The sequence below is a fragment of the Myxocyprinus asiaticus genome, chromosome 17 (assembly GCF_019703515.2).
Source record: "Myxocyprinus asiaticus isolate MX2 ecotype Aquarium Trade chromosome 17, UBuf_Myxa_2, whole genome shotgun sequence".
In the NCBI taxonomy this organism is placed as follows: domain Eukaryota; kingdom Metazoa; phylum Chordata; class Actinopteri; order Cypriniformes; family Catostomidae; genus Myxocyprinus; species Myxocyprinus asiaticus.
This window is the reverse complement of record NC_059360.1, coordinates 31,089,166-31,233,344: the sequence shown is the minus strand read 5'-3', so window position 1 is coordinate 31,233,344 and position 144,179 is coordinate 31,089,166. Positions and strand designations below refer to the sequence as shown.

Here is a 144,179-nt window from a genome sequence, read left to right as displayed (position 1 = left end):
TGTGTGTCTGTTTGGTGTCGTGATGAGTGGGTCTTGGCTGTTAATACACAGTTATGGACATTACGTTTTTTATTGATTTAACATGAGCTCGCAGAGGACATACAATTTTCTTTTAATTTTTTTTTAATTTTTGTTTAAATATATATATATATATATATATATATATATATATATATATATATATATATATATTTTTTTTTTTTTTTTTTTTTTTAAATCGGTTGACTTCATTGGCTGCATTCCCAACATATTTTGGCAAACCCACATTAATCACAATGTACTATCTGAATGTTTGTGCTTGTTTCTTTTGAGGCAGGCCTCCCCAAATCTATGCTCCAACCTTGAAATATGATTCAGTCTTCCATGAAGTTTAGAAAAGTGCAATAAATACAACTGGGGTTTTCCCCCAAGGATATATGTTCAGCTTGGGTAAGTCTCACAAAGCTGTTCGTCACTTACATTGAGACTTTCCACAATGATTTCAAGGATGAATTTATAGGGAAGTACAGAAATGAGGCATGACAAAGTTGAAGAACAGTGAGTCACCTTGCAGAGGGTATTTCATGGAGACATGCATAAAGATTCCTGCGTAAAGACCACAGGAATCTGGTTGGGTATTTTCTGCACTGTGACTTTTCCAAGTTCATCTATGACTCTGTTCCTTCAGAATAAACTCTGGGAACAAAGGATTAAGGGAGGGAACACCCCTTCAAAGGTGGAGATGAAGGAAATCTTTCATTGTCAGCTGTTACTGGGAGGAGAGCGTAAAAAGCATAGGGATACGTGGAAGTGAATAGAGATAAATAAAATGGAAAAAGGTGGAGGAAAATGACTTGCCATGAGTTACTTTATCATCAGGTGACTGACCCCAGAAGTTAGCAATATATGACAAAACTAGGGGTGGGTAAATATACAGATTTTCCGATACATCACGATCTTCATTTGAATGATCTTGATATCTATTCTTAAAGCCTAAGATCGATTCAAGTAAAGTACATGCACAATTTGCGGCACTTGATACGCTTTAAACGTATTTGTGTGCTGCAGTTGAAGCCTGGTTATCACCAAGTGTGGCCCGAGACATTACAGAAGCTTGCGCAAGTGATGCACTCTGCTCTATTCTAGTGTAATTCTGGAGCATGTGCTTCAACCGGGATTCCCTCACTAACAGCGCTCCAGAGATGGGATAGTGCAGAGTTGATCACTTGATATCGGGATGGCTTCCCTTGATGATCACAATGCTTACACGGCACAGACTTCTAAACTTAAGACCCATTTAAATTCTGTAAATTTCTAGTTTAAAGCACTAACAAGGAAGTCAAACCTCTCAAACAGCTGGACAGCCCTGACATTTTATTCAGCACTGACGAGGAAAAAAGAAAATACTCTGCACGTGCCAAAATAAAGGTTTTTTTAAATTACACATTATCACCCTTGCTTACATTTCTCACAATTTTAAAGTAGTGACAGTAACTATAATATTTTGACAGAAATGTTATAGTTTTAAATAATTTATTACACATTTTTACTATGTCCCAACTCAGTAAAGCACTCTACAGTCAGAATATAATAACTAGTCCTATAGAAATAAGGTGCTGACTTGTATATGCGTATGTGTATGGATATGTACATATGTGTGTGTATAAAAGTGGGTGTGTATATGTAGACAATATATGTACATGTGTATATGTGTGTGTGTGTGTGTATACACACACACACACACACACACAGTTGTGCTCAAAATTTGCATACCCTGGCAGAAATTGCGAAATTTTGGCATTGATTTTGAAAATATGACTGATCATGCAAACAAACTGTCTTTTATTTAAGGATAGTGATCATATGAAGCCATTTATTATCACATAGTTGGCTCCTTTTTAAATCATAATGATAACAGAAATCACCCAAATTTTTAAACAACCACACCGTCTTTTTCCAGAACAGCCTGTATTTCTCCTAATGTTACCTGTGGGTTTTTCTTTGTATCCCAAACAATTCTTCTGGCAGTTGTGGCTGAAATCTTTCTTGGTCTACATGACCGTGGCTTGGTATCAAGAGATCCCCGAATTTTCCACTTCTTAATAAGTGATTGAACAGTACTGACTGGCATTTTCAAGGCTTTGGATATCTTTTTATATCCTATTGCATCTTTATAAAGTTCCATTACCTTGTTATGCAGGTCTTTTGACAGTTCTTTTCTGCTCCCCATGGTTCAGTATCTAGCCTGCTCAGTGCATCCACGTGAGAGCTAACAAACTCATTGACTATTTATACACAGACACTAATTGCAATTTAAAAGCCACAGGTGTGGGAAATTAACCTTTAATTGCCATTTAAACCTGTGTGTATCACCTTGTGTGTCTGTAACAAGGCCAAACATTCAAGGGTATGTAAACTTTTGATCAGGGCCATTTGGGTGATTTCTGTTATCATTATGATTTAAAAAGGAGCCAAACAACTATGTGATAATAAATGGCTTCATATGATCACTATTCTTAAATAAAAGACAGTTTTTTTGCATGATCAGTCATATTTTCAAAATCAATGCCAAAATTTCACAATTTCTGCCAGGGTATGCAAACTTTTGAGCACAACTGTGTATATGTGTATATGTGTATATATATATATATATATATATATATATATATATATATATATATATATATATATATGTGTGTGTGTGTGTGTGTGTGTGTGTGTGTGTGTGTGTGTGTGTGTGTGTGTATGTTTTATGTAACATATTAGATACACTACATTATAGTATTAGTGTTAAAATGTGATATTATGCACATTACTTCAGTGATGATGAACATGCTTTATTAATACTTCTGTCTTTTTTTTTATCCTCAGAGAATGGGTTGTGTTTTTAAATTACTCATAACTTGTTTATCCGGCTTTTATCTTGTTTCTTATACTGAAAAAGTTCAATAAACAGATTCAAATCAAAAAAAAGAAATACGGTGCTAATTACATTTTGTTTGAAATCACATAGTATCTTAAAGTAAAAATTCAGTGTTGAATTAAAATGGTTCTAAGATGCTTACATTATGCAAATAATACAAATTATGTGTATAAACAATATACATGTTACAATATACAGTTTAAGTCAGAAGTTTGCATACACTTGGGTTGAAGTCATTTTTTTTAACCACTCCACAGATTTAATATTAGCAAACTATAGTTTTGGCAATTCGTTTAGGACATCTACTTTGTGCATGACACGAGTAATTTTTCCAACAATTGTTTACAGACAGATTGTTTCACTTTTAATTGACTAAATCACAATTCCAGTGGGTCAGAAGTTTACATACACTCAGTTAACTGTGCCTTTAAGCAGCTTTGAAAATTCCAGAAAATGATGTCATGCCTTTAGACAATTAGCCAATTAGCTTCTGATAGGAGGTATACTGAATTGGAGGTGTACCTGTGGATGTATTTTAAGGCCTAGCTTCAAACTCAGTGACTCTTTGCTTGACATCATGGGAAAATCAAAAGAAATCAGCTAAGACCTCAGAAAAAAATTGTGGACCTCCACAAGTCTGGTTCATCCTTGGGAGCAATTTCCAAACGCCTGAAGGTACCACGTTCATCTGTACAAACAATAGTATGCAAGTATAAACACTATGGGACCACGCAGCCATCATATTGCTCAGGAAGAAGATGCATTCTGTCTCCCAGAGATGAACGTAGTTTGGTGTGAAAAGTGCAAATCAATCCTACAATAACAGCAAAGGACCTTGTGAAGATGCTGGAGGAAACAGGTAGACAAGTATCTATATCCACAGTAAAACATGTCCTATATCGTCATAACCTGAAAGACTGCTCAGCAAGGAAGAAGCCACTGCTCCAAAACTGCCATAAAAAAGCCAGACTACAGTTTGCACATGGGGACAAAGATCTTACTTTTTGGAGAAAATTCCTCTCATCTAATGAAACAAAAATTGAACTCTTTGGCCATAATGACCATTGTTATGTTTGGAGGAAAAAGGGTGAAGCTTGCAAGCCGAAGAACACCATCCCAACAGTGAAGCATGGGGGTGACAGCATCATATCGTGGGGGTGCTTTGCTGCAGGAGAGACTGGTGCACTTCACAAAATAGATGGCATCATGAAGAAGGAAAATTATGTGGATATATTGAAGTAAAATCTCAAGACATTAGCTAGGAAGTTAAAGCTCGGTCAAAAATAGGTCTTCCAAATGGACAATGACCCCAAGCATACCTCCAAAGTTGTGGCAAAATGGCTTAAGGACAACAAAGTCAAGGTACTGGAGTGGCCATCACAAAGCCCTGACCTTAATCCGACAGAAAATTTGTGGGCAGAATTGAAAAAAACATGTGCGAGCAAGGAGGCCAACAAACCTAACTCAGTTACACCAGTTCTGTCTGGAGGAATGGGCCAAAATTCCAGCAACTTACTGTGGAAGGCTACCCAAAACATTTGACCCAAGTTAAACAATTTAAAGGCAATGCTACCAAATACTAACAAAGTTTAAGTAAACTTCTGACCCACTGGGAATGTGATGAAAGAAATAAAAGCTGAAATAAATAATTCTCTCTACTATTATTCTGATATTTCACATTCTTAAAATAAAGTAGTGATCCTAACTGACCTAAGACAGGGAATGTTTTCTAAGATTAAATGTCAGGATTTGTGAAAAACTAGTTTAAATGTATTTGGCTAAGGTGTATGTAAACTTCTTTCTTCAACTGTGTATATATATATATATATGCAATATATGTATATCTGCAATTTATCCTATACAGTTTCTAATATTAAATCTGTGGAGTGGTTAAAAAATTAGTTTTAATGACTTCAACCTAAGTGTATGTAAACATCTGACTTCAACTGTATTATATTAAGATATCATTATTATTGATGGAATACATGGAGTTTGTGCATTTTTAAAAAGCTAAGTTGTGACCAAAATGATGAAAATCTAATGATGAAATAAAATTAATAACTTTATAATGTACCAAATTACGGCATTAGCTGAGAGAGAATTAATATGTCAGCAAAATAGACTTTATAAATTAAATATACACATATGAATCGATATCATATGGAAAGCTTGTGAATCGGAATCGAAATATCTGAATCATTACCCAGCCCCAGATGCAAATATGTTAGAAACAAAGAATGCCAACTTGTATCCGATGAACACTTTTTTTTAAATCGATGCATCGCATCGTTAACTTTTATGCCGATGCACCGATGCAAATCGGTGAATCTTACCATCCCTAGTGTGTATGTGTTGTGTAGTCAGATGTAGGTCATAAGCTCAAGAGGTTCTCTGGCATAGTTGTAAGCACAGTATTCAAAATAAAATATAAATAAACAGCACAGATATGTAACACAAATAACATTCAATAAAATTAGTCTTTGTGTCTACACCAATGAAAAACAGAGCTAAACATCTACACCACATAGCCATAAAGCTCTTGTAGCACTGCTGAGTAAGTGGAATTAGTAACACAACACTGAGATCATCTGTAACCCAACACATGATGTAATGGAGGTGAGCACTACACACTTCAGACAGAATGAAAATTTAATCCAATCCATGACCCCTGAGAACATCTAATCAAAGAAGTTAATACAAAAAAAAAGTTATTTTAGATGCCAGCCAGTCATGTGATGATAGCATGAGAGATATTGGTATAGAAAAGGCTAGGAGCCAGAAAATCACATAGCACAGGCTGTTGTGCAAACCAAAGTCAATGAAGTGCATTATGTGCTATTTGTGCGATGGGGGATAGAGAGTCAGGGGTCTGACCTGGTGCCGGCTAATTTTCCAACACCATGTTAAAACCCCATTGTGTTTTCCAACTAAGGGCTCCATTGTTCCCAATGCACATGCATCACTCAATGTACACCAGATTCCATGTGTTCTGTTTTATTTTATCTGAATTCTGAGTTTTAATGTTTGATTACATTTTATAATTAAAAAAGTAATCAAATTAATTCATAGAATTTTAATCAAATGAAAACAGAACAATTACTTTTCAACAAACCATTGTATTTTATTTATTTTTTTATTAAATGAAGAGCATCTATACTGTTCCTCACAGTGCAATCCAAAACCTAAAATTAAGAGTTTTTTGTTTATTATTATTATTAATTATATTTTGATGTTTTGTCAAATACAGTGCTGCACAGAGGAGCATCAAAGTATTAATGATAGTGATGAAACTCTTGCTTAAGATATTGCTTAAATATAATGTAATTATTATTTATATATTTTTATTATTATCATCATTACTACTACTACTTCATTGAATATTACATTTTACTATGCAGAAGTAATATATTTCTGTCGCATTGTTTCAATTTCACGTGTCTAGCTAAATGGAGCTTTTATTCTGTCGGAAAACCGTATGTTTTTGAGGGCTTCACTTCTCACCTCCAGAAAAGCAGTTCGCTATATGGGCTAGTGCGCTTATTAAACAGCAAAAAGCTATGATTTCATTGTAAAAATATATAGTCTGCATGTACTATGCGCTTCACAGTGAAGTGATCTGCTCTTTGTCATTAATACACACAAACACACGCACACACACACAGAGTGCACGTTATGTTAATGATGCAGTTAGTGTATAAGCAGAAGCTTCTCACATTTCACTTACTGTTAAATCACACAGCTCATGTAGGCTATTTGTTTAATTAATCTCAGCCTTTTATGGTTTAATCTCACTAGGACATTTCACAATTTTATTTTGATTGTGCATTTATACATCAATTTTATCCCAAATATGTCAAATTCCATGACATTCTACGTTTTATAGTTAATTCTGTTTTTATAACTGGATTCCATTATTCCCTAAGCATTATCAGCATTTTGATTAATGTCCTATAAACTTTAATGGAAAAAAAAAAAACACTCTTTTTTGCATTTTGATTACTGCTCTAGCCTTTGTACTATTCTAGTTTACTCTTCAAACTTGGCATTGCAATACTGCAAGTATTGTTGGTTCTTGTATTATTAATTTCTTGTAATGCTACTCATTCAAGGCACTTTGGACTTGACGGAGTTCTTCAATGTGTCTGCTAAATGATTAAATGAAGATGTAGAAACTATTATCACTGGCATAACAGATGTTGTTTCCAGCCGATCCAAGGTCAAAGTTCAAAAGCATTCTTACCCGAGCACAATGAGTTCTCCATATTTGACTGGCACTTTGGTTGAGGATGTGCAGATGTTTTCCTGGTCGGGGGAAAACATGGATGCTGTGTGTGTGGGGGAGGGTGTCCTTTCCACTCCCAATGTGAACGCAACACAACCACACAAGCTCAGCTCTCAGCTCTGTCTCTTCTTCATCACCATCCTCATCATCACTGCAACTATACGAAACCAAGAAAGAGAAAACGACAGAATCTATTACTAAAACCTGTTAATACTTCCTTTTCCTCATAGGTAGAAAACTGTAAACGGCTATTTTCTAGCAAGCACTTTTTAGCTAGAGTTCCGTTGATGGTGGTGGTAAAACACAACATGCATTTGAAATGTATTTGAACTAAACTGGAAGATGGTGAATGCTTCCGCATAGTTAAAAAAAAATAAATAAATAAATAAAAATAAAAAAAAACCCTTGGTATTCCATGAGGCAAATTGCAAGTTTCATCACAACACTATTCTCTTAGGTTTTATCTATCACAAATGGATCTAAAAAATGCCCAGTGTGTGTAAAATATTCAAAACATTTTCAAGACAATTAGAAAATAATAGAATAGAATATATTCTGATATATTTTGATGTTTTATTTGTCATAAATCAAAGAGATGATGCAATAAAAATACACAGATGAGCCAAAACATTATGACCACTCACAGGTGAAGCAAATAACATTGATCATCTCCTAACAAGGCCACATGTCAAGGTCTGGGTAAATTAGATAGTAAGCTAAAAATCAGTTCTCGTAGTCAACACAAGTCATGTCATTTTTATTTGTATAACGCTTTTCACAACACAATCAACAATCATTTCAAAGCAGTTTCAAAGCAGAAACAGATTATGAAAACTTTAATATCTATATTGTCATAATATCATAATTGTATTTAGAACCCCAGTGAGCAAGCCAAAGGCGACTGTGGCAAGGAACACAAAATTCCACAAGATGTTGGTTAATGGAGAAAAATAACCTTGGGAGAAACCAGGCTCAATGTGGGAGCCTGTTCCCCTCTGGCTAACATCATGAATATAATTCCAGTATTAGTTATTTATGTGGTTAAAATGAGTAAACCAAAAATTTTGTAAGAACTGTGAGATTAATGACTAATGTCTTTGAAGTTCAGCCTGGATTGACTGCAGAAGTTTACATAGATGCACTGTCCTTTGTTAGTTGGCCGATGAAGGCTTTTGTTGGCAAATAATTGAAAGTCTTTGTATTCCATTTTAAGAGTGTCCATTTTTTTTTCTCTCCCCTTTTTCTCCCCAATTTGGAATGCCCAATTCCCAATGCACTCTAAGTCCTCGTGGTGGCGTAGTGACTCGCCTCAATCCGGGTGGCGGAGGACGAATCCCAGTTGCCTCCACGTCTGAGACCGTCAACCCGCGCATTTTATCACATGGCTTGTTGAGCGCGTTACCGCGGAGACATAGAGACATGCACAACTCACCACGCGCCCCACCGAGAGCGAACCACATTATAGCGACCACAAGGAGGTTACCCCATGTGACTCTACCCTCCCTAGCAACCGGGCAAATTTGGTTGCTTAGGAGACCTGGCTGGAGTCACTCAGCACACCATGGAATTCGAACTTGCGAACTCCAGGGGTGGTACTCAGCGTCTTTACTCGCTGAGCTACCCAGGCCCCTCAAGAGTGTTCATCATTAGACCAAGGTGATGCAGGCAGAGATCAGTGAGGTGCATCACAGTTCAACCAGCAGGTCATTTCAGAGAGGTCTATCCAAAGTCCAAGATTCAGGCAGTGGCATATTAAGAATCCCATGTCTTATGGTCAGAGTTGGCATCAGTTCATCCCCTAAAGTCCATCGTAATAGACTGAAGTAATGTCTGGCTGGCACCGGCTGCGTTTAGTCGTCATCACTCAGAGACACATAGCAATGGAGTCCGACACCAAGCAGGAACGGAGGTGGATCTGGCCGGCTCTGGTAACCTCGGGATATGAATCCCAAGGCTGAGACAGGGAAACAAACAGAATAATATTAACGTAGATGCCATTTAATTTTTTGCAGAGTCATAGAGCATGATAAATGTTTCTGGTTCCAGCAGACCTAACTAAAGCAGCCTAATTTTGAGTTGATGGATAAATTAGGTGTGTGCCTGGCTAAATAGATGAGTCTTTAGTCTAGACTTAAACTGAGTGAGTGTGTCTGCATCCCAAACAGTGTTAGGGAGGCTATTCAATAGTTTAGGAGCCAAAAGGATAATTATCTAATTATCTACCTCCTTTTGTGGATTTTGATATTCTAGGAACTATTAACAGGCCAGAATTTTGCGATAATAATGCACATGATGGAATATAGCGTGGTAGAAGGTTACTTAAGTACTGCAGAGCTAGACCATTTGAAGCTTTGTACACAGTTAACAAAATTAACAGGTAGCCAATGTAACGATGATAAAATGGGGCAAATATGATCATATTTCTTGGTTCTAGTCAGCAATCGGGCTGCTGCATTTTGAACCAATTGAAGTTTATTTATTGAACTTGCATTATATCCTCCCAGTAATGCATTACAATAATCTAGTCTTGAGGTCATGAACGCATGAATTCGTTTTTCGGCATCAACAACAGAGAGCATGTGTCGTAACTTGGCAATATTTCTGAGGTGGAAGAATGCTGTTCAACAAACACTGGAAATTGGAAGTTCTTTGCTGTTGAAGATGATGTAACAGTACATCCATCAAGAATCATATTATATTTTAGCGGCTTATTTTTTATTTTTTTTTTTTTTTATTTTTTTTTTTTTTTTAGAGTTTTTGGTCCAATAATTAGTACTTCTGTTTTGTCGGAATTGAGTAGAAGGAAATTTATGGCCATACAATCATTGATTTCATTGATACACACTGCTAATTTGGAGAATTGTGAAATTCTTCAGGTTTCTAAGAAATATAAAGTTGGGTATCGTCGGATTAATATTGGAAACTTATTCCACGATTCCTGATAATATCTCCCAGGGGAAGCATATATAAGGAGAAAAGCAGAGGCCCTAAAATTGATCCCTGTGGCACTCCATACTTTAATTTTGTTTGATTTGACAATTCCTCGTTTACACAGACAAAGTGGTAACGGTCTGCTAAACTGGACCTAAACCAATGCAAGTCCACAAATGTCAAATAATTTTCAAGCCTATTCAAGATAATGTCATGATCTATGATGTCGAAGGCAGCACTAAGATCTAAAATCACTAGAAGAGAAATGCTGCCACGATCAGATGATAAGAGCAAGTCATTTGTAACTCCGATAAGTGCAGTGTCTGTACTGTGATGGGGCCTAAATCCTGACTGAAATTGTTCATATATACTATTTCTCTATAGAAATGAACATAATTGGGAGGACACTACCTTTTGTAGTAGTTTTGACATAAAAGGGAAATTTGAAATTGGCCTATGATTAGCTAATTTTCCAGGATCAAGCTGTGGCTTCTTAATAAGTGGTTTGATAACTGCCATTTTAAAGTTTCTTGGGACATGTCCTAAGGATAACGAGGAGTTAATAATATTAAAAATAGGTTCTGAGATTACAGGGAATGTCTCTTTTAAGAGCTTAGTTGTTATTGGATCTAACATATATGTTGTGGCTTTTGATGTTTCAATAAGTTTTGTTTAGCTTTTCATGACCTATGACAGCAAAGGATTGAAGTTGCTCGTGAGGAAAATTATGAGATACTGTTTTCTGTAGTACTGTGACAGACGATTGCATAATTCCAATTTTATTTCTGATTATTTAAATTTCATCAGTATAGAAATTCATGAAGTCATTACTATTGTGCTGCAACAATATCTGGTCCAGTTGAGGCTTTATTCCTAACCAGTTTAGCCACAGTACTGAATAAGCACCTAGGACTGTTGTGGTTATTTTTTTTGAGTTTGATAAAATACGCTGACCTGGCAGCTTTTAGTGCCTGTCTGTAGCTACAGACACTATGCACCGCAAAATACCTCTAATTTTGTATTCTTCCACTTGCGCTCCATTTTCCAAGCTGCTCTCTTGAAAACATGGGTGTGGTCATTTTACCATGGTGCGGGGCTTTTTTCTATAATTGTCTTTAATCGAAGGGGGGCAACACTATCATGAGTGCTAGAGAAGACTGTATTTATATTTTTTTATATTACTTCAAGTTCTTCTAGACTTTTTGGCTTACTGAGTATATGAGATAAATCTGGAAGATTATTAGTGAAGCTATCTTTAGTGGTCAAAAGAATAGTTCTACTGAATGATAGCGTGGTGTAGATTGAGTAACATTAGTTGATCGCAGCATACAAAAGACGAGGTAATGATCTGAGATGTCATCACTCTGCAGCAGAATTTCTATAGTATCAATATCAACTCCATATGACAGAATTCAATATTGCGTATAATTATGGCATTGAGTTGGTCCTGTCACATTTTGTCTGACTCCATGAGAGTTTAGAATATCGATAAATGCTAATCCCAATGTGTAATTTTCATTATCTATGTGAATGTTGAAGTCACCAACAATTAAAACTCTATCCACAGTAACTACTAGATGTGATAGAACATTTGCAAATTCACCAAGGAAATCAGAATACAGCCTGGGTGATCTATATACTGTAGCCAGTGCAAAAGACGACAGAGATTTTATACTTGTATCTGACGGTGTCATATTAAGCATTATTAGTTCAAAAGACTTCAACTTATATCTTGTCCCCTGAGTAACACCAAAAACTTCACTGTAAATTACAGCAACACCTCCTCCTCTACCCTTCAGGTGAGGCTCATGTTTATAACTATAAACTGAGGGAGTAGATTCATTTAAACTAATATATTCATCCGGTTTAAGCCAGGTTTTGGTCAAACAGAGTGCATTCAAACTATGATCTGTAATAATTCCATTTACAATTAGTGCTATGGTTGAAAGAGATCTAATGTTTAGTAGCCCTACCTTTATGTGATGTTTATCTTCTATTTTTACCCCCACCCCAAGTTTAAATTTTTTCTAAATGATTTAGGGAGGGGTTTGTGCTTGGTAGTTCGGGGAACAGAGCTTGTCTCTATGTGATATCTAAGTGATACAGTCTCTATGTGTTGTTGTTTATGTGACCTGTGTAACGTCTCAAGGCAGCAAGCAGATGTTTGGATTAGCCAGTTTGTCTGCTTCCTGACCTGGGCCCCAGTTAGTCAAATACTATCACTATTAAGACTATGAGCCAAATTACTAGAGAGGAGAGCGGCACCCTCCCTGGAGGGATGGTGTCCGTCTCTCTTTAGCACAGGGGTGTCAAACTCGGTTCCTGGAGGGCCACAGTCCAGCAGAGTTTAGCTCCAACCCTAATTAAACACACCTGAAGCAGCTAATCAAGGTCTTCAGGAGTGCTTGAAGATTACAAGGAGGCATTTTGGAGCAGGGCTGGAACTAAACTCTGCAGGGCTGCAGCCCTCCAGGAACTGAGTTTGACACCCCTGATTTAGCAGGTCAGGTCTACCCCAAATACTCTTCCAATTGTCTATAAATCATATGCTATTCTCCAGACACCACTCAGACATCCAGCCATTCAGTGACACTAATCTACTATAAACCTCATCACCTCAATGAGCAGGGAGGGGGCCAGAGCATATTACAGTGTCTGACATAGTTTTTGCAAGTTCACACACCTCTTTTACATTATCTTTAGTGATCTCTGACTGGTGAAGCTGGACATCGTTAGTGCCGACATAACATGAATTTAGAAAATCTACATTTAGCATTAGCCAGCACTTGTAAATTTGATCTGATGTCAGACGCTCTGGCATCGGAAATGCATTTAACAATAGTGGTTGGAGTCTCTATTTCAATGTTCCTTACAATAGAATCTCCTAAAACCAAGGCAACATGATTCTCAGTGGGTGCATCACTGAGTGGGAAGAATCAATTGGAAACCCTAACAGGAATGGGAGAGTGGTGTCACTTTGCTGAGCGAGTATGCCACTGAGACGTCATCCAAATGCCCTGCTGTGGGGGCTCTAGAGCTGAAACCAAAGTGTGTGTGTTGCTCGCTGTTCTATCCGCATCCAAAACAGTATCTACCGGCTTCTCTTTCTCACTGACCTCCACTAGCGTTCAGATGTGTGTTTCTAACTCATTAACCTTCTCCGTAAGCCTGACTAATTCCTTATATTTATCACATGTAAACCCCTCACTGCTGACGGAAGAAGCTATAGTAAACATGTGGCATGCAATGCTTGAAAAAATAATATGAGCTGATGCCATGACTTACTGCAATTTTTTGTTGTTGTTATGGTTATTCTTGAGCAGCGAGGGTTTGAGAACGATGTTAATCCCTCACGCAATTGTTTGCTGTTGTTGTGTTAGTTCCTGATCAGTAGATGTTTAAGATTGATGCAATAATCCATGTACAACACAGAGGAGAAACGAATGCACGCAGTCGAAATGCGAGATGTAGGTAAGTGAAAAAATAAAAAGAAAGAAAACGGGTGCGTGCTATAATATACACGCAGTTGAAACAGTAGAAAAGCGAGGAAAAAAAACAAAGAACGTGATAAAATAAAATTATGAGTGTAGAAGAATAAGCAATGTTAAGCAGGCTAGCAAGCTACAAATAAACAGACTCGTGCAGCGAGCCAACAGCAACCGGAACAGGAAACAGGAAGTCATAGCAAAAAAAAAATAAATAAATAAATATATCGCTCACCCTTTGGAACAGCCTTCTCAATGTGTTGAATTCAGGAGAAATGGGCAGGAGTAAAGACCTGAGGGAATCACACATACACACAGCTCCTCTAATGAACGAGCGCTTGCTCAGCCCTTGGAGCATGTCAGAGTGGCCTTTGGAAGGTCAGTTGTTGGCAATCCTAAGCCTTCACAAATGTAAACTTTCAGACATGGTGTTATTCAGATGAATATGCTGTTTTGTTTTTTAAAATTTGTAAGAATTACACGTGTATGAATATTAAGTTGCCCATTTTCTAGAGTCATTACAGTAGTTATTCTGACTCATTGCACAGTGAGCAGGAAGAGGATAAAGAGGCTGCTAACGGGTATAAAAACAAATTAAAAAACAAATAAACATGCGGATACAAATCTGAGTACACGTGATGTAACATGAGTCGTGACAATCAGATGTTGTGTGGAGCGATAGAGACTGTTTAAGCCATCATGAGCACTTTCAGCTTCACTCTCTTTAACATGAGCGCTCTTGGTGTCAATCAAACATGTGCACTCTGCAGGTGCTCTCACTATCACATCAGTCATTCATCTCAGCGCTATTCTGTGAGGATCCCAATTTAAATCAGATTAATGTTAGTCACAATACCACTAATAACAGATATAACTGTTTAACCTTCAATAACGGCACCGCATCGTCGAGCATTTGCTTAGTAATTAGTGATATGTGTTACAACTACGGATGTGCGAGACTAGTCGAATAAACGGTTCTGATGCTGCTAGTCGACACTGGAATTACTAGTTGGTTAATATTTCCCCCCATTAAACAGATCATCATTTTTACACATTTAATCAAATCAAATCACTTTTATTGTCACACAGCCATATACACAAGTGCAATGGTGTGTGAAATTCTTGGGTGCAGTTCCGATCAACATCGGACAGTGATGAGACATATACCAATTTACAATAACATCAGATTAACACAGCACAATTTAAAGTCTAATATACACATAATTACACACAACAATATACAAATAATAACATACACTGTACAGTATACAATACACTCAATATAGATGCACATTATTCAATAAAAAAAATATATATATATATATAATAGTATATCTAGAATGTACAGTATTGTACTGTATTGAGATTCAGCTGTCGGTTGATAGTAAGTTGTTAAGAGAGAATATAATATAATAATAATATAATTTATGACAGTCCGGTGTGAGATATAAGAGTAAGAGTAATAAAGTGCAGTGCTGATGTATTTTGATAGTGGGAGATCAAGAGTTCAAAAGTCTGATTGCTTGGGGGAAGAAGCTATCACGGAGTCGGCTGGTGCGGGTCCTGATGCTGCGATACCGCCTGCCTGATTGTAGCAGTGAGAACAGCCCATGGCTCGGGTGGCTGGAGTCTCTGCTGATCCTCCGAGCTTTTTTCACACACCGCCTTGTATATATTTCCTGGAGGGAGGGAAGCTCACCTCCGATGATGTGTCTGGCAGTTCGCACCTCCCTTTGCAGTGCTTTGCGGTTGTGGGCGGTGCTATTGCTGTACCAGGCAGAGATGCAGCCAGTCAGGATGCTCTCCACAGTGCAGGTGTAGAACCGTGCAGAAATAGAATTAATAATACAAATATTATTTAAAAAATTAGGATATCTGGAGCAGATACAGAGTTTAATTTCACCTCAGGCTGCGCATGCTTCTTCCCTCTCTTACTCGTGTCATGCGCAGGAAAATATCCTCTCGCTAGACAAGCAAACTCAAAGTAGTAATGAAATCACTTCGGTGGTGTGGGAATCAGCTTTCCGAACGTTTGAAAGTCCCTATGGATGTTTTCACATTTAAGACTTCTTTAAATCTGTGCATGCTTGTACGTTATTTTTCTCCTGTGCAGACTTTTTCAAGTGCAGGATAGCCACCTCAGGTGAGTCAAGTCCCGTCTTTCACTGCACCATGTCGATGTGTTAATTTTGCTCATCAAAAAATTTATGCTTTTGATTAAGTAGCTTAGAAAATGACTGTTTTAGGCTAGGTATGCCATTTTTTAATCTGCTGATAAAGAAGGCTATTTCCAACGAGGTGCCAACTGCTTAACAGGTTAAACTATCTTTTATTCTGTGTGCACATCATGTTTAGAATACATTAGGTTTACTGCAGGCTACATCACAGGCCTATTTTTTCTATAATATAGCTACTGTTATTGGTTAACGTTCTTTTCAGAACAGCTGTCATATTAGGTCAATGGCTAATGCATGACTGCACATCGTGAAATACGCGCAACTTTTCAGCAAATTTTTTTCTCTCTCATAGATTTGGCTTAGTCTACCTGTTAATTATTTTCAACAATGTCCTGACTGTTTTAATATGTTAAGTAACTATTACGTGGTGAATTCCATTTAGAACAGGCTGGGTTGCTGTATTGGTCCTGCACTATTCACTCATTTGTTTTCAATAAATATGCCTGTTAAATATTCGGTAGTGTTGATTCAGTGAATGCGTATCATATTCTATATTTAAAGTACAATGATCATATTTCAAGGTGAGCACATCGCAGATAAATGCCCCTTTTCAGTGGAATTTAGCTTTGGATTTAAAATAGATTAAGTATATTAAATGGGTTGCATAAATATTTTTTTTTAATTGTTTTCTGAAGGTTGGTTTCTTTTTAGACTAGTTGGCTTAAAAATTTCCATTTAAACGTCAGTGAAATTAGTTGTTCAGCACATCCCTAGTTACAACAAGACACCAAAAACAGTAAACAAATCATAGATATTAATGATTTCTCACTGGAGCAGTTTTAGAGCTTGTAATGGATATATTTGTCTTATTTTTGAAAGTATCTCTTCTGTGTGTGATACTCTCATGGTTTTTGGTTGCCAGTATGTCACAATGAACTATTAATAACTGTTTTCAATACAAATAAATGTTAGCAATTACAATTAATGTAATTTTAATGTAATTTTGGTAACTTTATAAAAAGTTTCCATTCGTAAACATTAGTTAATGCATTAGGTATCATGAACAATTAATAATATATTTTTACAGCATTTATTAATAATAATGTTAGTTAATAACAATACAATTGTTCATTGTTAGTTCATGTTTAGTTAGTGCATTAACTAATGTTAATTAATACAACTTTTGATTTATTAGTATAGGTTGTAACTAACATTAAGTTCATTAGTTCATATTAACTACAGTAATGTTGTTAAATAATGTTAACAAATGAATCCTATTAGTAAAGTGCATCCGTAATTTTACTGTGTGGGGCATAAACATATAACTGCAGCATATAACTTGCAAACGTGTGGCAAAGGGCACTTAAAAATAATTTAATCTCATCAGTGCTGTTCCTAACTTGTACAAATCTGAAATTTAAAAGGTAAATAACTGTCAAAGAAACATTTAGTGTGTGTATATACAGTTGTGCTCAAAAGTTTGCATACCCTTGGAGAATTGGTAATACATGTATAATTTTTAAAGAAAACATGAGTGAGCAGGCAGAACACATTTCTTTTATTTCTTATGGGATTCATATTCAACTGTAGGTTATAACAGAATGGCACAATCATAAAACAAAACATGGCAACAAAGAGATAAATGAAATGACCCCTGTTCAAGTCTCCCATGCACAGCTATCGTGCCGAAGAATGCAAATTGTCTGCCAGTATTTTCTGATAACATGCTGCATTCATCTTGCCATCAATTTTCACAAGATTCCCCATGCCTTTAGAGCTCACACACCCCCAAAACATCAGTGAGCCACCACCATGCTTCACAGTGGGGATTCTTTTCACTATAGGCCTTGTTGACCCCTCTCCAAACATAGCACTTATGGTTGTAACCATAAAGCTCTATTTTGGTCTCGTCTCTCCAAATTACAGTGTGCCAGAAGCTGTGAAGCATATCAAGGTGTTGTCGGGCATATTGTAACCGGGCTTTTTTGTGGCACTGGCGCAGTAAAGGCTTCTTTCTGGCAACTCGACCATGCAGCTCATTTTTGTTCAAGTAATGTCGTATTGTGCTCCTTGAAACATCCACAGCGTCTTTTTCTAGAGCAGCCTGTATTTCTCCTGAGGTTACCTGTGGGTTTTTCTTTGTATCCCAAACAATTCTTCTGGCAGTTGTGGCTGAAATCTTTCTTGGTCTACCTGACCTTGGCTTGGTATCAAGAGATCCCCGAATTTTCCACTTCTTAATAAGTTATTGAACAGTACTGACTAGCATTTTCAAGGCTTTGGATATCTTTTTATATCCTTTTCCATCTTTATAAAGTTCCATTACCTTGTTATGCAGGTCTTTTGACAGTTCTTTTCTGCTCCCCATGGCTCAGTATCTAGCCTGCTCAGTGCATTCACGTGAGAGCTAACAAACTCATTGACTATTTATACACAGACACTAACTGCAATTTAAAAAGCCACACGTGTGGGAAATTAACCTTTAATTGCCATTTAAACCTGTGTGTGTCACCTTGTGTGTCTGTAACAAGGCCAAACATTCAAGGGTATGTAAACTTTTGATCAGGGCCATTTGGGTGATTTCTGTTATCATTATGATTTATGGTCACAACCATAAGTGCTATGTTTGGAGAGGAGTAAACAAAGCCTATAGTGAAAAGAATACCATCCCCACTGTGAAGCATGGTGGTGGCTCACTGATGTTTTGGGGGTGTGAGAGCTCTAAAGGCACGGGGAATCTTGTGAAAATTGATGGCAAGATGAATGCAGCATGTTATCAGAAAATACTGGCAGACAATTTGCATTCTTCTGCACGAAAGCTGCGCATGGGACACTCTTGGACTTTCCAGCACGACAATGACCCTAAGCACAAGGCCAAGTTGACCCTCCAGTGGTTACAGCAGAAAAAGGTGAAGGTTCTGGAGTGGCCATCACAGTCTCCTGACCTTAATATCATCGAGCCACTCTGGGGAGATCTCAAACGTGTGGTTCATGCAAGACGACCAAAGACTTTGCATGACCTGGAGGCATTTTGCCAAGGCGAATGGGCAGCTATACCACCTGCAAGAATCTGGGGCCTCATAGACAACTATTACAAAAGACTGCACACTGTCATTGATGCTAAAGGGGGCAATACACAGTATTAAGAACTAAGGGTATGCAGACTTTTGAACAGGGGTCATTTCATTTTTTTCTTTGTTGCCATGTTTTGTTTTATGATTGTGCCATTCTGTTATAACCTACAGTTGAATATGAATCGCATAAGAAATAAAAGAAATGTGTTTTGCCTGCTCACTCATGTTTTGTTTAAAAATGGAACATATATTACCAATTCTCCAAGGGTATGCAAAATTTTGAGCACAACTGTATGTTAAAGGAATGTTCCTGGTTCAATACAAGTTAAGCTCAACCAACAACATTTGTGGCATAATGTTGATTACCACAAAAATTAGTTTCGACTTGTCCCTCCTTTACTTAAAAAAAAAAAAAAGCAAAAATCTGGGTTCAATAAAAGTGAATGTGGCTAATTTTTGGAGGGTTTAAACAAAGAAATGTGAAGCTTATAACTGTATAAAAGCACTTGCATTAAGTCTTCTGTTTAAACTTGTGCAGTGTTTCCCCATATACATTCAGCAGCGGCGCACCACCGCTGCTAAATTTTGAGCGCCACTGCTGAGATTTCACATGGTTCATTATTATTCTTTACACAACGTAACGCTTGCCAGTCAGCTGTGCGCTTTTTACACTGCACGCTGTTGAATGGGGCTGGTACTAGAGCCCGACCGATATGGAATTTTTGAGACCAATACCGATTTTAGAGAGGGAAAATTCACAGATTACCGATATGGTGGCCGATATATTTAATTTTTGAGCTGGAATGAAAACGGACCTTTTCTATATGGATTTTTCACCGATTTTGCACCGATATGACTATGCAAAAGGTACTTACATATTTTTATCAAAGAATATTTGACATTATTATTATTATACATTGTCAACAAATTCTAGAAATGAACACTGAGAAAATAAAGAATAAATGAAAATACAATAAACAGCTTAAAAAACATCAGTACTGTGTTTAGTATCAGTCAAATGCTGACCATTAAAATAAAGAATAAATAAAATAAAAAATAGCTAAATAAACATAAGTACTGTATGTTTAGTATCAGTCAAATGCTGACCATTAAAATAAAGAATAAATACAAATAAAACAAGTAGTTAAATAAACATCAATACTGTATGTTTAGTACCAGTCAAATGCTGACCATTTAAATAAAGAATAAATAAAAATACAATAAATAGCTAAACACAGTACTGATGTTTATTTAGCTATTTATTGTATTTTTATTTATTCTTTATTTTAATGGTCAGCATTTAACTGATAATAAACACAGTACTGATGTTTATTTAGCTATTTATTGTATTTTTATTTATCCTTTATTTTAATGGTCAGCATTTAACTGATAATAAACACAGTACTGATGTTTATTTAACTATGATTTATTTTTATTTATTCTTTATTTTAATGGTCAGCATTTAACTGATAATAAACACAGTACTGATGTTTATTTATTATCAGTTAAATGCTGACCATTAAAATAAAGAATAAATAAAAATAAATCATAGTTAAATAAACATCAGTACTGTGTTTATTATCAGTTAAATGCTGACCATTAAAATAAAGGATAAATAAAAATACAATAAATAGCTAAATAAACACAGTACTGATGTTTATTATCAGTTAAGTGCTGACCATTAAAATAAAGAATAAATAAAAATACAATAAATAGCTAAATAAACATCAGTACTGTGTTTATTATCAGTTAAATGCTGACCATTAAAATAAAGAATAAATAAAAATACAATAAATAGCTAAATAAACATCAGTACTGTGTTTATTATCAGTTAAATGCTGACCATTAAAATAAAGAATAAATAAAAATACAATAAATAGCTAAATAAACATCAGTACTGTGTTTATTATCAGTTAAATGCTGACCATTAAAATAAAGAATAAATAAAAATACAATAAATAGCTAAATAAACATCAGTACTGTGTTTATTATCAGTTAAATGCTGACCATTAAAATAAAGAATAAATAAAAATACAATAAATAGCTAAATAAACATCAGTACTGTGTTTATTATCAGTTAAATGCTGACCATTAAAATAAAGAATAAATAAAAATAAATCATAGTTAAATAAACATCAGTACTGTATGCTTAGTATAAGTCAAATGCTGACCATTAAAATAAAGAATAAATAAAAATACAATAAATAGCTAAATAAACATCAGTACTGTATGTTTAGTATCAGTCAAATGCTGACTATTTAATTCTGCCAAGACAAGAGATAAACAGCGGCAGCGGTGTTACACTGTATTCTGCTATACTAGTTCAGGGGAAACTTTCAACGGTGGAAAACCAGACTTCTAAATATTACATTTTATAAGTGACATGACTGGAATTGTTCGGTTGAAGGGGGTACCAAACTGTGAATCCTGAACAAAACAGTTTGGTGAATACATGTTTACTCATTAGCTTCCACTCAGCTGACAACAATGAAAGTAGCTATGTGATTAGCTAGTTAGCTATAAGCTCATTGTCACGGTGAGTAAAAGACGGACGTTGTTTATTTTACTTTCCAGCATTGTGTCTCACCAACTAGGTAACAACGTAGGGTGAAATCAACACTCAACAGACAAAATCCACCACCGCACTGTTGTCTGCTGAGCTGTAAAAAGATGCTCTGATGTTTACCTTTCAATCTGCTACATTACTTACTGCACTGACAAAATATAGCTGGCTAACAGCAAACAGACATGAGTGACATGGTTGTCAGGGACAGCGTTAACGTTATATTAGTTATATTGAAAAAGGAAAATGATGGAGTAATTGTTTATTAAGTATTTAACAGACTAGTTAACAACTTACCGTAAAGACACCGCTGAACTCCGCCCTGTCTGCAGAGCCACCGTCAGTTCAGATCTGTAAACAATGGAGTCGGAGTGCGCTCTGCTGGACAAACTACGCTATGACACCAATTTTTAAGCATTGTTTTCTGCATTATATGTTCTGAAAAAAAGTTTTCATGTTGGCGCATATCGGTAAAATATACGTCGATACTGATATATCGGTGAAAGGCTAATATCGGCAGCACTAGCTGGTACTATGAAACGAAAGGGAGCCCACCACACACACGCGCACACGCACGTGCACACGCACGCGCACACGCACACGCACGCGCACACGCACATAATCACAGTGACATCACCGTATAGCAGTCCAATGTGAGCGTGTCCTGTAACGGAGAAGCAGGATACCCGCAGAGTCTGAATATCAGCACGGGATTACAAATGTAATTATTCCCACATTCCAGAACGTTCTACGTTTTGCTCTGCACATTTTTATTCAATTAACATGTAGCTGCAAATTGGTAAACCAATCCATACAGATGAACAAATCAATAATCTTGTTTTGTATCAAACTGTAATTTCAGAACCTGCACGAGTAAATCAGCTCTTCCGCATCCCTCTCTCGTGCACCTCACTGAACGCTTGTTGATTTTTGTGTAAGCGCGCAGAATGTCACAAGAAAGTTTGTCACATATTTACTGAACTCAAGATTCGATGTATGAATGGCGTTGTACCGCGTCTCTGCAGGGAGAAGAGAAACTGTCATCTCCATCTATTTGGAGCTCCATCTGACCTGTACAGGTATATTCTCTGCCTTGAGAATCAGTCAATTTTAAATAGTATGTAAAAATATGCATAAATAATAATAATATAGTAAAAAAGTAATTACTATAATATTACAAATATACATAATATGAAAACACATCTTTTTCTATCTTTAATATACATATAAGCAAGATTCTCTCTGATTTTCAATGTATTTTGTCAACATTAAATGGCCATTTTAATGTAACTTGTGAGTACTGACTTAATTCTGTCATCACTTGCAAACTTTTATGATTTTCTTTCTACCAGGAAACTCAAAAGGAGATGTTAGGGAGAATGTATGGGGAAAAAAAATTGTGACAGTGAATGGTGACTGAAACTAACATTCTGCCTAACATCTCCATTTGTGTTCCACAGAAGAGAGAATTCATACAGGCATGGGGGTGAGTAGTGACAGAAATGTCATTTTTGGGTGAACTGCCCTTTAACTACCTGTTATAGCCTTTGTTAAAGGTATCTGCCAAGAACAACAACATAAATGTAAGTCAGCACATGATTGCATTACATCTTGCTGAGAAACAAGTAACTGAAGCAGAGGACCATAATTAGGCTATATACTTTAAAAATCATTCTAACTGAATAAAACAAGAGGTAAGAATTGTAACCCCTTGTGAGATTTAGGTAAGACTGTTGTAAATGTTCAGATGTTTTAGTAAATTTTACCCCCAGAGCCATTCAAAAGCCCCCAGTAAACACAAGATGAAAATTAATAACCCATCTATAATGATTCAAAGGTCGTTTTATGCTATTTCTTCAGCGACATACGTAAATATGGGCCCAGCATTACGGGCTCGTGGACGCACGCACAACAGCACCGATGCTGAAAAAAAATCCTTGGGGAAACAATGACTTTTGTATTATTTGAGCTATAAAGTTGTTTAAATTGTCATTTTTACAGTCGTTTTAGGGTTTGATGACATTACATCGTCATGGTAACGAAGTTGTAAAATTGGCTATAGCTTTACACAGAAAATGTTAGTAAATGATTTTATCACACAAAAATAATTTTTACACATATCCTTTATGTCATGTGTAGAGCTGCAACTAACCATTATTCTGATAATCGACTAATCTAACGATTATTCGATTATTCGGCTGATTATTGCAAAGATTAATGATTAGCTTTTAAATGACTATTCAGCTTGTGCCTTGACTTAAAAGGTTGTATTAAATGTGCTTACTAACAATAAAGAAGACAAAATCATCTTTAAAATATAGCTCTAAATGACATTAACTGAATTACAAGGGGAAAAAATACTTGGATTTTTAAGTTTAATTCAGTAAAGAGCACCTATTATGGTTTTTTTAAATATTACCTTTCATGTAGTGTGTCAAGTCTGCAAAGTTTCAAAAATCAAAGTGCAAGAAATATGGCGTTATTGACACCCAAAAGAAAGAACCGATTCTGAACACCTGAAACGAGTTGTTAGTAATTCCAGACTTACTTCCTGTACTAACCTATGTAATTTGGTAACAAAAAACCCGCCTCTGGTCTTTTTACATGTTCAGCCAGTGCACGCTGTTAGCCTGTTAGCCTCTGCTAACCGGCTAACTCACGTTATTGTCAAACTACATATAAACTTACCACAGAGAAACGTCCTGTTCTCATCGTGCTATCGTGTATCACTATCGGACTCGGGCTCAAAATGGTAAGGTAAAAAAGACATTTTTTCAGATGAAGCTGAAACTCGGATATGGTAGTGTCCGTTTCCTTTCCGACACGCACTGTAAGCGGTAGACAATCCCACAACAGACTGGGACATCTGACCAATCAGAGCAGAGTAGGCTCTCTAAAAGGAGGAGTTTAGAATGAATCCTTTAGAATGGATCATTGAACGAGTCGTTTTTGACACTGGGAAAAAAAACGTAATGCTGCAATTTAAATTATGAGCAAATTAAAGTGTTTTTTTTTTTTACCTTGGATGCATGTAAATCTATTGTATGAGACCTTTAAAACAAAATTTAAAAATCATAATAGGTGCATTTTAAAATATTCACTGCAAAAAAATCATATTGTTATCAAGTGTTTTTTGTCTTGTTTTCCATTTAAATTGATCTAAAAATCCTTAAAACATGATACATTTACTTGAGAAGCAACATAAGATATTTAGACTTACTTTCAGAGAATGTACCTTGAATAACTGTATTTTGTATGAAAGTGTATTTTTTTTTCACATACTTCTGCCAGTGCATTAAAAAAATTTACTTACAGAATATTCAATATATATTCTCTGAAAGCAAGTCTAAATATCTTATATGTTGCTTCTCAGGTAAATGTATCTTGTTTTAAGGATTTTTAGATATTTTAAGATATTAAAATATTAAATATTTTATTCAACACTCTCCGATAAAAAAAATGTCTTCTACAGTATAGCTCCTAAAGTAAATGTATGTATGAGTTTTAATATTTATATGGGAAAACAAACCAAAAAAGACAAATCAAAAAACTCTCTCTACTTAACAGAGCTGTGTATCACCGATTTTCTTCATGATAGCATACAATCCGTAACACACACAGTATATTATTTTTATATATACACTACTGGTCAAAAGTTTTGAAACACTTGACTGAAATGTTTCTCATGATCTTAAAAATCTTTTGATCTGAAGGCGTATGATTAAATGTTTGAAATTAGTTTTGTAGACAAAAATATAATTGTGCCACCATATTAATTTATTTCATTATAAAACTAAAATGTAATTAAAAAAAAAAAAGTTTTGTAATTGATGACTTGGACTAAATAATAAAGACAAGCAGCCAATAAGTGCCCAACATAGATGGTAACTCCTTCAATACTGTTTAAAAAGCATCCCAGGGTGATACCTCAAGAAGTTGGTTGTGAAAATGTCAAGAGTACATGTCTGGCAAATTCTAGGCAAAGGGTGACTACTTTGAAGATGCTAAAATATAACATAGTTTTGATTTATTTTGGATTTTATTTAGTCACAACATAATTCCCATAGTTCCATTTATGTTATTCCATAGTTTTGATGACTTTACTATTATTCTAAAATGTGAAAAAAAAAAAAAAAAAAATTATAATAAAGAATAAGTGTTTCAAAACTTTTGACCAGTAGTGTATATATATAATTATGAATAGTATATTATAATATAATATATTATATTAGCTGCAGCAAATGCGCATGAGGGACGAGCATCTCCGCATGAGAGGGTTTACCGTTTATCAGTCAGGAAAAGTTTGAAACTCTCTCGTGCTGTTTTTCACACGACTCATATAAGCCGCTCTGACCACACAGAGAAATGCCAGTTTTGGAGTTTGTACTTATTTACACAACCCTCTTCCTTAATATTTTAATTTTAATAAAGGATGCATTAAAAATACAAAATTTTTAGATGCTCTGACAGGCAAGTTTTGCTCAAGCGGAATGCCAAGTATGGCTCCGTATTTTTTCAAGATGACACTGCTTCAGTATTTAAATATTTAGTATTTTTGCATTATAATTTCCTCATACTTCGTGATCTATATCAACTTAAGCTGTTTGGAAAGTTTCTCTTTCTGCTCTTGCGCTTCATCATTAGCATTTCAAATTATCTCATGTTGCGTTAAATGAGATCAAACGACTATTCGACAACAAAATATTTTGTCGACAATTTTTTATTGTCGATGTTGTCGATAACATTAACTATTCGTTTCAGACCTAGTCTTGTGGCTATACTTTTGAAACAGTGAGTATTTTAATGTTCAGAAATTGGCCCCCATTCACTTCCATTATAAGTGCCTCACTACAACCAAGAGTTTTGCTTTTTTTTTTTTTTTTTAAGAAAAGGAGGGACGAGTCAAAATACATTTTTTGGTAATCAATATTATGCCACAAATACTGTCGATTGAGCTTAACTTGTACTGAACCCGGAACATTCCTTTAAAATGATTGTAGTGATGAAATTGCTTACTGTCATTTTCTGTGTAAAGTTATTCCCAATATTTAAACTTCGTTGCTGTGATGATGCAACGCTGTAAACCCTAAAACAACAGTAAAAATGTCAAGTTTTGACATTACTCATAACCCTTTATTCAATGCAGGCCAAGTCCATTTATCACACTACTGTACCATGAAGTACAATAACAGTTCTTCCTGTTCCTAGAAATTACACACAGTTAAAAGTTACTCATGACCCTTTTCTCATTCTAAGAAAAAACAGAGAGAGGGGGAGAATGTGAAAGAGAAAGACAGTGAGAAAGCAAGGGAAAGGGACAGTGTAAAAATAAAAGTCAATTATGCTATATGGCACACCTTCTTCCAAAAGAACATGAAACTTGTGAAAAGGGCAAGTACATCAGACAAGACCATTACTCAATGTTAACTGCAGACCAACACTGCTAATGAGAGTATTTATGAACCTGAATCAAAGATTCAGTTCTGTGTCACTGCCACAGTTAGTACCAGGCCTGAAAATCCAGTACTGAACTATCACAGGACAAACCAGCCTACAGTTATAAAGAACAGCTATATTCGTACACCATATCACACATTTCTACTTGACAACCCCTGTTCGTGCACTTGTATGCAATAGGTCATTATAAGCACTGCACACATTTTTACTGTTATAAAGCAAAATACCAAAACGAAAATTAATAAAAGGGGGAGTGATAAAGTGAAATAGAACTAAGTGAAAAAAATAGATAGCTTGCTCTTTCCTCCATCTCTCTATCAGTTTCTCACACAAAACCACCACACATCAAACTCAGTAAAATAGCAGTTTATTTATCTACATATCTCCCTCTCTTATCACATGTAGAAGACTTGTTGTTTCTTGAAACATCATTACATAAAGAATCACATGGTTGCAGTTTCACGTTGAAAACTCTCAAAATACTGAATTAACATTCTATGTTCAAGAATTGATATTTAATTAAGTTTTTTTTTTTTTTACATATTTGTTTGGGGGGAAAAAAAGAGATTGAGCACCAATCAGAGCTAGTATGTGAGAAGACAAAACAGACACTCAATTGCTACACTGCAAGGGTTTTTGCGTGAAGATAAACATGCTGGAAAAAAAGCATGTCGTATTTTCTTCTTTTTCTCAAACTGATGTGCCTATGCCCTACAATGAAGCAGGAAGTTGTTGTGCAATCACAAATGCAATACAGATGAATGAGAAACAAGTGAATAAAAGATCACGATACATCACAATTTTGAATTCCAATACAGTAAATATAAAGAACTACAACATTATCATTTCACAATCCATATACAGTATAGACATACACTCACTGAGCACTTTATTAGGAACACTATGGCCCGACGTGGTCTTCTGCTGTTGTAGCCCATCCGCCTCAAGGTTCGGCATGTTGTGCATTCTGAGATGCTATTCTACTCACCACAATTGTACAGAGTGGTTATCTGAGTTACTGTAGCCTTTCTGTCAGCTCGAACCAGTCTGGGCATTCTCTGTTGACCTTTCTCATCAACGAGGTGTTTCCGTCCACAGAACTGCTGCTCACAGGATGTTTTTGGTTTTGGCACCATTCTGAGTAAACTCTAGAGACTGTTGGGCATGAAAATCCCAGGAGATCAGCAGTTGCAGAAATACTCAAACCAGCCCGTCTGGCACCAACAATCATCCATGCGATTATCTAACCAACCAATCGTATGGCTGCAATGCAGTGCATGAAATCAAGCAGATACAGATCAGGAGCTTCAGTTTATGTTCACATCAACCATCAGAATGGGGAAAAATGTGATCTCAGTGATATGGAGCATGGCATGATTGCTGGTGCCAGATGGGCTGATTTGAGTATTTCTGTAACTGCTGATCTCCTGGGATTTTCTTGCACAACAGTCTCTAGAGTTTACTCCGAATGGTGCCAAAAACAAAAAACATCCAGTGAGCGGCAGTTTTGTGGATGGAAATGCCTTGTTGTTGAGAGAGGTCAACAGGGAATGGCCAGAATGGTTCGAACTAACAAAGTCTACGGTAGCTCAGATAACCGCTCTGTACAATTGTGGTGAGAAGTAAAACATCTCAGAATGCTATTCTGAGATGTGGGTTGGCGCTGTTTTGACAGCACGAGGGGGACCTACATAATATTAGGCAGGTGGTTTTAATGTTGTGGCTGATCGGTGTGTGTGTGTGTGTATATATATATATATATATATATATATATATATATATATATATATATATATAGTATACTGTATAGTTTTATGAGATGAAAAATAAACAATCCCATGAACAGCGAGACAGACCAAGACACCAGGTTAGCATTAAGCCTCAACACAACTCTTACCAAAGAGCTCCAAGCACTGAGAAAGAGCATTCCAGACACATGCATAAATTCTGTTCCACAAGCAGAAACAAGCTGGGGCTGTTTCAGAGCAGAGATGTCTATTACTTTTTACACTCTACTCACAGAGGTTAGTGCTCAGCCCATGGCTTTCACTAAACAGAAAAACACTGAATATTGTTTAGCTGATTCAGTGCTGAAGTGGAACTGCTCTCATTCCTCCCCAGCCAGAAAAAAACCTTCAGGTTACACACGACTACATTACTACGGCTCAGGATGGGCTTAAGGCTAAAATAACCACAGCTGCTTGGCTTCACCTTTACAACTTTACTCTAACATGGCCTCTTCGGATTAGTAAGCTGGGATACCACCATTATGTGCCAGCCTGGTGGTTTATGCCATTAGCTGCCTGGCACCAGCATCCATTTCATTCTCTTTCTTTACTACTCTTCTTTCTATTTAGGCTTGTCCCATGAACTCCAGAAGAGGTCTACAAATGTTTAAGCATCATCAAGTCCACACTGCTTCAGTTTGGTCATAAGTTACCAAACAGGTTTTACCACCAGCAAACTTGCAAACTTTTTATCTCTTGTAAAGTTATTACAGACATACCAACTAATAACAATGTTTGAGAGGAGGGTTTTACAGACAACATATCAGTTATGACAATGTGTAGAAATTGAAACATATACTGTTTCGGCTATTATAAAAAAGTACAAAAATAAAGAAAATTCCTTTGATTCAGAATGACCAAGTAAATAAAATGTAAATGTAAAGGAGTGTATGTACAGATAACTACAGGAAGATGCATGTCAGTTTCAGTTTTCTGAAGTGAGATCCCCGTTTCTCTCTTAAACCCTGTTTCCACCTGGTATTACGATGCATTTTGGGTGATCCGTTCACATGTGGTCATCCCAAAATACAGGTCGGATCACAAAAACCACATACGAATGTGGTCAAAAATGCATGTTACCACATTGCATTTGATGTGTAAACACTTATTCGTCCTGGCAGCATTGAAGCGCCACCCCTCACCTGTCAGTCAACCGCTGCGCTAAAACAAGAGTTTAAACTTTGCAGGTTGAGCGGCTTTACGATAGGCACGAACACCTGAAGCTCCTTTAATACAGGTAATATACTAAAATAACTGATAATTCTGCTTAACATGTTGCGTTTGCGCTTAGATTAAATTTCAACTGCATCTGGGAGAAACAGCGTGCTGTTTTTTTTTCAAACTTTCTTTGTCTTTTCTGACTTTGTTGTTTAATATGGTGCAGTAACACACTGATATAATGACTGATGTCATCATGAAACAGAGACCCTCCCCTCAAAATCCAAACACAAGTGGTCACAGGAGACGCATTTATATTACCAGGTGTAAACAGCAATGTGTCACACCTGACCACATGTGATTGGATCACCCGTAATACCAGGTGGAAACGAGGTCTTAGATATAATTTTACTAGTCACATAGAAGCATTCAATTATGGCAACTATAATTCCATGTTCATGTGAGCCTGTGCTCTGTGAAGGGCATGTGAACAGTCAAATTAACTTATCTGTCAAAATGTATTTGTCAGATGCCAATCAAAAACCTTTCCATTTCCCATGTGTACATCTTAATGACCCCATTTCCACCTGGTATTAATATGCGTCTCGGGTGATCGATCACGTGATCAGGTGAGACATCGCTGTTTACACCTGGTTGCTTAAATGAGTCTCCTCTGACCACTTGTGTTCGGATTTTGAGGGGAGGGTCTCTGTTTCATGACAACATACATCAATCTCTATGTCAGTGTATTACTGCATCATATTAAAGCGCAACAAATTCAGAAAAAACAATTAAAGTGTGAAAAAAATGGCGCGCTGTTTCTCCCAGATGTGGTTGAAATTTAATCTAAGCACAAACGCAACATGTCAAGCAGAATTATCCGTTATTTTAGTCGATTACCTGTATTATGGGAGCTTAAGGTGTTCGTGCTTCTCATCTGTGTTGATAACAGACACACTAAAGAAGATCCGTCAAGCTCTCGTGAGTGTGTATGTATCTGCTTTTTAAAATCAGATGGTTATTTCCTTTTAAAGCCGCTAGTAAATGGCAAAGTTTAAACTCGTTTTAGCATGCTGCTGTCCGGGACACATTTAGGACGGATTAGTGTTTACACTTCAAATGTGATGTGGTCACATGCGTTTTTGACCACATTTGTATGTGGCTTTTGTGATCCCATCACAAAACATTTTAGACCCCGTTTAGACCTGTATTTAGAGCTGACCACATGTGTTCAGATCACCCAAAACGAATCTTAATAACAGGTGGAAATGGGGTCAATGAGATGAAAACCTGCCCTAATTTTTTCAAAGCCCAAAAACTGTTGCCGTCATTTTTCCAGACTTTTACGCATACATTTACCATCAAAGATTATAATCTTCGGGGCCTGGGTAGCTCAGCGAGTAAAGACGCTGACTACCACCCTTGGAGTCACGAGTTTGAATCCAGGGCATGCTGAGTGACTCCATCCAGGTCTCCTAAGCAACCAAATTGGCCCAGTTGCTAGGGAGGGTAGAGTCACATGGGGTAACCTCCTCGTGGTCGCTATAATGTGGTTCTCGCTCTTGGTGGGGGGGTGTGGCGAGTTGTGCGTGGCCTCCACATGCGCTATGTCTCCACGGTAACGCACTCAACAAGCCACGTGATAAGATGCGCATATTGAAGGTCTCAGAAGCTGAGGCAACTGAGATTCATCCTCCGCCACCCAGATTGAGGCGAGTTTAAATTAGGGATGCACCGATCCGATACCTGGATCAGTATCGGCTCCAATACTGAAGCTTTTAGACGGATCAGGTATCAGTCCGATGAGCCCGATCCAAATCCGATATTGTGTGTTAGTGATGTTCGTTACTGTCATGCTCCAAAAATGACATAAAAGAACCATTAAAACACCATTAACCCTTTCCAGCCAGAGTGTTCAAATTTGGGAACAATTATTCCCATGGTTCCTGTCTCAATATCTTCGCCGTCCAATCACTGATTTTATTTCTGAAAACTGCCAGATACTCATGACAATATAAGCTAAAAGCACATATGATTGGTTAAGGGGTTACTGGGCGTGAATAATAAATGTATCGTCATCAGCGTCATCCTCCATTTGCCTGAGCAGAGCCAGAGAGGATACGCTGGGAGATTACCTCCAGTGTTGGACTTACAGCTTCAAATTGAAAACTGAGGCGATCTTTCAAGGTAAGACAAGTTATTTAACATGTGTTGTCAATGTTGTCAATTGAAAGTCAAAACGTTTTAGTTACGAAGCATTTATTTGTAGGAGTAACGCTAGTTATTTCTGGAAAAAATTACATGATCGTCTTCGTTCATCGGACAGGCAGCTAGCCTCTATTTTTAAGCAAATTTCTGTGAAACTTGCTAAATAAACATTAGCTAGCAATACTATGTACATTTTTAGCTAAATATCAATAACTTTTTTGGCCATTTTTGTCGCTTGTGAAAAATCCATCTGAAGTAATGTGAGGCAGAGAGCAGACGCTGTTCAGACTTTTTTTTTTTACGCTGTTCAGACCAGCCTGGAAACTGGCCTACTAGTTAGATAAGTTATATAACTTGTTGATTTTCCCCTTGTAATAAAAAAATTATAATAATGGAAGATACACTCAGAAATATTTAAGCCTATTTGTAAGATTTATGTAATTTAATTGCATATAAAATTTCCATTAATTTGCACTACATAGTTTTAATATAAACAAAGTTTGTTTATATTAAAATTATGTAATGCAAATGAATGGAAATTTTATATGAAATTAAATTACATAAATCTTACAAATAGGCTTAAATATTTCTGCGAGTGTATCTTTCTATAATTTAGCAGATAGCCTTACCCATGCATCACACAGACATGATATTAGATTGTGTGTAGCTTCCTGTTCACAAGGAAAGTGTGAGAGGGCTGTCTGCAGTTAGACATTCTGGTTAGTCTGCAAGCCTTTGGTGATTATTCAGTGTACGGATTTGTGAAGAACACACTGCTGGAGACGAATTGTGTACTTTTTTCTGTTGTAGAGATGGATAGAGACTATGGCTCCCTGCTCAGCACCCTCAAGAGGAGGAGGCAGCTGACTGCTGATGAGCTTAGGTTCATAGCAGAAGAGGACATGGCTCATGAGGGCATGAGCACACAGGAGGAAAATCTGCTGGACCAGGAACTACTGCAGGAAGACCCGGACCACGAGGAAATGGAGGATGAGATGGAACCTGATCCCCAGCCAAGACCATCAAATGGGTATAAATGAATGTGTATGTATTGTTTGTTTCTATTTCTCATATGACTGATACTCACAGTAACACTAACACTGTTACTCTTATTATTTTTGGTATAGCTAGCCATTCTCGGACAGGTCCCAAGTCAGCTAGAAAGCGTAAACGCTTCCCTGACTCTGTTTCTTATCCCTCGTACTCTGACATCGATTCACAGGCACCAAAACCTCTCCCATTTAAGACTAGCCATCCATTCGGTATTGACTTAGGTAGCGTGCGTCAGGGTGTGTGGTCATCCTCCAATGTGATGCTGCGAGAAATTGACTTTTTCATGCTGTTTTTTTACTCAGGCTGTAGTTGCTGAGATATGCAGCTTTACAAACCGTCAGGGGTGGGAGCTCGTCCTAAACTGTCCGTCATATTCCAGCTACCAAGGATCTTGGATGGAGGTGACCCCCGATGAATTTTACAAATTTCTTGGGTTGCTTATTTACATGGGGTTTTCAACTGTCCCTGATTCCCTTCGTCATTGTGGAACCAAGTCACTTCAGGGCTCGTGGGCGAGGGGATTTATGTCACGTGACCGCTACAAGGCTCTTTTAGCAGCTCTACATGTTGTAGACCCTACCACAGAGGATAATCAGGATCGCCTTAGGAAGTTGCGTTATCTTATGGACCACCTCAAACAAAAATGCCAGCAGCTCTTTCAGCCTAAACAAAATCTTGCAATAGATGAAAGTATGGTCAAGTCTAAAGCTCGGTCAGGATTTAAACAATACATGAAGGGCAAGCCTACTCGGTGGGGTTATAAATTATGGGTAATTCAACATCAGACTTGGGGTATACGCTCGACTTTAATGTTTACACAGGTAGTCATGATGGGCGTGTCACTGACTTGGCCACCAAAGTTGTTGAATCGTTACTGCAGCCATTCAAAGACCAGGGCCACAATGTTTGGTTTGACAACTTTTACACGTCCCCAGCTCTTATGGTTAAGTTGTTAGAAATGAGAAGTAATGCCTGTGGGACATGCAGGGTGAATCGTAAACTGTTTCCAGCAGAATTTGAAGACATCAAAAGATGGGAACGCAAGACAGCTCGTGGGGATATGAGGTGGTGTAGGATTGAGGGGAATATACTTGTAATTCAGTGGAAGGACACGCATGCAGTTACATGCCTCTCCATTTTCCACAATGTGAATGGCTCAACCGAAATTACTAGGTTTGTAAAAAATTATGGCAACTGGACAAAAGAAGTAGCCCTACAGCCCACTGTCATCAGCGATTATAACAAAAAAATGGCCGGTGCTGATAGGTCAGACCAAATGATAAAATCTTATGATGTCCTACAAAAAACTCAGAAGTGGTGGAAGACTCTTTTTTTCCACTTCATAGACATTGCCGTCGTCAATAGTTTCATATTGTTTAAGGAATGGCAACACGTTCATGCGGCACCAGGGGATGAGCGTAGACTGGTGAACTTAACCCAGATAGATTTCAGAGAATACCTGGCTCGTCAGCTGGGAGGTATCGATATTCACGCAAGTTTCCCTTTGCATACACTAAAGCCTGTAGTACCTCCATCATCACTCCACACAGCACATGTCCCTAAATTTGAAGAGTCCTCCAAGAGATGTTGGCTACACTATCGGAAAAGTAGGACTGAAAATAAAACTAAAAGTAGCTTGTTGCGCACCAGAATGTAATGGCAAAAGACTTTGTTGGTTGGCTTTAAAGGGTTAAAGCAGTTCATTTGACTCGTGCATTTTATTCAAATGCTTATTATTTCTTAATAAGCTATACATCTATATTGAAATAATGTGTAATTAGAGGTTTGTGTTTCTTACATATTAAAGAGTACTCCCAATTCGTTCCACACATTAATGTAAAGATATTCTAAACAGATTATGCAAAAAAACAACACTGGTATCAGATCAGGATCGGTATCGGCCGATACTGAGATTTCCAGTATCGGAATTGGAAGAGAAAAAGTGGTATCGGTGCATCCCTAGATTAAATACACTGATGTGCAAGCAAAACTGGGCAGACTTGATGCTGTATTAGAGACCTGTGTGTGGGTACAGCCTGAAGGCCACTTGTGAGCTTGCAAAACCAGACAACTCCCATCACAATACCATAACATAACTCATGACAACCCCCAGAACAACAACCTGCATTCAGTCCTACACACAGTTTTTCCCAGAGCAGGCTCATTTCTCCCTGAACAGGCTCATTAGAGTCCACAGCTGATTTCAACTGCATTAACAAGAGCAAATAAAATCAGCCTCAGCCTGTAATAAAAGTCTACCAGTCAATAAGTCACTTGCACACACTTAATAGTGAAAAAGAACTTCCCATGTGCAAAACCCACTAAAACACATTCAAAGGAAAGAAACCATCCATCTGTAGGAGTCTCCCTTTTGAGAGTTCTTGAAAGAAGTGCCACATCTGTGATTAAAATAAAAAATTTAAAAGCTTCACACAGGTTCTAATATCACTTTGCTGTCAAGGGAGGTCTGAATTATGGCCTAACAGTGAGGAAAACTCCTTTCATGAGTGGGTAGGATGTGGAAGCTTAAACAGTTCCCACAGAGAAATTATGGAGACGTATCGGTGGCATCTGTGGTCTAAAATAGATCCAAGAGAAGAGAGGGAAGTAAAAATGAGAAGTTTGGATGGGAGGGAGGGACACATCTGTATCCAGCATGGGCATCTGGTCTGTGGGATCCATGAGTGCCACATGTGGGTGATAGAAATTTGAGTGGGGCATGTTGGGCATGCAGCTGCTCCACAATAGTGGAATCAGAAGCGTGATACATACCCGCTGAACACATATGCATGGGTGACCACAGACGAATTAGAGCTGTCTGGATTGGTACACAACTGTGTCAAAGGAAACTTCCAGTCTGTGCTTCGTTCCGAGCTGTTTTTAGCTTAGAAAAAGATTTATTAAACAAGAGGTCAAGGCTAGTATGTAATCTCATTTACTGTTCCTTGAAAACTCCCCAAAAGTTACCTGTTGTCTTTAAGAGATACAGGAAAAAAGAGAAAAAAAAACACACATAAAACACAAGATAAATTAATCAGGTTGTTTTCCCCACACACAGGTAACCAAGAAGACTGACAAAGTAACTGAAGCACACTAATGAACACATCATTGCCTCATCAGTGTCTGGTAATTAATTATGACACTGCCCAGCCTTATCCTATGAGAAGACACTATCTCATGACAACATGTGACATTCTCACGTGACAATGTTTCAAACTCTCAAACGCGAGTTGATCCTGGGCCATGAGCGTTCAAGACAGCACGGATTCCCCTGGATGCTGATAAAGGAATAAGCTTTCAATCAATGGTGAAACCTAAATGTTCATGCAACATGCATTTATTACATGAGAACTGCTGTGAGGTGGACTCCGGCTCATTTGAGACACAGCATACATTGATTGTCTCATCGGCAAATGCTATCAATCCACTTATCCCTAATGGGAGTGAACTTATATTTGGAATTCAATTTCTTGGAATAGGTCTCAAAAATGATTAAAAATGTAAAAAGCATTCACATATTTTCAATGCAGAGTACATAGCTTGGCATTTATTTGCACATTAAATTACAGAAATAAAATGACCAGTGTGTTCCTGTGTAATGTATTGTAAGCTTACAAAACAGTGTTTAACTTATTTGTGCATTTTGTTAAGAGCAATTGTGAGAATCTCTGTTGCTGTTTACTGCATTAGTGAAATAAAGCAGAGTGACTGGATTAGACAGTTGTTTTCTTTCCTCCTCCCCTCACTCCATTGCTGACCACGGCCACTTTTCCTGCCTTTTTTTGAAACTGTGGTAAAAACTCAACTGTGCTGAAACAGGGGGTTTCATGACCCTTTAAAGCTTTCTTTGATGAACAAAGAGCACATGGAATCTGACTTAAGCCCTGTTTATAAACTCTCAGCTCAGGCCAGTAAAGACAAGCTTGCGCTCAACACAAGCTTAAGAATAAACAAACTGAGAGCATAAAGGCTAGGATATACTTTGTTTTTCCATATGCTTTTCCATATCGATCAGCCTTTCATAGTATACTCTTTTGACCATGAGCCCATACGGATGTTCGACGCATGCGCAATACGACTGCTTTGCGATACTCTTTTAGTACATTCAACAGAGTGGCAACATGCTGGTGACGCACAAAGATGTGGACTGGCCACGTGTCCAGAAAAACTGGGCTTCACACAGACAGCCCATGTATGCCATGTTGATATGAAATTTGCGTCACATGCACGAGACATAGCGCCATGCAGAAAGCCAAAGTATACTTTGGTCTTAAGATGCGCCTACAGTCACACATACTCCACACTCAGTGGTCAGATGATTAGGTCTTTCATGGAGGCCATGCCCACACTAGTCTGTTTTCTGTGGAGGAAAACACGATTCCAGTGTGGATGAGAGGCGTAAATGTAGCAAATTAAATGCATTTTCAAACAAAAACGTATTAATATGGACATGGCCTGAGAGTATGACCTAAGTTTCACCAGACAGCTCTCTTAGCTCTTAAATAATTATTTGCATGTTTCAATTTAATTGATGAATTTAGGAAAAGGAGGGCTGTGCATTAATGCACATACACACACACCCTTCCATCTGGTACTGATTACACCACAAAGGAAGAGACCACTGCAATGCCCCACCCTCCTGTGCGCACACACACGAGCATATACGAGCACACGTATGCACAATGCACCCTCTGAAACAGACACAAAACTGGGTGTCCTTTGCTTATAAATTGTCCCACTAGAGCCATTCAGTAATTTGTTCGCAAGCATAATTTATATATAACATTTAAGCAAAGTGAAAAACAATAGGCTAATTATAGTTATACATAGCAACACAACCTCATCAAAATTGTTTAATAAGACAAAATATTGATTAGAGAGGCAAGTACAGTCTGAAACTGAAGATTAGGAGGGACTACTAATGGGGCTCTCCTGGGCAAAGGCAAGTTAGTTACAGTATGTTCAAAATTGGGTCTCTTGGACTATGACAAAGACCATTTATCCTGAAATGGACTACTTGTATCCCGCCTTACAGGTAAAAAAGCCAATCACCTTTTATATGCAGACATCACCTGTCAGTCAACTCGGGAACATGCATGTGCATTAGCATGACCAGCCTGAAAAATAGTGTTTTTCTTAACGTGATCTGAGCTAAGGATCACAATTTTATGACACCTTTGGTGTCAGATTCTACTGCTGATTTGAAATATGTTCTTTGATCGTAATCTTGACCAACCGTTTAAGAGATTTCGGTATTTCCCACTTCAAGTAGATAGGAGCTGTACTTATATGCCACTTGTATCCACAAAGTTGCTCGGAAGCCTTCCAAAGATGGCCGCCAAGTGGACTGACTTGTCCTGTGACAGGTTTGACTCAACTACACTGAGATTCATGTACATATCATGTAACTAGGCAATGTCGCTAGCTAGATGCCACAGTTTCAATATCAGTGATGCAAACTCAGAGGTGAAAAAGGTGAGAAAGTCATAGCAGGTGTTTCAAATATACACTCACTGAACACTTTATAAGGAACACTATGGTCCTAATAAAGTATCCAACGTGGTCTTCTGCTGTTGTAGCCCATCCGCCACAAGGTTCGATGTGTTGTGCATTCTGAGATGTTATTCTGTTATCTACAATCGTACAGAGTGGCTATCTGAGTTACCGTAGCCTTTTTGTCAGCTCGAACCAGTCTGGTCATTCTCTGTTGACCTCTCTCATCAAGACATTTCCGTACGCAGAACTGCTGCTCACTGGATGTTTTTTGTTTTTGGCACCATTCTGAGTAAACTCTAGAGACTGTTGTGCATGAAAATCCCAGGAGATCAGCAGTTACAGAAATACTCAGACCAGCCCGTCTGGCACAAACAAACATGCCACGGTCAAAATCACTGAGATCACATTTTTTCACCATTCTGATGGTTGATGAACATCAAATGAAGCTCCTGACCTGTATCTGCAGGATTTTATGCATTGCTGCCACGTGATTGGCCGATTAGATAATCGCATGAATAAGTAGGTGTACAGGAGTTCCTACTAAAGTGCTCAGTGAGTGTATATTTTCATTTGATTCGTTTGTTGTATTTAAAGCTTTTTGTTGTATATTAAGTGATTAGGTTTAAATGAACTCTTTCAAATAATTTTAATAAGGAAAATGTAGAAAATATTACCAAACAATTTGGGCAAAGGAGCTTCAGAAAAGGTGACTTTAGCTGAAAGGCTAAAAGTAGATGCAATATGATTAATAATGTTTGCTACATTAAATGTCTTATTCCAATCACAATCTTCAGTTAGCCACTTATTTAGTTAAGAACATAGTCTAGCCAAGTCAGTCAGCTAGTCTTCATCCTTCCAGGTAGGAATTAATTTCCTCTCTCTTTTAGATTATAAAATCTAACCTAATAACCTGCTATGTTCCATTCAGTGGTTCTCTTTTGAGGTTTTGCCATTTTACCAGGCACTTGGTCAGACTGTGGAGGCTTGAGAAACATTGCTGTCTATTACTAGATCGCTAGCTAATTAGAAAATTAAAACTATGCAGAACTCTGAACTCAAACTCTGATTGGCCAAGCAAGGTATTGTTGTTTCTAAGCGACTGCTAATTCTAATCTGAGCGTTCGAAAGACACCTCTGGCTTCCACTCTATGTGGCAGCCTACGTGCTCTAGATTATTTCCTACAGCAATATAAAATTAGAACTTGAATAAGTTCTAGACTATATCACAAATATAGCCGGTTATGTTTTCGTTATTCACATTTTAATCAGGCTACTTGTCCGAACATGCAAGTAAAATCCACTTGTCCCATAAAAGCATTAATGTCGAGTCCTTAATATTGTTATATAACTGGAATACTGTGAGAAAATGAGAGTGATTTTGTGTGTTTGCTAATCTATACCATAAGAGTTGTAATTTTCAAACTGGAATCCAAATACATAATTTGCTGGCTAATAGTTCATAGCTCTGCACAATTCAAACTAGTTAAATATGTTTTATCAAGTGAAATCAGTGTTATAAAAAACAGAGCCACAAACAGACAGAAAGAGGGGGTTACAAGAATTATAAAACTGAAGATAACTTTTTAGGAACGGGAAACTGTTACAAACGGCAATCAAGTTGAATCAGTGTTAAAGGCAGTAAAACAGCTTTCTTAAAGTCTAGAACAGACAGATGGAGGAAGGAGAGGGGATGGGCTAGGCTTCATTTTCAGGGGCTTTTTAATTATTCAATGACATGAGCACTGAGCAGAAACCAGAAAGAAACAAACAGACAAGACTGTGACAATGAATTAACCATGCAGACACACACACAGCACACATATGTACATGCATCCACAGAGACACGAAGTATTGAGTCTCCATGCACTTGAAGCCGTGTGTGTGTGTGTGTGTGTGTGTGTGTGTGTGTGTGTGTGTGTTTATCTCAGACAAAGGCTAAAGAACCACTTCCTGCCCAGGAGAAAACAATGCAATCTTCCCAGAAACTGACAAATGATCCCAACAGTCTTGTCTGGGGAACATACTGAGAGGAGGGGAAGACGCTTTAGATACAGCCACCCAAACAGGAAACAAGTCATTCTTGAGAACTGCACATGTGTGAAGGAACAAGCAAAAAGGAAGACTATAAAACTGCTGTTGAGTCCCCGTTAAAAAAGTCAGTTTGCTGAAAGTGTGTAATTCTGGGCCTCTAGCTGCACTAAACGGAATAGCAAAAATAAGGACCATTTCAAACAGGTTTCCCAAACACTCCCCATTGGTGGGACAAACACACAGACCCGGCCAAAACTCACACCATTGGTTGACCAAATGTTTTGATTGTTGAGCCACAGTTTTTACATATTTGGGGTAAATCAACCTTTTAATGCTTACTTATAGCCGTCTCTGCATATTAAGCTAAGGGTAGCAAAAGTATTTTAACTTCATTTTTAAGCTCTAGGTATACTTCAATTTTGACACGAGCACTCAGCGTCTGCGTACAGTCGAACGCGAGCCTGCCAAAGTATATTCCACATAACTGTGGTTACTGCAGTTGGCGCATACACACTATGACTGCTTAGGACTATTTCTCTTCAGGAATTTGGACCCATAAAAGATGTCTTTATGGTGCTTCAGACTCCTCACATATGCACGCTTGACTTGCACATCCACTGTTTTTGTTTTCGATCATTTAGAGGGAATCTCCTCAATGATTTGCATTCCAGATACTCAGTATTCCAGAGCTCATCCTTCTGTTGGTTACAGCTTTGACTGGCAGAGGTTTACCTCTCAGTCTCCATGACAATAACTCATTTACAGCCCACAGTGATCAGCTTTGGCTCTCCCCAAAGGAAGTTGGGGGAACAGAGGCTTGTGATGGGGGTTGGTGTGTCCTTCAGGTCACATGAGCGGTCTCCTCTTTCACACAACACTCAGAATTTAGCTGCTCTGAGCAAAAACCCACAGCAAGTAAGAGTCAGCAGGACATATTATCTAACAAAATACATACACAGTTAGATCAGGTGTAGAAGAAACACAAAAAAGTTAGACAGTTACAAGCCCTCCAACCTCTTGCTCTTTCTCACAAACACAGCCCTCAGCAAATGGCTGATTCAGTGCAAAACCTGAAAAATAAGATAGCTCCGTGGCTGGTGAGCTCTAGTTTTGTGTGTGTTTGTGTTATGGGTGGTTCAACTTCCACTCCAGAAAAAGGAACTTTAATATTTATAAAAATACCAGGAACAGTTTAATTTACAGTTAAAGGAATAGTTTACCCAAATATGAAAATTCTCTCATCGTTAACTCACCCTCATGCCATCCCAGATGTGTATGACTGTCTTTCTTCAGCAGAACACAAACAAAGATTTTTAGAAGAATATCTCAGCTCTGTAGGTCCATAAAATGGAAGTGAAAGGATGCCAAATTTTTGAAGCTCCAAAAAGCACATACTGTATAGCATCATAAAAGTAATCCATACGATTCCAGTGGATTAACTGATGTCTTCTGAAGTGAAAAGCTAGATTTGTGTGAGAAATAGATCAATATTTATTACTAAAAATGTTTGCTTCTGGCCAGCTCGTTGACGAGGGTGGAGTTCAAACTGCCTCTTGCGTGACTTAATACTGTTTCCACACAAAAGCAGTTTATGCAGCGGTCTGAGCAAGGAACTCGGTCTGAGGCATCTCCACCATTCAAACCGATTTAAACAGTTCTCCTTGTTGATCGTTCCAAGAAGGTGCCGCAGTTGACGTATTGAAAACACCTGAATGAGACATCAATGTAAGAATGTCTATGCTCCTCTGTTGTAAACAACACTGTGCTTCCATATTTTTTCGTATTTCATGCGTCAGTTCTTGCGTGAACTTGCCAACACGCTTAAGCCACGCGAGAGGCTGCGTGACCTCGACCCTTGTGAATTTGTAGTAAAAAAAGTTTTAAATATTGATCTATTCCTTACACCTAGCATTTCGCTTCAGAAGACATTCATTAATCCACTGGAGTCGTATGGATTACTTTTATGATAGCTATTTGTGCTTTTTTGGAGCTTCAAAATTTGGCACCCATTCACTTGCATTGTATGGACCTACAGAGATGAAATATTCTTCCAAAAATCTTTGTTTGTGTTCTGCTGAAGAAAGTCATTCACATCTGGGATGGCCTGAGGGTGAGTAAATGATGAGAGTATTTTCATTTTTGGGTGAACTATACCTTTAATATGATGAAGAAAACTATGATTGAGGTGACTACTCAGCAGGAGCTGCTGTCCCACCAACTCTAAAATAACCATTTAAAATAAAACACAACTTAACATTTCTCAGCTTTCAGGTGCTGGGAGACCAACCTTCAAAACTTCACAGGACCAAAGAAGGCTGTCAGCACAGTAGAGCATGCGAGAGCAAGTTCTTCCAAGTTTCTTTTCCTCTGAGGTGCCCGCTGTCTGACCTACAATGTACATCATCCTCAAAACTGTGTGTAGATTCGACAATGTGGCCAAAATTCAGAACAGGCAGAAGAAGATAACTGATGAACATATTTTTGTGATTGTGGGAAATATTTAATCTAGTAAAACTCTATAAAACAAATCACATATCCAGGTAATGCTGTGTAGTGTACTTGATTCAACAACTTCATAGAAAGAAAAAGACATTTGTGATTAATGTGGTTGAAGATCTCATAAGTTGCTCTTTTAATGCTGAGGTTTGGCACGGTTTTCCAAAAAAAAAAAAAAAATCCAACGAATTCCGCAATGTATAGAACTGGAACGTGAAGTAAAGTGAACAGTCAAAAGTGGGCAACATCTCATTTGAACAATTTCACATGAGTTTTATGAACAACAAAGGCTTGAGAAACAGGAACAACACTGGTTGAGTTTGCCATCACTGACTAAAATAAGTGTGGCAAGCAGACTGAAGTTATTATGAACCACTAATATAGACTACACTACTGAGATGTAATAAACAGAAAAATCCAAGTTGAGTAGTCAAATGAGAAAATTAAATTTGAGCAAAACAAACCGGCAAAAAGCAAAACAAAACGGGAGTTAAAAAGCAAACTGGATGCTGCAGTCTGTAATCGAGAGTGGCGACTTGGATATCCCTCAGTCCGGGGTATCAGTGGCAGGAATAACATTTATGGACTAAAAAACTGATACTAGACCAGTAGTCTCAGAAGATACTGAAAGTGATACAGAGGGAGCTAATTTTACACTACAGCAGAGTCGGTGAGTCTGTAGGCTACCACACTTGAGGCAATACATGTGATACATGTTACATAAGGCAAAGAGCAGACTCAATCACAAGTACAACAAAAATACAAAGCCCAAAGTGTTGCTGTGGTAAACTTGCCCTTTAAAGGGATAGTTTACCCAAAAAATAAAAATCATTTACGTAACCTCATACCATCCCAGATGTGTATGACTATCTTCTGCTGAACAAAAAACAAAGATTTTGAGAAGAATATCTCAGCTCTGTAGGTCAATACAATGCAAGTGAATGGTGTACAGACCAAAATATAACTCCTTTTTCACTGTACATCTTGCCACTGCAGTCTCTAGGTATGATCATGATTTCAAGCTTGATTACACTTCCTAGTGCTTGACGCATGTGCTATTAGGAAGTGTAATCGAGTTTGAAATCATGATCATACCTAGAGACTGCAATGGCAAGATGTACAGTGAAAAAGGAGTTATATTCTGGTCTGCACTCACCCAAAACCCACTGGATCGCTACAGAAGACATTGATTAAACCACTGGAGTCGATTGGATTACTTTTATGCTGCCTTTATCTCCTTTTTGGTCAATATACTTCCTATGAAATCTAAGAATGAACGGGTTTGACGTAATTTTGAACAAAATCTAGCCAAAAAGAAAGTGTTTTTGTATTCGTTTTGGTGGTTTGTAACAGCTCGCCTGGGCAAATTTTAGGAAAACGTCTTACTAGCTAAACACCTTTTTACTGCCATTGGTCCACATCATTGGTAGGTGTGACCTGGAGCTCACCGACCTTGAGGCCGACAGCTAATTTTTTTTACGTTGTTCAGTCAGTCAAGTTCAGTCAACATGAACCCACTGGCGTGCAGTTATTAGCGAGCTGGTGTAAATTTACCTACATCTGTATGGTTGTTCACTTAGAGACATTTTCCAAGAACATGTCATGCGATTTTTTTGTTTTTGTTTAACTGGTCTACAAAAGGAATCAAATCTACTCAAATACACTTAGAGCCCATTCACTATTTTGTTTTATATGCTGCCTAACACATGTGCCTTCTGCAGACAAAGCCATTCACACATCTGCCCAAATTAAGATATGCCTCTCTAATCATCATCCTTTTGTCTGTATTCTGCCCATTAACACTCTTTTATACACCTATCTTTGCAGTAGTATCAGTGTCATCATAAACTACAATAAAAGAGTATAATCGGCACATATTATGGCCATGTGTAGTTTTTTAGCGCATTTACGTCATGATTTCAGAATGTAATCAAGACAAATGGCATATTTTCTACGCATATATTACTTTAAATCATCATCGAGTAGTTAAAACAACTAATTTTACTGACCTCATGTGAATTCTGCTCATAGAATGAGGCAAAAAGTCATTGATAACACATTTTAATGTCACATTAGCTTCTTGAGTGACCTCATATTTAAATGTTCTAAACGCCTCCCACACCGGTGTGGCGGGTGTCTGAATGTTCGCAAACAGTATACCGTTGCTCAGCTTTTTCGAACTTCATTTTATCCCTGAACAAAGAACACAGAAGAACTTCTCTGGAAGTATGTCAGGGCCTTAATCCTTTGAGGTAAAAGCAACGAAACTACTGGAGAAAATGCGAGCCACTGGTAACTGACCACTAAACATATTCTCTCTTACCAGGAACTTTTTTTGCCAGCATTCAGGAAGTTGAGTTTATAGAACTGCATAAAAGGCATGTTCTGCATTGATGTTTACCTATTGCCCGAGTGGAATTTATCAAACAATCAAATTTACTTGACTACCACAAGTAGCACCAATCAAAATGCACTCCAACACCAGCATTACAAAAAAAGTGTCTAAACTAGGGGTGATTGATCGGCCACTAACTAAATTGGCCGATATTCATCTTAAGGCCAGGCATACACGGTACGTGTTCTGACACTCGGGAGTTCGGGAGTCCCTGCACACATTACGAGTCAGTTTATCTGAAAATCGTACAGGTCCAATCGTACACGACACAACTTTATGACCTGGCTAATTCCGGAGCAATTAATTTTCAAGCTATTTATCATCATAAGACATAAAGCTAGAGGAGGACATTGCTTTAATTCCTTATAACTTGCGATTTACGAATAAAAAAGAAGACTGGCATGGCCAGGGGCTGAAAACTCATCTGCCGATTAAAAAAAAAGAAAAGAAAATTGATCATTCTTACAAATGCTGTCCAACATTTGACAGATTTAGATTTTGAAAGGGAGACTGTGTGATTTCATGACTGCATACATCAATCATAATGACAGTGTGTTGCTGCCAGTTACTGCATGACAATAAAAGTGCACAAAATGTATAAGATTAAAAAGACATGCGGAAATTTCGCGCACCGTTTCTGTCGTTTATACTTGGATTTAATTTAAGTGCAAATACGACGTTTAGTGAAGAATTCTAAGTTATTTTATTGGAGTAGGCTACCTGTATTATTCAACTTTAGATGTAGGTTACGTCCTTCTCATTTGTGTCACTGCCTGCATGTTGAGAGCAGACATTCTGAAGAAGATCCATGAGGTCTTGTTCATGTGAATGCGCTTTAAAGCAGCACACAGCTAAGTTTAAAAATCTTGTTTTAGCGCAGCAGTTGATTGACAGGTAGAACTTTCAACCTAAAAATCCTTGGTTTCACCAGACACGCGTTTGGATAATTAAAAAAATCTTCTATCACATATCCACTATCGTGTGCTTATACAATTATACCAGATGATATACCCCCTAAATGAAGCCTTAGAACCGAAACGAATGCAAGTTTGATGAATAAAAATTGACCATGATGGAAATTTTATAACTCTGTCATTCACAGTGATAACGATTGTTTTCTAGCGCAACCCATATGGCAATTTTTTTTTATTTGAAGAGCAGAGAACAGCCTTTCTGTAGAATCCTTCCCAGTGATGTGGTCGTGAATAATATGGGAGAAACAGTTTTAACATGACCATTTTCTCCAAATGTGTAAAAGCTTCATGAACACTCAGTTTTCATTGATCGTGTGAGTTATAACACCTCCTGATTGGTCAACTTCAGGTAGATCACCAAATTGGCTCGTTCAACCACACACCTCACGAATTCAAGCTGACAGCGCCCAATACCAATACCAGTTTTTCTCTTCCGATCCAATTCCGATATCTGAAATCTCAGTATCGGCCAATACTGTTCCCGATCTGATACCAGTGTTGTTTTTTGCATAATTAGTTACCTCATTGTGTGGAAAGAACTGGGGGTACACTTTTATATGTAAAGAAACACAAACCTCTAACTACACATTATTTCAATATAAATGTATAGTCTACCGAGAAAAACTTTGTTAACTAGTCTACTGGATAATGTAGCAGAAAAGTAATTCCAGTCTAAGTCTTCAGTAGAAAAGAAGTCAGGTTTCTTTGCATTTATTTTTTTTTACTTGTATCTGGAACTTAAAGGATTCAGATATCTTTTAGAACCCATTCAACTTAAATATTGTTATAATTTGAAATTAAATAATAATAATTTTTTATTATTATAATTATTGACTTTTAGAATTTTAAAATACAACAGTAATATATTTCAGTCATGCACCTTTAACTTGAAAACCATCATGCTTTTGTTCTGACGATCGGAACACTCCAGAAAGTCTTTATGTCTGTATGTAGGCTTCACAGTGGTTTAATTAGCATCTTATTCAAATTCTAGTAAAATGCTTCTCCGGTGCCATTCTAAATGCATATTATAAGTGAATCAAACTATTGAGCATCTACATCCGAGATGTTGTTTGTGAGTAACACTCGCATATGAAAATAGCCACGACCGCTTCACCAGCCTGCGTGTGCTTATATTTGAGTCAACAGAGCAGCGCCATTCACTAACGCACTGCACATTTACCTATTAGACAGCCTTTTGCGATTCACAGAGCGTATGTCTTCAAGTGGCTTTGAATAAAATGCACGAGTCATATGGACTACTTTAATGGTGCTTTTTTCGGTTATTTTTTCAGTTTTAGAGCTTAACGATAATAAATATGACTAACACACAGTATCGGATTTGGATCGTGCTCATCGAAACGATACCTGATCCATCTAAAAACGTCAGTATCGGAGCCGATATCGATCCAGGTATCGGATCGGTGCATCTCTAGTCGTGAGCTGCTCGTAAGTCGCTCGGCTCCACTTGTAATTCCTCTCACATGATGCGAGCCACGACCACACAAGCACCAACGATTTCCATGCTATCTTTACCGACTGGAAAAAAACATTCGGGAGCTCGCACGACAGCCGAAAATCGCACCATGTACGCCCACCTTAAGTCTGTAATCGGCCGATTGTGCCTAGAATCAGGGCCGATCTTTTTTTACAGCATGCAGGGAATCACACATACACTGCTACTCTAATGAATGAGTGCTTTCTCAGCTCTTGATGCATGACAGTGTGGCCTCTTGAGGGTGAATTGTTGATAATTCTAAGTATTCACTAATTTTCTTGTAATTAAATTTTTTTATTAAATCATACAATAACAAGGAGATACAAAACATATATATTATTCATAATAATAAAACAAAATCTTGGGTAGGCCTAGCCCTCCTTTGTCAATCGGCCTATGTAACTTATTGAAATGTAATCTGGGACGCTTACCATTCCACATGAAGGACTTTGCTATGCTATCAAATTGCTTGAAATAAGAAAGGGGGACATCTACAGGGAGAGACTGTAGCAGGTAGTTAAATTTTGGAATACAATTCATTTTAATAACATTAACCTTCCCAATCATAGATAAATGTAATGAAGCCCACCTGCCTATATCACTCGAAAACCTTTTTATTAAAGGGAAGTATTCACTAATTTAAACTTTCAGACATGCTGTTATTCAGATGAATATGCAGGTTTGTTTTTAATTTTTAAGAATTACACATGTATGAATATTATGTTGCCCATTTTCTAGAGTAATTACGATAGTAATTCAGACACGCTGCACTGTGAGCACAGAGAGGATAAAGAGACTGCAAACGGATATAAAAACAAATTAAACAACAAATAAACAAGCAAATATAAATCTGAGTATACATGATGTAACGTGAGTCACGACAATCAGACGTTGTGTGGAGCGATAGAGACTGAGCGATCAATATGCTCACTCGCAGTGTCAATCAAACATGCTCTCATCAGTCACTCATCTCAGCGCTATTCTGTATGGATCCCAATTTAAATCAGATTAATGTTGGTCACATTACCACTAATCACAGCAATTACATTTTAACCATAACGGCACCGCGTCTTCACGCATTTGTTTAATAATTAGTGATTTGTGTTGCAGCAAAATGCCAAAGACAGTAAACAAATCATTTTGTCATTAATGATTTCTCACTGGAGCATTTTTAGGACTTGTAATGGATATATTTTTCTTATTTTTGAATGTATCTCTTCTGTGTGTGATGCTCTCATGGTTTTTACTGCATACCAGTATGTCACAATGACCTTTTGATATTGACGACAGAACTATTCATAACAAATAAATGTTACCAATTCACAATGAATGCAATTTTGGTAACTTTATAAAAAGTTTCCATTCATTAATATTAGTTAATGCATTAGGTATCATGAACAAACAATGAATAACATATTTTTACAGCCTTTATTAATTATAATGTTAGTTAATAAAATTACAGTTGTTCATTATTAGTTCATAGTGCATTAACTAATGTTAACTAATACAACTTGTAATAGTATATGTTGTAACTAACATTAAGTTTATTAGCTCAAGTTAACTACAGTAATGTTGTTAAATAATGTTAATAAATGGAACCTTGTGAAGTGTTACCATCATTTTACTGTGTGGGGCATAAACATATAACTGCACAATATAACTTGCAAAAGTGTGGCAAAGGGCACTTTTTAAACAAAAAAATTGGAATCAGCCGATCTTAGTGTAAAAAAAATAAATCAGAGATCTGTATCGGCCTCAAATTTCCTGATCCGTACACCGCTAGTCTAAACAAGATTCACAAAAACCCTGGAAGATTACTTTAGATAACAAAATACTACCAACTAATGACCTCCAAACTTTAACACACTTTATTAGACTACTTGAAGGTCTCCATTTCAACAGTATAACAATTAATGTAATAATATAAACAATAAAGTGACAGTAAATGGTGTATTAATGCATGTTAATCCACTGAATGTCCTAATAAATAATTCAGATGTAGTAGGATTGACATTCTGACGTCAGCATGGGACATGACAAAGGCCACATTTGGGTCAGACCAGATGCTGGGTCTGCATATGCAAATGACTCTGAGCATTTAAATACATCAGCAAAGAACAATGAAACGTCTGTAACGAGCCCACAAAAGTCAGTGCGACTTTTGGCCATAAAGTATATGGAGTGCACAGCTTTCAGTGACCATGTTCTCAATTAGTGTAAATCTCCATTGTCTCAAGGTTTGGACTTAAGCCTCTGTATTATCAAGATAAACATTAATCAAATTGTAACATTTCCTCAATCTCTGGACTTTAAATTGACATGGAGAGTTCTGGGTAGTTATTAATATCGTATTGCTGACAATAATTATTGTGATTATTGGTTATTGTCTCATGTGGATGCCTCAAAGTAATGGTTATGTAGTTAGTATCTATATTCACTTGGGTTGTAAATGTATTACATAATTGTCATAAAATTGCTTTTAAGAGCATTATAGAACAACGAAGAGTAATTAAATGACTCTGATTCAGTTGCACAGTCAGCGTTAACAAATATCCATCTAGGCTTTCGCGATTATTAAATAATCGTCTAATCGCGGTTATTTGATTTAACCGCGGTTATTTGAGATAACCGTGATTATTGCACACTTCAAATTCCAATCACAGTTGAATGTCCAAATAAGGGAATTTTTAGCGAATATATAATTTCCATGAGTCATTTAGTTGAACTTCGAGCGTCACTGAGCCGCACCGCGGATGTCAACCAAAGCAGATCCTGAAGAACAGGTGAAGTGCTCTGGATCCAAACTCCCGCGAAAATATAAACGAACAAAGATAAACTTTGATAGTGAACGCAAAGCGCTCCGGTTTCACTTTAATTTAACAATCGTGCAATGGCAAATTTTTCTGGTCAAAGTGGGTTCATTCAAGCATTGGTAATGACAGTGTCACAGACACGCGTTTACTCTATTTCTGTGGAGTGATACAATTATGAAATTAAATCTCAAAGGTTTTACTTCATGAGAAATAAGGGCTGTATGAAAAGTGAAGAAATTAGGACAGAAGTATTTTACTACTGCTTAATATAATATAATATAAATATAATTATTATATAAATAATAATATACAAAATAAAATATATTTTTAATGAGTTTTCAAAAACAACAGTTTAAATGTAAAATTGACCAAAACTAAAGCTGACCAAAAGAGAGACATATTTTAAGTATTTAGAAATATTTTGATTTTGAAAAATATTTTTATGTCATTCATATAGTTTTAACGTCTTAAAAGGAAATCATATATCCCTATTTTATTATTTGATTTATATATTTGAAGTTAAATGTGTAAAAATGACTTCTTAAGCTGTATGAAGCACACATGCACCTTAAGAAATATGACAATTTATATGACAATTAATCGTGAAAGCCCTAAAAGAGACCATTTATCGTCATAATCGCAATTACCATTAATCGTCAGCCAAATTTCATAATCGTGACAGCCCTATATCCATGTTTTTTGTTTGTTTTGTTTTTGTTTTTTGTTGTTTGTTTTTTGAGAAAGGAAAACACCCCAAGCAAATATTTCAGATAGAACTGAAACAAGAAAATACATAAAAATAATCTGGCTACTGACATACTGACTGAAGGACTGAAAACACAATATTATTGTATGTGAGCATAATAACCCGACGACCTATGTGACAAATAAAATACAACATCGCTGCAATCGTGTCAAAATCACAAGGAAACATAACTGTAATTTAATAAAACACTTGTGTATTTGTTTATTTTTGTGGTGAATATGAGGTACTCACGGGGTCTTTTCCGAGTCACGAACAAAGAGCCGCTCCGTTAGCACGGGTTTATTTATAACTGCTGTCTGAATGAGACAGTTAAACAAAATAAAAGAACAAATAAACCACGATATAAAAGACTAAAAGAATAAATAATGGTGGAGCTCGCGAAGGACAGAAGAGTTTCTCGAGGCTAACTTGCTAACAAAGACAGGTGTAGAGAGTTCCATTAAAATGTAATACAAAAACACTCTCTGTGTTGTTATAAGTAAATGTGGTCAAGAGAGTCCCTGGTTCGGAGGAAGAGTGAAGGATTTAATTAAAAAGCAATGGCTGTAAAACAGTGTTGTCCGCCGGCTTGTTCACTGACACTATAAACAGACGGAGGTGTGTTTTGTGTTGGTAGTGGCTCGAGACTCGATGAGCGGCGTCGCTGATTGGGTAATGGGGATTCTGGGTAATGTAGTTGTCGGAAAAAAGCTTAAAGGGCTACTTCACCCAAAAATGAAAATTCTCTCATCATTTACTCACCCTCATGCCATCCCATGTGCAGGGTAGGGAGGGTTGCTTTTGAAATGTATTCCACTACAGATTACAGAATACATGCTGTAAAATGTAATTTGTAACATATTCCATTAGATTACTCAAGGTCAGTAACATATTCTAAATACTTTGGATTACTTCTTCAGTAGTGGTAGATTTTTTCACTTGTTTTGACTATAAAAACTCTGCCAGTACAGTAAGACAAAATACACATGTTAAAAATACATTCTCTGAAAAACCTAAATATATTATGCAGTGTTGTTTCTAAAACAAGATCAAACAAATTGATCTTGTTTTAAGGATTTTTAGATATTTTTACAGGAAAACAATACAAAAATTATTATCAAGAATAAGATTTTTGCCCTAATATCAAAGGTCTTACTAGAAAAAAAGAAATTATGATCCAATGTGAATTTTCTTGATAAAAAATATGATGAAAAAATGACATGCTTCTAAAATGGCTAGAAGTAGCATTTTAGCTTAGCGTAAAGCTGACAATTTACACAAGGTTTATTTCTGTTTCTTCTGCTCCAAACTTACTTCAAACTTCTCTGTCTGCTCGTATGAATGTAACACATCATAAGAAAGTGTTTCACCGCTGTTCAAATGCACTTTGGAGTCCATCTGAAAGGACTAAATATTTAATGAAACAAATGACAATAAAATGCAAAGTAATCTCTTCAGTAATCAAAATACTTTTTGAATGTAACTGTATTCTAATTACCAATAGTGGAAAACACTCCCCAACCCTGCCCATGTGTGTATGACTTTCTTTCTTCTGCTGAACACAATCAAAGATTTTTAGAATATTTCAGCTCTGTAGGTCCATACATACAGTGCAAGTGAATGGTGATCAGGCCTATAGAAGCTCTAAAAAGGAGATACATTCAGCATAAAAGTAGTCCATACGACTCCAGTGTAAATATAACTCCTTTTTTACTGTATATTGCCATTGCAGTCTCTAGGCACAATCGCAGGAAGTACATGATGCAGGAAGTGTAATCGAGCTTGAAATCATGATCCCATGAGGTTGAGTAAATGATGAAATAATTTAAATTTTTGGGTTAACTAACCTTTTAATGTGAGTAAACTTATGCATCTTTGCAGCTAAATTCATTTTTGAGCCCCCTTCCCTTGTCCCAATGTCCTAATTTTCTTAATATTTTCTTTCTTTCTTTCTTTCTTTCCTTTCCCTTTTTTAGTTCATTGAAATAGGAAATTAAAATAGCCCTTGATTACGTTGTGGCATTTGTTGGGTTTGGTTTTCATCCACATTGCCTTTTTTGGCATGTAATATTGGAAAGGCATGATGAATGACTCAGTGATCAAAAAGCCATCTTACATATTTAATTAAAACAAGTTTAGCTATTTGTAATGGGTGATTATGAGGAACTGGATGAACAGTATGAGACTGTTCACGTATGATGTCTCATCATTACTTAAGCTTATTTGTCAGGCCCAGTCAAGTTCACTGAGAGCACAGAGAATGTCAAAAGAGACCATATAGGCTAAATAAACACTAAATACCAGATATATAGTAAATACAAACTCAAATAGACAGTACACAAAACTAATCTAATCAAACAATGATAACACTTTGCAGTCAACTACAGTAACCCCTTCCAAAACGGTCAGAAATCTAGGGGTAACCATCGATTACCAAATACATTTCACAGACCACATCTCAAAGACCGCAAGATCATGTAGATTTACACTCTACAATATCAGCAAGATAAGACCCTTCCTCTCTGAACATGCCACATAACTTCTTGTTCAGTCACTTGTTATAACTAGACTGGACTACTGTAACACTCACATTGCAGGCCTCCCTTCATGTGAAATTTGATCCCTGCAAATGATCCAGAATGCAGCAGCACGTCTGGTCTTTAATGAACCAAAGAGAGCGCATGTTACACCACTCCTTGTCTCTCTTCACTGGCTGCCAGTTACGTATCAAATTCAAGGCTCTGATGCTGGCATACAGAACAGTCACTGGGTCTGCTCCAGCATACCTAAAATCATTTCTGCAGAGCTACACGCCCACTAGAAGCCTGCAGCCGGCTAAGGAACGTCGCCTTGTTGTACCAACACAAAGAGGCACCAAAATACTTTCCCAGACTTTCGGCTTCATCGTACCATGTTGGTGGAATGACCTTCCCAACTCTGTCCGTGAAGCTGACTCACTCTCTGTCTTCAAAAAATGGCAAAAAAAAAAAAAAAAAACATCTTTTCCATGAGCACTTAACCAGTCACTAAATAAAAATAAATAAATAAATAAAAATAAAAATATTTTGTTGCACTTTAATCTGTTTTGAATGCTACTATTCTGATGCTAGTGAAACTTTGTAATATGGCACTTTTCGTACCACTGTATCCTTAAGATTATTCGCTTATGATTTCCTCTTTTGTAAGTCACTTTGGATAAAAGCGTCTGCCAAATGAATAAATGTAAATGTAAATGACTGAGGCTGTCAGTCCTTAACATTCAGCCAAACAATTCCTTTTGTGTTCCACAGAAGAAGAAGAAAAGGAGTCATTTGGTTTTGCAACAAGACTAAATAATGACAGAATTTTGGGTGAAATATCCCTTTAAGTGTTCATCCTAAATGCACACGAATAAGAAACTATGTATATATATTTCATAATGGTTCATGTTTCCTGGACATGCATTTTTTCTTAACTTTTTCCTAGCAACAAAAAGCGTATTTATGTTGCTACACATGTGTCTGCTGTCAAGGAGGAAGACATCATATTAACTGGCCCACAAAAACCTCAGCGCATACATCTCTACAAATCAGATCATATCTCTCTGCCACCTCTCTTTCTGATATGGGACTTTCCTTGCACTTTAAAACCAAGCACATTATGACTAGTCCTGTCCTGGGCTATATAATGAGTTTAGTGGAGATAGAATTTAACACAAAATAAAACAACACAAGATAAGGTTTAATATGTGTGTGTTTGGGACAGTGCAATATAGTTTACAGCCTGATTTGCTCAGGCATGTTCTGGTACTATCCTAATATCCACCTCTAACCCGCACATATCTGCAAAGAACTCACAGCAGTGTTGTGTAAACAGTATAATGTTGATAAGGGTCTCATGATGAAACACTTAAAATATACTGAGGTCCAACAGCAATGTAAGCCAGGTACACACATTTGCAAAAAACATTTAGAGATTGACATTTAATGTCTAGTCAGTGTACACACACACACATACACACACATTTTATCACATCAGCTGCGGTGTCTGAAATTAATCTCTGCTTAAATCTGTTGTCTCTATTTATGTTGCCATAGCAGCAACACTGAAACCTCATCCTTAAATGTATACCGTTCTCACCTCTCTGTGGGTAGTCACACACTCTTTCTCACACTCACACACATGACTTATTGATAGATTATACACTTGGGTTAATTTAAGGCCCTTGAAGGGGTTTGTTTTCCATAAGGTTGTTTTCCATCAAAGGTTCTAACCTTTGATAATTATCAACACATTTCACAGCTTTTTGTATGTTTTACTGGCCTAGTTGTTGTCTGTAAATGTGATAAGAGATAGTCTCTGTTTTCTCACATAATGATGACTACACATTGCAAAGGGATATTATAGTTTTGAATTTAGAATTTAGCTTTTACGTCCATTTTATTTTGAATGTGTCCTTTTAGTTTATTTATTTATTTATTTTATTTTAGTTTATTTTAATTTTTGTTCAGCATTTAGCTTAGTTTCAGATTCGTTTTTCAGTATAGCTTATTTAGTTTTTAATTTCATTTTAATATTTTAATGTGTTAAATGTTATCATTTGAATATGTTTAATGGCATTACTGTACATTTCATTTAGTGTTATTGCTAGAAGCATTTGCATGTTTAACACTTAAACGCATACCTCAGGTCTTTAGAGACCCGAGACCTCATTTCACCCCCTGTACCTCATCCATTTTTTGGAGCTGTGCCCACACCTATTTAGTATTCTCAATCTATCTCTTATAAATAGTGTATCACACACACACACACACACACACACACACACACAGACACACACACAAAAAAAGCCAAAATTGCAAGAAATCATAATAGTTTTAGTATCAAAAGTTTATAGGGTCATTAGAGACCCCAGGTATGTATGTAATAGTGTAGTTTATTTTTTTATTTATTTATATATATATATATATATATATACACTACCGGTCAAAAGTTTTGAAACACTTACTCATTCTTTATTATAATTTTTTTCACATTTTAGGATAATAGTATAGTCATTAAAACTATGGAATGACATAAATGGAAATATGGGAATTATGTTGTGACTAAACAAAATCCAAAATAAATCAAAACTGTGTTATATTTTAGCATCTTCAAAGTACTCACCCTTTGCCTAGAATTTGCAGACATTTTCACAACCAACTTCTTCAGGTATCACCCTGGGATGCTTTTTAAACAGTATTGAAGGAGTTCCCATCTATATGCTGGGCACTTATTGGCTGCTTTTCTTTATTATTTGGTCCAAGTCATTAATTACAAAAACTTTTTTTTTTTTTAATTACATTTTAGTTTTATAATGAAATAAATTAATATGGTGGCACCATTATATTTTTGTCTACAAAACTAATTTCAAACATTTAATCATACGCCTTCAGATCAAAAGATTTTTAAGATCATGAGAAACATTTCAGTCAAGTGTTTCAAAACTTTTGACCGGTAGTGTATATATATATATAAATATAAATTGTCCTCCCTGCTTAGTCAATCTTCACTTTAACTTTTACTTTCACATTCTTCTTCTTGTATTTTTGGTGATTCACATTCTTCATATATACGCCCCCTATTGGGAGGGAGAAGAATTTCTAGCAAAAATTGACTTAAATATTGATCTGTTTCTCAGACATTGATTTAACCGCTGGAGTCTTATGGATTACTTTTATGCTGCCTTTATGTGATTTTTGGAGCTTCAAAATTTTGGCACCCATTCACTTGCATTGTATGGACCTACAGAACTGAAATATTCTTCTAAAAATCTTAATTTGCGTTCTGGAGAAGAAAGAAAGTCATACTCATCTGGGGTGGCATGAGGTTGAGTAAATGATGAGAGAATTTTCATTTTTGAGTGAACTATCCCTTTAACCGAGAAATTATTTGAGAACCTATTTTTATTGTTGTTGCTCTGATACTAAATGTATCAAAAGTCATGCAGGATGATGAAGCATAACAAGGCTGAACTGCGGCCAAAGAGAAACGTACAACAGTGTGACAGGAGCATGTGATGTAATCACAATCCTAAAGCTTAACCAAATATTTCATATCCCAGCTGCCCCGTGTTTGAGGGCTGGCTCACAAATTGTTGTCATGGTGAGTGTAGCCATGCAATAAAATATATTTACAGAAAGTTTATAAGATGAAGAAACAAATGAAGAATTATAGTGGAAGATTCTGCAACCTTGTACACGAGTCAAAACATGTGAATATTCAAGATCACGTTGGATATATTTCAAAATGACAGCAAAAATCTCAAACCTGATTGAAAAAAAGTTTTTATTTTTATTTTTGGAGTACAAAGTGTCTGTACACTTCTGTCTGTACTGTTCTTAGTGTACAGCAATTTGACTAAGAACTCTCAAATATTTAATAGAATAATGATGAGCTGCAGTCTTAGATTCTCTTTCAGAAGGACTCATACAGTACATTCTCTTTTTTTTTTTCTTTACCCTTGCATCTCTTAGCACATCACTGAGATACAGATACAGATAAAGAATCAATTTATAGTCTTTGATTACACAGGGTGAGTTGTCAATCTGGTAACACTAACACTATGCTGTTTCGACATCTTTATTGTAACTTGTCATGGGTATTGTGCATTTTTTACTTGCTCCAATCTTATTATGCAGAGTCAAACAAATATGTTTGTTTGAGCCTCTTAACCAGCACAACACAACAATACTGGCTCAATCTATGGCCTGAATGTGGGGTGGGACTATCTGTTTTCTGACCAATGGCAGATGGGGGAGTGTTCAGGAAACAATTATTATTTGTTCTATTCCATTTGGTGATGCTAGTGGTGCAGATATTAAACACTTCACCTATAATACAAATTTTAGTGAAAGATAATGAAACACACTGAGCACTTTATTAGGAACACTATTTTCCTAATAAAGTGCCTGATGTGGTCTTCTGCTGTTGTTGCACATCCGCCTCAAGGTTTGACGCGTTGTACATTCTGAGATGCTATTCTGCTCACTACAATTGTACAGAGTGGTTATTTGAGTTACTGTAGCCTTTCTGTCAGCTCGAACCAGCCTGGCCATTCTCCGTTGACCTCTCGAACTGCCGCTCACTGGATGTTTTTTTGTTTTTGGCACCATTCTGAGTAAACTCTAGAGACTGTTGTATGTGAAAATCCCAGGAGATCAGCAGTTACAGAAATACTCAGACCAGCCCATCTGGCATCAACATTCATGCCACGGTCAAAACCACTGTGATCACATTTTTTCCCCATTCTGATGTTGATGTGAACATAAACTAAAGCTCCTGTCCCATATCTGAATGATTTTATGCAATATACAGCTGCCACACGATTGACTGATTAGATAATCGCATGAATAAGTAGGTGTGCAGGTGTTCCTAAGAAAGTGTTAAGTGAGAGTATGTCTTGACAAACCGTTTCTTCAGTTTGAATTTTTGGTTCAGTGCACTTAGTAAGTAAAATCCAGAAGAATAAATTTCTTATGGTCTGACTTTCAGAAATGGATCTACAGTATGTCATGTGCAAATATGTATCCTGATCATGTAACTTGGGTGTGGTGTTCGATTTCCCATAACAAATTATGTCTGTCTATGGGAGGAAGGTTATTTTTCCAACAGTTCTTAGAACTGAGGAAAACAGCAAAAGATTTGAGCTTTTTCCTAGAAGTTTCTTCAGATCTCTTCTGCTGTTGGTTATGTGACACATTTTATAACACTGCAAGCTCAAAGGCTGACAGTGGAACAAGACAATTCTACAAAATGAATAATAGTTGGAAGCTGAAATCAACAAGCAGTGTGACATGTTTAAGTCTACAGACAACTACAAGCGATATTACTTTAGCAATATGGAACGGCTAATTGACATAATGCATCCAACTTTGACCTCACTTTCATCTTCTCTCTCATGTCTGAACAGATGAACAGCCACATTTGACATCAGTTTGTAAACACCAGAGAAGATTAATACCAGTCTCTGATGTCATTGGCTTCTCTGTTTATTGGCACACTAGTGTGATGAAGCTATAGTTAAACTTTGACCTGCATCTCAGGGAGGAGCACTCTGAATTTAAGGAATAATTTGGGTTATTTTTTGGACTGCATCTGTTAAATGTTGTCAATAGCCGATACATTTAACTCTTCCCCTCAGTTTCGAAATATTCCAGGAATAGAGACCACAGAGGTTTGAAAAAGAGGTTGAAGTTTGGAATGCAAAAACAGAAATGTGCTAATGGGTTGGTAATGGAGGAGGGTGGGGAACTGCGAGAGCTGAAATAAGTGGGTGGTGGTTTTTAGATTCAGTCTTCTGCAACTAATAACATAAGCAGACGACATCATTAACATCAGCTGTGGTGGTCTTCCCCACTGCAGCTCCAGAAGAGAGGTGAGTTTAAAGGTGTCTAAAGGTAAACATTATTTACACAAAAAACAAATAAACATTATTAAAAATATCTTATTACAAATGTTTATTGATGAAAAATTGGTCATTATTTCTTCTTACAATGAGAACATGTCAGCAACATAAAAGGACATTTTATGCAACATTTCCAGAGGTAGAAAATAATGGTTTTGTGTAAAAGTGACATGCACTCAAAATGGCACACCCTGAGCCACAGCCAGACAAAGAAAATCTAGAACCAACAAAGCTTTAGTCCTAAAATCAGATGTCAGTTAATGTTCTATGAAATCATACTATAAAATTCCAATGTTTATTCTGGGCATAATTATTCAGAACAGTTACCAGTTCATTGATATGACAGTAATGTTAGTAAATCAATGTAGGTATACACTGTTCAATAAGTCTTAATTGAGTAATTTTTTGTCAATTTTAATATGTTGCTGTTTAAATTGTAATTTAAAAACTGTTTTTCACAGGTTGGTTTTTAATTAATTGTTAAATATACAGTTATAACAGACATCTGACATACTGTACATTAGAAACAAATCTGCAGGTAGTTTATAAAAAAAAAAAATCGGAGAATTTGTAGGGTTGACACAATTAAACCAAACCAGAATGTGGACCTGGCAAACAAAGGAAAAGGTTGAAATCAAATATCCTAAAGTTAAATATGTAAACACAACAAACTGGCTGAAGTTTTAGAAGGACAGTGATACACACACCTAAGATATATTCCCAAAACCAATATAATTTTATAAATGTTATGCATTCTCTTCATCAAGTATTGCACACTAAAATATTCATACAACTATACTTACCATTCCAAATAACTCAGCATATGTCCTTGCATTGTGATGCAGTTAGTGCGGCCTTTGAATATAGTTAAACAGGAATAAAATGGTAGACTAAACTTCTGTTTTCTGTTCAGCAAGATCACCGGTTTAACTTTAAACCTGCTTTGTGCTCAAATGTAAACATTGCCTTTCTTCCTTCATTTTCTTTATGGCATTTGATGGATGATTAACACCCCAACTGTTAACTTCTTAAAACATTTATCATAAAAACAATGAATAAGCAGCAATATGGAAAAACACTATTGTGCCCTATATTGACCAGAGAAGAATAGTCACTCATCAATGTCCTTTCTGTTCAGGATGAGAGGGTACAGGGGTGGGCAACATTGTAGGTTTCTCCAGAGCAATGTTGGTGTAATTAGGTTGTACGCTATCTAAGGTTTACTGGCACAAACAAGGCATGTAGAACATACAGTACACAACGAACCTCAGGCACACAAAGACCTAGTCAATAAATTAATTCTGCATTATATATATATATATATATATATATATATATATATATATATATATATATATATATATACAAATTTTTTTTCCTCCCCTTTTTCTCACAATTTGGAATGTCCAAGTCCTCATGGTGGCGTAGTGACTCGCCTCAATCCGGGTGGCGGAGGACGAATCTCAGCTGCCTCCACGTCTGAGACCATCAACCCGCGCATCTTATCACGTGCCCCACCGAGAGCGAACCACATTATAGCGATCACGAGGAGGTTACCCTGTGTGAGTCTACCCTCCCTAGCAACCAGGCCAATTTGGTTGCTTAGGAGACCTGGCTGGAGTCACTCAGCACGCCCTGGGATTCGAACTCGCGAACTCCAGGGGTGGTCTTTACCACTGAGCTATCCAGGCCCCCCGTTATTCTGCATTATATAAACCAGCAGAAAAAGAGTTCCATAGACGAGCATGGAAAGTTCCAACAGTATGCTTAAAAAAAAAAATAATGTTCCAGCTGTTTGACAGATGCAGTGCTGGAATAGTTAGAGTGAAGTCTTTTAGCTGGTTCAGAATTTCATGCTGATGGTCCTCAGGAGGGGAAACCTCATTGGCCAGTCCTTAAAAGAGAGAGAGGCTCAGATTGGCAGATCCATGTGTCATTTATTTTTCATCCATTTTGTAAAGGCAGACAACCCATAGGCCTCTATGCAAGAGAGCAAGAGAAGCCTGGTCAGATGAATCCTTGGCCTCGCCTGACACCACTATCCCCAGTCTGAAGCACCTTTATTTGGCAGAGCCTCTCATGTTCTCAGCTTGAGAATGACAGTTGCCAGCATGAGGAAGAATGTGTTCCAGCCCAGAGTGACTGCAAAGCCTCGCCAAACCATCATACGGGACAAACCCCAACCTAAATGTGACGTTAGAGAATCATAGTTACAAAATCAGAGCTTATATGAACAAAATCCCAATGATATATACAGTAATATAAATTCTAGGAAACACTTTAGAAGTTATTATTTAAAGGGATCATGTCACGAATTTTTATTTTATTTTATTATTTTCCTTGACGTTCACTTATAATTATAGTAAAGTGTTTTGCATAAAGAACTGTCATAATTTAGTAGTATTACATGACCTTTTTCCACCCTGTCTCTGGCCCTCTGTCTGAAACGCTTGGTTTCTGTGCTACTTCTCTTTTAAGACTTCAGTATTCACGGTCACTTATATTTGGCAAACATCTTTACAGAGCAAATGCTTCACCATTACACGTGTGAAACTATTTTTCAAGAATGAGAGAATGAAAACATGCAAGCGATTTACAAAATCCCCAAAAACAGGTCTAGGCAATATGTCCCAATGTAAGGTAAGCACGCAATCAAATTACTACTGTGTAGTTGTTTGACTGACAATAGAAAATAACAATAACAATAGAAAACTGAACAAAGTTGGCACACTGTTGCTCCCCAATACTCATATTAGGCATTTAAGATTTGGTGATAAAATGATGCTATATGAAGCTGAAACAGTGAAAATAGTAACACAGGCTGCAAATGTGAAGGGTTAATAAATCTGGATTCCAGAGTTATAAGGGGCATTTCACATCTCTTTTGTGTTTGTGTATTTAAATATGGTGTGTTTTGCTAGGTTTGACGGTAATGTTGACAATAGTATAAAACATTAATCGAACTATACCAATCATTCCAAGTGATGTACGTCAATGATGACTAAAGGCGCAGTCACATTTACTTTTGCACGGGGAAATTCCGTGGGCGAAGAACGAATTGCCACGCAGCCTTTTTTAATGCTGCACTTTATACTCTGGAGAGTGAAGTAAAAAAAAAATGTTGCTAAAATGATATCCTTGTCCATTGTGAAAACCAAGTGTAGCTGTGTACAAAGCACCGCCCACACAGAGGTCACTGCCAAACCAAACAACTTCCTAATGGTCAACGTGGCAAATTTGCCTGTCAAGTTCATCAAACTTGAACTCCATGCGAAATCCATGAGGGTAAATTCTTCGCCATCGGAAGTCCATTGGGCAAAATTCATGATCCCACGGATTTCCATTGAGATGACTCTATTTCTAAATGTGACCGCACGTTAACACCACTGGTTGACACATGTCTCATAACCAAATTTACGTTTGAATATAAGGAAGCGAGCATGAGATTTCAGAGCTACGGCAGAGGGGAAGGTTTTCAGCTAATTGTTTTGAGGTTTTCTGAAGATTTGGAATATATCAGGGACTGCTTTAAGATGTTTTTATGGTGTTTTAAGGAGCTCAACAGGATCAATGAACAGTTTATATTGTGTGGAAAAAAGCAGTGTGAACATTCTGCCTAAAATCTCCTTTTGTGTTCCTTGGAAGACAGAGTCATACAGGGTTGGAGCAACATGAAGGTGAGAAATTGATGAATTTTCATTTTAATGAACTATGCCTTTAAACTCTTCTGTACAGTATGTCCTCAAGTGAGCGGAAAATCAAACAAACACTATCAGTAATCAGGACTCCACCCAGAACAATGCCACTGTGATGTCATAATGAAAGACAAAGGGCCCAGGTAGAGTAATTGAGGGGAAATCCATGTCTGTGTACATTCTGTATTTTTCCAGTCACATGAAAGCAATACTCCAATCATATCTCTCAGACAGCAGCGATAAGTACTACACTTTCAAACTTAATTGACAAACTTGAACTCCAACTTTACTGCATCTTTCTCTCCTCTAACTGCCAAAACAACCAGTTCCTGCCTGCAGCAACACTGTCAGGTAAACAGCAGGGAAGCTGTGTTTAATTTAAGAATGGAGACAGACACTCCTCCCTTTTCTGTGAATAATTGAGAGAGAAGAGCTCAGAACATAGAATCCTGTGAGGGTCAGATGTCCTGAACGGTCTAAAGCACTTCTTCAAAATGCCCGTATGCGGGAGTATTAATATAAACACAGTCGATTTGTATTAAGTGAATGTAAACAGGCAGGTCAAAACAACAAAAAAATTCACATATGTGACAAAATATCGGATGTATGCATTAAACATTGCTGTGTAAATGCAGTCTAAGGCACTGATCAGATTGAATGCATTCTTATGCTAAAAAAAGCTAGACGCAGTGCAATGAATAGAACAGGACGCAGAAGTCTCAAGATACGTTTTTAACAGTTGAAGTTCTTATTAACTTGACACTGCATTTGAAACATGTTGCTCCTGTGCGAGACGGTGTAAAAAACAGCAAAGCAATGGTCAAAAATGTCCATCAAGCAAGTTTACACAGGAAAACAATTGAAAAACAGTGTGAACGGCCCCTAACCAACCCGCCAGAGCCTAGTGATTTTTTGTATTGCTTACTGTATAATTTGTTTCTTATTTCTTTTTCGCTGACTGTTTACTTGAATAATTACTTAGAAAAACTTGAAGCAAAGGGTCCTTATTTAATTTTTTTTTTTTTATGCAATTTGTTAATACTCACAGTATATTTGTTGTCTGATGGCCTCAGAGAATTGACCCGACTGAAATACAGATATAATACTATTTTGTCGCAGCAGGTGGAGTTTTGGCTATTCAGGGCAAGACAGTCATACTTTGAGTCGGGGGACAAAGCAGGGAAGCTTTTGGCTAGATATATAAAGCCAGAGTCTTTTTCTACCATTCTCTCAGTGAAATCAACTGGTGGTTACATTTTTACCTCGGCCATTGATATTAATAATGTTTTTAAATCTTTAAATCTTGATCTCTATAGTTCCACGTCTTCGTCAAGGCTCCGGGGCCAGATGGCTTTGCCGCTGAGTTTTTTAGATCTTATGCTACAGAATTGGCTCCACTTTTGTTAGAAGTTTATACAGAATCATTAAAGAATGGAAAGCTTCCGCCAACCATGACGCAAGCCCAGATCAGTCTGAATCTTAAAAAGGACAAAGATCCAAGCAAGTGTAAGAGTTACTTTCCAATTTCCCTGATCCAGCTAGACATTAAAATAGTCAAAAAGTTTGGCTAATCGATTAAGTGAAGTTACGACATCTCTTATACATATAGATCAGGTGGGGTTTATTCGGGCCGCAGCTCTCTGATAACATTAGGTGTTTCATCAATATCATGTGGTCAGTGGCGAATGATCCGACTCCAGTCGCTGCCATCTCACTTGACGCCGTAAAGGCCTTTGATATGATAGAATGGGATTATCTTTTTAAGATTTTGAAAATGTATGGGTTTGGGAGTATGTTTATTGGATGGATTAAGTTACTTTATAGACACCCTGTATCGGCTGTACAAACAAATGGATTAATTTCGGATTATTTTACTCTGGATAGGGGCACCCGGCAGGGTTGCCCTCTTTCCCCATTATTGTTCTGTCTTGCCCTGGAACCATTAGCAGCCGCGATAAGAAAGGAAGATGATTTTCCAGGGGTGATGGCGGGAGGTGTGGCGCATAAATTTCTGCTTTACGCAGATGATATTTTATTATTCGTCTCCGACCCTTCTAGATCTATGCTTTGCCTCCACAGAATTATTAATTCCTTTTCTAAGTTCTCAGGATACAGAGTTAATTGGTCTAAATCCGAAGCTTTGGCTCTGACAGCGTACTGCCCAATAACAGCTTTTCAGCTGGGCGCCTTTCAGGTCATTAAGTATTTGGGTATTTTATTCCCAGCAAATTTGTGTGATTTAGTTAGAGTTAATTTTGACCCTTTAATAAAATGTTTGAGCAATGTGGGCAGGTGGGCTTCATTACATTTATCGATGACTGGGAAGGTTAATGTTATTAAAATGAATTGTATTCCAAAATTCAACTACCTGCTATGGTCTCTACGTATATATGTCCCCTCTCTTATTTCAAGCAATTTGATAGCATTGCGAAGTCCTTCATTTGGAATGGGAAACATCCTAAATTACATTTCAGTAAGCTGCATAGGCCGACTGACAAAGGTAGGCAAGGCCTACCCAAAATTTTGTTTTATTATTATGCGTTCGGTCTCAGACATAGGTCGCTTCCACCTGAGAGAGCCCCTCCCTGGTTTTGTATTGAACAAGAATTTCTTGCTCCTATTTGCCATTGCAAAGCCTTTCTATCAGACTAACCGGAGAAGTTAAATTACACCCCGTTATCTTGCATTTGCACTCGGTATGGACAAAGGTGTCCAGATTGTTTAATTCGGACATTTATTTAAATGTTGCCTCGAGCTTATGACTGAACCCCAAATTATGTATTAATAAGTCCCCTTTCTGCTGGTCAGAGTGGATTGTGAGGGGGGTTACTACACTCGGTGACCTATATGACAGCGGAGTGTTGAGATCCTTAGAAAATTTGGTTCAACATATTGGGATTCCCAGATCTCAGTTCTTTAGATATTTACAGCTGTGCCACCTGCTCTGTACTATTTTTGGGAGTAGCATACACCCCCTAAATTCTAAAACTCTGGGAGTGGTCATTACTGCTTTTGGAAAAGGTCATGAGGCATCAGTGTATTACTACCTGCTAATTCAGAGTCTGGGGGATTGAGCTACAACTTCTCTCAAGAGATTATGGGAGAAAGATTTAAACTTGGTATTGGAGGATGGAGAGTGGGCTAGGATTCTAAAAAACATAAAGTCTGCATCTAGAGATGCAAAGGTGCGCCTTATGCAATTCAAGATTTTACATCGATTCTATTGGACCCCCTCTAGATTGTATAGGCTTGGTCTTAAAGACACTCCCACCTGCTGGCGATGCCAATCAGAGGATGGAGACATAACCCATGTCTTTTGGGGGTGTGTTAAGATCCAGGAGTTTTGGTTGAAGGTTCAGAGTTTTGTGTGTGATATACTGGGCACTCGGGTTTCATTTTGCCCCAGACTCTGTATTTTGGGCAATGGGGCTGTCATCGATGTTGAGAATAGACATAAAGAGTTGGGTCCTAACCAGTGTCATGATTGCCAGACAGATACTTTTAAGGGGATGGAGGTCGGCTGGAGCACCCTCATTTCAGGAGTGGTGCTCGGAGATGGGGAGGGTGGTGGCCTTTGAAGAAGGGTCATGTAGAAGACTGGGGAAATTGAACCTGTTTGTGGAGAAATGGGGCGGATATCTGACGTTGCTGGATGTGTGATTATTGCGACCACTGGGATGTTGTTGGGGGCCAGGGTGGGGTTGGGGATTGGGAGGGGTGATAGTGGGAGTTAATTAATTCTGTTTATATATATTTTGTTTTTCTGTCTTCAATATGTGAATCGATAAAAAAAATTGTTAATCAGAAATATTTACAGTATATTAATTTGAGGCTTTTTTAAAGAAGGAGTTTGTTCAATAGCACATGTTTTTGCTGTGGTATTGAGATTTCCCCGGTACTGGTATTGACCAGTATCGTAACAACCAAAATGAGGTGTGTGGATAGTAGAGTTACTTTGACATGTGTGATGCTAAAAACATGCTAAATTTCCATGAATTGTGTAAATGTGAAAAGAATCCACCCATCCCAGACACGCAACCCTACAACGGCTTTTACATGCATCCAGCAAAAAAGTTGCGCCAAATATGAATGTATGTGAGTGTTTATATTTGCTCATTTGAGTATGCGTGTGAAGTTCAAGTTTATCTTTACACTGTCTATCCTGTTACATGTTCCTATTGTGCGCATGTGTGTGTGTGCACACACTCTACCTCTATACATGATGCAGCGCAGGGACTCAGATGCATAGGTCTGAGGTAGGACTACACTCAAATAACGCAGAGGATACGGGATACACTCAACCGGCCAGATAACACCTACAGAAAGGAGACATAGAGAGAGAGAGATCACAAATTTCATTAAAGTAACACTTTCCTCTGTAACATCTTCTATGTGTGTCTATGTGTTTATGTATTTTCTTAGTAGTTACCAGAGTTGTGTGCCACACAGAATTGAATTGTGAATGCTTTTAAAATTCCATTAAAAAATTTCAATAGAACCTGAATTTTGGTAGCAAACAGAATGCAGAATTGTAATTTGAATTTGAATTTAAACTAGATTGCTAATGTTTGTCAAAACAAACTTTGATGTTGGCTTGACAAAGCCTTGTCTGAAAGTTTAAGCTAGTTTTAAATTTTGATGTTTATACAGACAATACAGTAGGACAAACAGCGAGCTAGCTAGCTAGATAGTCTGAAAGACTGTCACAGAGATAGTCAGATAAACCATCAGATAGATAGAGACATAGAAACTTAAAGCAGATCAAAGGCCATTTGAGGGTTTATTTACATTTGTATATTTGGCAGATGGAATTTGAATTATGAGCATTCTGTTGGCCCATTTGAACGTTCCGTCAATGTCTATGGGATTTTTAGATTTTTGATCGTCCACTGTGGGAAAACCGTTCAGATCAGTTAGAAAAGACATAGCCCACATTATATTTTCTGGAATAGACAATAGAGCACAACAGTCTGGTTCTGGAAGTAAAAATCCCATTAATTTCTTCCATAGACCAAGTGATTTTCAATGCTAACTTATAAACCTTTAAAGACAGACCTACGTGTGCTCAGAGGTTGTTCATCAATGGTATATGCTTCCATTGAAGCTATCCATCTGCGTTATTTCAACTTCATTGTTTAAAAATTGTCTTTAATAGCGGAATTCCAGCAGAGAAAGCTTCACCAATCAGAGAACCGCACCCAACAAAGCTCACAAAATGAGCCCGAAAGTGACTACCCACTCCCATGAATCAAACAAATCGGTCTCCCTGCACTCTCAAACTACTTATATAATTGTGTATATTGGAAAATTTCGCACTAAACGTAAATATATTGTTTCTATACTTATAATCAACAACCTAAAATCAATAGTTTTATATATTTCCATAATTTTATATTCGATTACATCACTCGCAATGCTTCATGGGATTGTAGTCTGTGCCCTCATGAAAGACGATAAGTACACAGACTTGTACCTTTGTCTTTTTGTTGGATTTTCAAATACTTTTTTGCCTAAAAACAAATTATGTAATGTTGTGATTCACCTCGGAGCTGGTTGGTTTTGTTCATGCTTTACAACTCTTTAATGGAGGATTTTCTGAAAAGTCTATGTAAGAAATGAATGGGAAAAATATTTCCGGAACCCAGACGGCTGAAAAAGTGGGCAGGCACTGTTACAATCTATTGTGGAGTGGGGGGAGAAATTAGAAACAGTCCTAACACAGAGGTCTGCATCAATCCTGGTATGTAATACTTATAAAGGAGTGTAAATCTAGATATTGTCAAGCAATATAAGATGCAGTGTTAACTTATGTAATCTAATCTTTAAAAGTCTGTGAGATGGGAAGGCGTACCACTGATTATGAGGTTGGGGTAGAAGATTCCAAGAGCCGCCTGGTTGGCTGACTGCTCGTCGTCGATGGCAGAGGAAATGACCAGTCCGAAAGATATTCCGGTCACACCTTGCAGCACAATCAATGAAATGACCAGAGCCAGAGATCCTTCATTAGGAATCTGTGTGTGTGTGTGAGAGAGAGAGAGACAAAGAAACGACAAAGATGATGATGTTAGTGGCAATGAGAATAAGATAATGAAATCTAATCTGTTCTGATCTGGGGAGCCAAATATACCATTTTATACCATAGCATTGTTGAATACTTGATTATGATTGGCAGATAGACGTTCCAAGGATTGATTCTCTATAACTCTGCTTCTCTTCTTGTCAGCATTACCACCTCAGGGATTGCATAAATTTTCATTAATTGAACCATTATCCATCATCAGTTATTCTTTACTTAACATTACATTGCTAAAGCAATAAGTATGTGTAACATTTAACAATATGATGATGAAAGACCTGTTTTTTCTTTTAAAAGAGTGATTCAAATTGGTCTAATGATAAGGATCTGAACTTACAGACATGACACGATGCTATAATTCTTACGCAAGTGTGAAGAGGTTCTTGGATGAATAGTGTCACCACTCACAGTTCTTTGTAGCTGATTACACACCACATGCCAGTTAAAGTAGCATCCTCAATGCTATCTCTAATCTACTTCAAGCTCTGTTACCAAAGCAATCCTTTTTTTGCTACTGTGGTCAAGCACAAATCACTAGACGCAGCAAAGCAAGTAAGTGCTTATGTATATTTAGATATAGCTCAGCCCTGACATTCTTGTGAACATCAACATGAGCAGCCAGATTTCTCTATAGCCTGCCTGAACATGTAATGTCAACACTACATCTAGAAATTTTATGGATTTAAGTATTTAGGCAAAGTTCACTCTGAATATAGTATATACATATAGGTACACCTAACTGATGGCTCTTATTAAAGAGGTCTGGTTAAAGGAATATTCCAGGTTCAACACTCAATTAAGCTCAGTCGAGTTAAGCTCAATCATCAGCATTTGTGGCATAATGTTGATTACCACAAAAAATAATTTTGACTCTAAAAAAATGTGTCTTTAAAAAAAGCAAAAATCAAGTTTACAGTGAGGCACTTATAATTCAAGTGAATGGGGCCAATTCATCATTGAGAAGATTTGATTGGTTGTTTTTCTTGGAGATCTGGTTTAGATTTCTGTGGTCTCGGTGCAAATGTGTACAGTGAATCAATATTATGTGCATTAGCTTTTATCCAATAAGTTTGCCTCAGAGTGACCCTACTAATGCAATGTATGAATGTTTACCTAATTAGCCAGAATCCACTAAAAATAAAAGATTACTTCTCTGACTAGATTGATTTCTAACCAATCAAAATGAGAACACAGAGAGCACTGAGAAGTGACACTGATATGTATTTGAGTATAAATCATACCCTTTCATCATTTATAAACAGACCCAAACATGCACACACTCTCAAACATCAAACCAAATGTATGTTCTATGTGCACTTTCAAAAAGTAGAAACAAAGGAGACGCACACCTAAAACAAAATTCCCATCAACAGGATTTTAATATAAATAGTAATGTTTTGAGCTTTCCGCTCTTCATCAGACTTAAAATCAATTCAAAGATTTGTATGTGCACATCCCTTCACATTTAGATATGTATACTAAATTATCTAAATGAGGACATACCATAGACTTCTGTTGTTTTTTACATATAATAAAATCTTCATATACACTGCCTGGCCAAAAAAAAGTTGCCGTTTGGATTTAAATAAGCAGATACTCATAAGCCTATAATTGGATCATTATTGCAGTGATTAATATGTTTCAGCTGGCAACAGTTCTTTTAACCCTAACTGATGCAGTGTGTAGCTTCTCAATTCTTAATCAACCATGTCAGAAAACGAATCCCGTGGTCGTGGAAAAGATGTTACTGTGGTTCAGAAGGGGCAAATTATTGCCCTGCATCAAGCAAAGAAAACAACTAAGGATATTGTTGAAATCACAAGAATTGTGTTAAGAACTGTCCAATCGTATTATTAAAACCTGGAAGGATAGCGGTGAACCGTCAGCTTCGGGAAAGAAATGTAGTCGGAAAACAATCTTGAATGATCTTGATCGGAGATCACTAAAACGCTTGGTGAAGTCACATCGTAAAAAAATCGACAGTAGAACTCACAACAATGTTTAATAGTGAAAGTAAGATCATTTCCACATGCACAATGCAACGAGAACTTAAAGGATTGGGACTAAACAGCAGTGTGGCCACAAGAAAGCCACTTTTTAGTGAGGCTAATCAGAAAAAACTACTTAAATTAGCTAGGGAGCATAAAGATTGGACTGTGGAGCAACGGAAAAAGGTCATGTGGTCTGATGAGTCCCGATTTACCTTATGCCAAAGTGATGGGCGTGTCAGGGTAAGAAGGGAAGCACATGAAACGATGCACCCGTCATGCATAGTGCCCACTGTACAAGCCTCTGGAGGCAGTGTTATGATCTGGAGTTGCTTCAATTGGTCAGGTCTAGGCTCAGCAATGTTATGCGGCAATAAAATGAAGTCAGCCGACTACCTGAATGTACTGAATGACCAGATTATCCCATCAATTGATTTTTTCTTCCCTGATGGCACGGATATATTCCAGTACGACAATGCCAAGATTCATCGGGCTCAAATTGTGAAAGAATGGTTCAGGGAGCATGAGGAATCATTTTCACTCATGAATTGGTCACCAAAGAGTCCTGACCTTAACCCCATTGAAAGTCTTTGGGATGTGCTGGAGAAGACCTTACGGAGTGGTTCGACTCTCCCATCATCAATGCAAGATCTCGGCCAAAAAATGAATGCAACTCTGGACGGAAATAAATGTTGTGACATTGCACAAGGTTATCGAAACAATGCCACGACAAATGCGTGTCGTAATCCAAGCTAAATGCGGAATATTAGAGTATGCAACTTTTTATTTGGCCAGGCAGTGTACACTGATCAGCCAAAACATTAAAACCACCTGCCTAATATTTTGTAGGTCCCCCACATGCCGCCAAAACAGAATATCTCAGAATAGTATTTTGAGATGTTATTCTTCTCACTACAATTGTACAGAGCGGTTATCTGCGTTACCGTAGACTTTGTCAGTTCGAACCAGCATGGCCATTCTCTGTTGACCTCTCTCATCAACAAGGCATTTCCGTCCACACAACTGCTGCTCAATGGATGTTTTTTGTTTTTGGCACCATTCTGAGTAAATTCTAGGGACTGTTGTGTGTGAAAATCCCAGGAGATCAGCAGTTACAGAAATACTCAAACCAGCCCGTCTGGCACCAACAATCATGACAAAGTCCAAATCACTGAGATAAAAAATTTTTCCCCATTCTGATGGTTGTTGTGAACATTAATTGAAGCTCCTAACCCGTATCTGCATGATTTTATGCACTGCACTGCTGCCACATGATTGGCTGATTAGATAATTGCACGGATAATTGTTGGTGCCAGATGGGCTGGTTTGAGTATTTCTGCAACTGCTGATCTCCTGGGATTTTCACACACAACAGTCTCTAGAATTTACTCTGAATGTTGCCAAAAACAAAAAATGTGTTTAATTATGTTAACAGAATAACCCTAACCCTGCCCCGATAAGAAAAGTCTTTGCATTTTTACAATAATAAAAACAATAATAATAAAAAAATACAATTATGTTTTTTTTTTTTTTAAATTGAGGATTTCCCTGGATGTCCCTAAAAGGAGGATTTAGCCGATTTAGCAAACTTCTGGGGACAATTTTGTCCCCAAACTATATCGAAGCAAACAAGATCTTGAACTTGAGACAAACTTGTAAAGTATTTATGAGAGTAACATGCAGCTGACACACACACACTCACTTTAAAGACCAGCAGGATGAAGATCAGCAGAAGGATGATCTGAACACTGATGACAAAGAGCTGTGAGAAGAGGTGGGCCAGCATGGTCTCCAGAGAACTTACACCTTCAGAGAAACACACACACACACACACACAGACAAATCTATACACATACATCAGTGTAACATACATACAGTATACTGGATACAAACACATTAAGAGCCATTGGTTTATCTGCTGTTTCTGAGAGACAGGCTCCTCCTACTGGCAAATATCTAAAACTGCTCAGAAGCATATTCTGCTGATGAATATCAAGACGTTAAATGAAGGCCATCTGGATGATGTGAGGCTGTCTCACCTGCCACCCAGCACCTGTCAAGCAGCCCCTCCTTTCTCTCTAACACAAAGGACAGAGCAGTCAAACCCACTGCCAGGTAAAAGGTGATGCTGAAAAAAGAAGACATAGATGATATAAGAAAAGAACAAAGACGTCCATCATGTTGCAACAGAATTACAAGACACTTATGAATGGATGTAAGTGAGTGTATGTATGGTATTGTGTGAATATCTATATGTTTGTGTATACATGTTTACCTCAGAACGGCTCCTGGTGTCACAAATGTCGTAAAATCTGTATTCAAGCTGCCATATATAGGTTCCTCAAACTATAAAAGTACACAAAAACAAGAAAAATAGGGCATTTTAAGAAAGAGAGAATAAAGAGTGATGCAAAGAGACAGAGAGGATCGAGCAAGAGGTAAAGAAAACAACAGAGAGCAACAAGAGCAAACACAGGAAAAATAGACAAAAGATAAGAAGATAAACTCAGCAAAAAAGAAATGCCCTCACTTTAAACTGCTTTTATTTTCAGCAAACTTAACGTGTAAATATTTGTAGGAACATAAAAAGATTAAACAACTAAGACAAAAAACTGAACAAGTTTCAGAGACATGTGACTAACAGAAATGGAATAATGTGTCCCTGAACGGGGGGGGGGGGGGGACATTATTGATACTGAATCAAAAAAGTAACAGTCAGTATCTGGTGTGGCCACCAGCTGCATTAAGTACTGCAGTGCATCTCCTCCTCATGGACTGCACCAGATTTGCCAGTTCTTGCTGTGAGATGTTACCCCACTCTTCCACCAAGGCACTTGCAAGTTCCCAGACATTTCTGGGGGGAATGGCCCTAGCCCTCACCCTCTGATCCAACAAGTCCCAGGGGTGCTCAATTGGATTGAGATCCGGGCTCTTCACTGGCCATGGCAGAACACTGACATTCCTGTCTTGCAGGAAATCACGCACAGAACGAGCAGTATGGCTAGTGGCATTGTCATGCTGGAGGGTCATATCAGGATGAGCCTGCTGGAAGGGTACCACATGAGGGAGGAGGATGTCTTCCCTGTAACGCACAATGTTGAGATTGCCTGCAATGACAACAAGCTCAGTCCGATGATGCTGTGACACACCGCCCCAGACCATGACAGACCCTCCACCTCCAAATCGATCCCGCTCCAGAGTACAGGCCTCGGTGTAATGCTCATTCCTTTGATGATAAACGCAAGTCCGACTCACCCCTGGTGAGACAAAACCGTGACTCGCCAGTGAAGAGCACGTTCTGCCAGTCCTGTCTGGTCCAGTGAAGGTGGGTTTGTGCCCATAGGCGACGTTGTTGCCGGTGATATCTGGTGAGGACCTGCCTAACAACAGGCCTACAAGCCCTCAGTCCAGCCTCTCTCAGCCTATTGCGGACAGTCTGAACACTGACGGAGGGATTGTGCGTTCCTGGTGTAACTCGGGCAGTTGTTGTTGCCATCCTGTACCTGTGCCGCAGGTGTGATATTCAGATGTACCAAACCTGTGCAGGTGTTGTTGCACGTGGTCTGCCACTGCGAGGACAATCAGCTGTCCTTTCTGTCTCCCTGTAGCACTGTCTTAGGCATCTCACAGTACGGACATTGCAATTTATTTCCCTGGCCACATCTGCAGTCCTCATGCCTCCATGCAGCATGCCTAAGGCACGTTCACGCAGATGAGCAGGGACCCTGGGCATCTTTCTTTTGGTGTTTTTCAGAGTCAGTAGAAAGGTCTCTTTAGTGTCCTAAGTTTTTATAACTGTGACCTTAATTGCCTACCGTCTGTAAACTGTTAGTGTCTTAATGACCGTTCCACAGGTGCATGTTCATTAATTGTTTAAGGTTCAATGAACAAGCATGGAAAACATTGTTTAAACCCTTTACAATAAAGATCTGTAAAGTTATTTGGATTTTTACAAAATTATTTTTAAAATACAGTGTCCTGAGTTTATAAGAGGTGATTAGAGAGAGAAAGACATGACAAAGCGAGATTAAAGAGAAAAAGACCGGACGTAAAGAAAGCAAACAGAAAAAATTACAGAGTATTAAGTTAAAAGCAAAGGTATGACTCATCACAAGCTTTAAAATTCCCTTAACAAAGTGGTTAAGAACATAATCACTCACTTTTATAGGGTCATCAACCATGTATGATAAACTCCCCAGCTTTGTCTCAATAAAAGCCTGTTGAGAGTACAGAATAAATAAGGACAAAGGGTGTCTGAATGATGCAGAAAAGTACCATAACAGAGTCGAAAGTTATGTTTTTTGTTGTTTTTTACCTCAAAGGCTTCATGGAGTTTTTTCTGTAGCATTATGGCAATCTGTCGATCTGAAACATTGAGAAGACAATATGTTTTATCCAAATGCTATGTGTGACCCAGGTAAAAAGTTACAATTGCAAATAACCTGAGCAGAAAGAATTATGTCACAGTGCATTCAGTAAATTCAGTTTGTCAGCCATTCATCATAAACTCTTCTTCCTAATCTGTCAGCCTGTTTGATCTTATTTCATACGCAAGCCAAATATGCTCAGATGAGAAACCTTTCAAATACATCTGCAATTGTTTGTCCTTTCATCTCTTTCTTCAAAGATAAGTGAGACATAGTTTCAAAGAGCATGCATGCATGCAAAATGTCATGCAAGTTGGTTCAATATAAATCAATAAATTGACAATCCATGCAATTGCTTCATAACTATTTGCCATGTATTCACAAGTTATAAAGCTATTTACAAAAAGGAAGAATATTAACGGCTTGAACTGTTTAAAAAGGAAAAAGATCACATAAACACAGATGCTGTGCTGTCTAGGCCTAAATAACGCCCTCTTGTGTCTGCAATACAAGGTCATGCGAGTGCAAAAGCAGAAGGATCTTTGCAACACAAATCAATGAAAACTCACTGGTCAGGTCAAGCCAAACATGTACGGATCCTCCCTCAATCACATCTCTGGAGACTCGGGGCTGCAACATCCTGCACACACACATAATAATTATAAGGAAATTATGTGAAATTCAGAGGACAGGTGGTGGGCTCAAATGGGGACAGAGACACATACAGTTGTGCTCAAAAGTTTGCATACCCTTGGAGAATTGGTAAAATATGTACCAATATGTATTTTTAAAGAAAACATGAGTGAGCAGGCAAAACACATTTCTTTTATTTCTTATGGGATTCATATTCAACTGTAGGTTATAACAGAATGGTACAATCATAAAACAAAACATGGCAACAAAGAAAAAAATGAAATGACCCCTGTTCAAAAGTCTGCATACCCTTAGTTCTTAATACTGTGTATTGCCCCCTTTAGCATCAATGACAGCGTGCAGTCTTTTGTAATAGTTGTCTATGAGGCCCCGGATTCTTGCAGGTGGTATAGCTGCCCATTCGTCTTGGCAAAATGCCTCCAGGTCATGCAAAGTCTTTGGTCGTCTTGCATGAACCGCATGTTTGAGATCTCCCCAGAGTGGCTCGATGATATTAAGGTCAGGAGACTGTGGCCACTCCAGAACGTTCACCTTTTTCTGCTTTAACCACTGGAGGTCAACTTGGCCTTGTGCTTAGGGTCATTGTCGTGCTGGAAAGTCCAAGTGCATCCCATGCGCAGCTTTCGTGCAGAAGAATGCAAATTGTCTGCCAGTATTTTCTGATAACATGCTGCATTCATCTTGCCATCAATTTTCACAAGATTCCCCGTGCCTTTAGAGCTCACACACCCCCAAAACATTAGTGAGCCATCACCATGCTTCACAGTGGGGATTCTTTTCACTATAGGCCTTGTTGACCCCTCTTCAAACATAGTGCTTATGGTTGTGACCATAAAGCTCTATTTTGGTCACGTCACTCCAAATTACAGTGTGCCAGAAGCTGTGAGGTGTGTCAAGGTGTTGTCGGGCATATTGTAACCAGCTTTTTTGTGTCATTGGTGCAGTAAAGGCTTCTTTCTGGCAACTCGAGCATTCAGCTCATTTTTGTTCAAGTATCGTCGTATTCTGCTGCTTGAAACAACCATACCATCTTTTTAATTTCTCCTGAGGTTACCTGTGGGTTTTTCTTTGTATCCTGACCAATTCTTCTGGCAGTTGTGGCTGAAATCTTTCTTGGTCTACCTGACCTTGGCTTGGTATCAAGAGATCCCTGAAATTTCCACTTCTTAATAAGTGATTGAACAGTACTGACTGGCATTTTCTGACTGGCATTTTTGGATATCTTTTTATATCCTTTTCCATCTTTATAAAGTTCCATTACCTTGTTATGCAGGTCTTTTGACAGTTCTTTTCTGCTCCCCATGGCTCAGTATCTAGCCTGCTCAGTGCATCCACGTGAGAGCTAACAAACTCATTGACTATTTATACACAGACACTAATTGCAACTTAAAAAGCCACAGGTGTGGGAAATTAACCTTTAATTGCCATTTAAATCTGTGTGTGTCACCTTGTGTGTCTGTAACAAGGCCAAACATTCAAGGGTATGTAAACTTTTGATCAGGGCCATTTGGGTGATTTCTACTATCATTATGATTTAAAAAGGAGCCAAACAACAACGTGATAATATATGGCTTCATATGATCACTACCCTTAAATAAAGGACAGTATTTTGCATGATCAGTCATATTTTCAAAATCAATGCCAAAATTTCTGCCAGGGTATACAAAAATTTGAGCACAACTGTATATGGACAGACTGACACTTAAAAACAGGACAGACCTGCTTTTTTATCCTCTTAAAAACATCATGCCTGCAGCCTCTCCCATCACTCTCTTTGCTAAAGTTATTGTCAACTAACACGTAACCTTGATTATATTAATGCCTGCATTTTCAGAGTGAAGGGAAAACACCACATAAAGGCAGCTGATGAGATAGTAGCTCAGTCCTAATGTTTCATGTCAGACTGGGGAGAGCACATGATCAGTCATGTATATGGCCCGGTGTGTGTTTGTGTAATTGTGTGTGATTGATGTAGTAGGTGAGTGTGTTTACTTCACAAAAATGTATTGTCGTACTAATGTACAGTGATGGTATCAGATGGGAATACCATGGTACTTCCATATATATCATGGCATGAAAAAATTCATGTACCATAGTATTTACATGGTACTCTAAGGTACTTTCAAGAATATCCTTGGAACTACCATGGTACATGTCCAATATTTGTGTTGTGAGAAGTAAGGTAGGTGTAGGTGCTGTGAGTGAGTGAGTGAGTGAGTGAGTGAGTGAGTGAGTGAGTGAGTGAGTGTATGTGATCAGCTTGGGTATGTGAGCCCTGGAGGTAAGTGGAGGGTTGGATGTACTTTTGCTTTTCAGAACATCTGTGATGGTGATGCAGAAAAGATGTCATCTTGAATTCATCTAAAGTCAAATAAAAAATAAAAAAAATCAAATCAAATCAAATCAAATCACTTTATTGTGATATTAAGTCACCCTCTAAGTGCACAAAAATGAGCTAGCCCAGAAATAGATTTTTTTGTCTATTAACTCCAGCTGAAAACCAAGGCTGCTCACTGACTTGAAGAATAAGGCTCTTTCTCAAGGTAAGTTTTGCAATCACCATCAATTTGATTGAGAAACTTGGCAACAACATTTTTTGGTCACAACATGGAAGCAAAACACGTTAGAGAGATTCAACATTTCAAATAGCTGGGACACTTCAAGTCAAAAGGGCTCTGAAACACTGGAGCTCACCTTTTGGTTAGATAGCTGGTGAAATTCTCCCCAAACTCTATGACGCCCCAATATTCCCCATTATGGATGCCAGCAAAAGCCTTTGAATGAGACAAGTTCACCTGCACAAAGGAAACAAAACACAATGTAAAAAATATTTGTCAGGTAAATTAAATGTTATTTAAATTATTATTTATTTAGCTTGACAGGATCAACCTAACTACATCAGGTTACACCAACAAACATAATGTTTAACCTCGTGAGACCTCACGTACACATGTGTGGATGTTATATTTTGGCTTCGCTATACACAACGCATAATTTAAATTCATTTAAACCAACTGATCTCAGTTCAGGAGACTCTGTGCTGTCAATAAAGGGTTAATCTTTTGATGCAATCTTAATGTTAATCTTTTCGAGTCATGTGACAAAACAACATGGCGCCGACCACAGTAGAGTTTGTCTTTGGGAGAAATGCCAACAAAACTACATTTGGTAAGAAATTTATTTAAGTTTTTACTTTGAAACCATTTTGAATCAAAAGGATATAATCTCTAGTTTAATCCGAAATGCCATTTTTTTTCTCCCCTTTTCTCCCCAATTTGGAATGCCCAATTGTCCTCATGTCCTAAGTCCTCGTGGTGGCGTAGTGACTCGCCTCAATCCGGGTGGCGGAGGACGAATCTCAGTTGCCTCCGCGTCTGAGACCGTCAATCCGCACATCTTATCACGTGGTTTGTTGAGCGCGTTACCGCGGAGACATAGCACGTGTGGAGGCTTCACGCTATTCACGGCACTGAGAGCGAGAACCACATTATAGCGACCGCGAGGAGGTTACCCCATGTGACTCTACCCTCCCTAGCAACCGGGCCAATTTGGTTGCTTAGGAGTCCTGGCTGGAGTCACCCAGCACGCTCTGGATTCGAACTCACGATTCCAGGGGTGTTAGTCAGTGTCTTTACTTGCTGAGCTACCCAGTGATTGGATGATGCTGGTCATTACTTTGAATCAGAATTAATTATGCTAATGATTGATGTAATGTCTGTAATATCTCACACTCCTGGAAACATAAACAATTTGATAAAAACAAATCTGACTTTTTATAGCTAGGTATTTGTGACAGATTCTTAGCTCTCTTGTAAAGGAGGAAGTGGGAGCAGGATAAACAATCCATGTCTTTATTTCTACACGCTTTTCAGTATTTTCATCACTGTTTGCTTTTCAGCACAACATGTGCACACACACAGCTTCATGTGTCTCTCTCTCTCTCTCCTCCAGCGGACTGGATTGCTCTTTTATATCCCTCTCAGCTCTCACTGTAAACACAAACAGCTGTTAGAGATAATTTCCCACAGGTGTCAATCCTTACCGTTCTTCCTCTCACGGCCTCACTCTCCACAGACGTCGCTCGGCCACACCCCATCACCACAGTATTATTTAAAATACCACAACTTAGTCCCACTCTCGACATATGTTGCCATCAGTTTTTAGGAAAACTGTTTGCTCTAGACTGTATTTTTGCATGTTCATTAGGTGCTACTAGTTAAAAATAAAAAAAGGAAATGGAAAATGCACACAGCAGTCACACTCGGGTCTCAGGGTCAGATCAAGTAGAAATACTGCATGTTACGACATTCTACAGTGCAGTGGCTCAGTTTGATTGATAATACATTAGCATATTACATTAGGGTAACAAAGAATCCTGATGAGTAGCTTCTGATTTGTTGGGCAAAATAATAAGAGTGCACAACTCAGTGACATCAACTGTATCAGACCATTTGATCATTTGAGATCATTGTATTACTAATTCACTCACAACTGCATCTTCTCTACTAAGCACCATTCTCTTAAAAGTATTTTAAAGTTGTTTGTGCTCCTTGTACATTTGTTGAACTGAAATTGAGGAAATAAGAAGTGAGAGGGTAAGAATCTATATCATTTCTATTTCAAGACATTGCCTTCCCCTTTTTAATTATTTGTGAAGAATGTGTGAAAAGTTTTGCACTTTAGTGTTGCTGAAAATTTAAACTGTCACCAGATTTAACATGACAAATCTAATCTAGTCCTGCAATTTCATACAATCCTTAAATTCCATTGTCTCTCTCAGAGAAATTAGTCTTGCCTAGTGTTTGAACACAAATGTGTGTGTGTGTGTACCTGGTGGACGCTTGTGTTGTCGAGGAAGGACAGCAATGATTTGCTGTAGGCACTGGGGCTGCTTTCATTATTTACCACAGCTACATCAATGTCTTTGGGATCCCCGCCAATACACAGACACATCAGACTGATCTGAATTACAGGCAACAGGAACTGGAAACAGAGGGACCTGAGCACAAACCAGACAAACACATACAATTTCTCTATTGCCACATTCACACAGCAGCAGATTACGATTGTCAGTCTTGTATTTGAGTGCTTCATACAATTAAGTTCACACACACTTCGGTTATTTATGAGAGTGAAACTGCATTCTATAACCTAACTGACCGTACATTTTCAGGACTCACAACTGTATTTTTCGGCAAGCCCGTGGTATGTGAACGGAACCATCCTGGACAACTAGTTGTCTGTCACGTCATATAATGTGAGAGCCACGCTGCACTGTACACACGTGTGTATCACGTTAATCATGAGGGGTTTTGTTAACTCACGGAGATGAAGATATGAGCTGCGTGTCATCCGAAGATCCAGCCGCTGTATTCCACTGGACACAAGTGCTGCGCTCGGTTAAAAATCATTAAAAGCCACTCTTGGTTAATTATGATCTGATGGATGATCTCGCGCCTCGTTTGGACTAGTTTACTTAATAATGCGGTGTCAATTGTGATAAAACATGCGGGGACATCGTAATCTTTGTGTCACTGTCACTATGGCTACAGGTAATTGAATACAAGCTTGACTTCCATTAATTGTTAGATTACCACAAAAAAATTATTTCGAAAAAAAAATACAAAATAATCTAAAATCAAAGTTACATTGAGGCACTTACAATGGAAAAGAATGGGGACAATTTTTGAAGGGTTTAAAAGGCAGAAATGTGAAGTTTATAATTTTATGAAAGCACTTACATTAAGTCTTCTGTTAAAACTCATGTCTTATTTGAGCTGTAAAGTTGTTTAAATCAACATTTTACAGTCATTTTAGGGTTTGTTGATATTACATCGTCATGGCAACGAAGTTGTAAATTAACAATTAGTTTACACAGAAAAGGTTAGTAATGGATTTTATCACACTAAAATCATGTTAACATGCATATTTTTTATGCCTTGTGGCTACAATTTTGAAATAGTGAGTATTTCAACATTTACGGATTAGCCCCATTCACTTCCAATGTAAGTGCCTCACTGTTACCAAGATTTTTGCTTTTTTAAGAAAAGGAGGGGCAAGTCAAAATACATTTTTGTTGTAATCAATAATATGCCACAAATGCTGTCTATTGAGCTTAACTTGAATTGAACCCGGAATATTCCTTTAAGGCTCACAACTGTAAGTAAATGCGGTTGTAAATCCCAAACACTAATTGTGTGTACGTAGCCTATGAGCAACAAGCCCTATACAGAGTTTTGAATGAATATGCACCTTGCCAACAAATCAAAAGGCAGAAATTTAATAGTTTTTCCATCTTTTCCCCACCTTATTAAATTATTCATTCACATCATTCATTTATTTTGTTTGTTTAACTGGAATATAAGACAAAATTGTTTGATTAGAGTCTCCTTGACTGAGTGATTGTACAGGATTGATTACCCTGGCGTTCTTTTCATTCGGACCATTGTCTTGATCATCAGTGCTGCGATGTTGCGCCATTTTGGTATGACGTGTCTGGCCCGCACCTTCCAGTCAGCTGTGGAGAAACACATTTAATCTGACTGTGAATCAGTTCCAAAGGTAAAGCAACTGAAGACGTTTAAGTCGGTATAATACGAATGGAGTGTATTAAAGTTAGAAAAGGCTTTATGCTTAGTTTAAGAGTTTCTTGTACCTTTATATTTGGGCATTTCTTCTAATGGGCTCTTTGCCAGTATGGGCTCTCGGCTCTCATCTCTCAAACTGTCTGGAGATGGGCTGCTGTCAGGCAGACGGCCCTGAGGACTCTGTTTGGGCCCGATCTGATCCGAGTCCTCGCAAAGTTGCAAAAAGGCACTCTCTAATGTCTAACATACAGTATAAGCAGAAACATAAACACATATATTTGACAAACCCAATGCTTGTGTTTACTGGCTTATGAAATGGGAGTGTGTGTACTCACTGCAGCATTGTGTTGCTTCATAACAGCATCTGGAGGACCTTCAGCTAACAATTGACCATTCCTCATCAAACCTACCTATAGATAGAGATGTGAGCCTTGAGTTCATATTAAAATTGCTGCTTTTGACAGGTGACACATGTGATATTAACAGGAACTGTTTCTCAGGAGAAAAATTTGAGAAGCAAGAGACAAAAGTCTCAGTTTGCTCTCCATTTAATTTCACAGATTTCTAGAAGAACCTACTGAGGTACTAAAGAGATCTCATTTATGATTTCTCTGTTATGGGTAAAGAGTGAGAGAGACAGAATGATGGAGCATGAAAATTGTGGGGAACATTCTTGTTTTTAAAAATAGTTATAATTTCAAGTCACTCACAGCATTGTTCTGGGCCTGTGTGAAAAGACATGTGAATGTGGTTATATGTGCATGTATGTTGTGTATGTGTTTGTGTCTTTGGTGCTTCTGTATATGGCTTGTGTTTGTAACTCAGAGTAATAAATAGTACAGGATATAGAAACTGTCTAGCTGATGTTACACAGTCATACAGAATTATGCACCACTCATAACAAACACACAACAGACGTCATACCCTGAAGACAAACTGGTAAAACAACACTGGAGAGGTTCTATAAAAATAAATTTAAACAATAGACCCAGGCGCCTTAAAACCCATGCCGCTTCTTCTCCTGGAATCTATTGTCTGACATCTACCAGCTTTTTTTAATGCAATTAACAGTGCTTTTACGGTGTTAGCAAAACGACTTTAAAATTCTGATTATGTCACTATACAGGTTTGCCAGTTGTCTCTATGCCAGCTTTATGACACGGTCTTGACAAATGTAACAAGCATTTAGCATTAAGAAAATGCTTGCCAGTTCAAACATAAAAGCTTACCTGTAATTTTTCACCAAAAGCTAGTTTTAAGGTTTTGTAACGAACCTCTGTACAAAGTGCATGCTGAAAACAAGCCAAGACGATAATAAGGGATTACAGAAACTAATCTGAATGAATAACACTAAGTGGAGTGGTACGTCTGTTATAGACACACAAAGAGCATTCAGCATGACTCATTTAAAGATCAGTTTAATTAATTCTGCCATTTCCACTGTCTCTGCAATCCTCCAGGTTTTGTCAGGAACATTTATAAGAGACTGCATAACGAAATTTACTTCAATTCTACCTAAAAAGACCAGTTTAATTATTTTGTGTGAACTGGTTTCCTTAGTGATAAAAAACTATTTAGCCAGTGGAATGCTTGAAATTGGTTTGTTAACACAGATGTTGTCATCTCGAAATGGGCCAGTACTCACTAGTATGGAATACTAGCAATTCTGCATTATTCTGTTCACAGTACAGGGTATTTCGGCATATAATCGCTTCTGTCTGCCCTGTCACTCATACTAGACTAAGAATGTTAGTCTTGTAAACCAAAGTTGTGACTATCAACATTAAATTTGGTGGATATTGTAGCTTAATGTACATTCAGATATAAAGATGCTGTCTGACTGGTGTTTAGGGGTTGGCAATAAAATTGTGCAAGTCAAAGTGTCAGGGAATATCTGACAGTCTCCAGCTATTATAAAATAAGTCTATTTATATTCTAAGGTTGGATGTTGGTTAGTTAAGGAAGGTGGCTTACTGTATTGGCTTGACTGGCCTCCTCGATGTAATGTGTTGTAATAATAACAGACACCTGTCCTCCTCTTACAATGTCCACCAGGTGCTGCCATATCCTGCAGAGGTGGAGATTTTGTTTCATGAATGTGGAGTTTTCTGTAAAAATAGTGCTGTTATACCAATGTAAAGGAAACATTTGATATGCTATATTAGGTCTGATATTTGGGATTCTGTACACATTTCTAACATGCAATGAATTATAAACGCCAACAACCACTCTTGGAGGGCTTTTGACATTCTGGCATACATTACTTCACAACACATGAGAAATAGTATTCAATTGTTTTGCAAAGCCCCCCAAAATGGTTGCAGGATTAGACAGTCTGTTGTGTAAGAGCACAGAATTTTAATACAAGAGGATTTCAGCTGGGTTCAACAGGGTCTCACCACTGCAAAAAATTAATTTGTCAGTAAAACTACATAGAAAACATCCATAAGAGAGTATGTTTCTCTGGGTGTCACCTATTCTAAACAATAAACATTTTCTGGAGGGATAAAGCCAGAAAGATCACTTGCAACAAAAAATGTAATAAAAATTAATAGTGTGGTACTGTACCGCTCAGTAATTGCTGCATCTTATTAGCTTATTAGGTGTGTTTGATTAAGGAGATATCCAAAATGTGTAGTTTTGGGGGGCCTCCAGGAACAGAGTTGGGAACCACTGCTGTAGTACTTGGCAGAAAAATTATTTATTAATTCTTAATAATTCTTAATAATAAATAACTCTTTGAACATTGATGTCTTCTATCATAGTGCTGCTGCCACCATTTTATAACTGCAATAAGCCACTTTAGTATACTGCTTTATATTAGTATTATTTATTGCTTTAGTAATTAACTTACATTTTCACTAACAATCAATCTGATTTTGTTACTTAATATCTAAAAACAGTGCTATTTTAGGAGGCACCTGAACAAGGACTGTAGAACCCCGGCAAAGTTCTAAAAGGTTTTAGTTTGTAGTGAAACACAAGATACAGAAAAAGCCAGAAGAATGTGTTTGACACAGCCAAGGGCTGCATTAACTGAAAATTCTTTGTCATTTACAGATTTTCTGAAAGATTGATGGAAATTTTCAAATACTGTCCATCATTTTGTCAGATAAAATATAAGAAAACATTTTCACCTAGTGCACCAGTTTTGACTTCACTGTCTCTCTCACACACACTCCCGCTGCATGTGTGTGTGAGTGCCCTGTTTATTAAGATCCGTATTAACAGGTGTCATCACCATTAACACCTGGAAGTATGCGTCTCTTTTGACCAATTGTGTTTGGATTTCGAGAAGAGGTCTGAATAATTGACTGCACAGCAGTCATTATGTTAGTGTATTACTGCATGATCAGTGTGCCACTTTATTAATAAAGCATAAAAAAGTATAGTAACAAAATGAAAGCGCGAAAAAGCGGCACGTTTCAGCCAATTACTTGCATTTAATCTAAGTGCATTTATTAGCATGTTTAGAGTAGAATTGTCAGTTATTTTAGAGGAGTACCTGCATTAGAGCTTCAGAGATGCATGTGCTTCTTATCTGTGACTTTATTGTTATAGGCTATCAGGCACACTGAAGATGTTCCGTGAACTTGTGCATTTTCCGATCAGATGGTTATTTCATTTAAAAGCCGCATGTACCGGTAAAGTTTAAAAATCTTGTTTTAGCGCAATGGTTGATTGACAGGTAGCTACTTTCATCCAAGAATTCCTTGGTAGAATTGTCAGTTATTTTAGAGGAGTACCTGCATTAGAGCTTCAGAGATGCATGTGCTTCTTATCTGTGACTTTATTGTTATAGGCTATCAGGCACACTGAAGATGTTCCGTGAACTTGTGCATTTTCCGATCAGATGGTTATTTCATTTAAAAGCCGCATGTACCGGTAAAGTTTAAAAATCTTGTTTTAGCGCAATGGTTGATTGACAGGTAGCTACTTTCATCCAAGAATTCCTTGGTTTCACCAGACTTGCACTTGGGGAGTCAAAAATATAATTAAACCTACTGTCATGTATATGCCATTATAATGGATGCTATGCCCCTGAATGTAGTACTTATAAAATTAAAACAAGTATGACGGACAAAATAGAACATGACGGACATTTTACAACTCAGTCCATCAAAGTGATGGATTTTTCTAGTGCAACCTCTGGACACAGCTATGAACCTCAGCTGAAATGTCTAAGAGAGAGAGGAGTTAGGCAGGTTAAAATCATCTGTGTCATACTTTAAGAATATAGAACAAGGTTCACACACATACACACTTGAGAAAAGACAGATTGGTAGTGCTGGAAGTAGCAACAGTGTAGTAGAGGGTTATTGAGGATGAATGAAAAGAGTGGGAAGTGGCAGTGGAAGGTAGTGATGGATGAAGACTTTAGATATTTAGTGCATACTTGGCCCTTAGAACAGGGTCCACTCCCACAGTGGGCTCATCCAGAATCAGAAGTTGTGGGTTCTGAAGAAGAGCAGCTCCAAGAGAGACACGACGCCGCTGGCCTCCACTGTATATAAAATGAAATAATATGTTTTTAAATAACCTACATACATAATGAGCAGTTATCAGCTGTCATCAAAATAGACCTGCTTAAATAATTTTCTGAGGCTCTTATTTAAAGCTAAAGTGCATAATTTCTGCACAACTAGCATCACCAAATAGAATTGCAAAAACACTCCGACCCTCTACCATTGGGTGGACAAACAGATAGTCCCGCCCCAAACTCACACTATTGGTTGAGCCAATGTTGCTGTGTCGAGCTGGTCAGTGCCACACAGTTTAGATTTTTTGACTTATAGTTGTCTCTGCATATTAAACTGGGAGAGGAGAAAGTATATTAACATCGGAACACTTCAGCTTTTTTTACTCCCCAATTTGGAATGCCCAATTCCCAATGCGCTCTAAGTCCTCGTGGTGGCATAGTGACTCACCTCAATCCAGATGGCGGAGGACGAATCTCAGTTGTCTCCGTGTCTGAGACCGTCAATCCGCGCATCTTATTACATGGCTTGTTAAGCGTGTTACCATGGAGACCTAGCGCGTGTGGAGGCTTCAGGCTATTTTCCGAGGCATCCACGCACAAATCACCACGTGCCCCACCGAGAGCGAGAACAACATTATAGTGACCACGAGGAGGTTATCCCAACGTGACTCTACCCACCCTAGCAACTGGGCCAATTGGTTGCTAAGGAAGCCAGACTGAAGTCACTCAGCACGCCCTGGATTCAAACTTGTGACTCCAGGTGTGGTAGTCAGCATCTTTACTTGCTGAGCTCCCCAGACCCCTGAACACTTCAGCTTTAAATAAAAATGATGCAACTCTTTAATAAATTCTACATGGTCTTCACACAAAATGCAGATTTACATTTAAGTTAATACATTCAATATTAGGCTTTGGAACTTCAGAAAATGCTTCACATGATTGAGAAAATTCATGAATCTTGACAGCACAACCAATACTGTTTAACTCTTTAAATTAAACTAAACATAATGCAGCCCTGACAAACAAATCAGACTACAAATAAAGCCAAACAGATTAACCACCAGCACCAAATTACGGGACCTACCACAGCTCCACCTTAACTAACCCAAACAGTCAAGGAAACAGTCTTTACCACACACTAGTGTGATACTTTAAGGCATTTAGGGTTATTGTCTTGCTTTGTTGATGGTAAGCCCTGCCTAGAGCCAGCTCAGTGCCGTGAAAACAAAACCAGACAGACTACATCCAGAGGACAACAGGACATGCGTTGCTTTCATGCACCCAACTAAACATCTTGTGCTTTACATTCATTATGAATTTACATTCATAATGAATGACAATCCTCTCTCCACTGCTCTGGCTGCCAATGACTTGTGTACACTTGTGTAGTGTACACAGGACAAGCAATGAAGCTCCTCAAAAATCAATAATCTAAAACCTGAAATGAATACTGAATGGAATAGCAAAAATACACACTGTTTCAAAAATACAGGCACAAGACATAAACATGATATGTATTAACATTATTTTAGAGTGATTAAATCCCTTACTAACTTTCGTTGTGTAAAGTTTTGTCCAATATTACAACTTTGTTGCCATGATGTCACAACGCCGGTAAACCTTGTAAACTATTTTATCACAATAAAATCATCTTAACATGTTTAATGGCTCGTGGCTCTTCGTTTAAAACACTGTGTATTTTAATGTTTTTGGACTGGCCCCATTCACTTCCATTGTAAGTGCCTTACTGTAATAATAGTTTTTTATCTTAAGAGATGAGTCAAAATTAATAAAAGTTGTGATCAACATTATGCTACAAATGCTTTCGATTGAGCTTAACTTGTATTGAACTTGGAACATTTCTTTAAAGGCTGATAACAGAAAAATCCAGGCAAATCATGCAAAGATAGTGACTTTGATTCATTACCAAAAATGTACGCTAATAAATAGATAAATTAAACTAAAATCTATAGCAAGGAAAAGGGGGCAGTTGTCCCTTGGATATATGCCCAGTTCAAGTTTTTTATATCCAACTTATGGTTGCACATTATACCAGTACAGACAAAATATTGCAATACCAAAAAATTTAAAACAGTACAATATAATTTTGTTGCTAATTTCAGGACCATTCTACAGTGTGGTGCTATAAGCAAAATTTTACAGGGGGTGAGGTTTTTTAGATTAAATTATTAACAATTTGACAATTAATCAAATTAAAATCTTGATACGGCCAATTGTAATCATTAAACAGCAGAAGGATGTCATTTAATTAAATAATATGCAGTCTACACAAGCTACACAAGAAAAATATAATATTCAAATTAATAGCAATAATACTACTAATAACAATAATTTAATAATAAATGTTTTTATTATTATTCCCATTATTATTTATCATTATTATTATTATTGTTATTATTACAATTATTATTACATGTTGCAATATCCCAAAAACACTTGTTCTGAATATCAGCACACTGTGCAGCATTTTATTTGTCCCAAAAAACAAAAACAAAACAAAAAACATTGTTTTAATGATAACATTAAATTAAAACATAAAACATGGAATCCAGAAAAATGTAACTGAAAATGCAGAATTTGCATCTGCAAAACTTTATGCAGTTTTTTTAATTAAGTCTATTTTCTGTGTAATTTCATCAGTATTCTGAGGCTATTTATTTGTTGTCGGAGTATCGATTTAGTATCGATATTGAGGTACCAGGGCTGGTTTCGTACCAAAGCCAAAATTTTGGATTACATACAAAGAAAATAGCGCACAAACACAAATAACAATGTGGAAGTGTTTGCAAGGCATTGTACAATATGACACTTGTGTCATAATTACAGATGTCAACAAATGGCCATTAAAATTTCATATTCAGTGACTCCAGTAGACTTTGATTCAGTCACCTTACTGTATCCGTATAAAATCCATTGTGGTCACATGACCACTTGGACCCCATAGGGCCCCCATAGAGGTAGCGTGAGAACTGTCAGAATGAAAGGGCCAGAGAAGTGGACATAGGGTTTCCCAAATGTTTTTCCATGCATGATATTATTTGGCATGAGAATGATGGCATGGCATCATCTGATGGGAATGTTGTTGTTATCACAATTAACAGAAAACTGGGTCACAGATGATGCCTTTTTTATGCTTCCTCTCTTCCTCTCTTTCCCTCATACACACCACTTCTTTTTGTGTTTTATTTCAAAACTCTCTCACAAACCAGCAAACTGAACTTGCAGAAAATAAACAAATGACATGGTGACAGGCTAAATATGACCTAACAGCTGAGATTAATGAAGGCAAAGAAAGAAGTGTACATGCTGTTCTACCTGAGATTTCCAACAAGGCTGTTTTTCTGTGGCAGGTTCAGGAAGTCGATGAGGAAATTCATCCTGGCTTCGGTTTCTTTGGATGAGAGTCCATGGATTCGACCGTAAAACCATAGTGTGTTGCTAATAGTGAACTCATTGTATAGAGCTATGTCCTGCAGACAGAATGGATGAAAAAGAGAAAAAAAGAGAGAGAATGAGAGAGACAAAAGAAAAAAGGTCAATCAGGATGATCCTCTCTCCTCATCTCTCACCTGTGGCATGTATCCCACCATCCTTCCTGGCACTTCATGTCCTGGGAAAGCAGGTGGTTTGCCCAGCACTGTGATGTGTCCACGAGAGATCTTCAGAGTTCCCACAATGCATTTTAACAGTGTGGTCTTCCCACAGCCACTTGGCCCTAGCAGCCCATAACTGAAGAGAGGAAACACACACGTGCGCGCGTGCGCACACACACACACACACACAAAACAACAACCAAAGCATCAGATCCACTCAAACTACTACATTCCATTTAATACACTGAGCAATTAATATCAGATTCAAACAAGCAACTATGCAAAAGTTCCAAACAAGCAACTATGCAAAAACTCAGATGCTAATGAGATGTTTCTGATTCTGACTGTAGGCTAAGGAGAACAAAGAAAAGGAAGTGAGAGATGTTTAAAGAAGCAAAAAAAGGCTGAGAATAGCCAAAGATTTTAAGGTGCCCTCTGTATGATTTAAAAGATGGGTATTTCTTCAACTTTCCCTTGGACAATTTCATGTCCAAGGGTTTGGTGAGCAGGGCAGGGCCGAGCGGCATCTGGGCAGAGTGAGGACGGGAAGATAAGTGATGAATGACTTCCACCTGCGTGCCACACCGGCCTCGCGTTCCAGCGAGTGGAGGCAGGAGTATTTAAGGAGAGGAGACAGCGGCAGACCGGAGAGAGATGTAAGAAGCTTGCCCGTGTGTTTGACTGTCTTTATGATTTGACACATCTGGCTGAAAAGCAGTGCATGTTTTTGTTTCTTTATACGCTGAAAAGTGTCATTAAATGTTTATGTGTTTGTCAAGCTGGTCCCAGCTTCCTCCTTAACTTTCAATAATTGTTACACAAGGGATTTTTATTAAAACTAACAGATTTTTTCCAGACTCTTATTCTTTTTGTTATATGACGGCTACATCAAAACTGCCTTTGAAACATTTACCAGGATTTCATCATTTATTTTTGGTACTTTTACTTACAGATTTTATTGTTTTAGGATTGTCTCAATATTTACTGACTTTAAATATTAAACTATGAAATTACATTATTATTTTTACACGTTTAGACTATGATACTCTAAACAAAGTGTGAAATAAACATAAACCATTTTTTTTTTTTTTTCTTTTTCTCCCAATTTGGAATGCCCAATTCCCAATGCGCTCTAAGTCCTCGTGGTCGCGTAGTGATTCGCCTCAGTCCGGGTGGCGGAGGATGAATCCCAGTTGCCTCCGCGTCTGAGACAGTCAACCCACGCATCTTATCACGTGGCTTGTTGAGCGCGTTGCCACGGAGACATAGCGCGTGTGGAGGCTTCACACCATCCACCGCGGCAACCACGCTCAATTCACCATGCGCCCCACCGAGAACAAACTACATTATAGCGACCACGAGGAGGTTACCCCATGTGACTCTACCCTCCCTAGCAACCGGGCCAATTTGGTTGCTTAGGAGACCTGGCTGGAGTCACTCAGCATGCCCTCGAACTAGCGAACTCCAGGGGTGGTAGTCAGCGTATTTTACCACTGAGCTACCCAGGCCCAACATAAACCATTTTAATATTTATTGTGTGAAAATTATTTCTATACATTTTTTAAAAACTATCCCACAGTTGTTGCGTCATTTCCACCACACCAAAAAAATTTGCCCATAATGAAGATTTTTTCAAAAGGTGGTGTACAAGTCGACAAAAGTGAAGTGAAGAGCTTGAGATGAATTACGAGACAAGTGATGTTTGAAGAAAACAGAAAAATCAAGGTAAATATCACCTCTGAGCAGAATTTCAAATGATTTATGCAAAAAGTCTGAAAATATTCTTTAACTGTGTGTATTTAGGATACATAAAATGTAAGCTGTGAAATTAGCCTTTGCAAGACAAAGGAGTCTGCCCTTTTATTTAAAAAAACATTAAAAATATCATTTCCATCAAGAATTTGAGATGTAGTGGAAATGACACTGGTAGGAATTTCTAAGACTTTCAGAAGAAAGAAAAAGTTAAAAAATGACATAAATCTCCTGCGATGCATGTACATGCACTGGATGTTTTAACTGGATTTTACTTTCTAGAAATTCACAGAGCTGAAAGTGTCCAATGTTGAAGAAACACCCAGATGCTTTTCAATGTCCTCAGCAGCAAAATGACACTATCAGTCCAACCTCAGTCTACCATGTTTTGAATGTAATTTCAGGAAAGCAGAAGTCTTACAAACATAATGTGATGCACATCTAGTTCACACAGCCATCTAAATATGGGTCCTTGCAACTAAATAGGATTTTTAGGACTGTGAATCAATTGAAAATTTGTAACTAATTAATCGCACAGTTTTCTGATTAATCGCGATTAATCATAGTACATGCCATGGTACATTAAAACAAACATTAAAATAAAATCACACATATACTGTATTTACTTTATACTTTGTCTCAAAGAACTTGCAAGACATTGTTTAGTCATCATTTATTTAATTACTTAAATATGTACATGTTAAAATGTTCAGTTTTTTGCAGATAGAGTTTAGACACATTTATACAGTTATAAATCTTTGATAAAAGTATATGTATACCTGCTATAAAATCAGTGGTCATACTGCTATTAAAAGTTGGGCAAAATCTTCTGTCGTTCTCCAGTGGACTTTTTTAAAATGGCAGATTCCATTTATATCAAGCTTTATTGGCAAGATAATTTTAAGTTTACATTGCCAATGCATTATTAGACACTACGGTATACATACATACAGATATAAAACAAATTGAATGCTGAAGATTAATTTCCTAAAGTGTAAAATCTTAAAACTCTTATTTTCTCTGGCTACCGTATAGTCTCTATTGTGCACACGCTGGGTCTCTCTCACATGGTTTCGCTTTTGACACTGGTTCAGATGACTGTGAGTGAGCATTTTTGGGCAATGCGAAGATATACGGCAGCTTGCCTGTTTCTCTCCCACTCCTGGCTCACCACTTGCAGGTGAAGTCTCCACTCTCTGTAAAGTAGATCAACTCGCGTGTTTTTTACGCCTGGGACATGCGTCGCACATAGTGAATAAGTGTGCACTGCTCCAAACAATTAGTTTCTGTGCTAGAATGTGCAGTTGAGTCAAACGTGTACCTCCTGGAAATGTATATATGACAATTTTAGCAAACAGAAAGAGGTGGAAAACATTAGTGAAGTCCCCCCCCCCCCCAAAAAAAATTAACATGTAAAATTTCCCATCCCTAAGGATTTTTAACCAGGGGCGGACTGGCCATCGGGAGAACCGGGACTTTTCCCTGTGGGCCGGCTGCAAAACTGGGCAGTGATATGCCAAAGTGGGCGGCGATATGATGAAGGGGGCCGCTATAAGCTGAAGGTGGCCGCGAAACAGTGCCGCGATATGGCGAAGGGTGCCGCGATATGCACAAGATGACAGTGAAACACATTTCCACAACCTTCAACCTCATCCCACCCCACCCGCTCGACAACTTCACATCGCAAACCCCCTACCCCCCACTCTACAAATTTTCTCCAGGGCCAATTTTTGTTCCCAGTCCCAGCAACAAGTGCCTAAGGGATGAGGTGTCACACAAATGCCAGGTCCGCATTTGGGTATTTTTCTTGCTCAAAGTTAACAAGCAAGATCATATTAAACAGAATACATATTAGTAAACACATTTAAAGAGAGAAAGAAAGAGAGAAGGAGACAATCATGGACTCACATTTGGCCCTGAGGGAGTGTCAGGTTGAGATTGCTGAGGACTTTAAGTTTGCCATATGAACGACACACATCACGACAATGGATTGCAGCACCGCAACTCCCTGCCTCCAAGTCAGCCTTCATAGTACTGCTCTCAAAAGTCTACAGAGATAAAGAAATTGCAGTTAGTTCAAAGTATTTTGACAACCAAATCAAACCGAAAAAGAATGAAAATTCTCTAATCAAGCATTACAAAAATAATTTATCACAGGTGCAGGAGGATGATGACTGATCTGCTCTACCTGACCTTTATTATACTTTTATGTTTTGTGACGCTAATGGTTTGTTTATTTTTTCATGTATGAGAAGAGCGTGCAGCCTGTGTATTTGCCATTAAATGTGTGGAATACAGACTTTTGCTGTTTGGCTCAATGATTTGTCAGACTCAACCATTTATCTCCGGGTAAAAGCGTTACAGTGCCTGGTAATATGTGCATATAAAATGGCTAGAAATAGCATTTTATCTTAGCGTAAAGCTGACAATTTACACAAGGTTTATTTCTATTTCTTCTGCTCCAAACTTACTTCAAACTTACTTCTCTGTCTGCTCGTATGAATGTAACACATCATAAGAAAGTGTTTCACCGCTGTTCAAATGCACTTTGGATCGCATCATTTATATGTCTACATGTTTTCCATCTGAAAGGACTAAATATTAAATGAAACAAATGACAATAAAATGCAAAGTAATCTCTTCAGTAATCAAAACACTTTTTGAATGTAACTGTATTCTAATTACCAATTATTTAAATTGTAACTGTAATGGAATACAGTTACTTATATTTTGTATTTTAAATACATAATCCCATTACATGTATTCCGTTACTCCCCACACTGCATCTCCATGTGTCCAAAAGCCTCTCCAAACAAATAAAACATAATAATTGTACATAAGAATTAATTACACATGCAAACACAACAATGACTAAAGGTATTCATTGCATGCAGACATGATTTTAGTAATGAGATTTCACAGAACTAATGCCTTTTGACTCTGCGAGTCTGCATCATTGATTCTGTGTGATTTACATGGCTCCATCTCCTGGTGGCCATTTGTAACATTGTGCTTCATGTGGACAATCTAATGACCAATGCATCCGATTACCTTGTGTGTGTGCTCGTTAAAAAGATAATCATCTCCTCTAAATAATAGTATGTGATATTTTATGTTCCGTTTATTTTTCGTGAAGTTATAAACGCAGCATATGAGCAACACCAACATAATTGTCAAAGACATATACTTAGCTATTACTCGCTAAATTTTAGTCTGTGAGCAAAACATATGTGCTTGTTGTATTCTATTTGAGAGCTTTCCAACAACATATGACACATGGCTATTTGATCAGTTTTATGTTTTTACTGATTGCAATAATATGTAGTGCAATTTGTTTTATAAATTATCAAAACAGAACACTTCTGATTTGTTTGCAAATTTCAAAGCACTTGCTCAGTTTTGGTCATAATGCCTACATGATGCATTATAAAGTACAGCTTCTAAGCTTTCAAACGGTACCAATTTTGTGTTGGTCAAGACTGTAGTTATTAATATTTATATTCATTTGTTTTTAGGGTGCCGTCTGTATGATTTAATAGATGGCTGCTTCTTCAACTTTGGACAGTTTCATGTCCCAGGGGTTCATTTTTATTTAAACTAACAGATTTTTTCAGACTTGATGATGATGATGATGATGAACAAGATGATGCCTCCTCATTTATGACTCTTGCACTGGTTTCTAAGCAACAGCATGGATTCTGTAACTTTGAATATGCCCTTTCCCAATGCAGAAATTGGCTCATCAAGACTCTGTAATCTCCCCATTTCTCCTATTTCTTTTCACAGAAATCTCTGCACAATTAATCCCTCATCTTTCATTTCAAAAACACACACAAAAACGATCAAGATCTCTAATACCTACAAGCTGTCCTGCAGAAATGTAGACTGCGATCTTAGCACATTATAGCAATAATCAAGACATTTTAAACAAGGAATTGCTCATTGATCTATGCTACAATTTAGATGGCTCTGTGATTTTGAGGTGATTGTGTGAAAACAAATATGTCTACATGAACTACACAGATGGAGACAACATGTGAAAATCAGCTGACAATTTCGTTGCAACACAATAATGTTGTAGCTGAACTTGTTTGGTTTTCCATTTTTTTATTGTGTTGGAGGAATCGCCTCCCTTTGAAATTGCACCTGCCATAAACTTCAGGAGCTGCTTGGGTTCTTCAGTAAAACTCTCCAACTAGCTGCCTTTTATCTCTCACCTGGGATGAACATTTGTTAATGATAACAAGTAAATTTCGGCATAAACCTAATTATTATTATTATTATTATTATTATTATTATGCACACACAACTATTTACAAAGTAGCAGTTAATCTAAGCTGAAATAAATAATGAAAGTTCGAATGAGCGAATGCACATTGCACAGACGTTTAAGCATTTCAAATATATCTATTCAAAAGCTATTGAGATAAATAAATTTTATACCAAGGCGGCTTCACAATATTTGAAGAAAAATCAAGTTGAGTAGCTGTCCGCGTTATTATTAGCCGCTGCGCTGACAGGTGCAGCGATGCGCAGCGTCGAGAGGCTGCGCGAGTTATTTGGATTTCTCCACCCTTTTAACGACAAGTCCCGCCTCCTGAACCGCCTACCTTTTTGTACTAACCAATCCAACTAGGAGAAGCAATATTCAAGCAGTCTGTGATTGGACCGTTGAAATGTCTTTCACATAACCAAAGCAATCATAGCAAAGAGTGAAAAGATAAAGGGCGGGAGGGACAAATGAAGGATCGTTCACTCCAAACATGTCTTTACGCTAAAAAAATAATAAAACTTGACGCAACGCCACGAGCAGAAAGCAGGTGTCTTGAGACGCGTTTGTTAAAAAGAATATATATATATATATATATATATATATATATATATATATATGATCAAACGGTCCAGTACGGTCAAAGAGTCCGTCTAGCGCATGTTTACATAGGAGAACAAAATAACTCGCAGAAAGACGCAAAAAACAGCCAGTACTATTTCCGCGCAGAGATTATTTAGCTGGAGACGGACCACTTCTATTAAAAATAACGGGAGAAATGTGAACGCTAAATATTGCGGACGTATAAAAGGAGGTCCCGCCTTACATGTTAAAGAGCAAATCACTCTTTAGATACAGACGTCGCCTGTCAGTCGACTCGAGAACGCGCATGCGTATTAGCTGGAACAGAATGAAAAATAGCGGGGGGTTTTGTGTGATTTAAATTTAAGAAGCACAATTTATGATACCATTGTTGTCATATTTTACTGCTGATGTTCTTTGATCGTAATTTTAACCAACCGTTTTGGAGATTTCGGTCTTTCCCCGTTCAAGTAGATAGGAGCTGTATTTTTATAGCTCTTATATAAAAAATAGTTGCCCGGTAGCTTTCCAAAAATGGCCGCCGAGTGGGCTGACTTGCCTTGATAGTCCCTTTGTTATGCGTCAACGGGGGACGACGCAGTGACAGACCAATCCATCTTTTGCTCTCCACATTACATTCACATAAACAATCTATAACAAATGTGCAAAAACGACTGTCGAAAATAACATATTATCATAATTATCTAGACTTAGTGTATCAACAAGAGAACAGCATCATATTATCACGTAGGCTACATTTTCACATCGTCCCACATCGATGCCTATTTTGAGGATAGATGTCCCTTATTTAGGCTTCTCGCGCAGGCTCTGTCTGCTAATATGATATGCAAGGATAAACAAATAATAAGAAAAATTAGTAATAACTCACTCTCTCTTCCATCTCCGTTCTCTCGTTAAGAGCTTCTTCGGCACCGTTACCGGGCATGATCACCGGTCCGGCGAGATGCTGCGCTCGGTTCATTTCGCGCAGGTGAGTGAGTTAACTCGTTCTTCCCCAGATCAGAGTTGAACTGCACTCTCTGGGTGCTGCATTTTCAGGTTAAAATAACAACGAGAGAAAACAGTCCGATGTGCAGTATAATTCAATCAGAGAATCTTTTCTCCTTTAGATTGACTGCTGGGTGAAAGAAACGTTGAGGAATTTAAAATGCCATCTGCAAGTCATATATAGGCTTTAACAAGAGTGAGCAGGTAACAGATAGCCTCACTAACTAATATAAAAAAAATAAAATAAAAAAAAGGGAGGGGATAGACTCAAAATACATAGATAAAATATGACTGTTACGCCGGGTTCACACACCCTCCGTGAGCGGCGCGTGAGAGTTGGAAGTTCACATTGGCTGCGTCTCTTCTGCGAGAAACAGCAGGGCCTCTGCACAGAAGATAAAGTTAACTATGGGGTCCTAAGCCCAATTTTTTCTTTAATAAGGTCATAATAAGCTGAGGTTATTGCTGCCTCAAGGACAACAGCGGGCGGTCACCCGCACTTCATCTTTATCAGCACACTTTGGTGTGACTGGTTAATGTTGAGTCTACACTGTGTGCCCAATTATTAGGCATATTATATTCCTCAGGATTCATTTTATTGTTGAACAAACACAATGCTCTCAGTCAATCCAAAATATTATTTAACCTCAAACCTGAATGTTTAACAAAGAAATAGTGAGTTCTGTCTTTCTCAGGGGAATATGTAAGTGTGCACAATTATTAAGCAACTAAATAACAAAAAGAATTTCTCCCAACTCAGTTGTTTATTCTCAATGTTTAGAGTAGATGCAACAAATAAGTAACACAAAATGACAATTAAATAACATTTTTGGCCTTTCAAAAATATTCATTGACCAATATAGCCACCCTTCTTTTCAATAACTGCCATGAGCCATCCATCCATGGAGTCTGTCAGTTTCTTGATCTGTTCACGATCAACTTTCACTGAAGCAGCAACCACAGCCTCCCAAATGCTGTTCAAAGAGGTGTATTGTCTTCCCTCACTGTAAATCTGACGTTTGAGAAGGGCCCACAAATTCGCAGGATTTAAGTCAGGTGAGGAAAGGGGCCAAGTCATTATTTGGGCATCTTTGAGGCCCTTGCTGGCTTGTTGGGGCATTGTCCTGCATAAAGATCATGGCCTTCTTGAATGCTGAGGACTTCTTCCTGTACCACTGCTTGAAGAAAGTACTTTCCAGAAACTGGCAGTAGGTTTGAGAGTTGAGTTTCAGTCCATCTTCAACTCGAAAAGATCCAACTACCTCATCCTTAATGATAGCAGCCCATACCAGTACCCCTCCTCCACCTTGCTGGCACCTGACTCGAAGTGGTGCCCTGTGTCCATTAGTGATCCAGCCACGGGCCATCCATCAAGAGTCACTCTCATATCATCTGTCCATAAAACCTTTGAAAAATCTGTCTTCATGTATTTCTTTGCCCAATCTTGACACTTCAGTATATTCAGTTGTGGTCGTGTTTCAGCCTTCTTGACCTTGGCCATGTCTCTGAGCACTTGACACCTTGTTCTTCTGGACACTCCAGGTAGGTTGCAGTTCTGGAATATGGTAGCATTGGAGGATAATGGGTTCCTGGTAGCTTCACGTTTAATTCTTCTCAAGTCTTTTGATGTTAATTTGCGCCTTTTCTGCTCCATGCGTTTTTTGCGCCCCATTTGACTATTCACAACAAAACGTTTGATTGTCCGGTGGTCACGCCTCAATAGTTTAGCTATTTCAAGAGTGTTGCATCTGTCTGAAAGGCATTTTACAATATTTGACTTTTCAGTGTCAGTTAAGCCTCTTTTTTGGCCCATTTTATGAGGTAATGAAGCTGCCTAATAATTATGCACACCTTGATATAATGTGTTCACCACACCCTCCCTCATTACACAAATACATACCACCTGAAAATGATTGAATCCAATAAGCATTCAAGTTTATATGGTTTTGAGTTGGAAAATGTGCATAGAAATAATGATAAGATCAGAATACTCACTTGCCTAATAATTGGGCACTCGGTGTATACTGTACACCTATATCCAAATCAGAAGAATCAGAATGAACTTTATTGCCAAGTATTCTCACGTAGGCTACACAAGGATTTATTTTGGCGACAGGAGAAACAAGTGCACACACAGAAAATTATAGTGAGACACAGAATATAAAATAGTGTGTGGATGCCCACACTATTCTCCGCAGCATCCACACACAACTCACCACGCGCCCCATCGAGAGCGAGAACCATATTATAGCGACCACGAGGAGGTTACCCCGTGTGCAGGGTTGGGGAGTAACAAAATGCATGTAATGGGATTACATATTTAAAATACAAAGTATAAGAAACTGTTTTCCACTACAGTTACAGTTTAAATAATTGTAATTAGAATACAGTTACATTCTAAAAGTATTTTGATTACTGAAGAGATTACTTTGCATTTTATTGTCATTTGTTTCATTTAATATTTAGTCCTTTCAAATGGAAAACATGTATACATATAAATGATGCGATCCAAAGTGCATTTGAACAGCGGTGAAACACTTTCTTATGATGTGTTACATTCATACGAGCAGACAGAGAAGTAAGTTTGAAGTAAGTTTGGAGCAGAAGAAATAGAAATAAACCTTGTGTAAATTGTCAGCTTTACGCTAAGCTAAAATGCTATTTCTAGCCATTTTACATGCACGTTACCAGGCACGATCATATTTTTTTATCAAGAAAATTCACGTTGGAACATAATTTCTTTTTTCTAGTAAGATCTTTGATATTAGGGCAAAAATCATATTCTTGATAATAATTTTTGTATTGTTTTCCTGTAAAAATATCTAAAAATCCTTAAAACAAAGATCAGTTTATTTTATCTTGTTTTAGAAACAACACTGCATAAGATATTTAGGTTTTTCAGAGAATGTATTTTTAACATGTGTATTTTGTCTTACTGTACTGGCAGAGTTTTTATAGTCAAAACAAGTGAAAAAATCTACCAGTGCTGAAGAAGTAATCCAAAGTATTTAGAATACGTTACTGACCTTGAGTAATCTAACGGAATACGTTACAAATGACATTTTACAGCATGTATACCGTAATCTGTAGTGGAATACATTTCAAAAGCAACCCTCCCAACCCTGCCCATTTGACTCTACCCTCCCAAGCAACCGGGCCAATTTGGTTGCTTAGGAGACCTGGCTAGAGTCACTCAGCACCCCCTGGATTTGAACTCACGACTCCAGGGGTGATAGTCAGCATCAATACTCGCTAAACTAACCATTCCCCCCATGCTAGCGCCATCTTTGATTTTTAATGGGAATGACAACGAGGCTAGGAGGGATAGACGTACAGTCTCTTCAGCGGGTTTTACTGCAGTTTAAAGTGTTTTGGGATTGTTCCACAGACAAAACATTGATAAAATATCTGTCCAAGAACAATTAGTATACAAAGAACTCCAGACAAAATGAGTTGTGGAAAATCAGATGTGATCCAGGAGCTTTATACAGCTTTATACCGTTCGTGCAATTGAAGAGATGGTAAGTCTATCCCTCACAGCCTCGTTGCCATTTCATTAAAAATGGCAAAGATGGCGATACTGTGAATAAGGTCTATAAGGTCAAAAAAATTTAACAAGTCATTTTTTAGTATAAATTCTGTTCCCTGCCCAATAGATGGTAATGTGCACAATGAATGTGAATCGCCAAAATCAAAAGAAGAATGTGAAAGTGAAAGTGGAGATTTATAGAAAAAAAATGACTTAAATATTGATCTGTTTCTCACCCACACTTATCATATTACTTCTGAAGATATGGAGTCTTATGGAATACTTTTAAGATGCCTTCATGTGATCTTTGGAGCTTGAAAGGTCTGGCCACCATTCACTTGCTTTGAGAGGACCTAGAGTTGAGATATTCTTCTAAAAATCTTAATTTGTGTTCAGCAGAAGGAAAAAAGTCATACACATCTGGGATGGCATAAGGCTGCGTAAATGATGAGAGAATTTTCATTTTCTTGGTGAACTATCCCTTTAAAAGAAGTTTAACATGAAGAAATCAATATTACTTTTAAAAAATATGTTTAAATCATGTACTCACAAGAGATGAAGTTTCCAGTCATATCAGTAGCCAAATAAAAACGTTTTATTTTACATGGAGTGGATCTCCTCATGGGGGCTGCCATTTTGAGATCACATGACCAGCCGAATATTGCTTGGTAACCATTCTGTTATTGGACAATTTTGCTCACAGAATAAATGAATCATGGCTGACTGTTATTAAAGATGCATTCAGCAATGTTTTCCTAATTAAAATAGTTTAACTCCTAAGACATGAATTGCAATAAAAGTGTCAGTGTAAGTCCAAGATGACACAAAGACAAAAGTTACTGAGTGCACTTTAAAGTATTACTATGATGGCATCTGTTTTTGCATTATGCCGCATCCACACCACTAGTTGTCAGTATAAGCCCAAAGCGACTACCATATCGGCAAACACAAATTATTATTATTTTTTTTTTAGTTTTTAAGTGTTCTTACTCGAGAACCAGCTGGTGGCAGATCACTGTATTCGCCACATCGCCCCGCTGAACTCTGTGGCATCGCCAATGGTCACTGTCACATGTCACCAGAAGTTGTCGAGTATCATTAAAAATGAAAGACTTCAGGTCACTTTTCGCTGCAAATCGGGTTACTGTGAATGCCCCTTTAGAGCAGATCTTATTTAGATCCTGGCATTCAAAAAAGAAAGAACAACATATTTTGCCTGCCTTTTTATTATTGATTAATTTTAAAATACAATTTTCGAAGGAAAAATATGATCACACAGGCAAACCTCATTATAGTCTCTTTTCCACAGGAACAGTACAAAGCACACCCATCTTTTCTTTAAGTACAGGTCGATAGCACTACTGTCAGCTTCATATTATACCCATTTAATCTATATATTGTGCAAAGATACTCCTTAAATATAATACAGTGACGTGACATAAAAATAACTAAAACAACCACAACAGTAGCAAACACAAATCATACAAAATGCAGACATGCAGAAAGATGCACTTCCCTTATTAAAATAAACAAAATTAAAAGATAAAAAAATATTTTCTTATGTTCTTGTCTGTTGTGCGAAAATTAATAAATAAAAACAACAATAAAGGAAAGGATGGTTATATTGTATTCAAGTTATTATACTGAATGAGGTGTACAACAGTCTAAACAAAATTAAAACCAATGAGAGAAAGCTTTAAGAGAGTAAGGTGTTCATTCCAGTTGATTGTGATTTAAAACAAACTTCTTTGAACTGAATGACATTTAAAGCACTGAGAAATAAAATGAAAAGCACAAATGAATATGCATAGCAAGCAAGGGTCATTAACTTACAGGCTGTGCAGTTTCAAGTAGTAAAATGTGCAAGTCTGCATTTCACCTTTTGAGTGTCACTTATATAAGAAAAGTACTCACAAACATCACTCAACATTTTATCCATGATCAAACAAGTTATGTTTGGATAAAAGAGGTGAATATGCTGTTCTAAATACTGTGTGTACTAGAGAGTGGGTGTTGGAAGGTGCGTCTCAGCATTCGTTTTTTTTCCCACACATATCAGAGCAATTCAAACTGTTTACAATATCAATAACAACAGCAGCCAGGGCTGTTATAGTTTATAACAGTTTATATATATATATATATATATATATATATATATATATATATATATATATATATATTATAATAGTTTATAAAAGTGTATAATAGGCAGCTTTTAAAGATTACTTTTTCATATGAAATATGATTGTTTGGAGGAAGCAATGAAGAGAAGCTGGAGCTGTTTACTGCTGCTGTCAGTAAGCAGAATGAATGATGATATCATAATGACTGATAGAACAGCGGAGCTTAAGGCTGATTGTCTTGAGGCCATGTCTGGTTATTTGTTATTGGCAGATGGAGTTAGGACGGAGGGGAACATTAGCACCCTGGCCTGCATGAAGGACAAATCAGGGAGAAGAGAGATAACCTTTGCTGCTTCTTCACTTATCTTTTCATCTTTTTCATCTGGCTTCCTGTCAAACAAACACAAAGAAAGAATGAGCAGCTTTTAAAAAAACAAGTAAAAAAGGCAGGGTCACGCCCTACTTAAATTTCTCTAAAACAATGTAACATATAATGGAAGACCAGACGAATCAAAGTCAGATTTTCTTTCTATGTAGTCTTAAAGGAATATTCCAGCTTATTACATGGGTCTCTGGAATACTTGATTCTGATTGGTTAATGGCGCCATCTAGCAGTCTGATATTTCTGAACAACAACCGCACATCAAGGGATTAAGTATTCTGGGTATTGTAAGTCATCTTTCCAACTTCTTGGATCACTGTGCGATCTCTACAAGTTAGCTAATAAAATAATTTAAACTCAAATCAATATTTAATGTCCATTTATTAGATTTTTGGTCAAGTAGTCTTGTAATAAGCTAAATAATGAGCAGTCAGACAGTAATTTTTTTACAAAACAAACATCAACTGAACTCCGACACAAACTTAAGGTGGATTTTAGCTGTTTAGTGATTTCTTTCTTCTCATATGATTACATAATATCAATCCAAATCAATATTTTATATCCATTTATTTATTTGGTTAGTAGCCATGTAATAAGCTGGATAATGTACAGTTCCGCCAGTTATTATCGCAAAATAAACCCCTTCAGGGTGATACAAGACCCCTCTGCTTTACGTCGGGGTTTCTTACATATTCATTTAACATTTAGCATAATGTTGCTTACCACAAAAAACAATTTTGACTTGTCCATCCTTTTCTTTTTAAAAGCAAAAATCTGTTACAGTGAGGCACTTACAATGGAAGTGAATGGGGGTTAAAACTCATGTATTATTTGAGCTGTAAAGTTTTTAAAGGGGCAGTAAGCAATTTTAGCCATTCTAGAACTTCCACAAGACTGAGCCGTTAAATTAGACACACCCCCTCTTTTCAAAACACTACCCTCTAAAGATAGTGTTGAGACAGTCACCGAATGGTACGGCAGCAGTGCATCTTCTCAGGGTTGTCCAACAAAACAGTAGTAAAATAGCACCCTCAACTGACAACTGTTATGAATCTGAATATGGAATTAAACCTGAATGATCAGTTTCAAGTACATTATGAGAACGCGCAAATGATTGACAGGCAGAAAGCACATCAAAGTCTTCTGATTGGCTGAATGTTTACGGATTGGCCCCATTCACTTCCATTGTAAGTAACTCACTGTAACCCAGGGCCCGTATTCACAAAAAAATCTTAAGGCTAAAAGTAGCTCCTAATGTGGAAGTTTAGAAGCAACTCTTAAAAATTAGGGGCGTGACACTCCTAATTTTGGAACTCGTAAAATTTTCATCTAAGAGTGATTCATGAATCATTTTAACGCTAAAAGTAGCTCTTAAACCAACGACAGCTTAGAAGTCCTCCTGGAGGACTTCTAGCTCCCTAAGAGTTACTCACAAACGATCCAAAGCATGACTGCTGTCGTCAATCCACACATTAAAAACTATTATATAATATCAGATAATAATATTCTAATACAGCGAATGGGTAGAAAAAATTATCCAACATTTTTTAGAGTGTATTTATTAGAATATTATTATGACATTGACCATTTGAATCACAAGTGAGTCTATGTATTTTAATAATATAATATTATGGGGGGCCTGGGCAAGTAAAGACGCTGGCTACCACACCTGGAGTCGCAAGTTCGAATCCAGGGCGTGCTGAGTGACTCCAGTCAGGCTTCCTAAGCAACCAATTGGCCCGGTTGCTAGGGTGGGTAGAGTCACGCTGGGTTAACCTCCTTGTGGTCGCTATAATGTGGTTCTTGCTCTCGGTGGGGCACGTGGCTTGTTGAGTGTGTTACTGCAGAGACATAGTGCATGTGGAGGCTTCACGCTATGTTCCGCGGTAACGTGCTCAACAAGCCACGTGATAAGATGTGCGGACTGACTGTCTCAAACGCAGAGGCTACTGAGATTCATCCTCCGACACCTGGATTGAGGCGAGTCACTACGCCACCACAAGGACTTAGAGCGCATTGGGAATTGGACATGCCAAATTGGGGAGAAAATCCAAAATAAATAAATAAAAATAATGATATGAATATTATAATGTTAACATTGACCATTAAAAAAGGTATCTCTTGAATCACAAGGATGTTTTCATTATTGTAACCTTAGTTAGAGATGCAGATACCTCTCCCAAAAATTTAAACAACATTTACAACCGGAGATAAAGGTTTTAAAAACTCTGCGCTCCCTGGCCACAGGCGAAATGAAACCGTGTAGCGTGGATGAATTGGTAATTTCTGTCATTTGTCAGCAGAATCATCTTTCAAACTATATATGCCCTCTCCAGACCACACAATGTCTGACAATCAATGTTGGTCAAGCTCAACTACTCAACAAAAAAATTAGATAAGCTAAGCTAAAAGCTACACCTCAGAGAAAGTAGCAAGTTACATTACAAGTTACATGCCAAAAATAGCTTGCTACATTTAAGCTACTTCTTTTTTTCTTTTTTTTTCAAACAGATGCACAGAGTATACTGTCATAGACAAAGCATCTAAAATACTAATCACATGATGTTTATCTAAGCTATGGTACAGTATAGTGCAAAACAGTATGGTGCAATATGAAATGTATGTGCATGTAAAAAAAAAAAAAAAAAAATTTATGTAAACTGATATTTATACATGCTACCTATACAAACCCATGTGGTCAAAGTGAAAAATCACAATTTTTACAATGTATTTTTCATATTTATACTACTACATCCACATTACTAGCCTATATAATTAACTTATTCATATAACATTGTCATAACATGGTGCCCCAGAGGTAATGGTACAAGTGCAAAAAACATGGTAATGCCATGGTACTTTTTAGATGCGTTTTCGTACAGGCTACTAAATGTTCAGATACTCTTTTGGTGGTGTCTTTACCTGCAGTGCCGTTCACAAGCTACAAACGTGTTGAACTTAATAAAGACCTTCTTCATCACTGGCAAACGATAGGATGTATTTTCAGGTTTCGTTTCCATTTATTGTAGATCCACTGCAACCTGCGTTATCTTTATTTTCGGTATTTAAAAATATTCCGTGAGCGTTTTGGCAAGCGAGCGCGGACCAAATGATTCAGCAGCGCGCGTGTGAGCTTTCTGAGTCATTCAGATTGAATCACAAACCGATTCATACCGCTTTGCTATCACGTATGAACAATTCACTGTAAAGAATCGACTCAGATGAGCGATTCATTTGGGAGTCTGACATCTTTAATTCCATACAGTATATCTCATATTCTAAATTCCTGTCAGCTGGAATACCAGAAATTCAACCAGGGTCATAACCTGGGAAGCACATATCTGAAAATGACACCTGTCCAACAGAAAGTAGACAACGTTTGTAAGAACACACGCACACCAAAATAAACTTTGTAAGGTGCCGAGTCAAAAAAACGATACTATCAAAAACAGAAAAACTTGCACACTTACTCACAGCTCAAACAATAACTTTAATCCAAACCACATGTTAAGACATGATAAAACCTGTATTAACTTAAGACACGTTAAAGGGATCGTTCACCAAAAATGAAAATTCTCATCATTTACTCACTCTCATGCCATCCCACATGTGCATGACTTTCTTTGTTCTGATGAATACAAATTAAGATTTTTAGAAGAATATCTCAGTTCTGTAGGTCCGTACAATGCAAGTGAACGATGGCCAGAACTTTGAGGGTCCAAAAAGCACAAAGGCAGCATAAAAGTAATTAATATGACTCCAGTGGTTAAATATATATATTCAGAAGCGAGATGGTAGGCGTGGGTGAAATATAGATAAATATTTAAGTCCTTTTTTACTATAAATGTTCCCCCATGCCAGCATGTGGCGGTATGCAAAAAGAATGTGAATCACCAAAAACAGAAGAATGTGAAAGTGAAAGTGGAGATTTATAGTAAAAAAGGCTTAAATATTGATCTGTTTCTCACCCACCGCTATCATATCACTTCTGACGACATGTATTTAAAAACTGGAGTCGTGTGAATAATGTTTATGTTTCCTTTATGTGCTTTTTGGACCTTCAATGTTCTGCCACCATTCACTTGCATTGTAAAAACCTACAGAGCTGATATATTTTTCTAAAAATCTTTGTTTGTGTTTAGCAGAAGAGAGAAAGTCATACACATCTAAGAAAATGTTCATTTTTGGGTGAACTATCACTTTAAGAAGTGTGTGTAGTCACGCATGCATATTTCTAACCTGGTTGTTGTTCTGGTTTTCTCCATTGATTCCATTAGTTTTGTAAATGCATCTGCAATGTTTCGACCAGTGGTGTTGGTCACTATTTTAGCTGTAGTCAGTTCATACAACTCTGGATCAACACCTAAACAAACAGAGAAAAACTTTCAAACAATATACAGGAGACACAAAAACATACAGAAACACATACAGTGCATCCGGAAAGTATTCACAGCACTTCACTTTTTCCACATATTGTTATGTTACAGCCTTATTCCAAAATGGATTAAATTAATTATTTTCCTCAAAATTCTACAAACAATACCCCATAATGACAACGTGAAAGAAGTTTGTTTGAAATCTTTGCAAATTTATTAAAAATAAAAAATGGGAAAAAAATCACATGTACATAAGTATTCACAGCCTTTGCCATGACACTCAAAACTGAGCTCAGGTGCATCCTGTTTCCACTGATCATCCTTGAGATGTTTCTACAACTTGATTGGAGTCCACCTGTGATAAATTCAGTTGATTGGACACGATTTGGAAAGGCACACACCTGTCTATATAAGGTCCCACAGTTAACAGTGCATGTTAGAGCACAAACCAAGCCATGAAGTCCAAGGAATTGTCTCTAGACCTCAGAGACAGGATTATATCGAGGCACAGATCTGGGGAAGGGTACAGAAAAATTTCTGCAGCATTGAAGGTCCCAATGAGCACAGTGGCCTCCATCCGTAAATGGAAGAAGTTTGGAACCACCAGGACACTTCCTAGAGCTGGCCACCTGGCCAAACTGAGCGATCTTTGGAGAAGGGCCTTAGTCAGGGAGGTGACTAAGAACCCGATGGTCGCTCTGACAGAGCTCCAGCATTTCTCTGTGGAGAGAGGAGAAACTTCCAGAAGAACAACCATCTCTACAGCACTCCACCAATCAGGCCTGTATGGTAGAGTGGCCAGACGGAAGCCACTCCTCAGTAAAAGGCACATGACAGCCTGCCTGGAGGACTCTCAGACCATGACAAACAAAATTCTCTGGTCTGATTAAACAAAGATTGAACTCTTTGGCCTGAATGGCAAGCGTCATGTCTGGAGGAAACCAGGCACCGCTCATCACCTGGCCAATACCATCCTTACAGTGAAGCATGGTGGTGGCAGCATCATGCTGTGGGGATGTTTTTCAGTGGCAGGAACTGGGAGACTAGTCAGGATCGAGGGGAAGATGAATGCAGCAATGTACAGAGACATCCTTGATGAAAACCTGCTCCAGAGTGCTCTGGACCTCAGACTGGGGCGAAGGTTCATCTTCCAACAGGACAACGACCCTAAGCACACAGCCAAGATAACAAAGGAGTGGCTCCAGGACAACTCTGTGAATGTCCTTGAGTGGCCCAGCCAGAGCCCAGACTTGAACCCGATTGAACATCTCTGGAGAGATCTGAAAATGGCTGTGCACCGACGCTCCCCATCCAACCTGATGGAGCTTGAGAGGTCCTGCAAAGAAGAATGGGAGAAACTGCCCAAAAATAGGTGTGCCAAGCTTGTAGCATCATACTCAAAAAGACCTGAGGCTGTAATTGGTGCCAAAGGTGCTTCAACAAAGAATTGAGCAAAGGCTGTGAATACTTATGTACATGTGTTTTTTTTTTTTTTTTTTCTTTTTTTTTCTTTTTTCTTTTTTTTATTTGTGATAAATTTGCAAAGATTTCAAACAAACTTCTTTCACGTTGTCATTATGGGGTATTGTTTGTAGAATTGAGGAAAATAATGAATTTAATCCATTTTGGAATAAGGCCGTAACATAACAAAATGTGGAAAAAGTGAAGCGCTGTGAATACTTTCCGGATGCACTGTACATGCATATAGACACATAATTATCATTCCATCAAATTAATGTTTTGTTTAAACCACTTCACACTCTCAATTCATTATAGTTGCAGTAAAGACAGCAAAAACCATGGAAACAGAACCTCAGAAGCAGTGTCGAAAACTTGTGTTTAAAGAACATGCAAGTCTGTCTCTTGTCAGGTAAGACTCTTATATCATTTCCCAGACAAAGAGAGGCAAATCACTATCAACAGAGCTTACGATTAAAGGAAGTAAAACAGAGATACTCACAGAGCCAATCCAGAGAGAAGAAATCAGGGACAGAGTGCTACACTAAGAAGGAAATCTTAGATGACAAGCTTCCTTTAAGAGACATCGGTTTTGAAATAACAAACAAAATGAAAAAGGAAGACAAGAAGGTTTCACAACAAGACAGCTACTTCACCAAAGCAGAACTGATTCTTTCCTGTTCTAACCTGGTAGTGGAGAGTTATTTTCACTCTCTGAGCTACAATCATCCACTGGCCCAAAATAGTCCAAATTTAGCCCTGCGATTCCACCATCTTGTGCTTCACATTTAAGTCGTAGCAATGACAGCAGGACAGGGAGTGTTAGTGTGTTGTTAGTAGTACTTAAAGCATTATAAATCCACAATATATTATAAGTATTACATACAAATTTATAAATATAAAGGACAAGGCAGTTGATCTGTTCTGACACTTCAGTTATGAAGAAACTAAGAGCAGATCAGTACCAGGAGCAGTGTTGCTATGTTCACTAATTATTAACGATTTATTCTTATAATTTCCAGAATGTATTCTGACTTTCTAGTCCTTAGCACAATAAACCAGATCATTGAAATTAAGCAATTCTCCTCCATCCTTCTTCATAAAGGAATGCATAAAAATTAGTTGTTTATTTTGACCAGGCAAGTTGCTTATTTTGGGCTTGTTACATCAAACAAGGTTGCTTGTTTTTCTAGCAAGATCTGGCAACACTGACCAGGAGCAACATGTCAGGCAAAGAGAATATGAGAGAAGACTGAAGCAACAGAAGAACAGAACAGGACAGTAAAGAGCTATAGACACATTGCAGTATATCATTTTTATTGGCAGATTTATTATGTATATTTATCAAAAGAAATACAATTTGGGGCGATATAACTGAAAAAAAAATATGAAAAAGTATTTAATGTTAATGATTTTTGTAAGATCAAGCAAAAGCAGTAGATCACAGTTTGCGAAAGTTTGTCAAAAGTGCATTAATTAAAATTGTACTGCAAGTCACAGTAGTTCTCAGACAGTAAGGAGATACTGTTTTGTTTTTATCAGATGGAAAAACAGAATAGGAACAGAAAGACAATGAAGATAGGGCATTTGTATGGACTTTTTAACAGAAATTTCCACCAAGGTCAAACTCAACATGCTCAAAATAGTATCTCTGTGTGTTGTAGCATGTTTATGTAAATCTTTGAAAAACTGTTGGTGTTTCCCCTTTAAACGAGCCAAGGCAAGCTGTACAATGGCTTCAAATTAGCACCAGCAGTAAGGTCAGCTATTCCAAAAAAGATTAGCAACATCTTTTTCAGTCAAACCTGAGACAGTAGCTGGTGCATAGGGAATAATTTTTAGACACAACTGAGAAAATATGTGATAATAGCTAGAGAGTCTTACATATCTTGGCAAGGTAATTAATCACAGTTGAAGCTGCATACTTATCATTTGAGGTAGTACATTTCAGCCTCTGTGTGTGTATATGAGCATAGAAAACATACTGACAATAACCTATAATTTCATAGTACATATGCAGAAACAAGAGGAGAGAATGGCAAGAGAGAGCAAGTCCAAACATATAAAAGGGAAACTGAGATAAATGTGTCTCTTAGCAGTGTTTCGGTACCCCTTTTCCACCTAAAAGGTTCTGGTTCTTGTGCTGGAGCAAAAAAAAAAAAAAAAAACTTAATTTGATTTATTGTCTTTAAAGGTATAGTTCACCCAAAAATAAAAATTCTCTCTTCATTTACTCACCCTCATGCCACCCCAGATGTGTCTGACTTTCTTTCTTCTGCAGAACAAAAACAAAGATTTTTAAAAGAATATCTCAGCTCTGTAGGTCCATACAATGCAAGTGAATGGTGACCAGGTGATTTTTGGAGCTTGAAAGGTCTGGTCACCATTCACTTGCATTGTATAGACCTACAGAGCTGAGATATTCTTCCAAAAATCTTTGTTTTTGTTCTGCAGAAGAAAGAAAGTCATTCACATCTGGGGTGGCATGAGGGTGAGTAAATGCAGAGAGAATTTTTATTTTGGGATGAACTATCACTTTAAGCTATTATGAGCTGCTTTTGATGCACCAGTCTGAAGTTATAACAAATACAATTCATAGCAATCAATTTACATATTACATATATGATTTTGTAAATAAAAATAAAAGTGGATGGAGCTGCTATACAACGAAACATACCTGTCGGTGGAAAAGGGGCTTGGAAGGAAAGAGAGAGAGGGAAAGAGAAATGTCCATATCCCAAATCGCTTCAATTGTCTCCTCTCTTGTGGTTTATAAGCATCTCGCAACAAGATTTGGATGGCTACTTCTCAAACTGTCCTGTTAATATTAGTTCAATGTTTAAATCAACACCAAAACATTTACACAATATCTGTGAATGGAACAGGAAGTGAGAAAAATAGAGAGAGGAAAGGAGTGATGCAATAGAGGGTAGAAGTGATGGAAGTTATCTATGATGGGGATGATGAGAGTAGCAGTATCAGGAGTAGGATTTCTGCCGTGAGTGGCGAGTGGTTTTATCTTGAGCTCTAGAGAAGGAGGCACGGCGAATAGACATACCATCAATACTAATGGCCAAAGTGGGTGCCACCTGCAATACATGAGGCATCAACACACAACAAGTTTAGCAAGCTTTTCAATTGGATTACTTTTCAATCAACCTTTAACAGTGACACAATGTCCAAGAGACATGTGCTAAACTCTGCACATGGTACTTTCCAATGTTAGCTCCAGGAGTAGGTTCCAAATCTTTGTCAACTATATATAGTTGTATATGTGCTCTCCTCACCTGAGTGTATAGAATATTTCCACTCTCCACAGGAGTAGAAGGGGAAAGTGCAGGAGAGGCTGGAGTCTTTGAGGACTCTTTGGTGGGTTCCAGCATTCCCTGAGAGGAAGGGAGAGAGAAAAAGTTAGAGAGGGTTCAAATCAGCACAAAAGATTTCATGTTGTTGTGCTTCAGGATTTCACTCACCAGTCCAGCAGCAAACATAGGCACAATCACTGGCTGCTGCTTCTCGCCAGTGAACAACTAGTAAAAAGACACAAACATTTATAGGTTTGTGTATATATATATATATATATATATATATATATATATATATATATATATATATATATATATATATATATATATATTAGTATACACTCATTGGCTAATTTATAAGATACACCTGTACATCTACTTATTCATGCGATTATCTAATCAGCCAATCATGTGGCAGTGGTGTAATGAATAAAATAATTCAGATATGGGTCAGGAGCTTCAGTTAATGTTCACATCAACCATCAGAATGGGGAAAAATTTGATCTCAGTGATTTAGACTGTGGCATGATTGTTGGTGGTAGACGGGCTGTTTTGAGGATTTCTGTAACTAATGATATCCTGGGATTTTCACACACAACAAAAAACATCCATCAAGTGGCAGTTCTGTTAGTGAAAACAGCTTGTTAATGACAGAGGTCAGAGAAGAATGGCTAGACTGGTCCAAGCTGACAAGAAGGTGACAGTAACCCAAATAAACATGCATTACAACAGTGCTATGCAGAAAAGCATTTCCGAAGGTACAACACGTCGAACATTGATGCGAATGGGCTACAGCAGCAGAAGACCCCTCCAAGTACCACTACTGTCAGCTTAGAACAGGAAACTGAGGCTGCAGTGGGCACAAGCTCACCAAAAACTGGACAGTAGACGATTGGATAAACATCGCCTAGTCTGACAAATCTGGATTTCTGCTGAGGTACACAAATAGTAGGCCCACGGCAGCCTCAGTTTTCTGTTCTTGGCTGACAGAAGTGGAACCCACTGCCACTTGATTGATGTTTTTTGTTTTTCGCACCATTCTCTTTACACTCTAGAGACTGTTGTGCATGTAAATCTCAGGAGATCAGCAGTTACAGAAATACTCAAACCAGCCCGTCTGGCACAAACAATCATGCCACAGTCTAAATCAAGGAGACCCACTTTTTCCCATTCTAATGGTTGATATGAACATTATCTGAAGCTCCTGACCCACATCAACATGATTTTATACATTACACTGCTGCCACACGATTGGCTGATTAGATAATCGCATGAATAAGTAGATGTACAGGTGCACCTAATAAAGTGGCAGGTGAGTGTATACTGACATAGTGATCTAAAACATTTGTCTCAGTATCTGTAATCTATGTACCAGGGTCAGACATTTAGGAGGGCCTGAGGCAAAAATGCCACCAAAAATAACAAAAATGCCATGTGATTTTTAGAGCTTGAAAGATGTTGCCACCATTCACTTGCATTGTATGGACCTACAGAGCTGAGATATTCTTCTAAAAATAATTTGTGTTCTGCAGAAGAAATAAAGTCATACACATCTGGGATGGCATAAGGGAGAGTAAATAATGACAGAATTTTCATTTTTGGGTGAACTTTTCCTTTAACATTCTATTATAGTCATAGTTATACATATTACAGTATAAAATAAGAATTAGCCTAATGTTTAATTAATTCTTAGGATAAAAGGTAATAAATTCAATCTTGTGAATTTGTATTAATTCATCAATTTAAATTGAAGTATTTGACATAAACGGATGAGACACAGTTTGTTTTAAGAAAATATGCTCTCATAAAGGTAAAAAATGCCACTAAAATTCAAATCTAGGGCAAATATATCCTTTACTATAAAAGTTAATTTCTGACACTGCTATGTACTGCAACAGTGATTTACTTTCCAGGTACTCACAATGTTCCTGATTCCTAGGCAATCCAGCAGGATTCTGTTGCCATGGGAACCTGCCCATTTGAACTTGAGGCCATATGTCCTTTGGATGTCCTGAAGGTGGCGCCACATGGCTAATGCATTCCTGTAGTAACAGAAGAGAACCCTCAGACCTTAAGACCCACAGCACAGAGCAGTCTATGACGGGAAACATTTTATCTGGTAGGAAGGGGTAAATTATCTTAAAACCTTATAAAATGTCATCTTTTATCCAAGAGTTTTTGATTATATAAAAGTCTATATATTCAATTCAGAGCACAAGATGTTTTGATCTTTTTCAAAAGGTCACCTGTATTGTCATTAATCTGGTGCCACACATTTACAGTAGCACATGCAGAAACAGTTCTAAATCTAAGCTTTGCTCTGCATGTGATGTTTTAAGTGGTGCACACTGCTAAATAAACCCCTGCATTTCATGCATCATTCACTCTGTGTCTGTCCAGAGGCAAAGACTGAAATAGACTCCACTCTGTGACACACTCAACTCTGAAGATAACAGTAGTATCTCCTTTGCTTCAATCATTCCGTTTGTCTCCTCTCCACTCCACAGCTCTTACCCAAGGGCAAAAGAGCTGCTTGGGTCCCTTTGCTCCTGAGGATCCTGAGCCTGCAGGACTTCCTCGAGGGTCAACACCTCTGTGACCCCATTAACCTCAGGACTGACATCTGAAGGGAAGGCGGATCTGAAGAGATGCTGGAGTTTACAGCTGAACTCAGCCTATGAGAGACAGACAAGACAAGCTGATATTTATTACTTTTATCTATTTCCTTCTGAACCTATATTATCATAACTTTTTTTTTTCACTGAAAAACACCCAGAAAGATTACAAGTCATGCAGAACTGCACTTCAAAACTAATTCAAAGCTTGATTTTATTACCGTCCATCCAAAACAGGCACTAATCCTTCTAATTTCTCTCTCTTTCTCAGTCTCATTCTTGCTCTCCTCTCAATAAACTGTTGTGTTCATATCTTGATTTATCTGAAAAACATATGCTTTGAAGCAATATTCCGGGTTCAATACAAGTTAAGCTCAATCAACAGCATTTGTGGCATAATGTTGATTACCACAAAAACTAATTTCGACTCGTCTCTCCTTTTCTTTAAAAATCAAACATAGAGATTACAGTGAGGCACTTACAATGGAAGTGAATGGGGCCAATTTTTGGAGGGTTTAAAAGGGCAGAAATGTGAAGCTTTTAATTTTATAAAAGCAATTATATTAATTCTTCTATTAAAACTTGTGTATTATATGAGTTGTTTAAATCGACACTTTTACAGTTGTTTTAGGGTTTTAAGGTGTACAGCGTTCTGTCGTAATAGCAACGAAGTTGTAAAATTGGATATAACTTTACACAGAAAAGGTAAGCGATTTTATCACACTAAAATCATGTTAACATGCATATTGTTTACATCTTATGGCTATTCTTTTGAAACAGAGAGTATTTTAATGTTTACGGATTGGCCCCCATTAACTTCCATTGTAAGTGCCTCAGTGTGACCCAGATTATTGCTTCTTTTTTTTTTTTAAGAAAATGATTTGAGATTTTGAGGTGTCCTGCAGTGTGACATGCTTAACTCCACCTAAAACTATTTTAAACAGCATTTCCCTAATTCTTTTATAATTATTATGCATGCAGTTTTTTATGACCATATTAACTGTGAGACTACATGAAATATTTGTACTTTGTATACTTTGTATAAATTCATGTTACACCACAAGAGTTGTTTAATTTAAAATGAACCAATGAAGGTGAAATGGTGTTTAAAAATGGAAATGAAAAAACGAAGAAAATGGTGATCAGTAAAGCAAAGTGGTTCGAAAAAACAGGCTGCATGCGTTCAGTGCTTGAGCAAGCTTCTGATGACGAGATTTGCCTCGTGTTCTGTACTGAAGTATACTTTGGGCTTTACAGCAACTAGAAAATACACTTACCCTTATACATGAATATAAATTTGTAAGTATATTTTTACCTGAAGACTTGACATTACATTATGGACATTATGCAACTAACCATACACAAATACTGTGTAGTCTCTCATTTTTGCTTAAGCAACCACAATGAAAAAACAAGTGGATTAACATCTAAAACAACTCACAGTATCTCTGTCCATCCTGCTATTCTGGAGGTTGTCACTAGAGGATGTTGTTGAAGTCACATCATCCTGTACCTCTGGACCCACAAAAGTAATCTGTTCCTCCCCAAATGCTGCCCATGAATCCTGACCCTCTTCTGTGTCTTCATGTTGTCCAAACGAAGCCCAGTCCTCTTCCCCTCTAACCACCACACCACCAAATGGAGCCGAGCTAAAGTCGGCAAAACTATCACTAGGAGGCAACTCGGAACAAAAAGCTCCTTCGTTGCGTGGACTGTCTGCAGAGTTGTCCTCTTCCTCAGCCAGCTCATCTTCCTCCTTGAAGTCTTTCAGTGTGTCCGTGTCACCAAATTCATCATCGGTGGAGAATTGTGACATTGCCGTTACAAAATCAGCAAATCCTTCCTGGGCTAGAGATTCAGTCCGGCTGAAGTCTGCGAAAACCTGAGTTGCATCTCTGAAATCCCCAAAGTCCTCGTCGGCTGCGCGGTCTGTGGGTGTCTCATTAAAAGCCTTAATGTCCTCATTTACCTCCACGTCTGAAGATCCATAAATTTCCCTTGTGTCTCTGCTCAGCTGTGTGTTAGAGATTGCGTCCACATCTTCTGTGGGGGCTGTCGCTGCCTCGGAAACACCTGTGTCACTACAAATAACAAAGTGCTCACTAGAGGAGCCAGAAGCACTTGGAAGGCCTTCATCTTCTGGTCCTTTGTTCTCCCTTTGCTTCTGCTTACCTCCAGTCTTCTGTACTTCTTTACAAGGACTAAATGACTGGGAGTCATCACATAACTCTGTTCCCACACTCATCTCTACAGATTCAGATGCTTCTTTAGGAGATGAGTGACTGTTAGAGCCTTGCAGGTTGTTTGTTTGTTTATTTTCTTGTGTTCTGTCTAACCCACCATCCAGTTCGTAGCTTATTCTGCTCTCTGTACTTTTTAACAAGGTGGGCTGAACTTCCTCCTGCTCTGAATAGCCATTACTGAGGATGTGTCCATCACCTGTGCAGTCTATTTGCTGGCCTGTGCTGCTGTGGATGTCAGAGGGCTCCCTCTGTGGGTCAAAGGACGTGACACCATTCATGACAATCTTCAATGATTCCTTCTCTAGACTCTCAATGTAGCTGTGCACCTCAGTCTCATCTCCTGATGTTTCTAGGTTTGATACCACACAAGACAGGTGTGCTTCCTCTACCACTTTTCTCTCATTGGCCCATCTGTTCTTCCCTGATAAAGTGAGATTCTGCACGGACGCGATGTACAGGTCAGGTGGCGAGTCCTCCACTGCGTTTGACTGGTTGAATGTTATGGGTGTGTCAAGCTCTGAAAAGCTGAAACTGGATGACACGCCTCCGTCACCAAAACTGCCAAACTCGCCGAACTCATCCTCCTCTTCCTGCTCTGCAGCCTCATCCAGTGGAGGTGGCGAGGAAGAGTACAAACGGATGACATCGGGCTCCATAGTCCTATTGTGGCAACTGGAGGCCACATGCACACACACACACACACCTAGAAAAATAGAGAGACAAGACAAAGAGTTTCAGAAAACATTTATTGAAAAGTTTGTATTCGAACACGAGAGACCGGAAGCACAAGCTTATGCAAAGACATTTTTCAATCTGTTGCGTACAAAAATGTAAGCTTGGTGAACTCTGACCTGCGAATCTGGATGACGAGAAGACACGTGACCAATAAAAGATTGAAACATCAAATGGTGACATCTTGGCTCATTTAAAGAATACATATTTCAAAGCTGCATGTTTTTAATGTTGCAGGATGGTGAGTAAATGGTATATTTTAACATTTTGAATACAGTATATTATTATTATTTGTTATTTGTGATGTATTAAAACCAGAAGCCCTCCCACGTGACATCATATCGTTCATTGCGTTGTCCGAAAAATGTTGCGTACTCAAAACCATGTGTGACCACCCCTTTACTCTCCAGTTCTTCCGTTCTAAATCCGTATAAAAATCTTTTTTTTGTAAAACAGGAAATAGATGCAAGGCAGAATGTTAGCCTCAGTTGACATTCGCTTTAATTGCATCTTTTTTTAATGCAATGAAAATTAATTGTGACTGGGGCTGTCAGTCCCACTGTTAATCTTGTCAATGAAATCACTGACGAAAACATTCATTGACGAAGGGGTGTTTGATTTTGACGATAATTAACCTCCTGAGACCCAAGTGTGACTGCTGTGTGCATTTTCCATTTCCCTTTTTGATTTGTAACTAGTATCACCTAATAAACATGCAAAAAAAAAAAAAAAAAAAAAAAATTCTAGTGCAAATAGTTTTCCTAAAAATGGATGTCCTCGTAAAGGGGACAGCGGGACTAAGTTGTGAAATTTTAAATAATACAAAGCTATAGAAAGTCTTTTTTTTTTTTTTTTTTCAGATTTTCAATTATATTTCTAGAGTGTACATAGTAAATTCTGAATCATTGTCCCATGTCTGCCAAACATGTTGAGTGGTCAAAACATCATCTGCACCCTGAAACTGAACTTTTGGTCGGATGTTAGGAGTGAATGCACTTGGCTGCATAGGATAGCTATAGGATGCTCCCTTGCTCCATATTTCATAAATTACTTAACTTCCAGTGTGCTGTCTGAATGCACTGGTCTCAGAACAGTTCGAAATGCACCTTATTTTCATCCTAACTTCATATAAAGCCTCTGAAAGTAAAAAAAATTTTCTCAATGTGAAAATGCACAGTAAATATAGAATTTCTAATGAAAAACTAGCACTGTTTTGCACTATAATGTACATTGTGTTTAGCAGTGTGGCATTTTACAATAAATCGCTCAAGAACTTAATTAGGTTTCTTACCAGATGAAGTTTTGTTGCCGTTTCTCCCATAGACAAACTCTGCTGTGATTGGTGCAATGTTGTTTTGTCACATGACTCTGTGCATCGAAAGTTTAACCCTTTACTGACAGCCCAGAGTCTTCTGAACTGAGATCAGTTGGTTTAAATTAATTTAAATTATGCGTTGCGTATAGCGAAGCCAAAATACAATGTCCACTCATATGGATGCGAGGTCATACAAGGTTAAAGATTTTATTAAAGTATACCTTTGATGAAAATATCATGAGAAAAAAATAATACTGCAAGATATTAACAGTGCAAGATATAAAATTAAGAAGAAACATCTAGACAATTATTTGTTTATAGAAGAAGATATTAGATATGGATTCATCTAATCCAATAATCCAGTATGTTGGGGATTTTACCGCTTGAGCTGCATGAGTTATACTCATCCTACACACACATCCTATTTATACATGAGATTAATCACTATATCCACAACATACTGTATATGTAATATTACAACTTACTGTACATCTGCACAGACAACAAAGCGACGCACTAGTCATGATATGCTTATCTTGCGTTATGTAAATTGTGTTGTGAATATGCTGTTTCCATTAAAAAAAAAACACACTAAACACAATGCAATATACTAAACTGACTAAACACAGAAAATGAATAACAGTCTCTAAAGCATAAAGAATTCAGAAAAATTTAGACTGGTCTGTTACTGTTTGAAACACATTTTTGTCATTTTGCACATTATCATCAACTAAAAGATATTATTTTCGTTGACTAAAATTATATGCCATTTTAGTCCGAGTAACACTGACTAAAATGAATCAATAAGGCACGATGAATTATTGACTAATTTTAAAGGATATTTCTGTTAAAAGACTCAAACATGGAAGGATTTCTATGACTAAAACAAAAAACTGTAAAAATTGACACTAATCAGTCCCTAACATTCTGCTTAACATCTCTTTTGGTGTTCAGCAGAAGAAAAAATGGGTTTGGAACTGCCCGAGGGTAAGTGAATTATTACAGAATTTACATTTTTTAGTTACCCCTTTGACAAAGCCATAACAAACAAAGTGATTGGGCAGTGTTGTTGTTGTAGGCAGCTGACTTGCTGCTTAGTTAATGGCTTAACTAACAGCTGTTTTGAATGAATGGAACTCTTTAAGGAACTGGTCTCCGAACAGTTTGAAAAGCACCTTATTTTCATCCTGCCTCCGTATACAGCCTCCGAAGGCAGCATTTTCCTGGTGTCGGACGCAGCACCGGTTTCGTGGTCACGCCTAAAAAAATCTATTGCCCTCTTGTGGTCTGAGGTTTGTAACCACCAGAGCAACGCAAGAGCAAACGTAATGTATGTACAACGGGACCACGCATTGGCCATGCGCTGGCCATGTGTTGGGCACGCCGCTCGCATCTGCCTTCGTGTACTTGCGTGAAGTATGTTTCGGCCTTTTATTACATATTTATTACTACAGTATTTACAAAAGTGCACTGACTTGGCATTTTGGTCTAACAAGACTTTTATGATACTTTCAAGGTATTTTCTAATCTTTAATGCACTAGAAACAAGAATAACACAAAACTAAAATTCAGGTGACCAGGTATAGGCAGCACTACTAGATCAGAAAGCAGACCATTCATTATTCACTTGCACACTAGACGTAATCTTTCTTTCAAGGGCTAAATCTAGGGCATGGTTTAAAGAAAGTAACAACGCAACATTTTAAACTTGTGAATGAGCAGTGAAATGACCAGCAATTATTGACTAGTCCTCAAACGTCAAAGGATAACCACTACATAAGATGTTTGTTGCACACTCACTACCCTGATGCAGAGTCAAGTTCTGTGCAATGGGGAAAATCAATAATACTGGTCGTATGCAAATTCATGTTTCAGTAGTTTCAAGTACTAGGTTCATAGTTCCTTGACTGTAACCGTTTCTGACACAGTCATCATTGTGAAAGTGAAAGCAGTTCTGTCTAGCTGCAAAGTGCACATGACACCGACAAACTAAGCCATATAATAAGCAGAAAGGAGCTCACAATGCTCAGTACCCATCTTACACAACTAGCAGATCTACACTTAGTTTAGAAAATGCTCTAAAATCACATAACAGCTGAGCGTTAATTCTAGAACTCAAAATATTTTTTGGCCCAATCAGTCTCATTATTTGTAGAATCCTAAACCCCTGAAGTTATCTTTTGTGTCTGTAAATATATGTGTGTTGCTACTATAAGGACAAATATGAAAGTATTCTCTTCTTGGCATGACTAAATGAATACTGTCTTGATAAAAGACCACATAGGCTTATTTTTAATAAAGAAAGAAACTGCTTATCACCAGAGAAAACACTCCAACTCTCCTTAAGAATGTTAGGTCAGCATTACATAGATGAGGAATGATCATCTAATGGACACTTTTAGTAACCTGACTGGAGGGCAAACTAGGCTAAATTAGGTCACACAGTAACCTACATGGCTGCTTTTGTGGGTGAGCACCATGTCTACAAGTTCAATGTTGCAAAGCAAAGTTATGTCTATGTATTTCTTATTTTAAACGAGTGCAAACAGACCTAAAAGTAAGTTACACAGAAGATCTTTGACTCTGGTAAATCTAAATGAGAAAATCACCCAGCCAATTAATTAAACAAACACACATTCACTGCTGTAAATTGGCCAGTGATTTTAAATATTTTGCCTACTAGCTGACACACTAGAGTATATGTAGATTTCCTCAGGCAAACACACACTTACAGTACACACATGCACACTGTGTAAACGTTGATATGTTTGAGCCTCTTTGAGGGAGTGTAAACTGATGAGGAAACCCAATCCACTCCCTTTGTGCTCTATGAGCCTCAGTCCAAACACTATCACTGAGGGACACAACTCCATGCAGTTTCTACCGCCTAAATAAAGACTAATCTCATAATGATTTTATAAACAAAGATTTAAAGGAATATTCTGGGTTCAATACAAGTTAAACTCAATCGGCAGCATTTGTGGCATAATGTTGATTACCACAAAAAAATTAATTTCGACTCATCCCTGCTTTTCTATAAAAAAGCAAAAATCTGGGTTCCAGTGAGGCAATTACAATGGAGGTGAATGGGGCCCAATCCGTAAACTTTAAAATACTCACTATTTCAAAAGTATAGCCACAAGACATAAACAATATGCCTGTTAACATGATTTTAGTGTGATAAAATTGCTAACTAACTTTTCTGTGTAAAGTTATATACAATTTTACAACTTTGTTGCCATGACGATGTAAAGACGTAAACCCTAAAATATCAGTAAAAATGGTGATTTAAACAACTTTACAGCTCAGATGATACACAGGTTTTAACAGAAGATAGTAAGTGCTTTAATAAAATTATAAGCTTCACATTTCTGCCTATAAACCTTCAAAAATTGGCTTCTATTGTAAATGCCTCACTGTAAATTTGATTGTTGCTTTTTTTAAAGAAAAGGAAGGACGAGTCAACATTATATTTTTGTGATAATCAACATTATGTCACAAATGCTTTCGACTGAGTATAACTTGTATTGAACCCGAAATATTCCTTTAAGCCTAATCCTCAAACAGGAAAAAAAAAAAACTGGTCTAGGGTGGGTTATTTATCTACCCCCATGATCAAACTGGAATGACTGCTGAGGTGGTCATATGTGAGACTACCCAGCCTATGTTTGTTTGGAACAGAAACATTTAGATGTTTATGCCAAAAGTAAAGACATTTAAACATAATTCAATGTATCAAAGAACCTTAACAAGTCCTTGTCTCCTTGTTAAGATAAAATGATCCTCAAGATAAATAGGACCAGAGACATGCAGTATTCAGTGACACCAGAGTATTTTAACTGAAATAATAAATGAATCAATGACAGTAAAACCCTCAGTAGCAGGTAGACAAACATTAGCAGTGTGGGCAGGTGATATAATGACAAGCCTACTCTTGGGTAAACTCAAGGGGTGTAACAGTGACAGACAGACAGATAGACAGCGAGAGAAAGACAGACAGTGAGAGAGAAACAGACAGCGAGAGAGAGAGAGAGAGAGAGAGAGAGAGAGAGAGAGAGAGAGAGAGATAGATAGATAGACAGACAGACTGATAGAATTAACATGCACCTTAACAGGAGGAAGTAATAATGCGCGAGATGTCACTTCGCTTATTGCAGGGTGGCACGAGACCGCTGTCATCACACTGTGTGGTTTCTAATCGATATAAGCCTCAGACAAACATTCCTTTAGACTCAGCTGTGCCTTGATTTTAACTACGTTACGTTGGTGCTATTATACTGCCATCGACGTTGTTACAAAATTAGGCTTCCGATGCTCCTGTCACTGTTCAGCTTATACGTAAGTGGATACACAACAACCTGACAGCACATTGTTCTTACCTTCGCCTATCCGCTATGGATCATCATGACGGACACTGAACCTGCTCGAGGACACGGCTTTTCTATTCTCTCTTCGTTCTCGGTTGGTAAAGTTAAACCGACAGCTCTTACTGCCAGTTTCTGCACTCATCCGGAGTTCCGTGTCCAACAATATGCAACTAGAGACCCAGACCTCTTTATTATCACTCTATCAGATCACAAACAAGTGATCTACCGCCCCCTGTCTGCAGGGAGCATAATGAAACACGACACGGAAAAAGAATACAATGGAATTATGCAAAAATGTGGGTTAGGCACACACAATGGAAGTGAATGGGGCCAATCGCTAAACGTTAAAATACTCAGTGTTTCTAAAGTATATCTGCAAGATGTAAACAATGTGTTAACATTATTTTAGTGTGATAAAATCACTTATTAACCTTTTCTGTGTAAAGTTATGGCCAATTTTACAACTTCTGGCTGTACCTGTTACAGAAGAATTAATTTAAGTGCTTTTATCAAATTATAAGCTTCACATTTCTGCCATTAAACCCTCCAAAAAAATTGGCCCCATTCACTTCCATTGTAAATGCCTCACTGATGATGAAGTGAGTCATTGTAACCTCGATTTTTGCTTTTTTAAAGAAAAGGAGGGATGAATAAAAAAATGTGTTGTGGTAATCAACATTAAATGCTTGACTTGTATTGAAGCTGGAATAATTCTTTAATTATAGACATCTGAATTATATCCAAATGTGATATAATGTGACAAGCCTGCTTTATAACCTCACAGGGCAGTCAACTGTTAACTACAAATGTAACAATAATGCAAATCAGGACTCTCTTTCTTTCTCTATTGGTAGTGTGCTTTATATAGGGTGCTTTATATAACAATAACAAATTTAAAGACAATCACTTAAAAAATGGTTCTTTGAATGGTTCAAACTCAATTCTGAGAATTTCAGAAGCACTCTGAAAAATTGTTAAAGTTATTAATGTGTATCTAAAATTTATCTAAAAACCTCTCATTTCTGATTCTTTATAATAATAAAAAAAAAACTCATTTTTTTTTGTATTAAATGCCACAAGAACATAGAAAAGAGGTATTTGTACATAGTCACATTGATAAAATCACTAACATTGCCAGAAAAAAATAATTATACATTAATTGCATTTTAGACATTTCATGTTGTTAGTACTTTTCTAAAACAAAACAAAAAAAGAAAAAACATATATCGCTGATATTCAGTTTACAGACAGACTATTTTTCTTTGTGTATATGTATAGTAGAGTATCTGCCCTGTATAATTAATAACTGTAGGGTACAATGGGGCTAAAGTCCCCCCGGATAAAAAGCACTTTTGATTTTATTTTCTCCCAAAACAATAAATAGCAACAAAAACAACCACAGTGCTTTCCTTAACACCTGTTTGTCACTATGCTCTGCAAAATATTCCTGATCCATGAGATTATTGTGTGCAATGTCTAAAGTTTGATTTTGAGGTAATTTGATCTAATATTTACAGGGGTCATGACCAGAGCAATCAAATCTTCCTTGATCTTTTGACATATAAGAGGTCATTGTACTATAAAAACATACTGTATGTTTCAGAACTCAAAACTTCCTCCTCACTGTAAAAAGAGCATTTGTTAAAAACCAAACTGCCAAAATAACTCGTTCTCTACTTCCTCCAAATTGTGATGTTACACTGTGGTAGACATTTACGTTATCACTTTTGTATCCGGTGAACAGTGAGACTGCAAGTAGAGAGATCAAGTCAGTCAAGATCAGAGAGCCAATCCAGAGACTATTTAGTAGAGATGGGCCACTTCTATTAAAAGTAATGGGAGAAATTGGAACGGTCAACTGTTATAGAAAGGAAGTCCCACCTTACAGGTAAAGGGCCAATCACCTTTTAGATATAGACATCGCCTGTCAATCAACTCGAGAATGCACATTCGCATTAGCTATACAAGCTGGGAAAATTTAGGTTTTTTTTGCATAATCTGAGGTAATGAAGCACAATTTATGATTCCCATATTGTCAGATTGTACTGCTGATTTGAAATATGTTTTTGATCATAATCTTGACCAACTGTTTTGGAGATTTCAGTCTTTCCTCATTCAAGTAGACAAGAGTTTCTCTTGTATGCCGCTTGTTTACATAGGAAAAATAGCTGCCCCAGAGTGTTCCAAAGATAACCACTGAATGGACTGACTTGCTAGAAAGACTTTGGCCAATCATAACAGTGGGCGTTTGCTGTCAAGTCTTAAAGGAGAAGCAGAACCAAAACCGAGCGTTTCTGACAGAAGGTCAGAGTGAGGGTAGAAAATGATCATGTTTTACAAATATATGAATGCTTATTGTGCAAAAAACTTCACTGATATTATAAGTGAACCTCAAGGAACATTATAAAATAATACAAAAAGGCATGTCATGACCCCTTTAATAATTTCTTTTTTAATATGTGTAATTTATGAGAATCCTTGAAATTATCACATTTATTTTGAGACAAAATACTTATTTATAATTTTCAATTTAAGTATATATATATATATATATATATATATATATATATATATATATATATATATATATATATATATAACTGTCTAATAAGTGAAAGGATAGAGTTTGACATCCTGCTGCAGGGGCTAAAATGTGTTGAGTAAAAGGCTCCCTCGCCACCTTTACAAACAATCATTTTAATTAAAACAACCTTCTGTTATTATTTCTTTTCATAACAAATTATACTATATGAATGCTATATAAATAATTATATTATTATTGCTCCATCAATATTCAATACAAAGCCATATATCTTTTTTTTTTTCAATCTTGAAATACTTTGTGACCAAAAAAAAAAGCACATTTTCCTGAAGGTGTGCCTTTAACCCCGTTGTACCCTACAATATATAGCCTACTTATTTACATTTCAAAATATCGTCTTTAAAATAAAATATCACATCAAATACACACATTTTTTATCAAACTTTTCTCAATGTAAGTTTCCAAATCTTTAAAAAATTTATACTTAAAACTACGGAGGTCAATGTATGTCATTTTGGAGGGGGTAGTCCTTAACAGCTCAGTCCCACCTGGAGCAGGAGGCCCTTCACTGTCACATGACTGTATGTGTGTGTACGCGCCGTGGCTGCCAGTGAACATGGCGGATGACAACGTAGAAGCGGAGCTCGATTGGAGCGGCCAGGCCAGCCTGCTCGACGAGGAAACATTTTTCGCCATGGAGGGATTGCAGGCCACCCTTCAGCAACACGAGGCCGAGCTTCGGCAGCAAGATATTTCCGAAGAATCGTCCACGGAGTATTGCAATAACTTCTGCCAGGTACGTGCTGTTAAAAACGACTGCATGCATGTGAATTGTTTATATGTAACAATCCAGCGCTTGTGGTGGCTTGCGTTAGCTGACCATAAAGGCAAGTTGTGGCTACAAACAGCACGCTCGTGATCTCAACGTGTGGGCCGCTCAGGGAAAGCCATGCAAACGCGAAACTACTGCAAGCGGATTGTGATGAAATGCATGGTCGATTACCAGCAAAATGGAAATGTTGCAGTCTTTAAGTTGCCAATTTCAAATTGAAATTTGTATTTGCTTGAGTTGGGTTAGCTGATGTTAGTTGGTTGGGTTAGCTGACATCCCGTGCCAGTTTCCCCCTGGCCCCTGTTAGAAGCGGACATAAGCGTCTTTATGTGTTCTGTAATATCACATTTATATATAGAATTGATTCTGACAGCCTTCTCGAAACGCCATTTCCATGCAAAATAATTTAAACGGGTATATATTATGTATGTAGCAGTTTGGGGTGGGGGGACGACAACAACACGTTAGGATTGGGTGGGGCTCGGTTGTGTTTATTAATCTCGTGCATGCATTTAGTGTGTTGTAACTAATGCCGTTTACGTGCAGTGAAATAGTGGCACCTTTAATTACCTTTATATCAGGTGCAGTTATTTGGTCTGAGAGATATATGATCAACACATCCACTCAAACTTTTCCATCAAGTTGTGTCTAGTTTAAGGGTTTTTAAGTTTGGAAAGAGTTTGTGGTACTGATAAATGTGTTCCTATGTAAACAGTGTTCAAATGACAATGCATTTGCAGATTAGTGGTGTCTTTTGTCAACAATAAGGATTTTTCTACTTGCCAATGCCTAGTTAGGCCACTAATTCCAATATTTCACTTGCCCTGTCTCAATTTCACTGGCCCCACAAATTAGGTTTTACTTTTTTAACAACATATTTTTTGTTGTGTCAGAAACGGTAATATATTTATCTATTACAAAAAGAACACAGTAAATAACTTTAAATTTGAAATAATAGCTAGAAAATGTTAAACTGTAATGTAACTGTATGACGACGACTATACATTTCATAAACACTTTTGCTGGAAAATGATTGCATACGGTGCAAAATATTTTTAAGTAAATTTCTCTACTTGCTCTTAATTGGCTTAAGCTATTTATGCAATAAAACACAAAGAAACCCATGCATATGTTCAGTATGTGCATAGCATATAGTGCTGTATATTGTACTCTGTTTATATATTGCATATTGTGTTGTTAGTGTTTTTTTTTGTTTTTTTTTATGTTGTATGTACATTGCATACAGTAATGGGTACTTGAACATTCACATATTATTTTATCTACTCTATTCTGTTCTACAGTCCACTATTGGGGAAATACATTTTAAAAAGTTACTCAATCAACACTATTGCAAAGAGATGTATTTGAACTTAAGTGACCACATTTTACTGTAAGGAAACTAATTTTACTGAAATTTTCTTAGACCTTAAATCAGTAGAGCTAAGAATAACATGCAAGACATCTTCAGTCAACATTTAGCCTAATTTCAACCAACTTTTTCAAACTATTTTTAACATCTTTGTCTTTATATCTTTCTGCTTTTTGACTGGTTTGTTAAAAAACAACAAAATATAGCAATAATAGAGAACACTAAATTAAGACCTATCTAAAATAAATTATACAATAAATTGTAATTAGTGTAATTTTCTTTATCCTTTTAGGGTCAGTACAATAAAAGCCATAGTTCTAAAGGCCCAAGTATACTTTGTTTTAGCACGTTCCGATTTGCCTCGCACCCGGTCGATAATGCTGCCTTTCTGAGTATACTTTTCTTACTGCGAACGAATAGGAACGTGTTTGACACGTGCGCACTACAACTGCTTTGTGACACTCTTTTAGTACAGTCAATGGCCTGCGCATACACGGACGACACGCACAGACGAGGACCATGTGCGTGAGCCAAAAAAATCTAGGCCGTGCGCTGTCAAGCCGCACGGTTGTGCTGATGATGCAATTTGCATCACATAGGCTGTGTCTGAAACCAGGAAAATGCTGCCTTCAGAGGCTGTATACGGAGGTAGGGAGGGATCAAGGCATGTCCGAATCCAGTGTTTGCTTCACATCCTGTCTACTGAGATACCTTCATCTGATTGATTTTTGAAGGCTGCATAGATGTATCCTTCGCTGCCTATGAAATCCCACAATCCTGTGCTCCCGAATCCACGGCAGTTGAGCTGAAGAAAAAAAAAAGTGGTGGCCAATGAGGCAGTTGATAGCCAATTTGTGTATAAATATGTATTTATTCACCTTTTCCAACTTTTGATTCCATTTGTAGCGAGAGAGTACTATTGTAGTTATTAAATATACACTTGTTTATCACCAAAATTCTATTGATTTTGTTCTAGATAATTAGACCATTGTGGTTCGGCTGGACTTAATGAAGGAGACATGTAGTGTTACCTGTAGTGGACACCAGATGGCAGTAATCAAGTGCTGGTATCCTAGCAACGATTTGACCCTATGCTGCCTCAGTAGCCTGTCCGAAACCAGTTCCTGGAGGTACCTTCATATGCAAACGCTGTCTGTTGAGTCATTGATTGATAGGGCAGCGAGGCAACAAGACAGCTACCTTTGGTTTCGGACGCAGCCATAGTGTGTTTGGAGGGATCCGCAACGCACACACCCGAAGTGTACTTTGGCCTTAACATGCAGAATACAGCATTGATAAAGACAGATGTAGTGGCTGTTAATGTGTGAAAATCTAAATGCAACATTAGCAAGCACCATCTTCTGATTAGGAATTTGATAACATAATTGTGAAAATAAAAGACGACGTTTACGTGCACATTTGAGCGTATTGCAAACATAGCTTGCTAATATTCACCATATATTGTCTATTTAGAGGTCGGACCGGTGAATCTGAATTTATACATACTAATTTGCCAGATGAAAACCACAGCATGAACACATTTGCCCAATGAAAAAGTGCGGAGGATGAATTTAAGTTTTTATTAAAAGTATTCTACACCTCGGTCTCAGACATTTGGCTCATTGGTCACTTTCACCTGAGAGAGCCCCTCCCTGGTTTTGTATTGAACAGGAAGTTCTTGCCCCTATTTTGCCATTGCAAAGCCTTTCTATTAAACTATCCGGAGAAGTTAAGTCACACCCTGTTATCTCGCATTTGCACGCGGTATGGACAAAAGTGTCCAGAGTGTTTAATTCGGACATTTATTTAAATGTTGCCTTGAGAATATTGGATGAACCTAAAATTATATATTAATAAGTCCCCTTTCTGCTGGTCAGAGTGGATTGTGAGGGAGGTTAATATGTTCAGTGACCTATATGAGAGTGGAGTGTTGATATTTTGAAAATTTGGTTCAACATTTAAGGATTCCCAGATCTCAGTTCTTTAGGTATTTACAGCTGCGCCATCTGCTCTGAACTATTTTTAGGAGTAGTATACACCCCTAAAGCAGCAGATACTCTGGAAGTGGTGATTACTGCCTTTGGAAAAGGTCATGAGGCATCAGTGTATTATTCCCTGTTAAGTCTGGGGGACAGAGCTTCAGCTTCTCAAGAGATTATGTGAGGAAGATTTAAACTTGGTATTGGAGGAGGGAGTATGGGCTAGCATTCTAAAAAATGTCAAGTCTACATCTAGAGATGCAGTGGTGCGTCTGATGCAATTTAAGATTTTACATAGATTCTATTGGACCCCCTCTAGTTTGTATAGACTTGGTCTCAAAGACACCTGCTGGCGATGCCAGTCAGAACACGGGGACACAACCCATGTTTTTTGGTGGTATGCTAAGGTTCAAGAATTTTGGTTGAGGGTTCAGAATTTTATGTGTGATGTGTTGGGTGCTCAGGTTTCGTTTTGCCCCAGGCTCTGTGTTCAAGGCAATGGGACGGTTATTGATATAGGGGATGGGTTCACGAAGAGTTTAAGACAGGTCATCCTTAGGGGAAGGAAGTCAGCTGGAGCACCCTCGTTTCGGGAGTGGTGCACAGAGTTGGGCAAGGTGGCGGCTTTTGAGGGGATGATATATAGAAGGCTGGGCAACATGGGTTTATTTAATAAAAAATGAGGTAGATATTTGGATTTTTTGGAGGGCTCTCGGGGTGAGGCAGTGGAGAGAGATAGGCAATGTTAAATGTGTGTGTGCATTCTTATTTTGTTTTTTGTTTCTAAATACTTTGTTGATTTATTTTATATTTATGTGTCATTAACTATCAGACCACTGAGGTGTGTGTTTGTGTTGTGTTGTGTTGTGTTGGGGGGGGGGGGGGGGTGGATGTTCGGAGGGAAGGGTTTAAGTTCATATAATTTTATTCTGTATTTCCTGTCATGTTTATTTAATCTATCATTGGAATCAACAAAAATGGTTAATAACAACAACAAAAAAGTATTCTACACCCATGCCAGCTAGGAAACTTCACCATCTGAAATACTGACATCAGCAGAATTCCAGAAACAACAATGTTCAATACTTCACAGAAAACAAAATGTTTAAGTTTGCAAGGATTGAAACGTATATCACTATCAATGAATGTAAGATTTAGTTATAATAGGGGAAGTAATAGTTATGTCAAGTGGCCCAAAACTCTCACAATGGCCATGGGCTAGTGCACTATCCCTATTGTCAAACCCTCATCAGAAATAACTGCTCTTGACAGCACACACATCAATCATGCACTTTATACTTTAATCCATAAAGTTATCTTGCAATGATGGTGTTGCTCTTGTTATTTTATTATATCAACAACAGTACTACCTAAAAATAATTTTTCTCCCAATTTGGCATGCCCAATTCCCAATGTGCTCCAAGTCCTCGTGGTGGCGTAGTGACTCAATCCAGGTGGTGGAGGACGAATCTCAGTTGCCTCTGCATCTGAGATGATCAATACGCACAACTTATCACGTGGCTTGTTGAGCGCGTTACCGCTTCACGCTATTCTCCGCGGCATCCACGCACAACTCACCACACGCCCCACCCAGAGCGAGAACCACAATTGGTTGCTTAGGAAGCCTGACTGGAGTCACCAAGCACACCCTGGGTTTGAACTTGTGACTTCAGTTTTGGTAGCCAGCGTCTTTACCACTGAGCTAACCAGGCCCCTAAAAAGGCAATTTTTAGTTTTAACTGACTTATCTGTGAAGCATCAGCTTACGTGCATGTTTTTGTGTTGCTGTCACCACCAATCTAGCAGGAGTTTTGAGTGCCAGGGATTGGTCCTGACAGATGTCACCTGCCACACCCTACCTGTCTGTCTTAAGTGTTCTTTGTCAATTTGCTATAAATATAAATAATAAACTGGTTTGCATCTTGGATCCAATATATGCCAGATGTAACCAAATACAAAAAATAAAGAAGCTGCTTTGAATGAAAGCAAAATACGTTGACACACGTTTGTAATGCAGAGTTTAGAGTTTAGTCGCCCCCCCCCCCCCCCCACCCCCAACACAGGCTAGTGCAGTCAATGTTTTAGTTTAGTCCCTGCTGAAGATAAAACTGCCTAAACAAGCCTAACCTAGTTTGCTGACCTGATTAGCTGACAAGTGCCCAAAACCTCTCTAAAACAGTCTAGCATTCTAAGAACCTAGTAAAGCAGCCAGCTAAGGCTGATTTAAGATGTTTTTCAGCCAGAGTGAAACTCCAAATTGAGATTAGGTATAGACAGTTAGTGTAGTTGTTCTGTCCTACATTGTATTTTACTATTTAGACTATAATTGTTACATTGGCAGAATAATATTTAACAACTAAGAATTTTTCTCTTCTCTAGACTGAAGTCTCACAAGGAAGCACCACAAGTATTCTGAGAAGAAACTGGTTTACAGAGCTATACCCAGTTACCTAGAGGGGAGCTCTCCTAATATTAGTCTGGGAGGTTAAATGTGGCATGACATTTTCTTTCTCGTACCCTATAATAAGACATCAGCAGGGAATTAACATCATTGAGGCTCGATGTTTGTGAAAGGGGAGTTTTTGCATGTATTTGAATGGGTATATGAAGAAAGAGGAGGTTGTCTTGAGTTGCTCTGTGCTCCGGTTGCATCTGCTTTCGTCCCTGAAGTCCAATCAAAGTACCCCAGCACAAATGGAGTGCTTTGGAAGTGATGTATCAGGGGTTTCTCATCCAATGCTCGCTTAAGTGGACTTGTAGGCTTGTGTTATAGACCGCATGTGTCAGACAGGCTCTCAAAAGACAATTAACTGTCTGCAGAAGTCATACTGTTTTCTTTCTTGAGCATAATTTTTTTAACAAGTTATTTGATGATCTTGTTTCTGTATAGTTTATAAAGTTTTTTTTTGTTTGTTTTTTTAGTGACTCTGCTTTTTGTGTTCATTTAAGGCTCTAATGCACTATGCTGGGAGCAGAAATTCAGTGGAACACGGATTGCCTCTGTTGGAAGTCTACTGTCTATCCATAAACTGTTTTGCAGCTGCCAGGCCACATCTCACAGCCGACTCCCCAAATGTTGCCCTTGTGCTCAAAAGACTTGCATTGTGAGTGCTCTTAGTATACTAATATATAATGTTATTACTTTGATATTTTTATATTTTCAGAAATATTCAACAACAAAATATAAATCACTGAAAATGATGTATAATGTTAAGACTAGGTTAACTTATGTTTTCTAAATACTGTGGTCATCTGCAGGAGTTGCCTTGAATTGTTGTTGTCAGTGCCTCATAATGAAATACCTTATGAAGCCTGGCTGCAGTTTCATGGATCAGTTCAGGTAAGATCAAATAATTGGTTTTATGGCACTAAGTTGACTTTGTTGTGTAAATGCTAGAACTGTAAAGTTGAATATTGAACAGAAGAGAATTACCGATTTAGAGTAACAGAATTAGGCTCACACAGCACTGTGGTTTGTCTCTCTTTACAGGCGGCCCATGAGGCCATGCTGGAGTATGGCAGTACAGATTTGCAGGCCCTGCTGAACATAACAGGGGAGGGTGGAGCATGGAATAACCCTGTCCTGGTCTCTCTTCTTACCGGCCAGCCCACAGAACCTGATGAGGGTCAGTAATTCCATATTATTGCAGTATGTCTAGGAAGAGGTTTTTGCCGCCTTTTGGGTTTGTTTAGTTCAGGGTATAGCTTTTGGGTTTCCTTTTTAAAAATTTAACTATTTTAACTTGACACGCTGTCTTAGGACTGCAATGCTCATGTGCTTGAGCAGGGACTCTCAAAATACAGAACGAGATTTGACACAATGACCAGTCTGTATGCTTTAAATTGAATGAATTTTAAAGAAGCTAATATCAAAACCAACTCTGAAATATACTGTGTACATACACTTACCGGCCACTTTATTAGGTACACCTGTACATCTACTTATTCGTGCGACTATGTAATCAGCCAATCGTGTGGCAGCGGTGAAATGTATAAAATCATGCAGATATGGGTCAGGAGCTTCAGTTAGTATTCACATCAACCATCAGAATGGCGAAATATTGTGATCTCAGTGATTTAGACTGTGGCATGATTGTTGGTGCCAGACAGGCTGGTTTGAGTATTTCTGTTACTGCTGATCTCGTGGGATTTCCACACGCAACAGTCTCTAGAGTGTATAGAGAATGGTGCGAGAAAAAAAAACAGTGAGCGGTAGTTCTGTGTACGAAAATGGCCTGTTGTTGATAGAGGCAAAACAGAGAATGGCCAGACTGGTTCGAGCTGACAGAAAGGCTATGGTAACTTAGATAACCACTTGTACAATTGTAGTGAACAGAATAGCATCTCAGAATGCACAACATGTCAGACCTTGAGGCGGATGGGCTACGACAGCAGACGTCTACGTTGGGTTCCACTTCTGTCAGCCAAGAACAGAAAAGGCTGCCGTGGGTCTACCATTTGTGTACCTCAGTAGAAATCCAGAGTTGTCAGACCAGGCAATCTTTTTCCAATCGTCTACTGTCCAGTTTTGGTGAGCCTGTGCCCACTGCAGTCTCAGTTTCCTGTTCTAAGTTGACAGTAGTGGTACCCGGAGGGGTCTTCTGCTGCTGTAGCCCATCCGCCTCAATGTTCGACGTGTTGTACATTCAGAAATGCTTTTCTGCATAGCACTGTTGTAATGCATGTTTATTTGGGTTATTGTCACATTCCTGTGAGCTTGGACCTGTCTGGCCATTCTCCTCTGACTTCTGTCATTAAAAAGCCGTTTTTGCCCACAGAACTGCAGCACGCTGGGTGTTTTTTTTTTTGTTTGTTTCGCACAACTCTATTTACACTCCAGAGACTGTTGTGCTTGAAAGTTCCAGGAGACCAGCAGTTCCAGAAATACTCAAACCAGCCCATCTGGCACCAACAATCTTGCCACGGTCTAAATCACTGAGATCACATTTTTCCTTTTTTCCTTCCACATTTTTCCTTTCACATCTTCAGATAGCTTTGATATCCACTGTAAAACACTATCAGCTGTTTATTTACCATTGCCGTTTTCTGGAACAGTAAATGCCTATCTTGCTTTGGAGGGAGAGGGTTTCATGGAAATGAGGATCAAACACCTGGAGAAAGTAGGGGAGATAGAGAAAGCCCTGATCCTCAACAAAGCCTGTGCTAACTGTAGCCTCATGCCCAACCAGTCCACCTTTCGGCAAACATTTGTCACCCAACTGTGCCAGCAGCTCCCTAGTGAGGAAGCAATTATAGAGGTAATGTACCCAAGTGCCTTCCTCCCATAATATTTTTTACAGTCTTGGACCATATCAGTGCAAAAGTGTCAAATTCAACAACTTTCCTTTTTAAAATATTTTTTGATAATTTACATTTTCTTTACTTTTCTAGATTTCTAGAATAGATGGGAAAGATGTCCTGGACATTATTTGCAACATGGACACTGAAGGAGATGAGAACACAGCCTTGATCTTGTGCACCACCTATTTGACACAACAGCTACAGCAAGAGAGCTTGTGTTGCACCTGGTGAGGACTTGTTTTAACCACTCGTTTAACCAAATGATCCATTTATGATTTATACCTTTATACATTTTACCTCTATGTTTACACTACACATGCAGTGTGGACAAATGCATCTGACAACCTCCAAATTGGGTTTCCAAGACATATTTGACCTTTTTATACTTGTAATGACAGGGTACACTTGTGATCAGATCATTTGAGACAGATGATAAATGTTGAAGTCAAAAGGCCCTTGACGTTGTAGTCAGTGGGATCATAGTTGATCCGCAGGATACTAGCACAGATGATCTTTAGAGAGCAATGTCAAGATAAAACTTGGGACGTGAAAGCCATGAATGGGGAGATTAGTTTTACATGTATGTCTTTTTTTTTATTTTTTTTTTATGGCATTTCTGTTTTCTGTGGTGTCTCAGGGAGTTAATCCTTCTTTGGAGTAAACTACAGAGAAGAATTGATGTGTCGCTTGAATCATTTCTTGAACGGTGCTTGCAGTTTGGAGCCATTTCCAAGACTATCTACCATCTCCTTTTCCTCATTCGTGTCATTCAGACAGAGGTGAACAGACTTATTTCCTCTTTTTATTTTATTTCTTATATATAATGTGGGCTTGGCTGTTTTTGACTCTTTTGTATTTTTCAGACAATGCACCTTGGCCTAGGAGTATCAGTTGAACTGTGTGTGAAGGCTCTTCGGCTTCCAAAGCAAGAAGATGTTGGCTCTAAAACAATGGTCTGCAAGACTGTTGCCTGTCTCCTTTCTGAGGATCTGGAGATGATACGGGCCTGTCAGCTCACAGAATTTCTTCTAGGTCCTGCTCAGGAGGCCTTTGATGTCCTCGAGGACCTCTACACACGTCCTGATCAAAAATATGATGAGGAAAATGCCATTATTCCAAATTCCCTGCGCTGTGAACTGCTACTTGCTCTGAAAGCACACTGGCCATTTGACCCTGAATTCTGGGACTGGAAAACATTGAAACGGCACTGCATTAGATTATTGGGGCTGGAACATGAGGATGAAGTGGAGGATGAAGCATCATCCGAGGAGCTGTATAATCTAGAAACAGTTTTGAATGAAAAGGCAGAGGAGGAGGAGGAGGAGAGAGATAAGTGTGAAATCAATGGGTTTAGCAGCAACGAACAAGAGCAGACAGTGGAGAAAACAGATACAACAAAGCAACACAAAGTCTCAAAGAAAAAAGCACAAGGTCTTAAATGCCAGAAGTATAAGTTTCTCTGCAAGATATGCCATAAAGAAGTGGTTGAGTCAAGAATCTGTCACCACACCAAAAAGCATATGGAGAATGGTGTGTGGAGGTGTCCGGTATGTCTGCAAGAGTTCAAAAGTAGGAAGGAGTTTGTGCCACACTCCAAAAAACACATTCAGATGCCTACAAAGGTCTGTCGCTGGAAAAATAAAGTGAAGAAGGTGGACCAGAAAAGCGATTTTAAGGAGGATGGTTTCGAAGACCTAGAACCTGGTCAGATTCCTTTAGACCCTTCCCTTGCTATGTACTATCAGTCCACCCATGACCCTGTTGTATTAGAACATATTTTAGAGCAAGCAGCCAGTGTGCCTAAAAAGCAAGAAGAAAATGACTATATCACATTTGACTACATCAACAAATACTTCAAATTGCAGGATCGTGATGTTTACCAGTGTCCAGCCACTGGCTGCTCAAAGAATTTTAAACTTTTCAAGTACATGGGTATACACATAAAAAATGATCATGATAATGAAGACCCCAACGTGAAACATTATCTGGAGATGAAAGACCGCCGGGAGAAGTGCACTTTCTGCCGGAAAACCTTTATGACTGCCTACCACCATCACAAGCACCGTCCGGTCCATTATGGAGATCATCCTTTCATGTGTGTGATTACCGGATGTGGCGCTTGTTTTGACACCACCAATGAACTCTTTGCTCATAAACATAGTCATGGGTATCGTTTGTCCTACAGCTGTGAGTTGAAAGGCTGCAGTTTTACATACTGTGACCTTGGGCAGCTCTACCACCATGAGGCACAGCACTTCCGCGATGCTGCTTACACATGCACTGGTCCAGGTTGCAAGCAATTTTTCTACTCGCGCAAAGAATTTCTAAAGCACTTGGCCACCCATAACATCACTTTCACAGAGGAAGACTTTGAGAGGCAGAGGAAAATTAAAAGGAAACTTTTGATTCCAAATGTAAGAGATGATATGGGCTCTGGGTCAAAGGTGGAATTAGAGAATGACGTTCAAAAAAGTGGTTCAAGTTCATCATCTCAGCTCTCAGAATGCAAAGAATCTAAGGCTTCATTGACATGTGTTGCTGTTTGCTTTGATGGCAAAAAATTTACCTGTGGCCTAAAAAGGTGTGGGAGGACTTTCACTACCACCAGAGAACTTCAGAAGCACTTGAAAATTGCCCATGCAGACGAATTTAATGAGGAGGAACAATTATGCAAAAAAAAAGGACAAGCAAAGCATTTTAAGACCCAAGGCATTGAATTGCATAAACATGGCCAGGATAATGTGTCCTCTACAGATGAATCTACTCAAGAAAAGGATCTCTCACCTGGTGGTGATTCTGTAGATTGTGACACAACCCTTTCAGACATGGAACTCAGTGCAACAGTAACTGAGATCATGCTTGGATTGAGTCAGCTAACCCTTAATTCCCAAAGCGCCAGCTATGTTAGGCGGAACGCACAGATATCTGTTTCAGGATCTAACACGTCAGTGGTCACTTGCCCCCCTAGCTTGAATGCAAGATCACCAGCCAAAGCAGCAACAAACAACAAAACTGAGCTGAGAACTCCTGTGGAAGGTAGTGATTCAAAGAGACTTGCCAAAGCAACAACAAGCAACCAAACTGAGCTAAGATCTCCTGTGGAAGGGAGTGATTCAATTAGACCCACCAAAGCAACAACAAACAACAAAACTGAGCTGAGAACTCCTGTAGAATGTAGTGGTTCAAAGAGACTGCCCAGCAAGACTGAATCACCACAAACACCTGATAACATTAAGGAATCTGTCTTGGAGAAGGATGAACCACAAAGTGAGATCCTTGTGCATCCCCAAACCCAGCCTTACACCTGTGACGCTAAAAGCTGCCACCACCAGAGTGCTACTAGTCATGCTTTAATGCAGCACTATATTCTGGTTCATGGTTGCTCTTCAGAGGAGGTGAATCAGATGGAGGTGTTTCAGTCTCAAACATTGAAGCCTTTCAAAGCACTTGATGATAACGTTAAAGATTCTGTCTTGGAGAATGATCAACCACAAACTGAGTTCCTTGTGCAGCCCACAGCCAAACCTTACACCTGTGAAGCTAACAATTGCCACTACCAGAGTGTTACTAGTTGTGCTTTATTACAGCACTATATTAAGATCCACCACTACTCAGAGAAAGAGGTTAAAGAGATGGAGGTGTTTCAGTCTCAAACATTTAGGTCCTTCCAGTGCCATCTCTGCTCCAAGTGCTACAAAAACAAAATACAGTTGAGGGTCCATTATAGACGGATGCATTGCATAAATGAAGCAGTTGTTGAACAGATGAGTTGCTCTTCTAAAAAGAAGCTGGCTGATGAGGAACCTGTTTTGTCCTCATCCAAAATAAAAAATAGAAAGAAGTCACAATCATCAAAAGTGGATGAGGTTAAATCCCAAAGAAGAGATGCGTGCAAATGGCAACAGAGATGCCAAAAAAGAGATTATCGATTGTGGACAAGAACACTAGATAGGAAAAATGGCAAAGTTAAAACTGAAGAGAAAAGGCAGACCAGCAAAAATGTATCATCACCGCAGCAGGTCACTTCTGAGACTTGCGCTAATGTGAACCATTCAGTGGATGATGGTAGGGGAAGCCGCCGCTTGGTTGCAAAAGGGAATCTGAGCTACATCCTCGGCAAATGCAACAAAGCCTTTCCCTGCGTACACACAAACTGTAACGCTGCCTTCAGCAATCAGAAAGGCCTCAATGGCCACCTTCAGTTTATACATCACTATAACCGCTCACAGTTGGGCTTCTCATGTGAACACAAAGGATGTGATAAGCAATTTAACCATTATTCTAGTCTTACTAGACACAACCGCCAAGTGCACAACCTTACCAGTAAAACAACTTCAAAAACATCCTGCAGTGGGAATACTAAGAGCATAACAAAAAGACAGACGGCCACATTGGAAGAGCCCATACCGAGGTTTAAGTGTACCTATGCTAACTGTAATGAATCATACCATCTCAAAAGCAGCCTCTTGCGGCACACTAGTCAGTTTCACCGGAACCAGCCTCCCTCAAATCCAGTTGCCTCAGCTGTGAACTGCGAGTTTAACCCAAGCTATAAAAAACATGTGTTCTATAGGCACTGTGATCCATCTGATTCTCTTGTGGTGCGTCTTCAGAGTACACCTAAAAAAGAGTCAAATAGTGGATGCCAAACTAAGCTGATCATCTCACCCTCCTCTCAATCGTCAAAAAACTCTCAAAAGCGAACTCTCAAGCAGTCTTTAAGATTCTGCCGCAAGGGCCAGGAACTTGCTCAGTCTGAGGAGAACTTTGAGTCGATTGAAGAAACGACAGAGAAGGAGCAAGTTAAAGTATCTATAAAACCAAAATTCCCCCCCCAAAACGAATTTGACCTGATTGTCTTCCGAACACATGAGGAGGCTTTGCAGATGTGCCAAGATCGCTGCCTGCCAGTGGCCTTCCCTTGCATGGTACAGAACTGTGACTCTGTGGTTGCATCTAAACGTAGTTTGAAGCGACATTACATGAGTTGTCACAAAGTTGCACGCAAACAGTTGGCTGATAATATGGACAAGTTGTTTTACACTACTGAAAAACTTGAGGAGATTATACAAAAGAAATCTGCTGTTTCTGCTATACCTGATTTAACACGGATTCCAAATGGTGTCCTCAAAATGGAGTACCAAGCAGAGCCTTCGACCCCAGGTGGCCCATCACTGCCAATGAGCCTCCATTCTATCAAAACTGAGTCAAAGGGGCAGGAAGTGATTCATTCTTTTGAATCAGAGTTTTCAGGGGAGTCACTCCATGACAGCAATTTGCTTATTGCCGCAGATGATTTGCTCTATGGGGAATCAAGTGGGCAACCTGAAGAGCCTATTTCTGAGGAGAGTCAAAGCCACGAGAAGAGGTCAAGCGCACCTCCCCTTATACGTCCCCCACCATTGGACCTCTCGCCACCCTCTACCCTCAGAATAGCTTTTGATGAAAGTTCATTTGAACCCTCTGTTAGAGACAGTTATAGTAAATCCATTAACATTCCTCCCTCTGTTTCCATATCAGCTCCGACCACAACCCGGCAACCTCTCAGGCGGAAGAATGAACTCTCTGAAGCACCAACCCTAGTCCCTCATTCACCAATCTCAAAGGATCCCCGAACACACAGTCTAGTCCCAAGAGCTTTTGACATCGCAGCTTACAAACCAATTGGCTTTGAGTCATCATTCTTGAAGTTCATTAAGGAGAAGGAAGAAGAGGTAAAATATGACAAGCAGTGGACTGCAGTAGTAACTAATACTTGCCTCAAGCAAGATCTACCTCGTCGGCGAGATTGTTTACGACGCAACTGCTCAGTCAAAGAGAACAACGAGAGAGGAGCCGCAATCTCTCGAAGCCGCAGGTCTCGATCATCACCTCTGAGGCATTTGATCTCTAAAGAAGAGTGTACCTCAATCCAGAATCTCCGGCTCATTATGGAGAGGGCTTTAAGGGGCTTTGGAGACCAAGCTATAAAACAGCTGCAGTTCTTGAAGCCTGTGGTGGTTCTAGAGAGGCCCAAGTCCTCTGCCTCCATTCTTGATCTTTTACCCTCTGAAACTAAAGCTTAAGCTTCTACATGGCACTAAGGCAGTTAAAACTCTAGCCCACTTTTTTTATTTGAAAGACTTTCATAGTATTTTTTTATATCATAGATACAATTTTTGTTTTTTTGGTGCCAGGGTTAGGCACCTTGTTTAAGTTGTGGCTGTTTATATGTGTGTATATAAGGTTAAATGAAAAAAATAAAAAAAATAAAAAGGAAATTAAATTTTGAACATTTATATTCTGTTTCTGGTGTTGTAAATTCAAATGAGGGCCCATCTTTGAAAACGATTCTGAGTCTTCCACAATCTTCATATATGAGTTAAAAAAGAAAGCACTAAAGCAGATCCAGTCACACTGGTTATGGTGCAGATTGCCTCACAGGGTACAGTTGTATCATAACTGCTTTTTAGAAATATGTGCATTTCCATCATCAGTTACCTTTGCTGAATCTCACTGTTCTGCACCGATTCCAGCTTGTTGACACAGTTAAGGCCCAAATATACTACAAACGAAATCAAAGAACGAATGGGTGTGACATCATTTAGAACAAAATCTGGTCAAAAAAGTGTTTTTGCGTTCGTTTCGGTGGTTTGTAACACCTTCTTACTGCCATTGGTCCACGTCATCGGTCGGTGTGACCTGAAGC

At 37.9% G+C, this 144,179-nt stretch overlaps 4 protein-coding genes and 1 long non-coding RNA gene across 10 annotated transcripts in view; 2 read left to right on the top strand and 3 right to left on the bottom strand.

Moving 5' to 3' along the window:
- Window positions 1-52,116, bottom strand: part of LOC127454817 (E3 ubiquitin-protein ligase pellino homolog 1) — a 72,971-nt gene extending 20,855 nt beyond the window's left edge. Inside the window, exons 1-2 of one of the 4 annotated variants that reach the window (XM_051722261.1) lie at window positions 51,778-52,116; window positions 7,143-7,341 (exon numbers count right to left, since the gene is read on the bottom strand). In XM_051722261.1, the coding sequence (XP_051578221.1) occupies window positions 7,143-7,222 (80 nt within the window). In that variant the 5' untranslated portion in view covers window positions 7,223-7,341; window positions 51,778-52,116. The other 3 variants (XM_051722263.1, XM_051722260.1, XM_051722262.1) reach the window with 3 other exon arrangements.
- A 7,869-nt stretch (window positions 52,117-59,985) lies between these two features.
- Window positions 59,986-98,990, bottom strand: LOC127455084 (ABC transporter G family member 20-like). 2 transcript variants are annotated; one of them, XM_051722665.1, is made up of 20 exons: window positions 98,905-98,990; window positions 95,072-95,211; window positions 91,388-91,547; window positions 91,134-91,288; window positions 87,714-87,821; window positions 85,292-85,385; window positions 83,653-83,727; window positions 83,386-83,557; window positions 83,151-83,247; window positions 81,561-81,729; window positions 79,425-79,525; window positions 76,646-76,716; window positions 76,025-76,074; window positions 75,870-75,926; window positions 73,985-74,055; window positions 73,749-73,837; window positions 73,412-73,515; window positions 69,497-69,656; window positions 67,857-67,961; window positions 59,986-62,134 (listed from the first exon to the last, which is right to left on the bottom strand). In XM_051722665.1, exons 1-20 carry the CDS (start codon window positions 98,959-98,961, stop codon window positions 62,028-62,030), a joined length of 2,142 nt encoding a protein of 713 aa, XP_051578625.1. In that variant the 5' UTR covers window positions 98,962-98,990; the 3' UTR covers window positions 59,986-62,027. The 2 variants fall into 2 exon arrangements, with proteins under 2 accessions (XP_051578625.1, XP_051578626.1); XM_051722666.1 differs by lacking the exon at window positions 98,905-98,990 and adding an exon at window positions 97,607-97,737.
- Window positions 91,792-95,193, top strand: LOC127455085 (uncharacterized). The gene is made up of 3 exons (XR_007899633.1): window positions 91,792-92,067; window positions 93,051-93,136; window positions 94,597-95,193. It is a non-coding gene; the product is annotated as an uncharacterized LOC127455085 (long non-coding RNA).
- Window positions 98,991-103,739: 4,749 nt separating the features above from the next.
- Window positions 103,740-125,683, bottom strand: LOC127455057 (aftiphilin-like). Of its 2 annotated transcripts, XM_051722617.1 has the most exons (9): window positions 125,481-125,678; window positions 118,253-119,757; window positions 116,711-116,871; window positions 116,118-116,238; window positions 114,365-114,421; window positions 114,179-114,277; window positions 113,950-113,980; window positions 109,297-109,420; window positions 103,740-105,065 (listed from the first exon to the last, which is right to left on the bottom strand). In XM_051722617.1, exons 2-9 carry the CDS (start codon window positions 119,708-119,710, stop codon window positions 104,930-104,932), a joined length of 2,187 nt encoding a protein of 728 aa, XP_051578577.1. In that variant the 5' UTR covers window positions 119,711-119,757; window positions 125,481-125,678; the 3' UTR covers window positions 103,740-104,929. The 2 variants fall into 2 exon arrangements, 1 of the variants encoding a protein (XP_051578577.1); XR_007899632.1 differs by lacking the exon at window positions 103,740-105,065 and having other exon boundaries at window positions 109,296-109,420; window positions 113,569-113,980; window positions 125,481-125,683.
- A 2,903-nt stretch (window positions 125,684-128,586) lies between these two features.
- Window positions 128,587-143,763, top strand: rlf (RLF zinc finger). Its single transcript, XM_051722669.1, has 8 exons — window positions 128,587-128,806; window positions 135,140-135,294; window positions 135,449-135,530; window positions 135,681-135,816; window positions 137,246-137,448; window positions 137,582-137,718; window positions 138,129-138,270; window positions 138,355-143,763. Exons 1-8 carry the CDS (start codon window positions 128,594-128,596, stop codon window positions 143,554-143,556), a joined length of 6,270 nt encoding a protein of 2,089 aa, XP_051578629.1. The 5' UTR covers window positions 128,587-128,593; the 3' UTR covers window positions 143,557-143,763.
- The last annotated feature ends 416 nt before the right edge of the window (window positions 143,764-144,179 follow it).

Bases quoted from the DNA above. Each gene is read 5' to 3' on its own strand.
- LOC127455084 (XM_051722665.1), bottom strand. From the start codon at position 98,961: ATGCCCGGTAACGGTGCCGAAGAAGCTCTTAACGAGAGAACGGAGATG. The intron at 91,548-95,071 runs GTGAGTCCATGA...TCCTCTCTTCAG, and splicing joins ACACTCCCTCAGGGCCAAAT to TTATGGGCTGCTAGGGCCAA. The intron at 76,717-79,424 runs GTGAGCTCCAGT...GTGTGTGTGCAG, and splicing joins ACCAGCTATCTAACCAAAAG to GATGTTGCAGCCCCGAGTCT.
- LOC127455057 (XM_051722617.1), bottom strand. From the start codon at position 119,710: ATGGAGCCCGATGTCATCCGTTTGTACTCTTCCTCGCCACCTCCACTG. The intron at 116,872-118,252 runs GTGAGTTGTTTT...TGTCTCTCATAG, and splicing joins GCAGGATGGACAGAGATACT to GCTGAGTTCAGCTGTAAACT. The intron at 105,066-109,296 runs GTTAGAAATATG...TTTGTTTGACAG, and splicing joins AAAACCAGAACAACAACCAG to GAAGCCAGATGAAAAAGATG.
- rlf (XM_051722669.1), top strand. From the start codon at position 128,594: ATGTGTGTGTACGCGCCGTGGCTGCCAGTGAACATGGCGGATGACAAC. The intron at 135,531-135,680 runs GTAAGATCAAAT...CTCTCTTTACAG, and splicing joins AGTTTCATGGATCAGTTCAG to GCGGCCCATGAGGCCATGCT. The intron at 135,817-137,245 runs GTCAGTAATTCC...TTTCTGGAACAG, and splicing joins GCCCACAGAACCTGATGAGG to TAAATGCCTATCTTGCTTTG.